The sequence below is a fragment of the Pleurodeles waltl genome, chromosome 6, assembly GCF_031143425.1.
Source record: "Pleurodeles waltl isolate 20211129_DDA chromosome 6, aPleWal1.hap1.20221129, whole genome shotgun sequence".
Classification (NCBI taxonomy): Eukaryota; Metazoa; Chordata; class Amphibia; order Caudata; family Salamandridae; genus Pleurodeles; species Pleurodeles waltl.
The window spans coordinates 1418242329-1418386507 of NC_090445.1; the positions used below are offsets into that span (position 1 = coordinate 1418242329).

General features: G+C 45.4%; 1 protein-coding gene across 1 annotated transcript; it reads right to left on the reverse strand.

Annotated features, from left to right (window-relative positions):
- Window positions 1-6502: 6502 nt before the first annotated feature.
- Window positions 6503-91637, reverse strand: C6H1orf50 (chromosome 6 C1orf50 homolog). The gene is made up of 5 exons (XM_069240771.1): window positions 91533-91637; window positions 42431-42546; window positions 30273-30359; window positions 28379-28510; window positions 6503-7144 (listed from the first exon to the last, which is right to left on the reverse strand). The coding sequence occupies exons 1-5, from the start codon at window positions 91564-91566 to the stop codon at window positions 6959-6961; spliced, it is 555 nt and encodes a 184-aa protein (XP_069096872.1). The 5' UTR covers window positions 91567-91637; the 3' UTR covers window positions 6503-6958.
- Window positions 91638-144179: the final 52542 nt, after the last annotated feature.

Here is a 144179-nt window from a genome sequence, read left to right on the forward strand (position 1 = left end):
TAATTCAGGCTCTGAATAACCATGTTTTCAAGGCTTTACGGAATGTCACTTCCTGTGCACATACCAGTATATTAAACGGCAGGTTGTTCCATAGTTTTGTTCCTTGAAAAGACAGGGTTCTTTCTCCCCATCTTGCCTTTCTAACTCTGGGAACCTTAGCCAAACTTGCTAAAGAGGATCTCAATCGTCTGCCTGGTATATAGAAGGTGGCAAGTGGTCTGCTCATCTCAGGACCGAGATTATGTAGGGCTCTGTACATATAGCAGAGGGTTTTAAATTGAATTCTCTTGGCAACAGGAAGCCAATGTAACAAGGATATTCCCTTACGAATAGACTGATATTTAGGTATATTCAGAAGTACTCGTTCTGCAGCATTTTGAACCCTCTGCAGTCTGTCTACCAAATATTGGGGTGATCCTACAAATAGGGCATTCACGTTATCCAGCCGGGTGCCTATCAGGGCCTGGATGACCAGTCTCTTAGCTGTGAAAGGCAAAATTGTTAATACCTTCCTGAGCATCCTCAAGAGTGCAAAGGAGGTTCCCGCTATTCTGTTAGCATGTTGGGACATTGTCCAAAGGGGGTCTAGCCAGACTCCTAGGCTTTTTATAAGGACCTTGGGCGGTGGAAGAGCCCCTAGCCCTTCTATTGTTGTGAACGCTGAGAGTGGATTCTTGGGATGTCCAAAGAACATCATCTCAGTTTTTCCATCGTTGAATTTTAGTTTACTGAGTGCCAACCAATCAGCCACTGCCCGTAAGCAGGGTCCAAGTACTGTCCCAAAATCCGATTGCTTATTGGATAAAGAGACGATAAGTTGTGTATCGTCTGTGTAGGAGATAAGTTGTAAACCAAATGATTGAACAATCTCAGCTAGTGGAAGCATGTAAATATTAAATAACAGTGGACTAAGAGAAGAACCCTGAGGAACTCCACAGCCACTTAGAATACGTTTTGAATAGCATGAGTTTTCCAATACCTGATAAGACTTTTTTTTAATAAACGAGTTAAGCCAATCAAGAGCGGTCCTGGTAATTCCCACCTCTTGTAGCCTCTCAATTAAAACCTCCAGGTCTACCGTGTCAAACGCAGCGCTGAGATCTAACAAAATAATTGCTGTTTCGGTTCCTCTATCAAGTTGCGTTTTTGCTTCTTCAGAAATAGCAATTAATGCAGTTTCTGTGCCACGTCTTGGCCTAAAGCCCATCTGTGTCGGATGGATAATCTTATTCTCCTCCAAGAAAAAAGAGAGTTGGCTCTGTACATGCCTTTCGGCTATTTTAGCTATAATAGGTAATAGAGAGATGGGGCGATAATTATTCATCATTTCTGGGTCCAAGTTAGGTTTTTTCAGGAGGGTCTTAACAATGGCCTGCTTCCAAAGATCTGGGACTGTACCTGACTGAAGTGGAAAATTAATGAGATCAGCAATCACCGGGCTTAATATTGATGATCTCAAAAGGAGGAACTGGGGCCTTGCTGGGTCCAATGGTGAGCCTGATTTGATGGAACCCATAGATTGAGTTACTGTCTGTATGTTGATCGGTGTAAAGTTTTCAAAGAATGCAATTTCCTTCACCTTATGTTCCCTATCCTTATAATCTCCTATATCAGTATTAGAAAAGGGTAAGTATATATCCTGTACTTTTTTATGAAAGAAAGTTGTGGTTCCTCGATATATCGTGGCACCTCAGGAGTCTTAATGAGATCGTTAAGGGATTTGAAAATTTCTTTTGGGGAGTTGGCCGCTGCTTCCATTTTTATTCGTAATATTTTATCTGTGCTTCCTTTATTTCATTGTGATAAGAACAAATCAGCGTCCTATATTCTACTTTGCTTATGCTGGGAGGCACTATCATTAGGACTGACCTGTTACTTCAACCCAAGGACTGTCTGGATAGTAGACTGTGAAGGCCACTCGAAAAGGAAACCTCTCCAAACCGGTTCTGAAGTTTGGGACCGTTGATCCACATCCCCTGTTTTGAAACTGTGTAGAAAAGTGGGACAAAAACCACCCCTCTTTGTTTCACTTCTATGTCAAGGAAGGAAGTGCTCCACAGAGTACTGTAAGGACTGCTATGTGCCCAGGACTAGAGGCTGCATAACAGTCAGTCTTCCAGAGGTGAGGGTGCATCACTTGAAGTCTGTGCTTTCTGCTGCAGGCGCAGGGGGGGCTGAGAAGAGTCTTTAAGGTATTAAATAAGGAGAGACTGTCAAGGAGAAGAAGCCCAACATTTCCATGGGGCTGTTGGACACCCAGAAGAAGTAGACTGCTGAGAGTGAGATAGGAGAGACCCAAACAGTGGATGGTACCCCTGGTCTGTCATACCTTGTCCTTGGTGAAAACCGATGTGATCATCTGTGCAGCCCATTCTGGGCAGTCATTTGACAATATCAGTCAGACAAGTGCTGCAAATGCTGTACAACAACATTGACCCAACTGGGGCTACAACTACCCAATTGGCTTTTTGCAAATGTCACATGACTATTACAGACTGAATGGGTGTGCAACCGCCTAATTGGTCAGGGCTACCACTGCTCTCCGATGACCTCGGCCCAACTAGGTCTACAACTACTCTGCTTTACCTGGAAATAGCTACAATTGCCAATGAGGCATCAGCCTGCTTGGGTCTGCACTGTGTGTGATATCACATCAATATGACATAGTCCCACAAAGAGTTGGCTCTACGTTCCACATACTTGAACCGCTGCACCACAAAAACTGGACCAGACGTCTGTTGATGGCCCACAAGTTTGTTCTCTTTCACCATGGCTCGCCCACTTGAAGAACTGCAAAGTGCTGGGTAAGCTCCACAGGGCACCATGATCTCCAGCATACCTATTAGACAATCGGAGGGGAACAAGCTTGAAAATAAAATTGAATGAGTGCACTTATGACCTGTGGGGGACATTAGACACGGCACCTGAGCTTTTGTCTTCACTACTGGTGGCAGCCATTACATGGTCTTCTGGGGTGGGTTTAGCACACAAGTGGGAGTCAGTGGATATGCCCCACAAAGGGAATGCTTCATAGTCTTCTACCTTAACTGAATTCTGTAGTATCTGGTACTAATGTGTTATGAAATGTACAGTTTTTTAAGATTAAGCAATGGGCTGGACATTGAAGTCGTTGTGTCTGTTTGTAGATTGCTGAGTTCTGAGCTTCTGCATTTCCACACTACCTCCCTGAGAACCCTTTGACTGATCACTGTCTTTGCACTGACAGTCAAATGCGGAAGGGATTGAGCCCAAACTGGGAAGCCTTAGTAGGATGCAACAAAGGGTACCCAGTGGAAAATGACCTCAGCCAGTGTTGTGGCCCAGTAGCCTGAGTCTACCCCGAGGCTCCCTGAATGGGGTCTGACAAGGGGCAAAAATGCACAACTGTCTGAGGCCATTTTTTCACTATAACTACATCACTTTGATCTCTTACAGCAACCAACAAAAACTTGACACCATGTATCTGTGTGAAATGCTATCAGCAGTTTGATCAAACGATCTGGAATTCAAAGCACATCCTGTTTACACCACATTAATGGACAGTAGACCTCATCACTGACTATAGAAAAACATGGCATGGACAATTTGACAATAATTTTGTGGACTACTTTTTGCCCCTTTTAATGAATCAGGAGTAATATGCTGCCTCTCTATGATGATGGTATAATACAATTAGTGACACACGATATTATAGAAGTAAAATGGACTACCAGATATTTACATCTCTTTTAAAAAGATTTTACATGGTCCTCGAGTAAAAAAAGAAAAAAAAAAAAGGTTTGAGCATTTAATGCAGTTTATTAGTTCTATCGGTGTAGGAGAAGTGAGTGAATGGACTAGTTGAATATGCATTTGGAGCCTACACTTTAGTATCTCATTCAGCCCAAATTGTCTCAGGAATTGTGACCTTTTGCCCAGAAAATTGAGAACCATTTTTGTTATGATTTTCCAATTTGTTTGAAAGCCTTGCTTTCGGGACGCTTTCACTAGAAAGTACCACAACCTATTTTCCTCTTCCTTTCTATGGTCCGTTCTGACCTTTTGCAAAGTCTTTTTGATTGATAAGATAACTTTTTTTCATTAGTCAGGGTTCTGAAGCATATATGTGTCTACCTGTTCAACTGTATGTCTAAACATTTTTTTTTTTATTTACGTATGTCCAAAAACCTTATAGGATAGATTTCTTTAACTATATTTCTGATATATTACAGTGGCCAGTTTTTGCATGAACAACTCAAACCATCTGAGGGGATGATGCTTTGGATTACTTACTATGTCTTCAGTTACAAGAGGTTATCAAAAGCATTAATAGATTTAGGGCATCAGGGCAGGCTTGTTTTCTTAATATCAATATGTGATAATCCTTAAGACTCCAATTTGGGGTGGTATCCTTACTAACTCTAAAATTTAGAATAACGACTGAAATAAAGAACCAAGAATCTGAAGAGTAGCTGTTCTAGAAGGTCTTAGATCATTAGAATGCTTACATGAAACTGATACTAACTCAGCACTTGCTCCACTTAATCCACTCTGGGACTAGTTTTTAATTGTGTTTACGATGTCTAAACCACTTGAAGGGTCTCCTGCTAGTTGTCAAATTTGGTGAAAGGCAGTAGGTAATAAAGAAATGTTGTACTTTTTCCAGTTCAATTGTTTAATCCTGGCCAACTGGATACATTCCTTGATAGCTTAATTGAACCCATCTTCCTGGTCATCTCAGGGAAATATACTGAGCAACTTTTGTGTTCTATGCCATTGTTCTTAAGAAAAATGTCCCCCTCCTTGGGGGCATAAGGGAATGCCATTAACAGTCAACATCACCTTTGGTAAACCTCTTCTAAACCTACCGTCAAGGAACTATATGACAGCAACCAAAGCTATATCCGCCAATACAGGATAAAATTGATCTCCCTAAAAAATCAATAGCAATTAATGAATAAGATATAAAACTCGCTGCTCTCAGTGGCCTCACAACATCAACTGCCAGCTCTTCCCAAGGACCACTGGGCAAATCCCTAGTAACATCATTGCGAACCTGTTCTTAGGTATATTGCCACTACTGAACACTAACTGTGATTCCTCACACATCTCTGCACTTCCAGATCTATACTTGGCCACCAGATTGTGTATGTTCCTTCATTTTTACAACACCCAAGGGTCCTTCATGAACCAGAACAAAGACTTGCCTCTAAGACCAACTGGTATAACCAGCTTTGTTTTCTCAAAATAAAAGACCATCACTGTCTAATGGTCTAGGCTAGGCTCACTCACCAATCTCTCCAGTTACTATCGCAGCCCAAAAGCCTCAACCCCCCCCCTCTACCCCACCCGCTCCAAAGGTAAGCTGAAGGAGATCCTCGGTTAGAGAGCGTAGTGATGAACCATTACGGCACCGCCTTCAGTGACAGGTACGAGACCTGTGCACTACAAAAACTCTGGAAGATTATGAAAATACAAAGAATGATACTTTCAGAAGACCTGATCATTTTTATCCGAGAAGCAGAAAAGGACACATTCAATCACTTTGGTATGGAAACTGAACAGCCACTGTTTGCAGCACAAGATAGGTGAAAGAAACAATATGAAAAAAACACCCTGATTTTACCTATATATCGCAGAGGAAGGAAATGGTGATTTCAAAATCTTAGTACACAGTTACCAATTCATTGTCTCTTTTCAATTATGCCGATATATCCAAATCGGTTGAATCCTGCACTCAAAAGACTGTTCTAGGGGAATTCGCTGAGGGAACATCACTTTGATCTTCCATCAGGGTGACATTCTAGCCGAATTCCCTGCTCACAGTATGCTTTTTTAATTCCCCTTCTCTTTGAAGAGACAAACCCATGGTGCTTCCTTTTTGTATTTATAGTAAGACTCCTTTAGTCCTTGGTGGTCAATTCCTCCCTTCGCCCTCCTGTGCATTGATTGAAAGAACATAGGGGCATATTTATACTCTGTTTGCGCCGGAATTGCATCGTTTTTTTTTACGCAATTCTGACGCAAAACTAACTCCATATTTATACTTTGGCGTTAGACGCGTCTAGCGCCAAAGTCCATGGAGTTTGCATAATTTTTTAGCGTGGACACCTACTTTGCGTTAATGATATGCAAGGTAGGCGTTCCCGTCTAAAAAATTGACTCCGAGGCATGTGCGCCGTATTTACACTCCCGGGCAAAAATCACGCCCAGGAGTGGGCGGGTCAAAAAAAATGACGTCCAGCCGCATGGCGCTTCAGAATGGCGTTAGATTTTTTGATGCACAACTGCGTTGGCGCAGTTGTGCGTCGAAAAGTATAAATATGGCCCATAGTTCCTTAAAAAGCACCACAGACATCTATGTTCCAACTCACCAAGATGTAATACGGCTCCCAGTCTCTCTTTACAGGGCACGTCCTACCTCAATGGCCTTCCATTTACTGCTCCAACCCCCCTAATCCTTATCTTCCCTTCTGTATGAGCGTTTATCATCACTCACATTTGAAAGTCACTCAAATGCAACTTTGCAATTTATATTATTTTAGTAAAAATACGTCCAAAATACAGTAAATACATTCCTGATTGGATCCAACAAACATATTCATATATGCTACAATGTTTCATTTTGACAGTACACCACCACCTCTGGTAACAAATATTGTATAGGTGCATGTGACAGAGGGCGATTCTGAGGTCAAATGTGACTTACAAATTACAAGATCACAGTGAACAAAGTTGTCCAATCAGACAATTGATGACTGTTGAAGAACGTTTAGTTACAAGTAGTTAAAAATGGACTCCAGCAAAATCTTTTATTACACTGCAGTTAGCTTCTTTATGTGCCCATATTAAACATATCAACTTATTTTCTTCATGATCTATACCAATTGGTTAAGTTGTAAAATGTCCGACTTTATGATAAATAACCTGTCACAACCGGAACGTGTAGCCGGATACCAAAGTTATGAAACCATAGGCTTCAATTGAGGATTCCTTTGAAATTTGGTTCTTCACACTGGGGCAGTGCGATCTGATGAGTCAATAATTTGTCAATGATGTTGATTTCTGCATCCCGTTTGTCAATGCTCTCAAAGGGCGTCCATGACATGTCATGCTGAAGCTTAAAGGCACCAAGAAACTCATGAGGGCAACTAGCTCCCCAGTCCTATGAAAAAATATATACAGGTTATTAGTGCTCACGCTTCACCTCTAATTTATTTGTATTATTATTGGTTTAAGGGCGACAGTACGAACAATTAGTTTCACAGTTGAATACACTATGTTTTATATTCCATTTCAATATATCGCTTACCTTTGTAACTCATATTCCGAGTTGGAAAACAGAAAGAAGGACAAAATAAACATAGCTGGTGTAGGAGGCTGGACTGGCTTGTAGTGAGTACCTAGGGGTACTTGCACCTTGCACCAGGCCCAGTTATCCCTTATTAGTGTATACGGTGTCTAGCAGCATAGGCTGATAGATAATGGTAGCTTAGCAGAGCAGCTTAGGCTGAACTAGGAGACGAGTGACGCTCCTACAGTACCACTTAGTGTCATATGCACAATATCATAAGAAAACACAATACACAGTTATACTAAAAATAAAGGTACTTTATTTTTATGGCAATATGCCAAAGTATCTCAGAGTGTACCCTCAGTATGAGGATAGCAAATATACACAAGATATATATACACAATACCAAAATATGCAGTAATAGTCTTAGAAAACAGTGCAAACAATGTATAGTTACAATAGGATGCAATGGAGACACATAGGGATAGGGGCAACACAAACCATATACTCCAAAAGTGGAATGCGAACCACGAATGGACCCCAAACCTATGTGACCTTGTAGAGGGTCGCTGGGACTATTAGAAAATAGTAAGGGTTAGAAAAATAGCCCACCCCAAGACCCTGAAAAGTGAGTGCAAAGTGCACTAAAGTTCCCTAAAGGACATAGAAGTCGTGATAGGGGAATTCTGCAGGAAAGACACAAACCAGCAATGCAACAACGATGGATTTCCAGTCGAGGGTACCTGTGGAACAAGGGGACCAAGTCCAAAAGTCACAAGCAAGTCGGAGATGGGCAGATGCCCAGGAAATGCCAGCTGCGGGTGCAAAGAAGCTGCTACTAGACTGTAGAAGCTTAGGTTTCTGCAGGAACGACAAGGGCTAGAGACTTCCCCTTTGGAGGACGGATCCCTCACGCCGTGGAGAGTCGTGCAGAAGTGTTTTCCCGCCGAAAGACCGCCAACAAGCCTTGCTAGCTGCAAATCGTGCAGTAAGGGTTTTTGGACGCTGCTGTGGCCCAGGAGGGACCAGGATGTCGCAAATTGCATCAGGAGACAGAGTCGAGCAAGACAAGGAGCCCTCTCAGCAGCAGGTAGCACCCGGAGAAGTGCCAGAAACAGGCACTACGAGGATGCGTGAAACGGTGCTCACCCGAAGTTGGAGGTCGTGCAATGCAGGTTAGAGTGCCGTGGACCCAGGCTGGACTGTGCACAAAGGATTTCCGCCGGAAGTGCACGGAGGCCGGAGTAGCTGCAAAAGTCGCGGTTCCCAGCAATGCAGTCTGGCGTGGGGAGGCAAGGACTTACCTCCACCAAACTTGGACTGAAGAGTCACTGGACTGTGGGAGTCACTTGGACAGAGTTGCTGGATTCAAGGGACCTCGCTCGTCGTGCTGAGAGGAGACCCAGGGGACCGGTGATGCAGTTCTTTGGTGCCTGCGGTAGCAGGGGGACGATTCCGTCGACCCACAGGAGATTTCTTCGGAGCTTCTAGTGCAGAGAGGAGGCAGACTACCCCCACAGCATGCATCACCAGGAAAACAGTCGAGAAGGCGGCAGGATCAGCGTTACAGAGTTGCAGTAGTCGTCTTTGCTACTATGTTGCAGTTTTGCAGGCTTCCAGCGCGGTCAGCAGTCGATTCCTTGGCAGAAGGTGAAGAGAGAGATGCAGAGGAACTCGGATGAGCTCTTGCATTCGTTATCTAAAGTTTCCCCAGAGACAGAGACCCTAAATAGCCAGAAAAGAGGGTTTGGCTACCTAGGAGAGAGGATAGGCTAGCAACACCTGAAGGAGCCTATCAGAAGGAGTCTCTGACGTCACCTGGTGGCACTGGCCACTCAGAGCAGTCCAGTGTGCCAGCAGCACCTCTGTTTCCAAGATGGTAGAGGTCTGGAGCACACTGGAGGAGCTCTGGGCACCTCCTACGGGAGGTACAGGTCAAGGGAGTGGTCACTCCCCTTTCCTTTGTCCAGTTTCGCGCCAGAGCAGGGCTAAGGTGTCCCTGAACCGGTGTAGACTGGCTTATGCAGAAATGGGCACCAAATGTGCCCATGAAAGCATTTCCAGAGGCTGGGGGAGGCTACTCCTCCCCTGCCTTCACACCATTTTCCAAAGGGAGAGGGTGTAACACTCTCTCAAAGGAAGTCCTTTGTTCTGCCATCCTGGGCCAGGCCTGGCTGGACCCCAGGAGGGCAGAAGCCTGTCTGAGGGGTTGGCAGCAGCAGCAGCCGCAGTGAAACCCCAGGAAAGGCAGTTTGGCAGTACCAGGGTCTGTGCTACAGACCACTGGGATCATGGGATTGTGCCAACTATGCCAGGATGGCATAGAGGGGGCAATTCCATGATCATAGACATGTTACATGGCCATATTCGGAGTTACCATTGTGAAGCTACATATAGGTAGTGACCTATATGTAGTGCACGCGTGTAATGGTGTCCCCGCACTCACAAAGTCCGGGGAATTGGCCCTGAACAATGTGGGGGCACCTTGGCTAGTGCCAGGGTGCCCTCACACTAAGTAACTTTGCACCTAACCTTTACCAGGTAAAGGTTAGACATATAGGTGACTTATAAGTTGCAGTGTAAAATGGCTGTGAAATAACGTGTGCGTTATTTCACTCAGGCTGCAGTGGCAGGCCTGTGTAAGAATTGTCAGAGCTCCCTATGGGTGGCAAAAGAAATGCTGCAGCCCATAGGGATCTCCTGGAACCCCAATACCCTGGTTACCTCAGTACCATATACTAGGGAATTATAAGGGTGTTCCAGTAAGCCATTGTAAATTTGTACAATTGGTCACTAGCCTGTTAGTGACAATTTGGAAAGAAATGAGAGAGCATAACCACTGAGGTTCTGATTAGCAGAGCCTCAGTGAGACAGTTAGTCACTACACAGGTAACACATTCAGGCACACTTATGAGCACTAGGGCCCTGGATGACAGGGTCCCAGTGACACATACAACTAAAACAACATATATACAGTGAAAAATGGGGGTAACATGCCAGGCAAGATGGTACTTTCCTACACAACGCCCCCCCAAACGAAGGACAATAAGACTAGCCATGACCTGATGAGTCTTCATTGTCTAAGTGGAAATATCTGGAGAGTCCATCTGCATTGGAGTGGCTACTCCCAGGTCTATATTCCACTGTATAGTCAATTCCCTGTAGGGATATGGACCACCTCAATAATTTAGGATTTTCACCTTTCATTTGTTTTAGCCAAAATAGAGGTCTGTGGTCTGTCTGAACAATGAAGTGAGTGCCAAACAGGTATGGCCTCAACTTCTTCAGAGCCCAGACCACAGCAAAGGCCTCCCTCTCAATGGCAGACCAACGCTTTTCTCTAGGGGTCAACCTCCTACTAATAAAAGCAACAGGTTGATCCTGGCCCTCAGAATTAAGTTGTGATAGGACTGCCCCTACTCCTAATTCAGATGCATCAGTTTGGACATAGAATTGTTTAGAGTAACAAGGGCTTTTCAGGACAGGTGCAGAGCACATGGCCTGCTTCAGCTCCTCAAAAGCTTTTTGACAGTTTGCTGTCCATAATACCTTTTTAGGCATTTTCTTGGATGTGAGGTCATTAAGAGGGGCTGCAATGGAGCCATAGTTCTTAATGAACCTCCTGTAATACCCAGTGAGGCCTAGGAAGGCTCTTACCTGAGTCTGAGTAGTAGGGGGAACCCAATCTATAATAGTTTGGATTTTCCCCTGAAGTGGTGCAATCTGTTCCCCACCAACAAGGTGTCCCAGATAAACCACCTTCCCTTGCCCTATCTGGCACTTTGAAGCCTTGATAGTGAGGCCTGCCTTTTGCAGGGCCTCTAAAACTTTCCATAGGTGGACCAGGTGATCATCCCAACTGGAGCTAAAGATATCTATATCGTCCAGATATGCTGCACTAAAAGCTTCCAGCCCTTGCAGGACTGTGTTCACCAACCTCTGAAAAGTGGCAGGTGCATTTTTCAATCCAAAAGGCATTACAGTGAACTGGTAATGTCCTCCAATGGTTGAAAATGCAGTTTTAGGTTTAGCATCTTCTGATAATTTGATCTGCCAATACCCTGCAGTCAAATCAAAAGTGCTTAGATACTTGGCAGATGCCAGTGTATCTATGAGCTCATCTGCCCTGGGTATAGGGTGAGCATCAGTTTTGGTTACCTGGTTGAGACCTCTGTAGTCTACACAAAACCGCATTTCCTTCTTTCCATCTTTGGAATGGGGTTTTGGTACAAGTACCACAGGAGAAGCCCATGGACTTTCAGAGTGCTCAACCACTCCCAGTTCTAGCATTTTCTGCACCTCTTGCTTTATGCAGTCCCTGACATGGTCAGGCTGCCTATAGATCTTACTTTTGACAGGTAAACTGTCTCCAGTATCTATAGTGTGCTCACACCAAGAAGTGGTACCTGGCACAGTAGAGAAGAGTTCAGAAAACTGACCCAGGAGATTTATGCAATGGTCTTTCTGCTCAGCAGTAAGAATCAGCCAAAACTACACCTTCCACAAGAGCATCTTGTTCTGTGGAAGAGAAGAGATCAGGTAGAGGATCACTGTCTTCTTCCTGTCCCTCATCAGTTGCCATGAGCAGGGTGAGATCAGCCCTGTCATAGTAGGGTTTCAGGCGGTTGACATGGAACACCCTAAGGGGACTCCTGGCAGTGCCTAAGTCAACTAAATAGGTGACTTCACCCTTTTTCTCAACAATTGTGTGGGGTCCACTCCATTTATCTTGGAGTGCTCTTGGGGCCACAGGCTCCAAGACCCACACTTTCTGCCCTGGTTTGTACTGAACCAAAACAGCCTTCTGGTCATGCCATTGCTTCTGGAGCTCTTGGCTGGCCTGAAGGTTTTTACTGGCCTTTTTCATATACTCAGCCATCCTTGATCTGAGGCCAAGCACATAATCCACAATATCTTGCTTTGGAGCTTTTAAAGGTTGTTCCCAACCCTCCTTGACAAGTGTTAGTGGACCCCTAACAGGGTGTCCAAAGAGGAGTTCAAAGGGGCTGAAGCCCACTCCTTTCTGGGGTAACTCCCTGTAGGCAAAAAGGAGGCATGGTAACAGGATATCCCATCTCCTGCAGAGTTTTTCAGGGAGACCCATAATCATGCCTTTGAGAGTTTTGTTAAATCTCTCCACCAGTCCATTTGTTTGTGGATGATAGGGTGTAGTGAACTTGTAAGTCACACCACACTCCTTCCACATGGCCTTTAAGTATGCAGACATGAAATTGCTTCCCCTGTCTGATACTACTTCCTTTGGGAAGCCCACCCTAGAAAATATTCCCAGGAGGGCATTTGCCACTGCAGGTGCTGTAGTGGTCCTTAAAGGAATTGCTTCAGGATATCTTGTGGCATGGTCCACTACCACCAAGATAAACCTATTGCCTGAAGCAGTAGGAGGGTCAAGGGGGCCAACTATGTCAACCCCTACCCTTTCAAAGGGAACCCCAACCACAGGCAGTGGGATAAGGGGTGCCTTTGGAGTGCCACCTGTCTTGCCACTGGCTTGACAGGTTTCACAGGACTTACAAAATTCCTTTGTGTCCTCAGACATCCTAGGCCAATGAAACAAGGGAACAAGTCTGTCCCAAGTTTTCATTTGTCCCAGATGTCCAGCTAGGGGAATGTCGTGGGCTAGAGTTAGGAGGAACTTTCTGTACTCCTGAGGAATCACTAACCTCCTGGCAGTTCCAGGTTTAGGATCCCTTGCTTCAGTGTACAAGAGGTTGTCCTCCCAGTAAACTCTGTGAGAGTCACTGACATCCCCATTAGCCTGTTTGACAGCTTGCTGTCTTAGACCCTCTAGTGTGGGACAGGTTTGCTGTGCCACACTCAGCTCCTCCCTGGCAGGCCCCTCTTCACCCAAAAGCTCAGCAGTGTCTGCTTCCAGCTCCTCTGGTGTAGGTTCTGCACAGGGTGGAAATTCTTCTTCCTCAGAAGTAGAATCCACTGTAGAGGGAGGGATAGTAGGAAGTGCTTTACTTCTACTAGCCCTAGCTTTAGGGAGCACTTGGTCCATTGTTCCAGGATCCAAGCTTCCCAGTCCTTTTTGCCCGAGCCCTGGTTAAAGCAAAAATATGCCCTGGGATGCCCAGCATTGCTGCATGGGCCTCCAACTCCACATCTGACCAAGCTGATGTCTCCAAATCATTTCCTAGTAGACAGTCTACAGGTAAATCTGTGGCTACCACAACTTTCTTTGGACCAGTAACCCCCCCCAGTTGAGATTTACAACAGCAATGGGGTGGCTAAGTGTGTTGTTGTGAGCATCGGTTACTTGGTACTGGTGACCAAGTAGGTGTTGTTCAGGGTGGACCAGTTTCTCTATGACCATAGTCACACTGGCTCCAGTGTCCCTGTAGGCCTGAACCTCAACACCATTTATTAGGGGTAGCTGCTTGTACTTATCCATATTAAGGGGACAAGCAACTAAGGTGGCTAAATCAATAGCCCCCTCAGAGACTAATATAGCCTCTGTGGTCTCCCTAACAAGACCAACCCCAACTAAGTTACCAATAGTGAGCCCAGCTACTCCCTTGGATTGGCTATTAGTAGGTTTGCTCCCACCACCACTGCTATTAGTAGGGACACTAGGTGTAGCAGTAGGGGTTGTAGTGGTAGGAGGCTTGGTGCTTTTCTTTGGACAACTGGGATCTGTTGTCCAATGGCCTTTTATTTTACATAAATAGCACCATGGTTTCTTTTCCTTGTTTTGATTAGAAGAGGATTTGGGCCCACCACCCCCACCAGAGTGTTTTTGTGGGCCTGATGAAGACTCATTTTTAGATTTGTCCCCACCCTTGTCAGAAGACTTACCATCCTTCTTCTTGTTGCCATCTTTGTCACCCCCTGTATGAACTTTTCTGTTCACCCTTGTTCTGACCCATTTGTCTGCCTTCTTTCCCAATTCTTGGGGAGAGGTCAGATCAGAGTCCACCAAGTACTGGTGCAACAAATCAGACACACAATTATTAAGAATATGCTCTCTCAGGATCAAGTTATACAGGCTGTCATAATCAGTAACTTTACTGCCATGTAACCACCCCTCCAAGGCCTTCACTGAATGGTCAATGAAATCAACCCAGTCTTGTGAAGACTCCTTTTTGGTCTCTCTGAACTTTATCCTGTATTGTTCAGTGGTTAAGCCATAACCATCCAGGAGTGCATTCTTAAGAACTTTGTAATCATTAGCTTCATTTTCTTTCACAGTAAGGAGCCTATCCCTACCTTTTCCACTAAATGATAGCCATAGGATAGCAGCACACTGCCTTTGAGGGATATCCTGTACAACACAGGCCCTCTCAAGTGCAGCAAACCACTTGTTAATGTCATCCCCCTCCTTATAAGGGGGAACTATCTTATGCAGATTCCTGGAATCATGCTCTTTTGCAGGATGACTATGGGGAATACTGCTGCTGCCACCATGGGTTTCTAAACCCAGTTTCTGTCTCTCCTTCTCTACTTCTAAAGTCTGTCTTTCCAAATCCAGCTGTTGCTTCTTGAGCTTCAGTCTGGTTTGTTCCACTCTCAATCTATTGAGCTCCCTTTCTAACAATCTGTCATCAGGGTGGGTGGGAGGGACATGTCTTGAAACAGAAGTATGATGAGAATGGACAGAAGGAGACCTGTCCCTTACAGAGAGCACCCTAACAGCTTGGCTGACAGTGTAATGTGAGAGCACACCATCTGTATGATGTGACTCCACCTCAGTACCAACTATGCTAGACTGTCTAGTAATGGGCAGGCTAGGAAGTTTCTTTCCTGAATCTTTTCCTGGGGGAGTCCCTGGATCAGATTGGGAACCATTAGCTACTTTTTCAACAGGTGGGGCACTTTTAGCCTTATCCTGTTCTCTAAGCATGTTAAGTAACAATTCCAAGGAAGGATTCTTCCCTACACTCAAACCTCTTTCTACACAGAGACTCCTTGCTCCTTTCCAGCTAAGGTGGTCATATGCAAGTTTGGACAGATCAACATTTTGGCCTGTGCCAGACATTTTTTAGAAAGAGTTAAAGTGATAGAAAAAGGATAAAAAGTTTGTCAGAGCTTTTTAGAAAGACAGAAAAAAAAACTTTTAGAACTTTTTAGAAAGTTTAGAAGTACTTTTCAGCACTTAGAAAAGAGTGAAAAGAGGAAATGCTAAACTTTTTGGTTATGTGTATATACACTGAACTTGTTTTGTATATTTTTCTCTTATGAAAAGTACAATAACAAGAGTGGTAAGTAGTCTCAAAGCACTTATCCCACCGCTGCACAACCAATGTAGGAGGCTGGACTGGCTTGTAATGAGTACCTAGGGGTACTTGCACCTTGCACCAGGCCCAGTTATCCCTTATTAGTGTATAGGGTGTCTAGCAGCATAGGCTGATAGATAATGGTAGCTTAGCAGAGCAGCTTAGGCTGAACTAGGAGACGAGTGAAGCTCCTACAGTACCACTTAGTGTCATATGCACAATATCATAAGAAAGCACAATACACAGTTATACTAAAAATAAAGGTACTTTATTTTTATGGCAATATGCCAAAGTATCTCAGAGTGTACCCTCAGTATGAGGATAGCAAAGATACACAAGATATATATACACAATACCAAAATATGCAGTAATAGTCTTAGAAAACAGTGCAAACAATGTATAGTTACAATAGGATGCAATGGAGACACATAGGGATAGGGGCAACACAAACCATATACTCCAAAAGTGGAATGCAAACCACGAATGGACCCCAAACCTATGTGACCTTGTAGAGGGTCGCTGGGACTATTAGAAAATAGTAAGGGTTAGAAAAATAGCCCACCCCAAGACCCTGAAAAGTGAGCAAAGTGCACTAAAGTTCCCCAAAGGACATAGAAGTCGTGATAGGGGAATTCTGCAGGAAAGACACAAACCAGCAATGCAACAACGATGGATTTCCAGTCGAGGGTACCTGTGGAACAAGGGGACCAAGTCCAAAAGTCACAAGCAAGTCGGAGATGGGCAGATGCCCAGGAAATGCCAGCTGCGGGTGCAAAGAAGCTGCTACTGGACTGTAGAAGCTTAGGTTTCTGCAGGAACGACAAGGGCGAGAGACTTCCCCTTTGGAGGACGGATCCCTCACGCCGTGGAGAGTCGTGCAGAAGTGTTTTCCCGCCGAAAGACCGCCAACAAGCCTTGCTAGCTGCAAATCGTGCGGTATGGGTTTTTGGACCCTGCTATGGCCAAGGAGGGACCAGGATGTCGCAAATTGCGTCAGGAGACAGAGGGGACGTCGAGCAAGACAAGGAGCCCTCTCAGCAGCAGGTAGCACCCGGAGAAGTGCCAGAAACAGGCACTACGAGGATGCGTGAAACGGTGCTCACCCGAAGTTGCACAAAGGAGTCCCACGTCGCCGGAGAACAACTTAGGAGGTCGTGCAATGCAGGTTAGAGTGCCGTGGACCCAGGCTGGACTGTGCACAAAGGATTTCCGCCGGAAGTGCACGGAGGCCGGAGTAGCTGCAAAAGTCGCGGTTCCCAGCAATGCAGTCTGGCGTGGGGAGGCAAGGACTTACCTCCACCAAACTTGGACTGAAGAGTCACTGGACTGTGGGAGTCACTTGGACAGAGTTGCTGGATTCAAGGGACCTCGATCGTCGTCCTGAGAGGAGACCCAGGGGACCGGTGATGCAGTTCTTTGGTGCCTGCGGTAGCAGGGGGACGATTCCGTCGACCCACGGGAGATTTCTTCGGAGCTTCTAGTGCAGAGAGGAGGCAGACTACCCCCACAGCATGCACCACCAGGAAAACAGTCGAGAAGGCGGCAGGATCAGCGTTAGAGTTGCAGTAGTCGTCTTTGCTACTATGTTGCAGTTTTGCAGGCTTCCAGCGCCGTCAGCAGTCGATTCCTTGGCAGAAGGTGAAGAGAGAGATGCAGAGGAACTCGGATGAGCTCTTGCATTCGTTATCTAAAGTTTCCCCAGAGACAGAGACCCTAAATAGCCAGAAAAGAGGGTTTGGCTACCTAGGAGAGAGGATAGGCTAGCAACACCTGAAGGAGCCTATCAGAAGGAGTCTCTGACGTCACCTGGTGGCACTGGCCACTCAGAGCAGTCCAGTGTGCCAGCAGCACCTCTGTTTCCAAGATGGTAGAGGTCTGGAGCACACTGGAGGAGCTCTGGGCACCTCCTAGGGGAGGTACAGGTCAGGGGAGTGGTCACTCCCCTTTCCTTTGTCCAGTTTCACGCCAGAGCAGGGCTAAGGGGTCCCTGAACCGGTGTAGACTGGCTTATGCAGAAATGGGCACCAGATGTGCCCATGAAAGCATTTCCAGAGGCTGGGGGAGGCTACTCCTCCCCTGCCTTCACACCATTTTCCAAAGGGAGAGGGTGTAACACCCTCTCTCAGAGGAAGTCCTTTGTTCTGCCATCCTGGGCCAGGCCTGGCTGGACCCCAGGAGGGCAGAAGCCTGTCTGAGGGGTTGGCAGCAGCAGCAGCCGCAGTGAAACCCCAGGAAAGGCAGTTTGGCAGTACCAGGGTCTGTGCTACAGACCATTGGGATCATGGGATTGTGCCAACTATGCCAGGATGGCATAGAGGGGGCAATTCCATGATCATAGACATGTTACATGGCCATATTCGGAGTTACCATTTTGAAGCTACATATAGGTAGTGACCTATATGTAGTGCACGCGTGTAATGGTGTCCCCGCACTCACAAAGTCCGGGGAATTGGCCCTGAACAATGTGGGGGCACCTTGGCTAGTGCCAGGGTGCCCTCACACTAAGTAACTTTGCACCTAACCTTTACCAGGTAAAGGTTAGACATATAGGTGACTTATAAGTTACTTAAGTGCAGTGTAAAATGGCTGTGAAATCACGTGTGCGTTATTTCACTCAGGCTGCAGTGGCAGGCCTGTGTAAGAATTGTCAGAGCTCCCTATGGGTGGCAAAAGAAATGCTGCAGCCCATAGGGATCTCCTGGAACCCCAATACCCTGGGTACCTCAGTACCATATACTAGGGAATTATACGGGTGTTCCAGTAAGCCAATGTAAATTGGTAAAATTGGTCACTAGCCTGTTAGTGACAATTTGGAAAGAAATGAGAGAGCATAACCACTGAGGTTCTGATTAGCAGAGCCTCAGTGAGACAGTTAGTCACTACACAGGTAACACATTCAGGCACACTTATGAGCACTGGGGCCCTGGATGACAGGGTCCCAGTGACACATACAACTAAACAACATATATACAGTGAAAAATGGGGGTAAAATGCCAGGCAAGATGGTACTTTCCTACAGCTGGAGTTTCCAGATTTCGGATGGAACATTATTAAAATCCGCTGGAAGAAAATCCAGTTTTACCGTACTAATTGATGTTCACAGATTTTTAATGCACTTTATTGCTATGGTTCCCTAACAGAAAAAGCACGTAAGAGCAGTCCAAGTATGTTATTGAAGACATGCAGTTGGAATAGAACCTGATAGTGTGATAGAAACTACTTTTCCACGCCCCAGAACAGATTTATGTCCATTTTTACATGCAGAAGGTTGCAACCAAATGAGAGGTTATAATGTGATCCCTCACACAGAGCCAAGGGAGAGGCAGCAAGTAATAATTAGGGTAACTTTTATGTTGCAGCTCGCTCTTTTTGCCTTCTCCTTTCCTGTGAATTTCTGTAGTGTGCGAAAGGCCGTCCTCAGTGCTTGTAGGCTTTCTGTGCTGCTCTCAAGAGGCCTGGCTGATCATGTGTCAATGTTGCATCAGACATACTGTTGCTTACCAAGGATAGACATGGGATTGGGGGCAGACAATTGCTCATCAATAGTTGGCTCTCTGGTCATTCTAATTTGTCTGCATATTATGTGCCTCTCATGGAGCACTGCTTCTTTACCATCTATTATGACTGTCTGGCATCTCTGCTTCTACTGCTTGCTTTTCTAGCACTACTTTTTCCTTTTTTGTTGAGCAGTCCATCCGAATTCATGTGTTTTTGAGATGTTACCGTCATGCGCTTCCTCCTCCCCTGACTCAGTGTTGCTCTCTGTCGCCTGTGTCCTTCTCCTTGTCCCCACCTCCTTGTTGCACTCACCTGTGTGCTTCTCCACATTGCTTCCTGTGTCCACTCTGCTGCATCCCCAACCCTCGACCTCGTCTCTCCCCACTGTTACATCCCCCCTCTGCCATGTGTGTTGCCTCTACCCCACCTTCCACCCTCCTGTGTATTGTTTCTATGTCCTGTGTTGCTTCTGCATCCCAAAGCCCTGATCTGAGGTTCCATCTTGCTTCTGCCCCCCACTGCTTCCACTACCCCACCCGCTTTTAAGAAAACACGATCGAACTTGGAATGGTAACTAAATAGAAAAAGAAAGCCAGCACAATTTGGTAGACACATGTGCCGACAAAATGATGCTGGTGGCTGCATCAAAGGCTTTTTTATTGTTTTTAAAACTTTACGTTACACAGCTTCGGGATGCTGTACAGCGTGGCTAAAAACCACTGGCAAAGCTAATAGGTCCCAAAGGCAAGTCGAATGGAGTACAGTGCTGTAGTGTAAAGTGGAATTCAGCAGAGTAGACTGTCAGGATGCAGTGCCACAGAGTCATGTAGTACAGTGGAATGGCACAGAATTGGGTAGAGTGGAGTACAGTGTCAGAGTAGAGTGACAGAGTGGAGTACTGGAGTGGTGCAGAGTGGAGTAGAAATGTGTGTGATAGAACCGAGTGGAGTTAAGTGGCATGGTGTGGTGTAGGAGTTGCATAGAAAGTTGAGTGGAGTGGAGTAGTAACAGAGCTGCACAAAATGGAGAGCATAGAGTAGAATGTCAGAGTGAAGTAGTGTTTAAAGGAGTAGAGAGTCATAGACTGGAGTGTTGTAGAGTGGCGTAGAGTGAATTGGCTTAAAGCAGAGTGGTGCAGTATAGACTGGCATGGAGTGCAGTGGCTTAGAGTGCACTGGTTTTTGAGTAAAGTGGTGTAGTGTGCAGTGGCATAGAGTGCAGTGGCATACAGTAAGTAGAGTGGAGCAGAGTGCTATGGCATAGAATGGAGTGGCGCAGGGTGGAGTAGAGTGGAATAGAGTGGCGTAGGGTAGATTGTTTCAGAGTAGAGTGAAGTTGTAAACGGGAAAATGGAGTGGTGCAGGATAGAGTGCAGTGGAATAGCAAACAGTCATGTAGAGTGCAGTGGTGTGGAGCACAGTGCTGCAGAGTAAATTACAGTGGCATTGCGTGTATATAGACTGTAGTGGCGTAGAGTGTTGCAGAATAGAGTGCTTAAGAGAGCAGTGGCACACAGTACAATGGAGCAGAGTAGAATGGAGTGGCATAGTGCAGTGACGCAGAGCGCAAAAGTTTAGAGTGGCATAGCATGCAGTTGCGTAGAGTGCAGTGGTGTTAAGTGTTGCAGAGTAGATTATGGTGACAGAGTGCAGTGGCGCAAATAACTGGCATGAAGGGCAGTGGCAGAGTGCACAGGTTTTGAGTAAAGTGCAGTAGAGTACACTGGATAGGGAGCAGCGGTTTAGAGTAGACTGGGAAAGAGTACAGTGTCGTAGAGTTGTGTAGAGTGGCGAAGCACAGAGTAAAGTGGCATAAAATCAGTGGTGTAGAGTAGATTGTTTCAGAGATGGCTGAAGTGGCCTAGAGTGAAGTGCTGCAGAGTAGAGGGGAGTGGCGTAGAGTAATGGCGTCAAGTGGAGAGGTGCAGAGTTGGGGGGAGTGGCCTAGATTGGTGTAGAGTGCAGAGGCAAAGAGTGCAGTGGTGTGTAGTAAATTAGAGTGTATTGGCTTAGAGTACAGTGGTGTAGAGTACAGAGGTGTAAAGTAGCAATGAGTGCAGTGCACAGAGTACAGTGTTGCACAGTAGGTTAGAGTGGCATAGAGGGCAGTAGCGTAGACTAGTGGTTTAGTAGCATAGCGTTCAGTGGAGCACAGCAGAACTGCGTAGAGTAGAGTGGTGCAGAGTTCAGTGGCAGAGAGTCCAGTGTGCAGAGTGGAGAGTTGTAGAGTGCAGTGGCAAAGAGAGCAGTGACATAGAATACAGTGTCAAGGAGAAAGAGGAGATGGTATTGTTGTGTCCTGTAAAAAAAAAAAAAAGTCAAACGGAAGCAGTAATTTGTTTTCAGTATACCCCTGATGCCAAATTAACCTTGTGCGACTGCATCTGTTGCACAAATAGAACGAGTGACATATACGTGTGTGTGCAAAAGTTAGGGAAGGGAGAAAGAGAAGTTTGCTACAGTATTATGAAATATTACTCATGAGGATTCGTTGTTGTTTTGAAAGAACCCACTGGCGTAGATTAGAAGTGGTAATGCAAGTAGGTCAAATCTATTTTACATAAAGGCAAAAGTTAAGGAGCCATCAGGCCTCCTTTTGTTCCAGTCTGATCCTGGCTGGGTGTGGTCTAGCGGCTCACGCTTAGATGCAAATGGAAGGGAGGGAAGAGAAAGGCACACAGCTTGTTATGACTTCACAGGTGCCGGAAAGATGCTTTTGACTTTGTTCAGTCCCTGTTTATAAGAGAAATGCATGCACTGTAAAAATGCTTGAAGTGTTGGTCTGTCCCAGTATCTGCACAAATAACAATATAAATACCTCTATTTTACTTCTTTTATAGTCTGATAATCCCAGTGTAGGGTGTCAGAGCGCTTTACCTAACCATACATATTACCTATCTGGCTAAATGAAAATCTGTCATCCGCGTGTTACATTATGTTCTATTTAAGGGTTATGTTATAGCCTCATAAAAGAAGTCAGGAGAGGCACGAGCAGGCTACGTGGGGAGATTAATCTGCATTCCTCTTTCCTATATACGCTCTCACTTTAAGTCAGGCGAAATCAAAGTAAACCCCAAGCTCCCTCAAAGACACAGCTTGACATCTGACCTCGGTCTTTGAATGCACAGCAAATGTGACAAAATAAGAACAACATTTAAAGGCCTGATTACAGAAAGCAAGTTTGTGGAAGAATACAGTAAACACGGTTCGTGAAATTCGTCAAATGGTGCAAATATGTTCGGCAAATTCTAATACACCTTTTCAACTTCCTGATACATCTAACTTTTCAACCCTTTCAGGCCCACCCTTATTTTAACACTATTGTTTCAAAAGTACTGAGCCAATTTAAACCACAACAAGCAAAGGTAATTCCTAGGGAGTTAAAATAGAAAACGCTGTTTTCTTGGTTCAACCGTTCCCTCCCACCAAGAAGGATGGCAAAAACTGGCCATGCCAACCTATTCCAAATTTTGTGAAGATTCATTGAAAAGTGCCGAAATTATGAGCAAAAAAGACTTTTCAACAATATATGTATCGTGGACCTCTGATCCCAAAAGGGATTAAAATACCTGTTTTTTTTACATAAATTTAGTCAATGAATTGCCCAAAGACAATAAAAAAAGTATGTAAACATTACTTGTCATTCAAAGTCAAACCTACCCATAAACCAACACTGGCTACTTCCAATACACACTAGTATTGAATGCAGCAATAGGAAAACAATATTTTTGACCAATATAATTTTGGACCTGTGTAAATAATATGTCTAAAACTAACAAACAAAATATTTACACCTATGTTTGATCTTGCAAAGGTCTATACAGACTGGCACAGAGGGAGAAATCATCTGTGATGGTCTCAAAAGATGCATTTTTCGTTGAAATTTCCATGAGGTATATCAATTGGATTTTGTTGAAAATTACATCCTCTGCTTGGTAAGCAAGATTGCAGGCTGTGACCAACCAGTACAGAAGCCACATTATAACCTATGGTTATTGCTAAAGTAAACTGTATACTATGGGCTCTGGGGACAGGAAATGGGGGAGGTAATGCCCTAAGACCACCTTGGCTGCCCATTTCATAGCCTGCTACTTAGTCCAGTAGGCTCTGGAGGTAATAGGTTTAAGAGCAGGGCATGTTCAAAGGCGATAACATATCACCAGAGACTGTTGAGCATGGCCAAAGATCACTGATGCATACACAGGAGGTGGCAGGGATGAGCCTCCCACCACGACCACACTGTTCAATGCCCTGCGTAAGACGGTGCCCACCAGGTCCTACAGGCAGAGGCACTAGGTGTAAGGGTGAACTTACTGCCAAAAGTGCTGGGCCGCGCCAACTGTTGTATTTAGTAGCCTCAGAGAATAGGGGTTATATGGACAGGCTGGAGGATATGGCCAAGATCAACCCCTGCTCAGAAAGGCAATGTGCCATATACAAAGAACTGACAGCCATGGACTTTGGTGGGTGTAGCAAGGTAGCCAGTGGAAAATCACAATGAGAGGCAGTGCATATAATCTGAGATGAGCAATTTATTAAATTCAAGAGACCTTAGCCAACTTGCTTCTCTCAGCCTCAGCCTCTAACTGTCCCCAAGTCCATGCCTAACCACCATGACATCAAACATTCCATTGCTCAGAAGCTGAGCTGGTTCATCTCTCCTTTACATTGCTATGCGTTACCAATTACCACACACAAACCCCCTTTCAATTGAACATTACTATTATACAATATAAAATTTCCCCCAAAAAAATAAAAACGTAAACATCTTTTCATACTCCAATCATAGTACTAAATAGTTGTTAGACGATTTTCTGCCAAACAGACTCATGCTACCCATGTTATCCTCCTATACATAGGGGGTCATTACGACTCCAGCAGCCGGCGTTAATGTGGCGGTAAGTACCGACAACAGGCTGGCAGTACTTACGGCCATATAACGACATTGGCAGATTGGCTGAAGCAAACCCGACAATGTACCACTCTGACTGCCATGGCGGTAACAGCCGCCAGGCTGGAGATATTTATCTTCAGCCCGGCGGCTGCCATTGTGCCGCCTGCAGGTTTATGATCCCGCCTACTGCCATGGTTTTTTGTGGCATTCTTAACACCACGAAAACCATGGCAGTTGGCCATATCAGTGACAGGGAATTCCTTCTCGGTCACGGATAGGGGTCTCTTCCCCCCCTTCCTCTCCGGTTACCCCCAAACCCCCCTAGTGCACCAGACCCCCCCACTCCTCCCCCTACATTCACCCCCCCTTCACACACACCCATTCCCACATGCTTACACGCATGCATACATCCATTCACACACACATCTGCACACACTTTCAAACATACACACATTCACATAACACAATATACACGCACTCACACCTCCATACATGCACATACGCATTCAACACGCAACATACACCCGCATCCACGCACACACCCACCTTCCCTGTCAGAAACCAGTGGCCGGTAGGCAGTTTTTACCGCCGATGTCAAAATGAGGGCCATAGTCTTTCAAGTATGTTGGAGGTGTGACTATTCTTTGTGATCTTCTATTACAACATCGCAGAGTAACAGTATCATTTTTTTGATCTCTTACTTCCTCATTTTGAGGATCATCAGTCACAGATACTTTAACTTTCCCTTTATATGGAAACACTCTGCTCAAGTTCCATATATGTGAATCCTCTGTTTTCACTGTTGGTAAATAATTTGATTACCTTCATAGGCTTACAAAGTATGATGCCTTTAGTTTTGTCACAGGATTTCCTGATCATTGCCCAATCACCAATTTCTACTCTTGTTACCTTGACCGACTTCCTCTTGTCAAAATTCTCTTTACGTAGTTAAATTTTTCTCTCTTCTCTCAATTCCCACTCATCATTCCTCACAAATTCCTTAGATCCTTCAAATAAATTGTTCACCCAACCTGAAACCACACGAGTATTTGACTTTCTATTATGAAACAATTCAAACTGAGTTCTCCCTGTGGTAGAGTGTAGTGAAAACCTATACATCTTTACCTTCTTTTCTATTTCTTCTTTCCAATTCAAACCATAGGTTTTAGCCATGTGTATGGCTTCTTTCAATACTCAGTTAAACGTTACACCATTTCATTACTCTTGGGATGATATAATGCAATTTTTTTAATGAAGTAGGCACAATCTCGTAGAAATCTCTCCATTTCTTGTGACACTAGCTGTACTCCATTATCAGTTAAAATGATCTGTGGTAAACCCTCTCTCCCAAACAACCATTTTAGAAATGTAATTCAATGTTTTGGTTCTATCCCTTTCGTGATATATATTTCAGGCCACTGAGAATACATGTCAATGACCACAATCACATAATGCTCTTGACCTTCCACATATATTGGATCTAATATATCTAAAGCAATTTCTTGCCATGGATACTTTGAACGCTCTCTAATGACCATGGGTTGTATTCTGGGTTTGATTGTTTTCTCACTGTAGGCACACTGTGAATATTCTCTTACAATCCTTTCAACTTGAATGTCCATTCCAGGCCACCAGTATGCCATTCTCAGGCTTCTTGACAAAAATAACATTGTTCTTTGGGAAGCCCCTTCTCCTTGTTGTAATATCGCCCTAAAAACTTTTAAACTTGCATCTGTCATGAGAATGATCTGTCTTTTGGATTAAAGCTTTTTAATTAGGGAGTATGACTTAATTTCTCTTTTACCTTTTGAAATTCATTCTCACAGTCTGCGCCCTAAGGAAACTCAACTCCCGTCTTGAGAAGACTTCTTATATTAGCACAACCTTCAGCAGAACCCTTGACAAATTTGCTTTAATATTCCATCATACCTAGAAACTTCATAAATTCCTCTTTGCTACACTGTGAGTTCACACTCTGTATTGAACTAACTCTTTTGGGGAAAAATCCCTTCTTCAGTAATAGTATGTTCTAGAAAATCAATTGCATTCCTACTGAATTTCCACTTATTCCATCTTAATTGTCAAATTGTGTTTCTCCAATCTTTCCAACACTTGTCTTACTCTCCAATTATGTTCTTCTTTATCTTTCCCAAAGACTAAAACATTGTCGCGTCTTGATACATTTTTACTCTATCCAGACCTTTCAAGACCCTTTCCAAGGCTCTCTGGAAAACAGAGACGTCACGCACTAGTCTAAACGGCAATCTAACAAATCTAAAGGTGCCGATTGGAGTAACAAACGCTGTTAGATCTCTCGATTCTTCACCAGCTCAATTTGATGGTACGCTGAAGGTAGGTCAATACCTGAAAAATACTTGGCTCCTTCAAGTAATAATAACATAATCGGTGATATTAGGGAGCGGGTACTTGTCAATCACTACATTTTTATTCAATTCCCTTAAATCTAAGCATAAACAAATGTTCTCATTGGCCTTCTTAGCAACTACTGTAGGTGCCAACCACTCAGTACCTTCAACCTCTTCAATAATTCTTTCTGCCTTGAGCCTTTCTAATTCCTGTTTGACCTCTTCTCTGATAGAAATTGAAATATTGCGAAGCTTGCCTACAACTGGTTTGGCCTGTGTTATTACCTAGATTTTGTGTAAAATAACCTTTTAAACATCCTAGCTTGAATTCGAAAACATTGCGAATTTTTTGCTGTATATCCGGTAGAAATTCATAGTCATCAGTCGCTACCTTTTGAACCAAAGAAGAGTCTTTCAATATAATGGAAAGTACTCTATTAGGATCTAGTATGATAGCCAAACTTTGTTGGTGGAACCAGCTCAATATACTGTCTCTTCTCTTAGATACATGCATTTTCACATTTATTTGCCTTTCACCATATTCCACCTTCCCTTCGAAGTACCCCCAAAAAAAAAAAAAAACGATAGATTTTCTCCCATAGGCATATGGTCTGATATCTGGATCATGTACTTCAACCAGTTCCTTTAATTTGCTATCACAATTTTTTTTTAAACTAGAGCAATTTTCACTTTAGACTCAAATACCATCCTAGAACTTGTTCCATTTACTCTTATCACATCAATAGGCAGTTTTTTTTTCAACTCTCCTACTTGAAGTACGATTGGTCCACATTCACAATCAGAATCGCTCTCTTTTGCACTGTTTTCATTGTTAATTTTCAATATATTTTTCTGGCATGTTCTTATTACAAACTATAGCAAAATGACTCCTCTTTCTGCAATAATTACATGTTGATTTACTAGCTGAGCAACCTCTATCATTTGCTAAAGGACCATTCCTCCCAACACCTGTTGCATTTAGTTTTGTTTTCACTTATCTTCTCAGTTTTTGTAGAAATATTCTTATTTACTTTCTTTTGAATTTTATTTACCATATTAACCTCTTCCCCATTTATTCTTTCTTTTTTTCTAGTCTCAACACATTTCAGTGAATGTTCTATGGTCTTTGCTACAACCAAAAACTCATTCATTGAGGGTTTATCCTTTTTAATTCCCTTATACTTTTTATGTTACATCCAAACATAAACTGAACCCGTATTCTCTCTTCTATTAGAGGCTGAATGTCATTAACTTATTTGACATAGAATCGCCCGCTTAACGCTGGCTCACCTTGCATGGGATGGAAACTTGTCAAGGTGCCTCTACAAATAAAGTCAGCTGTAAACTCTTGAGTGACAGTCTCCAGGGTAAAGAAGGTGTCCGTAAACGGAAACGTTCCTATTGTTGTTGAGGTCTCCTGAGTACACGATTTTCAATGTCTACCACATCCCACTCTTGCCACCAGTGTAGCAAGGAAGCGAGTGGAAAATCATGCCCAGAGGCAGCGGATATAAGATGAGATGAGCAGTTTATAACATTTAAGAGACCTCACCCATCAAGCTTCTTCTCTCACTCTCTCTTCTAACTGTCCCCAGGTCCCTGCCGAACTACTACGACATCAAGCATTCCATTGCTGAGAAGCTAAACTGGCTAATCTCTGCTTTACATAGTTATGCATTACCAATTACCACAGTGGGCTCTTGTGAGAGAGGGAAAGCCAAGTGAGGAGTGTGACAGCATGCCACAACTTGCACCCAGAAGCTGTTAGGGAACTCTTGAAGCCCCATCAGGTTAGCACTGGGGATAGGGGTGGAACCAAAATTAGCCATTTGCATAAGTGTATCATAGTAAAATCCCCCAAAATATCTAGGACTAAACAACAGTGGAAGGGGCATTATAGTACCAATACAAACAAAAAAAAACACTGATTTTCCCAGTTATGATGAGCCACACAAAAATAACTTGAGATCAGTAAACAAATCATGACCCAACAAGTCACATATGGCACCACAAATATAAATGTTTTGCAAAACAATGTGTACCCATGGCATATACCACATAGTGAGGCAAATAAAGCACCTGGCACTTAGTTATTTAAGCAAAAAACATACCTTAGGTGAAAGGATTGAAAAATATCTCTGTCCACTTTCTCTCTTGTACAAGTAATAGGTATTTCCTGGTTTCTTCACAACATTACAGGCGGCATGATGGAGATCAGCGTCTCTTTTTGCCTCCTCCAGGACCTTAGCGAGAATGGAAAAAGATAAATTTATAAAAAAATAAGTAAATATTATCGTAGAGCAACAGACTAGATCGTAACAATGCCCACTGTTCATCAATTCACTTTGTATGTTTGGAAATCCTTTTTGTATCAATACATATTTACATTCAGGAGATGATACATGTTATTTAACATAAACACAAATGGCACATGCACACCACAACAATAGAAGGTGAGGAGCCTAAACTTGAACATTACAAGGCCCTGCATTGTCCAAAAGCAAAACAGATAATTCCAAAGAGGGTTTAACTTGCAGAAGAAGCTGCTTTTCACGGACTGGTATCTTATGTAACCAGTACATTTTCTATTTATTTTTTATATTCATAGGCATATATAACCTGGTGTCCACACAAATCTACATTCCACACCTACATCCACCAGAAACCAATTTAACTGGCTGTGCAGTATTTGCACAAGAGTAGGAACAATTTTTATGGTTTACGGTATACAGTTTGTATTTTTCATACTATTATTAAGACTGTTGATCTCTCCTGTCCTTCATGTGGGAGCAATTACATGAAACAAAACCATGCATGATTGACAAGGCTGACTAGATGTCTGGATCTTGCAGATGTTTACCTTTTAAGAAATTGAGAGACCACAATCATTGGAACCTGAAAAAAAACTATTAAAAAATCTTAAAGCTTAAACTAGCTACTCGTTTGGACTTCTTTCAAACAAAGTATCATGATACATCCCAGTGCTTAATTAATGCATCCATTTTATGTCAATGTGACAAATTCATGAAATATGTAGAAACCCATATTTTTTTGCCTTGGGATTACACTTGAACATGTACCCCTCCAAATATCTTTATCAACAGAAAGGGAAGAAAATGGAAGAATGAATGTAAAATGGGCAATTTGATAAAAGGATATGGATTTATTGGCAATTAAAAGAAACAATTAGTAAACTCCAGCCTTTTTCTCATATGTCTCAGGAATCAATGTTTATTAATACTTGGGGGTGGGGGGTCATTACGAGTTCGACGGACAGTTCTTACCATCCGCCGAACTTCCGATGGGGAGGTTTCCGCCACACAGGCTACCACACAGCTGACCCCATTAGGAGTTTCCCGCTAGGTCAGCAGGCGGAAACCTGAGTTTCCACACGGTGGCCTAGCGGGAAACAGGCTACAGCATTGTCTCCAAGCCGGTAGCAATGCTGTTGCCAGCAGGGAGCACCAGCACCCTTGAAATGTTCACTGTCTGCAAGACAGACAGTGAACATTGTGATGGTGCTGGCCATGGGGGACCCTGCAATGCCCATGCCAAGTGCATGGGCAGTGCAGCTGCACCCATTCACTGCCAGCATTTTCATGGTGGTGGTACTGCCATGAAACCGCTGGCGGAGAAGAGTGTTGTAATCCCCAGGGCAGCGCTGCTTGCTGCACAGCTCTGGCGGAATAGGACTTCCACCACCTCCAGACCGCCGGGATCTCCGATCTTGGCAGAGCTGGCAGTTGCCTGGCAGCCAGACTGCCAGGGTTGTGATGTGGCATTCCAGCCTGGTCCGGCCGACATCTGCGAGTCTGGTGGTTTAGGGACCACCAGACTCGTAATGACCCCCTTGGTCTCAATTTTGAATCTTAAAACTTTAAGTATGTAGACACCTATGCTTACTGAGAGCTTAATCAAGTACAATGAAGCAAGATATCAAATCCATAGGGTTTTTTCAAATCAATGGCACAAAAAATAAATTGTTTCAGGAAAATAGTGTCTTACCTTCCGTGCCTGTTCTTGCAAGAAACGAATCTGCTCAGCAATAATAGTCAGCTTGTTACAAGCATTGGCCCTGATAAATTGATCCCCCTGGAAAAAAAGGCACATTTTCAATATCCACAATTTAGCAATTCTTGGATATTTTATTATAATATTGCATTTTTTACAATTGTTGTGACCTAAGCTTTTATTAGTAAGTTATATACTTAAAATAAATACATGTGGTTTCTGCGGAGTTGCCAACCAGTTCACACAGTCGTGTGTGAGAATGGTGCTGATGTTGATGGTGGTTCTTTGCCTTGCAGGAAAAACAGTTTTAACTATCTGCACTATCATCCTTCAAATATTGGGTCAAGTTTAAGAAGAAGGTACAAAGATGTGAACTTGGAAAGAAGAGGTTACACATTAAACCAGCATGTATAAATGCGAGTTTCAAGTTGATAAACTTTAAATGCTGCTCAATACATTGCAGATCTAACAGATTCTCCAGCCAGGACTCAGTGAACCACGTAAAGCCTCATCCCTCACCTCCCAATGGGAATCCTATGGCTTGAAGTTATAGTGCCCTGATTGGTTTTGAAGGTTTCTCGGATTGGTTCACTAGAAATCTATTCTCTTAGACTGCATGTTCTTAATTTGCTTAATTTCCTCTGATTGTTTCAGTACTACGATTTAATGAGTTGTGAGCATTAATCTCACTGTATTTCATAAGAGGCTCCAATTCATTTACAGTTTCGTTAAGTTTGAAAAACTCTGCATCCATTCTTAAGTCGATCTTAATCTTTTGTAGCACCTCCATCTCTGCCTAACTTAATGGTCAAGAACATCTAGGCAAATGGATCCAAGAGGTGTCAATGCTGCTAATTAAAACATTCTAACAGCTTCTTCTGTGTGCATTTCTTGAACCTAAAACATCCTACAGTGCTTGTACAGCAAAGTGCCTCTTACCAGTTCAACATATCTCTGCTAAAAAGACTGATTCTTCCGCTTTTTCATTCTAGGCTTCTTAATGCTCCTTGTACATACAATCAATCGGAAGACAAGTGTGTCCCGCTGAATCTTCTGGGGTGCACCATGAGGACATCTCTTCTAGTGACACTCTTTCACGTTGTCGGTGCTGGTTTTGCGTTGTCGCTGCCTTGCCTCACTAAACCGTTAGTTGTCATGTCTTATTCACGCCTGAGGCAAAGGGACTAGGTGCATTTCCTACTAGGACAGTTATCACATGCAGCTCACATTTATCAGGTGTCCGTTTCACCTTGGAGAATTGCACACAAGTTGGAGGTGGCAAAACAACACCCAGTTCTAGGGTGTGCACATTACTTGCAGTCCTTGTTAGGTCAAGCACGTAAATGCTTTGACCTGTTTTAAGTATTGTGGGCTTTAAACCATGTCCACCGCAAGCCCATCACTTTCACTCATTCATGGGCTTGCCTTTCAAAAATCCTTTGTTATCATTGGTGAATGCTTTACATTTGTCCCTCTTTAGGGAGGTTTTGCTACCGCCTTACAGACTGACCCCGTTACATGGATAATTTCACAGTTGCCGATATGTTTGACTGTGAGCGAACTTCTTTTTCCTTTTGTGTCTCTCCTTCACGCTCATGGCTGCCATGGCACTCTGAATCAGCTCGCTTATGTCAACTAATGTTTTACTTTTAATTTTCAATTTATGTGGCAATAATTACTCTTTGCCGGTGTGACTAATAGGAGCCAAAACAATGACTTAATGGAATTCTCATCACAACTTTCCTTTCTAACAGAGCCCTGCCTCTGGTCCTGCTAAGATGAAGGCGTATTAATCTACACACTACTTATTTGAGCAGGGGCCCAAGCCTTTCCTTGGTTGGGTAGCACCCACTGCCATTACTGGCACCGCTTACTTCCCTCACTGGCACCGCTTACTTCCCTCACTGGCACCAGCTCACTGCTGGCACAGGGTACTCACCAGGGCTTCCAGTACTGGGCTGATTGCTCATTTGTTACTACATTCAGCACCAGTAGTAGCAAACAAGTAGAGTGAGTGAGCCCAGCTGTCTCAAGGAAGGCAGGGGCCTGGTAAACCCGACAACATTTTTTTTTAAATGGGGTGATAAAGTGCATTTTTAAAGCACGTGTTTCACATACATTTGCTAAAAAGCAAGGTAGTTACACCACCTGGGTTTATCATAGGAAATAGTATATTTCTGTTGAGGGGCCTGCCATGTCAGCGCAGGCCATACCAGCAGCCTCAACAAATTGACCACAACTACGAGAAACCAATGAACAAAAAGTCTACTGTGCAGCTTATAATCATACAGTTATGCTGCAGTGCGTTGTTACGCAGGCTAAAATGTTGACAGACACATAACTCCAACATAGTCACTCGCTCTCCAGCTCCCATCCCAGCATTTCCCAATTGCACCATATCAGGTTTAAGGAGTTTATCCAGTATTTTTTCCTTTGCAGTCTGAAACTTGCAATCTCCATTCACAATTGTTTAATTTTTAAACATTACTACCAGTGCCAGAATGAAAAGTAAAAAGGAGTGCTTAAGGTACTTGAGCCTGACATGGACCAACTTCAGAGTTCTGGCGAACGTTTATCACCTATTCCTAATTATGAATATAAGGTAACTGCCTGTACTGTTCATCCAATTGTTACCTGGATCTCCTGCAGGTGGCCATCAGACAGAGATGGGCCTGGCCTATGCAAACAGTAGTGTGGTCTGCTGGCGCCTGCCGGTGGGTAAAGTTCTCGATAGCTTTGTCAATAATGTTTTGAATTATTTTTACTTTGCTTTTTGTTACACTTTAATGACTATGCAATGGGGGAAAAACATCGCTAAAACTATTCTGAATGGGCTACTGCTGGAAAATGGGTTATTGGTAAGGGCAGGTAAGTACCTACACTTAGCAATAGTAACCTACACTTAGCTTTTTTCAAAAAGTTCTCCAGACTTCTGGGTCTTCTCACAGATATTCTTTTAAGGCCCACAGCTCACCCCAAGGTTCCAGAAGCTCTGAGATGCTCCTTGAGGATGCGGACTACAATACCCAGAATGCACCTAGCGCAAACTCCAAATTGGTGACTGGATAGTGGTCAGCTGGTCAGTTTCTTCAGGAGTTGGTGCAGGGGACTCTGGTTAGCAATTTTTCACCTGTAGCAAACAGGGAGTCCCTCCTTGAACCAGTTAGAGCCAGGCAAAGTCCTTCTTGTGGTGAAGCCCAAGTGTGCAGCTGGTGCAGTCCTCCAGAGTGCAGTGTCCAGGTGCAGGTCAGGGGTTCAGTAGGGCAGTCCTTCTTCTCCTGTAGTTTTTCCTCGAGGGAACTGGTAGGGTTCTGAGGTGTGGGTGCAGCTCTGACATATTTATAGTTGCTCCTAGGTGAAAAACAGGGTGGTCCTGGTTCTCCAATCAGGTGCAGGTCCTTCCCCCTGTGATGACCACTTCGTGGGAAGTGTGACAAAAATCAATCCCAGGGAGCAACATTCCTCAAAAATCCATCATGGCTGAAAGTGATCTTTGGAGGTTACATCTGGCTGAGCCCACCCACTGGTGTGGCTAAAAATCTTAAACACACCCTTCTCCTGCCCTCTCCTAATCTCATCAAGAGGGAACCTAATTGACTGGGGTTGCAGGATGTGAGGGAGGTGCTGGGCTACTCCAAATGTCCTTCCCTGCCTTTGAAGACCAGTTTGGCAGCCCCCCCTTCCTGCTTCTCCATCTGCTGAAGGGAGTTCTCCTCCTGCATGCACATTACTTTGTGTTCAGCCCAGGCTACTTCATACCTCATCAAGGCATCCTGGCCAGGCTGCCAGAGGGTGGCCACTCAGAGCAGAGCACTACAGGGATGAAGTTGGGAACTTTTTATGTAGAGTTTAAAACTCTTTACCTGAACAAGTTATATTAAATCCCACAACTGTAAGTTGTGGGATTTATTATAACAATTAATTTGATACCAAACTTGAATTATCTTACACTTAAGGGGACTTTATACATTAAAATAGTCTCCCCATTCTAGCCTATGGAGGCCATTCACTACAATGAAGGAAAACAAATTTGGCTGTTTTACCTCACCAGGGCTTCTAAAACTATTTTTATAATGTCCCTGCTTATAGTTACATGGCACTCAGCCATAGGGGCAGATAGGGAACACCTTAGGGGTGACATATGTAACAATAAGGTAGTTTAAGACTTTGGAAGTACTTGTAATTGTAAAGTCGAATTTGCATAAAACTTTAGTTTAAAAGCAACCAGCAAGGCAGGCCTGCCTTTAGAATGACCCTAGGGGGGCACCTCAGCAGTGTACCTATGGGTGCACTACCTCTGCTGAGGTCCCTAAACCTACATGCCCTACCATATACTTGGGACTTATAGGTAGGTTAATTATAATTAGCCTAATTTGCATACTTATTATATACAGAGCACAGGCCCTGGGACTGGTTAGCGGTACCCAGGGCATCATCAGAGTCAGGAAAACACCAGCAAAAGGTGAAAAATGGGGGCAAAAAGTTAGGGGGCCTCTGCAATCAGCCCTGTTTACTCACAGCTACTCATGCCTGACAACCTAAGAGCTCCGTCTGAAGCCTGCAGGATCTGCCTACCCTGGGCTAATGTAGTGATGCATGTGACTAAGGGGGGCAATATTACCTTTATAGTGCAAGCTGCATGATTGGACATGGCTCCAAGACACTACAGCCCAGTCCAATACTGCTGCACCCATGAATAACTGCCAACATTTTGAGTTTGCCCACTTGTGTCATTTTTAAGATTTTGGTGTGTTTATATGTGGCATTTTTATTCCTTGTGTGTTTTCTGTATTATGCTGTAGCATTTCTATAACACTTACTACCTCCTATATGGGGCACTAAAGTGCTCACCCACAAGGATTGCAAGCTACACTGTGAAGATTGTGTTGTGTGACACTTTGACACATTATTCCAAGTACAACTAAGCAGTTATATCCATGTATTCAGAGAAATGTTAGCAATGCCCCCTCCCCCTTTTTGTGCAGTTTTTTTTAGTTGCAAAGGGTTTTGGCAAAAAAAGAAAGGACTTGACTATGATGCCAGTTGCACAATTCAGGGCCATTATCAGCTGTGTAACGGGTGTCCGCACTGAAGGATGAAATGCAGCTATTTTTCATATTAACTAGGTCTTGCAGTGGACCAGGGATTGATGGCAGTTGCATGGGGAGAAAATGTTGCTCTTGGTGGAACATCTTGCTCTATATACGTAACTGGAAACTTAAAGAGGAAATGCCTTGTACATCTGGCTCAGTCCTAGCTACTTCATCTACTTAAAAGCCATGCGGGCTGATTCACAAAGATTTTCTAATGATTTACTCTTGGAGAATTCCTAAATTCCCAGAGTAACCTCTGGGTTTCAGGAGTAAGCCAGCAGTAGTTCAAGAATAAGTCACACATGCTCACACAAAATATGTGGCAGCTGGACTTCTGCATTATTTACTAACTGTTCTCCTAGTGAAATGCAGAAGCAGCAGACCACAAGAACATTCTCAATTGTCAAGACACATTATTAATAGATAATTATGATGCTGCCTGAAAGAACCTCTCACTGCAGACAGTGGCTGACCCATCAATGAGACTCTTGCCTTCTTGGTGGATGACTTCTGAAAAACACCCTTACCTCTTGACATCAGATATGTCACTTTTACTGTGAGTGCCAATGTACACTGTACCTAACACTTTTCATGAAGCTGGTGCATTAAACATCTAGCCAATGCCACTGCAGAAGAAAACTACTACGGTGAAGTTACTAAAGGTGCAGCAGAAAATGTTCAAATTTGGATTCACGGGAAAGAGAAGCATATGGAATAATTTTCATTTATCATACTCTGTCTTTTCATATCAACCAACCATTTGATATCCAGCAGTAGATGAGAAGTGCACTCTGTAATATTAATATGGCACATCAAGAACATACAGTTATTTTTTAAATTGTTTGCCTTTTGCCGTGCTGCTCCAAAGGATGTAACCCTCAAATAATGCTACCCGACATGAAGTCTTGCTTAGTGTAGCATGACTGTCTGCCATGTGTTGCCACTGCTGCTGAAGCACACAGTGACAGGAGGCTGGTGAGGCGTGGGATAGAGGATTCAGATGGGGTCATTGTCTCATCACAGTGTTTTCTCCGACACCTGTCCCTCTGCACAAGAAAGGGCGTGGGTACGCCTACTGCCAGATGAGCAGTGGGCCCAGGCTAGCCTTGGCCTATACAAATACAGTGCACAAGGTCCAGTCTTAGTTAATAGCACTGGTGTTAACAATAGCCCCCCGCAGCCCCTGTGGTGTGGGGGCCCTGGCCTACAGACGCCCCCCTCAGCACAGTACAATGCACACATGCGGCGGGCCCCTGGCCTGAAATCTCCTGACTTGGTTAGGGGTGCCCCTTCCTATACTTTGCAGGGGGGCCTTCAGGCTTCGTTATGAGACTGCTTGTTAGGAGCGGCGCTGGACTTGTTTTGCATACCAATGGCTTATGTGCCTGGCTCAGGCTGACTGCTGGTGACACTTCCCACTCTTGAGAATCTCTCCTGGACTGGAGGTCCAATAGACAGGCATTGCGTCCCCTTGCATTAAGTATATTCTGTCCATCTGGTGACTGGTAATCCAATCTATGCGTTTGACAAGGCTTCAAGGGGCTAGAGCGGGCATGTAGGGTAGGCATTTGTTAATGTCTGTACTCTCAGTCCAGTGAGACTGATTACCTAGGGAGCATCGATTAAGGTGTGTTTGGCACAGAACAATATAACATGCATACATCAGACAAATAGGCGACACACGCCAAGTCCTGTGCGATTGACAGCACTAAACACACTGTTCGAAGAAGTACATAAATTGTGTATAAAGATGCAGTATAATCAGGAATGCTGTCCATAGGACAAACTTAAAGTGTTAGGTTCTAAGAAATATGTGCTGTTGGTGAGTACCAGGGGCCACCTACGTAAATTTAGCATAAAGAGTGGTCATGTTCCTAAGATGCCAGGTCACTTTTACCAAAAATAAAATATTTTACAGGGAGTGCTTCAGATCTGCAGAAAGGTACAGCATCTGCAAAAAGTGAGCCAGCTCATTTAAAAAATAACAGTCAATTTATTTTATGAAATAGGCTATTGGCAGCAAGCCATTAACTTTTCTGGATACATCATTTTAATGATACTTGTTTTTTCACAGAAAAATCCAGCAACAGTACGCAGGAAACTGATTTAACAATGAACAGAAAGGTATGACTGTTCTTTTTAAAGTGAAAACAGCAAAAACATGCAGGTTTACCAGGTAAGAGGAAAGGGAAGCAAGGAGATCCGAAGAGAGGTTAGAAGGCCAAAAGACCAAGTTTGCATCAAATACTTTGGAAGATGAAGGCATAAGAGTATATTCTTTCTTCCGAAAGTTATTTTAGTTCTTAAGCAGTGCATTTCGGAAACAAACAATACGCCAAACAAGCTGCTGAATTGCAAACAGGGGCAAGTGAATGCTCCGAAAAAGAATTCATTTCAGATTGGCATTTTTCTTATCCTTTTCATATTCGACTGGCAAACAATGTTGAAAAGGGAAAAGTGCACACCCATGGTAAAAGGCCAGAATTTGGAATGAGACACGACGAGGCAGCTAGTCTGTTTTGGAGATCTAGGTTTTAGTCCAAACTGTGCCACTAAATCAAAAAAGAAATGATACCTTTAACGGTAAATAATGAAAAACACAATCCTACTGAGTGCGGTATACAACTATCCCAACCACGTGTACCAATCTCGGTCACATTCTTTTCCCCTAATCAGGTCTCAAGTGGATCCATGGCACCATGCTGTTACATATACTGCCTCATGTCTGAAGATGCTTAATGGCAGGTTCCTGGAGGGAGCAGTCAGCCATGAGACTTTCATTAGGGGTTCACTTAGACATCCATTTAAACAGGCAATTAGTGGGAATAAAGAAACATTCGACGTGCTGGCCTGTGCATGGACTAATCACCTGCCAAATCGGTCAGTTACAGCTGTGCAAGCTACTGATATATTACAAGGCAAGGCTCACACAACTATCAAAGAAAATCCCTAGAGCATAATGTATCCCGATTACCAGAGACATTGAGATTCGCAACTGGAAGGGAGCGGTTCAAATACTGAAAGGACAGATCCACTTTGAAAGGAATCATGATCAGGTGACCCTGAACAATTATGAAAAATGGAAGAAGTGGTCAAAGCCACTGATGTGAAGAGACGTGTTAGAATAGGAAACATTTGCAATCCATGATTTCGATAAAGAATAGAGACTTCGGTATAGACTGAGAAGGGCTCTCAGGACTGTCCATGATGAGATGAAGGAGGAAGACTTGGACCATTATAAGCTTTTGTGAAAATAATTAAAACGCCTGATCAAATGAATTAGAACATTGTTAGTGAAGGAGACCCAGAGGCCAGAGGCAGATGACCGGGGTCATACAAAAGAAGGACTTCCAATAGGTTCTGGAAAAAAAGGTGGATGGTGATTTAGTAATCCTGTCAGGTAAAAGGTGCACCCGATAACAATTTTTTTACGTGAAATGCATTAGGGTCAAATGTATGCCCTCCCAATCATGCAGTACAGCATAATGGTACCTCACAACTTGAGGATGGGGAGCAGCTTCCTATAAATGCTAGCATGATTGAGTAAGTTAGATGAGAGAGCCACTCGCTGGGTGGAGTCTCAAATATGACATACAAAACTCTGAAACTATAAATTATCTGCTCTGGACATGCACAGTACATCAGAATCCGCAATGCTGAGTACACCTTCTCAGAGGCCACTATCACAGTCTCTGACCCTTTCCTTCACACATTCCTGGTTCTTACTGGCACTCCTCTAAAACTGTAGCATTTAGATGTGCCTGTCCTTGCACATCATGAACTGCGGTGGGAGCAGTATATATATATATATATATATATATATATATATATATATATATATATATATACACACACACACACACATATATATATATATCCATCTGTTCTTCAGACTGCAAAGTGTTGGAGGTCACTGCAATTCACAAGAGCTATCTGACTTGACAAAGTGCATGTCATACCTCTTGCCTTATTCAAATACTCATGGCTCCTTTGACAAACTGTCAATGACTTTGGGCAGTTTAAAGGGAACAGCAGCAGGGAAAGAACAAGTAAGAACCTGCTTTACCAGTTAACTCTACGTAACTGAATCTATTATTTTCTTGCTGAGTCGGTGCAATGTGGTTTTGTTGTGGATCACTGCTCTAGGTTGCTAAAAGTGCACTTGACTCAGTGTTGCGACATCCATGCTGACTATGGTTGGATCGGACACTTCCTACAGGAGAATGTTAACTGCAAAGGAGGTAACTGATTTTCGATGCAAATTGTACTAAGGGCAGTTATTTCGTATCATGTCAATGATCTAACGAAGGACATACATAAATAGTTAATAGAAAGCATTAGGCTGGTAGCGTACAGTGGTTTAAAATGTACTCACATTATCAGTACTGCTAACTCATCATTCCAGACAGGCATCAGTCCGATCCTCCTACTCCTAAGGAAACCTTGCTTACTTCATAAATTGCTATCATATTGCTAGTCTCCACTTCCTGGACAAGATGCTTGAAAGAGTAGTTGTAATCGATTGCACAATCAAATATGGTAGATTACCACAAACTACTGCAATCTCATCAATCTGGAATACCGTTCCCTTGAAGAACTGAATCATCAACAATTCAGTTTGCCACTAGCTTCAAATATAATACAGATACTGGACCCGGGTTTCCTCGATCTGTGAAGTGGATTTGATATGACAACCCATCACATCCTCTGCGCCATTTTGTTCTCCTGCATTGGCATCTTCTAAGCTGTCCTGGATTGGTTTACCTCATTCCTCTCTGGCAGACCCTGCTTTGTACAAATGGGATTTCACAATGTCAGTGCCCCACCCAGTGACCTTCTTAGTCCTCCATGTGTATTTTTTTAATTTAACCACAGGCAGACCTGCCAAGCCCTTGTATGAAATGTAAATATAGACCAGTTTACAAAGTAAAGAAAGGTAATAAAAATGAACCAATCTGCAATGGTCAAAAGGACTTCTCTAATTTGTTTCTAACGTTTTGAGAATGATTTGCTACGCAGAAGAGATGAAAGATGGGAGGAAGCAGCATTTATACAAATCAGCCATACATAAGAGTTGGCATGGCTTCAGTGACGCATATCAAAGGTCCGGTTTGGATGCACTGGAACCTATGGCTACATTTGGGAGTTATACTCGCTATAAAGGAAGAACAAATTATCACTAAATGTATTTAGTTAATTTCTCTGTTTGTTATGCACGGATGGGTGGTATATGACGTTATCTCAAAATTTGAAAGCAACTGGGGAACATGTGAGAAGGCAAGAATGAGAAAGTGGCAAAGGGTTAGTTATTGGACAGCAATCTGGTAGCTCAGCAAAACAAAGTACATGAACAATCACAGAATAACTGAAACCCACATCATTTTCTATACATTGTTTTACATTTTGATATTTAACAGGTGTAAATAATGGTTAGGGAGGTGGTACCTAGAGTATTAAAGGCGTGAGAACTTACAGAGACTATCAAATCAAGTATGTGTCAATTCTTCAGGAAAAACCCAAGAACCTTGAGCAGAAATGTGTCATGATCCTGTGTTGCCTAATAGACAAATGTCCAACAAGGGCGGAAGTGCGGCTTGGTAGCAGGATTATGCTGGCTGAGTGCTAAAAATATGAAAGGATATGGTTCCTTGGTTTGGATAAGGAAGGCTTTTGGTCTCGGACCATTTATGAGGTTTCCCCTTTCTTTGCTCAGCATTAATATTGAAGGGGCTCCTTCCAGATACATGCAATTTGGGTAACTAGTTGAGCACATGATAATCACCGAACGTGCTAACTAGTCACATTTCCTCCCACTCCTGGGTGAGAAAACCATGTTGGCAAAAACCCTTGGGGCATAATTAGCAAAAGAGTTGGACTTACCATTCAGGTAACACTAAATTAAGAATGAAGACCTTAAACTCAGGGTTAGATCCTTTCAATGTTCCACCCCGACTGTAGCTGCAGTAGGCACTGTGTGTGTGGTTACTGAGGAGCACTGCTTCACAAGTACACTGGAAGTGGAGTGGAGTGCAATTCCACTCACCAAATGCACTCTATGCTACGCCCAAATTAGAATGTTCCCTAAATGTGCACTGTAACTCGTCTTAAAGGAACACTCCTGGTAATGCCTGCTGCCTTGCAACAAGGTGGTTCCTTGTCCAGGGAAATCTTAAGGACTTTGGGGCCAAACATATTTTTGGGGGCCCTGTTCGAAAATGCTATGATCCAATTCGAGCTCTTTCATGCCTTCTTTCGCCAGCACTGAGTTGACAGGCACAACCGTCCAAATTCGAAATGTGTTTACATCGAATATTCAGGGATAGTGACGTGTTTTTAATACTGGAACACAGCAGCAGCTCACTAATGTTACTGCAAATGATCTCTGTGACACCCTTCCATTTCTCATATGCGAGGTCCTCTTTTGATCTAAAAAAAAACTTTTTTTTATGGAAACACAATATTTCTCACAAAAATGTCTGTACAGACTCTCACACATCACCCACACTGAACATACATTAAAGGAAATCAGTATTTAAAACAATCCGTTTAAGAATTATTCAAGGTCATCAAGGTAAGCCTCTCTGCAGAACACAGATGGCGGTATCTGGGGGGGCCCCCTGATAGGCTGGGGCCCTGGGCTAGAGCCACTTTGCACATGCCTTTAAACATCTCTGTCCTCGTCCACTTATCTATATGTTACTCAGAAATCATGCAGAACCCAATCATGATGGTCAATGTTTCCTGCAATACATCTTACACAGTATTAAATACGTGTGGACTTTCAATGGTACAATTATTCTTTTTGATAATTTTGGGCAAATGATTTTCCAATTTCTCCTCATGAGATTTATGCAACATCTAGTATGGGAAAACCTTCATGTTGCTGAGAACAGTTACGCATAATTTAACAGGGAATATATTTTATAATCGTTATTACTGAGGAAAAAGTCCATGATCTGGAATATAAAACGAAAAAGGTCAGTTAAAAATATAGGTTAACCAGATCACCAGGGTACTCAGTGTATGAAGTAAGGGCATGTAACAATTCAAACGTCTCACCTTTTGCACCTGTTGAGCTAGGGCCACAAGATCGGAGGGATCGCCGATCCGATTTGTTTGGTAGGAGCTAACTAAGTTGAGTCCACCTGGGTCAGAGCGGCTTTCCACAAGGGCAACTAGAAACAGGATACATTTTGAAAACATGAGTGACTTCAAAATTCTCAGGCATGTAAAGGACAAATAAAAAGATACGTCCTAGCTTACAATTTCACATAATATAGTGGAAGAGCTGTAACACACAGGCTCTTTCCAGCAGGGGAGAAATCCCTTCACTGTAGCAGCCCCTATGTTTCTCAACCCATCAGCTCTAACACGGCCTCCTTCTAGTCTTTTCTTCGCATTGCCACACTGTTAGGTCTAAGGAGGATGAAAAAAAAAAACACCCCATGCTAAGTTACGTAGGGGACTTCACAGACAACAACGTGGTAAATGGAGGTTGAATGCATCAATTTCAGGTTTATTTGCTTTGTCGTCAGGTTTAAAAATCATAAATGGAGACCAAATTAGGAAACAGGCGGAGAAGCTAAACCGGATCAAACAAAATAATTTAAAGCGTAACTAAAATCCAACATATGTATACAAATATTGATTGCATAATTTAAATAGACACAACTCAAAAATATATTATAAAAATAGTAAGTAATTAATTTCACACTGATCTGTAATGTGTTCATTATTTTCTTTCAAGCATATGGTGATTGCCTTGACGAAGGGAGACCGACAGGACCACCCCGAAGAAACACTCACACAGAGCCAACACGACATCGAAAAATAAAGACCTGAACAGTTAACTATCAGAACAGGCCACAAAACTCCAGATGCGGCCTTTAAAAGCAGAAGCAATACGCTTGTGAGGAATTGACCAGATCCATGTGGGGCCTTTCAGGAACTTGACAAAATATTTCAATCGAGTCCTGCAACAATGCAGAATTTATGACTCCTTTAAAACTAAGAAACCACCACTGACCTTTGGAAATGAGCAAAATTCGTCCAAATAATGTTTTCAGACTGGACATTACACTGTATGTTGCCTCTAGAACTGGAGGTAATATGGTAGAGGCTGCTTCCAAATAACGGCACAATACACTAGTGGTGGCTTCCAGAACTGGTAAAAATGCAGACGCAAAGGCTAATTTTTGCTTCTGCCAATTAGACTATGCAATACCCTCAAACCTGCATTATTGTTAGGACTCCCGGATCACTTTGCAACTGCCTGTGTCCCGTCTGTCCTGTTCTTCCTTCTCCTTGTCCAGTACCTGGCCTGAGACATGTCTTGGGGCACTGAAATCTGGGGAGCCCGACCAAGTTATTACTGAAAGTCTGGAAACCTGGCCTAAGCATTTTTGATGATTTGAACCACTATACGATACACAAACAATACAGAAACAGGCAGTCATCAAACAAATACAAAATGATGAAATAATGTATTTAGTTCACAATCAAATATAATAAAAATCAAATGGTAATCTTTATAGGAGGGTTAGTGCGTATCTAAACTCAATTGAGGCCACCAATCATCCATACTCTATTCTGTATGATGCACTTACACTGCTCTCACAAATCAATCTGAGGATACAAACTTAATTTTTAGCATCCAATTTCACATTTCGTCACATTTCCAGAACATTTTAAACTTTGAAAATGTACAGTTTGTTTATCTATATACACTTTATTAAAATCAGTTAATATTTAATTTTCTAAGTAAATGTGAACCCCTAGAGTAGGCTTCGTGGACTCCAAGGGTCTCCGGACCACAGGTTGGGAATCACTGCCTTGGGTTGTTATTCCAGTAGTCATCTGGCTCACCTGCTTTCTGCTTCTTGTCATGCCCATAATCGCAGCACACAATTCCTGGCTATTCATGATAACTTTGGCCAGGCAGGCAGAGTTTTGGGAAAGGCAGAGATCTCTCATTAAATCATATGCAGAAGATACCACCTTCTAAAATTAGACACTTTTTTCCCCCCAAAAGATTTTTATAATGGCACACCGAGTTTATAATCCCTAAGGTGCTACATTTAGCATAGCAGTTTTACTACACCATACCTTTCTGTCATATAGGAGGGGCTAGAGGTGAATAAAGAATGACCTTCTAAAGCGCAAGGTGCTGCAATGTTTCTAGCTCCTATTTGCCAGTGGGGTCATCACTCTATGTTCTTCTTTCTGTCCCCTTTTACAAGTCGTCTCTGTGCTGCACCTCCTATCATATATACAATATTCTCAGTGTAATGTTCTTACACAATCTGTGCCTTTCTTATCTCTGACCCTTTGATAATTCTGCCACGATGATCTAGTTCAGGCGCTTGAGGAGTTTTTTTATGTCACTTGTGTTGATCCTGAACTATCCTGGATGCACCATTTCCGAAGACACTAATTCATTTAGGATTTTGGTCACCACAAATCAGTAGTGTGGCTTCTGGTAGGGATTATGCTTACTTTGGTGACGCTAGCCTCCATACACCTCTCACAATAAACCAGGCTCTAGGGTATGAGTATTCTCAGAGATGTGAAACAGGCACATATCTGTGGCTACTCACAACACTACAGGGTTAAAACAATGAAAGAAGAGTACTTATCAAAAGACAAGTAACATATAAGGTGGTCCCCATAAGGTGAAACATTCCTCGAGAGGTTCTCTTCAAAACTGCACATACCTTTTCAGTAGTGTATTCAAAATTTGACAGCATGCTTCAGATGAGGCCTGCACAACGGAACAATACTCCAACTGAGGATTCTTTATTTGGATGCAATTCAGTAGAGACGGCCCCAAAAGAAAACAGTACACCAGAGGCAGCCCTTCTACTGATCACAATAAGCCAGAGGTGGCACCCAGAACTGCACAATATCACATAAATGTGGCCTACAGCAGTTTTTCCCAACCATTTGACTTCTAGGGACCCCCACTTAATCATTACTGGAACCTGGAGACCCCCACTAAATCATTACTGGAATCTGTGGACCCACACGAGTCCTGAGGTTGGGATCCACTGGCCTACAGAACTGAAAACTAAATCCCAATGTGGCATCTATAAATCAAAACAATGACCAGAGTAAACAGAGTACTAAAGTTTTCTTGAACTACACATTTAACTTCTTGCAACCACTAGTCACCAGCCTACACTCCATATAAGCCCCATTACCAGACTCAGATGAACACAGTATTCAGCACCCATTACTGAATAGTACTCCAAAGTTAGCCTTGAGAAATGAAGACAAAGCACTAGAAGTGACATAGAGAAAAGCGCACCACACCCCACATGTGTCATGTACCTTTCTTGAGACCACCTGTCTGAGGGAAATATGTGCAGCTAATGCCATGCTGTATCTGTTCTGTATGCGAGGGAGGCTTTAAGGGCTGCCGTCTATGTACTCTATGTGTCTGTAAAGTTTAGTAGAAATTTGAAATCATCCAAAACTATTGGCTTTGTCAACTCTGGTTTTGATTTCCTCCAGTCCAAGGACTGGCTGCCAATTGTGACAGTGGGCCTTCCCACCCAGAATGCCCAGTAGCCATAGGCTACTGCCCTCTGACACCTGTAACGCCCCTAAGTCTAGTATTTGGGGTCTCCCTTGAAACTTACTCACCAGATTCCTGGCGACCCTCAGAAGAAAGAAGAAGGACTGCTAATCCCACCCCAGCAGTGAAGACTCTAGACGACAGCTGACTTGGCCCCAGCCCTAGCTGCCTGTCTGCAGCTTCAAATACTCCTGGTTCCAAGAAGAGGAAGCATCCTGCAGGACCAGCGACCTCTACAAACGCACAGAGGGCTGCCTGCCCAGCAGAGGACCAAGAACACCCAAGGACTGCGGCCCTGTCCAGAAGAAATCACCATAACAACTACAGAACTGCCCAGGATCCGCAAGCCCTGCCCAGTCTGCACCTGCCACCCACGGCCCAACTCCAGGTGGCCCACCGGTCCAGAGAAGATCCCTAGGTGATTCTGACCTTGAGTCCACCTTGGATTGACACCTCTTGGCCAACACAACAACGTCTGCAGCCTCAATCCGGAGGACCCCCCTGACCGCGACCGGATCCGACGAAGACACCCGATGAGACGCCTGCACCTGCAGCCCCCTGGCCTTGGGAAATTCGACCAACGGTCCAGCAATGTCAAGCAGGCACCTCTCCTTTGGTTTCTAAGGATGGACCACCCTGACACAGCCTGCAGCATCTTTTTAGACATGCGGGGTCCCCAATTCAAAAGCATTGGGGGCCTAGCTCTGTGTTTGCACGCTGCACCCTGTCCAGCCGAGGGTGCGTGTTTGGTATGTTCCTGTGACCCCGATGGTGCCGACCTAAACCCCCTAGGCCTGTGGCTGGGAACTGAAGGTACTTACCTGCAATCTGGTTTCTACCAAGCACCCCCTGTCCTCATAAGATTCCATTACAAACCTGATGCCAGCTTTGACTTCTGCATCCAGCCAGCCCCATAGCTGCTGGTGGTGCACTTTTGGGGTCAGCCTAAACTTTGACCTGTGGATATGCTAAATACGAAGACTAGAATCGTAAGTTGTCTACTTACCTGTTTTATGTGCTAACACTTTTCCCCCCTAGGACTCTATGGATTCCTATGTAAACTGCAGAGTCAACTTTTGAAATAGAAAATTGCTACTTACTTGTAAACTACTTTGTTTACAAAATCCAAACAGAGTACATTTGATACATATACTTGATACCTATTGACAACTACTTATCTGCAATAAAGTTCTTCTGGTTCTAGTACTAAAGTAACAAGATATATTTTTGGTATATAAAAAACATTGGCCTGGAGTAAGTCATTGAGTGTGTGCCTCATTTCTTGACTATGTGTACAACAAATGCTTTGCACTACCCTCTGATAAGCCTAACTGCTCGACCATACTACCACAAAAGATAGCATTAGTATTATCCACTATTAAGCCTCTGGGGAACCCCTGAACTCTGTGCACATTATACCTAATTTTGGTATAGTTATACAGAGCCAGCTTCTTACAATATGGAGAACCAGTGAGTGACCAGCTCTGCTTTTTTAGTTTGAAGGCATTCTCCTACGTGGGTGATGCTCAGCTACAACTGAAGCAGGATTAATTGGTGTCCAGTTTCATCAGACCTCTGGAAGAGTGCTCCACTGCTAATTCAGAGATTGGTGCCCATCAATTTCTTAAAGATGAATAGGGAGAAATGTTGATCATTGAGGATGAAAATACCCATAAGGCAAATGGGACCGACTCAGCCCGGGCTGTTGGTCATAGCTAGTTGTCTAAATTAGGCCTAAATGCAAAACTTGATCAGCTTAGGCAACTTGAGGAACTGAAATGGTGTTGATAGATTCTCCACAAATGTTCTTGAGGAAGCACTAGAAATAAAGCATTGTGTTCCAATCAGCATTAAAGACTTTACAAAACACTATCAAGGAGACACTGGCTGACCTTGCAAGTGATGACATCATAATCACTGGACCAGCTGAATAAAAGCTTTGTGGAAGAGGCCTCAGGAAAGAGACCTGACAATGTACCTAGGGAAGTATGAATTCTTGAAGCCTGCCTGGCTTTCATAAGATCCAGGTTCAGAATGTGGGGAGTACCAGCTGTGTCAAAGAATGTAAAAAGGTAGAGGGTTTAAAGTCAACAGCGCAACTCAGAACATGTCAAAAGTATCACGATTTGTTAACGTACAGTCAAAGGATAATTCCAAGATTTATAACCCTCAACAAATCCCTCTAACATTATGAAGTCTTGGAGTAGGACTGGACTGATCAGTAGCAAGAGGTTTCAAAACACCAAGGAAGCTCTAATCACTGATGCCCCCTATAAAGCATGAGGCTATCAAGACGGGCACCTAATGGAGCAAAAAAAACTCTACCCACAATCAAAAACAGTGGCAGGGGGCTAGCACTCGTTATCAAACACAGCTTACCAACGTCCAATACTGAAGAATATTCAGTCTTAAAATGAATAACCTCTTGATCGCTGTTGGTGCGGAAATATGCTTGGTTTTTATGTCATGAGGTGTACCAACATCTAGGAACAGGAGCAGTGTATTCCCTATATGTACTTTAGTGCCCCCCACGACTGAACAATCTCTTTAATTACAACCACTCATAAATTGGTACTGAAACATTCTCCTAAAAATGACAAAGATTCTTGTTTCAATGCTTTATATAAGAATTAAGTGGCAAAATACATAAAAGTGCAATGAGCACATTAACAGCCAAGCATGTATATATATCAAGAACTTAGTACGGTTCAAAATGAAATCCAACATAGATCCGCCTTAAAAGATAGGGGGAAAAAAGTGTCTCTTTTGCTAGCGAAAATAACTCTTATATAGGACTTCAGACAATAAGGCCAGACATTCAATGCAAGTACAGGATTCACAGAGTTTGGACCGATAGGAAACATCTAGTAAAAACAAGTACAGGATTCACAGAGTTTGGACCGATAGGAAACATCTAGTAAAAACATTTCACTGTAGAACACATTCGAAGATGTTCTCACCAAATGAATACATTTGACTTTGTACACTGATTAATTGTTTCTGAGCACACTTTCTGCTGACTCAAGTAAGACTATGTGAGTTTCATTCAGAACCACCTTCAACAACAGTAATCACATGACATACCGTGACCTTGAAACAAGGCTAATGTTAACACAAGCTCAAGTTGCACTGCTCTTTTATTAACAGAGAAGTTGGCTCTCACACCCCTGTTCATCAACCTTCAGCTTTCACTGATGCTCTTCTGGACTTAACAAAAGATTACTATCCAGCACCAACATTTCTGCATATTAAGAAAGCTCAACATGTGGTTTGACAAACCAGCACTACATCACTCATAAAACACCCTCATTAACATTGGACCACTGGACTACCATCAACAAGTCTTGAGCAAACACATTCTAAGGAACACACTCTCAATGCTATTCTGAAGCCACAAGGACTAATCTCAGTTACTGGAAAAAACTAAAAACATGGAGCAATCATATGCTTAACCACTTTAAGCTGAACGTATGGTTGACACAAATTTAACCAACAGGTAATAATACTCTATGTATTTATACTATGCCGTGGAAGAATACTGACTTAAACACCTTGCAAGAAACCCTTACTGATCTTAATCAATGACACAAGCAATGTGAATAACGATGTTCCACCTATGGTTGATAGATGTCAAAACAAAGCATCATCACAGGTAAACTAGAAGGTTCAATTCTGTCCAAAAGCCTCAATGATAACACTCATCTCCAAGCAAAGTACAAAATATGTTGAATATATATTAAGCTAAAATATTCCACTATTCTCATCAGAATTCAGAAGCTACCTGTCATAGTAAAGTGCGCTTTATAATAACCTCTACAGTCCATAACTCTGCAGAAATATCAACGGGCTTAAAGCACACCCAGGCTGCAATTTGAAAGCATACCACTTCATCAAAGAAGGTGATGACCTTGAAAAACACCTTAACCTAAAAGCCAGTAGTAAAATTGCTCTGCTATTAATCTCTCAAAAACATGGTTCCTCCAAAGTACAGTTTATAATATTCTTCTTCAACATGCTAGCATTAGACAAACCAGTAATTTCAGCAAAGCTACCTCCCCTGACCACTGCCTTTTGTAAACATAATCAAGCATTTTAATAGATTCATTTTAATGATTTTACGAAGCAATAAAAAGGTACAATTAAAAAGTGAGGAGTAGGGGCAGGCCTGGTCGGCGACCAACATTGCCACTCGGCACTGAAGCGCCAGAGAGCACTGCCACAAATCCTGGAAACTGCTGAATTAAATATCTGCTCTGATGGCTTGGACACACCCAGCGTGACTACTCACCTTCCTGGGGTCGAATGGGGCCCATTGCCCTGGTGCCCATGCCCGGAGCTTCATGCGGCAAGGAGCCAGCGCGCTGAGGCCTGACGCGGCCCCGGAGACCCCACTGCGACCAGCAGTGCGGCCTGGGGTCCTCAGGGTGTCGCAAAAGTGCCTGACTGGCCCTCCCAGGCCCCAGCTGGGCCCGTCGGCCTACCGTTAGTGTCAATCCTGACAGCGGGCAGGGGAAGTGCCCGGGCCGCCTGGTGGTGTGTGCCCCAGGAGGACTGGAGAGCAGCAGGCTTCCCTCCTCCACCTACAGCGTTAGAGCCCTATCCGTCCAGGCACTACAGTGCCACAAGCCTGCACGTCTCTTTATAGTGGTGTGTGGCAGGTGGCGCCAGAGGCCGGGCTGCCCTGAACTGCAGAAGCTGAGTCAGAGCTAGGGTATCCTGGGCCGGGCCCCTGGGCCCACATTTGGCACTCTCTGGACTCCGGGCCTTGTGGCGGGCTTGGAGATATTGGACCCTGGCGGTGGCCCACATCGCCACCTTACAGAGCCTCGGTTGCTTCATATGGTGGGGAGGAGGTGAGTCCTGCATGCCCTACAGGTGCTCCCACCCCTAGATAAATCCCACATACAGCTGATCATGAGAGGCTTACTCAGGTGGCATGGGTTGTGACTACACCTCAGGAAAGGCCTAAATACAGACGCGTGCTCACCCCCAGACAACATTGACTTTTGGAGCCTCGGTGTTGCAGGCATACTTGGCCAGTTCCTGTGCTGCATATCTGGGCAAAGTCCCTGATCAGCTATACTACCTCTGGCAATTGCCCTAGGCTCCCTGGTTGCACTACTCCATTGCTGGATGACAGGATGGGCCACGGGGACCCGTGACAACGCCAGCTGGTGTTTAATACCAGCAAGGCCCTAGGCACTCCACTATGGATCAGCACGCCTCTGGTGATCCTGCGACTAGCACTGTGATAAATCCCCCATAGGATGGTACAGCAGCGATAATGGCCGAGCTCCGTGCTGGATTCCAGTCTACAGACTTTCGCTTCGATTCCCTCACAGCACAGCTGGATCAGATGACTGAGCACACGGACCATGTTGAAGCAGATATGCTAATTAAAAAACATTATTAATGATCTACATGTTTTTCCTAATGAGAAATTGCTTAGAGAAATTATAGAAAAATAATTTGCACGTTTGAAAATGTGCCCTCAGGGTATGATCACCATGTGTACTAAAATGACTGAAATTTTATGAAATAATGAAAATATATGAGAAAAATTGTAATAATATGTCATAATAATGAGGTGTATAACCTATGTTTTGTATTAATTTGTAGTATTAAGTTAGCTGGACTAAGGGCCCAGTTTCCCTGGGCCTCGCATACTCGAGAAACTGAAATATCGAATGCTTTGCAGAGGACTCGAAGTCGCAATAGCCTTGACCCGCTCGAAGTTCAAGTTACTTAGCTAATAATTTGCTGCAATGTACAGGTAGACAGGCAATGAAGAAGACAATTTGATACAATTATGTATAGAGCAGGCTAAATGTACTTTCCCAGGACTTGAACAATAGAAGCACTGACTGAAGAAGAATATCCAACAATTTCGATACCTGATGAGCCGGATGATGAGGGCATCGCATGATGAACCAATCCGTATCTTGTGAACGAATAAATATGAAAATTAGTAGATTTGGTAAACAAAAACTATAGCTTAAAGTTATATCTGCTGAATGACTGACAAATTAGCAATTAGGGGGATGGACTGGGAGACCCTAATAAAAAGTAATGACAAGGGGCAAGAAATCAGAGTTGCAGGAAAAGGGTTGATGGCGTCAGGAGACGCTGTCCGAGGTGCCGATATTGGGCTCATGGTCTGTAAGCCTGATCCGTAGCTGACTAATAGATGACCTGAAGATGAAGACTGACTTGTTGCTGATCCATCCTGGATAGGTAGCTATGAAAATGTGACTATATGGTGCCTTTTCTTCTAGGCACCAACTGCGCTGTTTTTAGAGATTCTCACTTAGGTAGATTTTTCCCAAACTGATGTTTTCTCTAAATTGTTTTCGCATGAAGCCCATCATGGTTATCTTGCTTAGGTAGGCTGTTAAGGGTGACGCTGACAGTGACAATGACTGACAAACTTAATTGCTGAATTTCACTATTAACGCTGGTATTCTTAGTTTATGGAATTGCTTTGTTGCATATGTTCCTTCAAGAGATGATGTCTTCTATTAATTAATTCATAAATTGATTGGTTTTAATAAAGACTGAACCAACGGATGATTTAGAATTGTATTCAATAGGGAAATAAAATTGTTTAATTAATTCCAGAGTTGTGGTTATTCATGAGTAGATTGTTTTAAACTGTTTTTCATAGAATCTTTCTTGGTTAATAATTCAGTAGTCGCTGCATGACTAGGATACTCCATGCAATTCAAAAGGTTCATCGACCTATACGCGTCCCCTTGTAAGTTTACTTACTAAGGACCAGGCATGCTAGCAACCATCAGGCCGTTAGAATGGATGGGTTTGAAAGACGCATATGTGAGATTGAGGATGGATGTGTTGGCACTCAAAAATGTGCGGATCAGTTGGAAAATCTGTTACAAACTGTTGCATTCAAGAAGGCGCGCTCACACTGTAATAATATTCGCATCACAGGAGTGGCGGAGTCTACCAACACTGGGGGCGCATAGACAGCTTTGTTGAGAAGCTAATGGATCAGCTCTTTGGCAGGAATGCTTTTACAAGCACTTTTGTTGAGGATGGGGCGTACAGATCGCTGGGGTTGCGCCCAGTTCCCAGGTTCCCTCTGCACCCTATTATTGCTCGCTTTTTGAGTTTCTGAGATCAAGACACTGCACTGTGCTTGGCTAGTGAAAAGGATCCACTAAAATATCAAGACATGGCCATTTCTCTTTACCCTGACTTCACCCAGCTGGTGCAGGAGGCACGGCGCAAATATGCAGAAAAGGTCACTGCTCCAAAAGGGTAATATTAAGTATGCAATGTTGTATCTTGCACGCTTGCGCACACAACTGGACAGTAAGCACTACACCTTTTCCACCCCCGCTGAGGCCGCATTCTTTTGCAAACAGTGTTGCAGTGCCCTCGCAGCGTGGGGGGCTCGGGCTAGTCATCCCTGCTGGTGTCCCCGATACAGCACAAACCCTGAGGGAGTGCCTCCGATCCGGATATGGAAGAGCTAACAGCATACAGCATATCCGACAAGGCCCTAGCTTACGTACTGTATGTGACGGCACAATACCTGCTTCATTTCATACTACTTCAGGCACTGGCATTCTCCCTTTTTGAGAGCATTGCCCTACCCCAATGGTGTATGCCAGAACATTTCAATGTTTATGGGTTGTACTGTGTGTTGGGATTCACCGGGGGATTCTACCCATTGGTGGGGGGGAAAGGAGTTGGGTTCAGTTTCATTGCGCGTTTAATACCGCAGAGCCTGATACCTTTTCTGAATTCTTGATTTACTGGCACTGTTACCCGCTGATCGGTTCATATACCCATGCTTTGATACATCCTTAAATGCTACGGCTGTGCGCATAACTAAGATAGCGTGTATGACCTGGAACATTAGGGGCCTGAACAATCTGAAGAAAGGTAAAAAGGTTTTATCTTACCTTAACAGACATGAGATAAAAGTGGCATTGCTTCAAGACACTCATCTGCCACCTCAGACCGAACACTCCTATGCTTCACAGTGGGGCACTAACCGATATTTAGCATGTTACAGTTCTTATTCGCGCGGAGTTTGCATATTAATTCATAAGAGTGTCCACTTTGTGTGCGATGCTGTGGTTCAGGACCCAGATGGGCAGTACTTGCTGCTTTGCGGGGTGTTGGCAGAGAACACTGTGCTGCTAGCTAATGTCTATGCTCCAAATGTTGACTCTCCTGACTTTTTTGCTAATCTCTGTACCCAAATTAATTCCTTGGCTACTAAGCAGATCCTGATCAGTAGCAACTTCAATGTAACTCAAAACCCACTATTGGACTCAACAGGACGCTCGGGAGTCACCAAACCTCATGCCTTACACATTTTACAGACCAATTAGACACGTTTCATCTTTCAGATGCTTGGCGCACCCAGCACTCTAACACACCAGGCTTCAATTTTTATTCTGTGCTGCACGGCACATGGACATGTATCGATCACTGTTACTTTCGCCGTTTGGTCCTGTTATGGCTTGCGGACATTTCCCATTTCCCTCGAACATTATCTGACCATGCCCATGTGGTTGCCCATTTGCAGATACCCTGTGCCACCACCATGGTTAGAACATGGCAGCTACCCTTAAACGCACTGCATGACAAAGTATTTCAGTCCAAGATACACACAGCCATTACTGAATATTTTGCCTTGAATATTGGCTCACTCCAACATTATTCCACACTTTGGGAAGGCATACATTAGGGGTGTTAGTACAGCGAAGCACTCTGGTGTCCTTTGCGCTATTAAGGGAGACCTGGCCAGAGTGGAGATGCAGCTGTTCGACAATGACAGCCAGCTAAATACGCTGACTTTGCGCATTTGGTCTGGAATTGTACCCCGATTCGCGCTTATTGGGATTCCATTTACAATATTTTCGCACAGATGATAGGACATCCACTCTCTCCGACGCCGCTACTGGCACTGCTGGGATACGTAAAACCACTGCCTAAACACATTTGGCAGTTTGATGCCCTGGCCTTACTTCTTGCAAAGCACCGGGTGGCACTTTATTGTGGAAGTGGTACTCTCCCTACTGTATCAGCCTGGCTCTGCGATATGTCCAGTGAAATCTTTGCAACGCTGCAGCCACTCTCCTCAAGACCCAAAGATATATGGCAGCCACTTAAAAACTATCTCTTGACGGTGCCACCACTCACGCAGACTCCCCCATGTACACCCGGCCCACAAAATCACCAGGTAGCACTTGATGACCGACTCCCTGTACCCTTCCTCTACTTCTCATGTTCTGCTTGCTGGCACTGCTTTAAATCATGATCCCATTTGGAACCTTCCTCTCTGCATGTATGCTATTACCCCTTCTACTGTGTTGCAACAGCTGGGACATCACGTTTAATGTCATTAATGTTTGAATCAATGCCATTTATTATTGCTAGTATAAATTGATTTACAGCCTCTGTTTACTTTGATAAATTTCACCGTATTTGTTGGGATAAAAGCTCAAAAATAAAAGTTAAAAAAAATAAATGAGGAGTCACTTACTGGCACAATAATTATGTCTACAACCAATCGGGAACCTACAAAGAATACCTGTATTAGGAGTACCAGTGTGTAAATGAAAACCATGCAAGTCATGTACAACATAAAAAGAGAATCTACATTAGAGACTTCTAGTAGAATAGTTCCATCAGGGAGTCCATATCTTGACATTTTCTGATGCATTCCTTGAACTTTATAAGCGTATTCCTCCATTGTGGTGCAGAAGTCCATGCCTTTGTTCCACTCCTCCCTCCGGTGTGTTGTGGGGGAGGGCTTGGGGGTGGGAGGGGGGGTAGCGTGAGGGAGTTAGTGGACCAATGACATGCCAAGTAAGTCAATTTTAGCAATCAGGAGGCCAATGGCAGTAAAAATGCTGGCGTACCGAGGACCACCCAAACGGTCCATATTTTGCAAAATTATAACCCTGAAATATTAGTGACCTCCCCACTACCACGCCCAATACATCACATACCCTGCAACAGTAGTCCTCAACTAGAGGGCATTGCCATATCATAAGAAAGTATGTGCTGAGAGGGGAACCACACCTTTGGAAATTAAGGGGATTTCGCTTTTCCAATTTTCCATAGGCACAAAGTATGATACTGATACCTGTGTAAGTATTTAAGCTGGGTAAGGCGTAGGTGGGCTGAGAGGGCTAACACATGCAGTGCCATCTTCACCACGATCCAATCACCCTTGTCCAGCTCACCAATGTCAACTTCCCACATATCTCTCAGTTTCAAATTGGGGTTGGGGGAGTTAACCAGAGAGCGATATAGCTATGAGATACATTTCACCCTTCAGGTTTCAGTTGTTAATTTGGCCTCTAGGGGAGTAAATTGTGGGAGTTCCGTCAATGTATTCCTGTAGCTCTAAAATACATGTCTCAAATGGAGGCATCTGATTTGTGTTTTGTGGATCTGGAAGTCCACTACAAGGTCCTGGAAGGACCACATGCCGTCAGGTTGCCACGTCACCCAGTGATAAGATTACTATCATGTTGCATTACCAGAACCCCGTCAACTAGGCACTCTGCCAAAGTGGCTTCCATATGCCAATGAATATGTTTGAGTGTCTTTCCAGCACTGCAGTGGGATTCTGGTTGCTGCCAGAGGCGCTCTGGGGATTGCCTTGTCATACAATTATGTGTAATAAGTCAAATTTGTCTAGGAGATCTAACTCTAGCCTGTTCAGGGGTCTTCTATTTCCTTGAATAATCTGTGATTGATAGGGACCAGCTATGAGGCCCAGCAGTAGAGCCGAACATCCATCACCCCCAGCCCTCAAAATAAGGGGCTTGTCTGCTTTTCGTGAAGGAAACTCGCACAACTGCACCCCCCCCCCTGTCCCTCCCATTCCCACCCCAAAGGAAGTATTAATTTGAGATTGTAGATCCATGAAATAGATTGCTGGGAGCTGGAATGGGTAATTTTGTACAGTATAAAGAAAGCCCAGCAATGAGATCATTTTAAATAACACTCCGACCAAGGACTGTCAGAGGAAGAGGGGCCCAAGAGGTCAGCTTCTTCTTCAATTTGTCTAGGAGAGGAACGATTTTTAATTCCCAACTTTGTTGTCTGTTTGCTATAATTCCCATACTCAAGTATTTGAAGTGACTGCCCATGAGCCGATGAGGTGTGAACGTCGGTAGTGAGATGCGGCTCTCACCAATAAATGGATTTCCCACCAATTTACTTGAAGGCAGAGGCCTCATTATATATTCATAGGAAATCTGTGAGATGGGGAATAGAGATTTCAGGTCTTTGAACATATAGCAGTATGTCGCTAGCATATTGAGAGATTCTGTCCTCACCCCCATTTGCCCACTGGACTTCTTCCACCTGAGCATTTATAGGTATCCATGCCACTAAGGGATCAAGCACAAACAACAGAGGGGAGATACTCTGGATGACATTGACACAGTTCCATTCACACAAACCTGTGTCCATGGCTCTGTACTAAGAACCTCAATACACCTGCAGAAGCACCGCCTGATGTTCGTTTTCTCTAGCACCTGATGTAGGAACAGGCACTGAACAAAGACAAATGCCTTCTGACTATCCAGCATTAATAGTGCACTATGTATTGGGATCTCATGCCACCACGCGAAAACTGAATGGAGATGTATTAAGCAGTGTCGTGTTGCAGCCAGAGATTTACACATTCTGGTCAAGGTGAACCAAGGAGCACACTACCCAAATTAGGCAAATCGTGGGTACTTTAGCTAGTATTTTGGATTTAATATTAATGAGTGATATAGGGTGTTAGGAAGACTAGCCATGTGTGGGTCTATTAGGTTTAAGAATAATCGCAGTAGTAGCTCCTCGCAGATCACATGGTAGTGAACCAGTTGTAAAGACTTCCTTGAACAACTGTGAAGGTGAGGAGTCAACAAGGAAGATAACTGTAAAGAAATGGCTCCCTGTTGCAGTTACCCCCCACTTTTTGCCTGATAATGATGCTGACTTGACTGAGAAGTGTGCTGGGACCCTGCTAACCAGGCCCCAGCACCAGTGTTCTTTCACCTAAAATGTACCATTGTCTCCACAATTGGCACAACCCTGGCACCCAGGTAAGTCCCTTGTAACTGGTACCCCTGGTACCAAGGGCCCTGATGCCAGGGAAGGTCTCTAAGGGCTGCATCATGTCTTATGCCACCCTAGGGACCCCTCACTCAGCACAGACACACTGCTTGCCAGCTTGTGTGTGCTGGTGGGGAGAAAATGACTAAGTCGACATGGCATTCCCCTCAGGGTGCCATGCCAACCTCACACTGCCTGTGGCATAGGTAAGTCACCCCTCTATTAGGCCTTACAGCCCTAAGGCAGCGTGCACTATACCACAGGTGAGGGCATATGTGCATGAGCACTATGCCCCTACAGTGTCTAAGCAAAACCTTAGACATTGTAAGTGCAGGGTAGCCATAAGAATATATGGTCTGGGAGTCTGTCAAAAACGAACTCCACAGCTCCATAATGGCTACACTGAATACTGGGAAGTTTAGTATCAAACTTCTCAGAATAATAAACCCACACTGATGCCAGTGTTGGATTTATAAAAAAATGCACACAGAGGGCATCTTAGAGATACCCCCTGTATTTTACCCAATTGTTCAGTGCAGGACTGACTGGTCTCTGCCAGCCTGCTACTGAGAGACGAGTTTCTGACCCCATGCGGTGAGAGCCTTTGTGCTCTCTGAGGACAGAAACAAAGCCTGCTCTGGGTGGAGGTGCTTCACACCTCCCCCCTGCAGGAACTGTAACACCTAGCAGTGAGCTTCAAAGGCTCAAGCTTCGTGTTACAATGCCCCAGGGCACTCCAGCTAGTGGAGATGCCCGCCTCCTGGACCCAGCCCCCACTTTTGGCGGCAAGTCCAGGAAAGATAATGAGAAAAACAAGGAGGAGTCACTGGCCAGTCAGGACAGCCCCTAAGGTGTCCTGAGCTGAGGTGACTCTGACTTTTAGAAATCCTCCATCTTGTAGAAGGAGGATTCCCCCAATAGGGATAGGATTGTGACCCCCTCCCCTTGGGAGGAGGCACAAAGAGGGTGTACCCACCCTCAGGGCTAGTAGCCATTGGCTACTAAACCCCCAGACCTAAACACGCCCTTAAATTTAGTATTTAAGGGCTCCCCTGAACCTAAGAATTTAGATTCCTGCAACTTACCGAAGAAGAAGACTGCTGAGCTGAAAACCCCTGCAGAAGAAGAAAGAAGTCACCAACTGCTTTGGCCCCAGTCCTACCGGCCTGTCTCCTGCCTTCTAAAGAACCCTGCTCCAGCGACGCTTTCTCCAGGACCAGCGACCTCTGAATCCTCAGAGGACTGCCCTGCTTCCAAGAGACCAAGAAACTCCCGAGGACAGCGGCACTGCTCCAAAAGAACTGCAACTTTGTTTCAAGGAGCAGATTTAAAGACCCCTGCAACTCCCCGCAAGAAGCGTGAGACTTGCAACACTGCACCCGGCGACCCCGACTCGACTGGTGGAGAACCAACACCTCAGGGAGGACCCACCGGCGACTCCGAGACCGTGAGTAACCAAAGTTGTCCCCCCTGAGCCCCCACAGCGACGCCTGCAGAGGGAATCCCGAGGCTCCCCCTGACCGCGACTGCCTGAACTCCATTTCCCGACGGCTGGAAAAGACCCTGCACCCGCAGCCCCCAGCACCTAAAGGAACGGAACTCCTGTGCAGGAGTGACCCCCAGGAGGCCCTCTCCCTTGTCCAGGTGGTGGCTACCCCGAGGAGCCCCCCCCTTGCCTGCCTGCAATGCTGAAGAGATCCCTTGATCTCTCATTGAAAACCATTGTAAACCTGACGCGTGTTTGCACACTGCACCCGGCCGCCCCCGCGCTGCTGAGGGTGTACTTTTTGTGCTGACTTGTGTCCCCCCCGGTGCCCTACAAAACCCCCCTGGTCTGCCCTCCGAAGACGCGGGTACTTACCTGCTGGCAGACCGGAACCGGGGCACCCCCTTCTCTCCATTGAAGCCTATGTGTTGTGGGCACCACTTTTGAACTCTGCACCTGACTGGCCCTGAGCTGCTGGTGTGGTAACTTTGGGGTTGCTCTGAACCCCCAACGGTGGGCTACCTTGGACCAAAAACTGAAACCTGTAAGTGACTTACTTACCTGTGAAACCTAACAATACTTTACCTCCCCCAGGAACTGTGAAAATTGCACTGTGTCCACTTTTAAACAGCTTATTGTGTTTTATGTAAAAAGTATACATGCTAATGTAATGATTCAAAGTTCCTAAAGTACTTACCTGCAATACCTTTCAAATGAGATATTACATGTAGAATTTGAACCTGTGGTTCTTAAAATAAACTAAGAAAATATATTTTCTATAACAAAACCTATTGGCTGGATTTGTCTCTGAGTGTGTGTTCCTCATTTATTGCCTGTGTGTATGTACAACAAATGCTTAACACTACTCCTTGGATAAGCCTACTGCTCGATCACACTACCACAAAATAGAGCATTAGTATTATCTCTTTTTGCCACTATCTTACCTCTAAGGGGAACCCTTGGACTCTGTGCATACTATTCCTTACTTTGAAATAGTGCATACAGAGCCAACACCTACAATAACTTTTTGAAAAACGCCATGGGTCTTCTTTTTGGGGGCAGAGGGGTCATTTCCAAGGGCATTGCCGTTATTGTGGTCGTTATTTCCTCCACTGTGATAAGAGAATCAAGCATGGAGCTAACAGCGGGGGACAGCCTGGGCACATCTAGGTCGTGGACAATTGTAAGAGCATTGTCCACAGCAGATATTGTCTACAGGAATATAGTGACTTGTAGTAACAGGCAAACACCTTTGCAATGCCCATCGATGTACGAATCCTTCTGCCATCCTCTGCTCAGCGTAAACAGAGGAGATAATTCTATTTATTTATTCCTTTTTGGCAAGCCAGGAAAAAAAGCTTGTCTCTTTATTGCCCATCTCATAGACTCTGCCATAGGGAGCGACCCATCCTGTGTGGGCGGAGCTCAGCATTTTTTGTTTCCATGTAGCCCTAGCAAGGTAAAGTGCTCAGGCTGTGGATGTGCCATGGCAGATGGGCTACAGTTTCTCAAGGGCCACAAAGTGGTCCTCCAGGTCCAGTATCTCCCAAAGTCTATCCTGTGATTTGCCCATGGTGTATGGCATTGCTACTCCCCTCATGACCATTTTGAATGCCTCCCAGAGTGTAATTGGGGAGGATACTGAGTTGGCATTGAGGACAAAGTACCTGGCAATATTAGTGTGCGGGAGATCCACTAGGTTATTGTCTTGCAACCACAAGGTGTTAAATCTCCAAGTCACACGGTGCTCTCCTCAGGTAATTCTTAAGCTCAACTCAATAGGGGAATGGTCAGAGAGTCTATGCAGCAGAATGTGGATGTATCTCACTACACATCGAGACAATAAGATAACTTATTTTAAAAGACGAGCCGAGGCCAGGAGAGTAGTAAGTGTCTTGTGTATCAAATGTGTACTGTCTGCACCATGGGTCAACTAGACCAAGAGTGTTAACCCACCGGGAGAACCGTGTATACCTAGTTGAAGACGCAGTCATGGTGGGGGTCGCTTTATGGATGAAGCACGTTGTTAAAAGTCCCCCGTCACGATGGTGGTGCCAGGAAGTGAGCCCATTAGTGTTTGGGTCAGGGTGGAGAGGGTTGACTCTTGTAAAGTTGAGAAGGAGTGGGTAGATTCTAACTACTATTAGGGGTTGACAATCCATCAAGCTTTAATGGCTACATACCAGCCCAGGTTGTCTGTGCGTACTGAGCTCATCATTAAGGGAACAACTTCCTAAGGAGAACTGCTACTCCCCTGGAGTCCTGGGTGAAGCAATAGTGGTAAACTAAGTCATATCAGTAACAGCCTAGAAAGCTGCATTGTGTGCCTAAAAGGTTTGTCTCTTGAGAAAAAGGATACCTGGGGCATGTTGCCTGATATATAGCATGACTGTCCCCGTTTTATCTTGTCACTCATATCATTCACAATCCATGACATCACTCTGCATATTTTAAAAATTGGCCACCAGCATCCCTAGAGGATGCAGCACAGTAGAGGGTGTAGATGTGTTGGTGACTCATGCAAAAATGACAACACCCCACTGCACCTAGCCAACACAACACCCCCACTGCTCATTTCCACTCCAGAAATATCGATCTACCTTAAAAGAAAGAAACATTATAATCAGTTAAAGCAACTCACATATGAATTAACAAGAAAGAGAACTGTAAAGGAATCAAATAAGGGGGAAAAGGTGAAGGGGGGGACGCTGCAGATACAAACTAAGATGCAAGTGCTCAAGTCTGCCACAGACCTCCAAAAAAACAATATGTTCACAACAGCAGTCTGTCCTACCTGCAAGGATAATGGATATTAAAGCATTTAAGAAACTCTGCTGCCATTACAACCAAAGCAATCATCAATTTGTCTTTATCCAATAAAGAATTGCCGAGTGATCTAAAACATCCAACAAATTACAGACCAATATCTAACGGTACATTTTTAGATAAGCTCATCCAAAATGCATCATTCTTCCTGCTCCCTGGAATCACTAAACAACACAAACTTCTAACTGCGAGACACAACAGTACTCGGACCATGAAGGGAAACTGAATCGGAATTAATCTCCATATGCAATGAACTTAAGTGGTATGTAGATAGGAATGGAGTCACATCGCTTCTTCTTCTGGACCTATAATCAACTTTTGACCATCAACTTTTGACCATCAACTGCTAAAGGAACTGTCACCACCTTCATAAGATACATCCATACCGACAGAGAGCAAATGGTCACATTTCCAATGTTATGCTTTGTTCCTCAAGAATCATCCATCCCAACTCTCTTCTTTAATGTATATTTGTCATAATTTCCAGACCTTGTCATCTCCTTTGCCATCATGTGCTTCAATTCTGTTGATACTCAGATAATCTTAAAACTAATGGCCTGATTCATTACTGGTGGACAAGCTCCTCTGTCACAACGGTGATGGATATAAGGTCCACCAAAATCTAAATCTCATAGGATATAATGGGATTTAGATTTCAGCAGATGGGATCTCAGTCATCGCTGTGACGGAGTAACTGTTCCTCCAATATCTAAATCAGACCCTAATTCAACTAAATAGAAAAATGCCCTTGGCGGGGCCTGGCAAGTCCCAACCGATCCTGCAAGTGATTCTGTGGTGCTCAGGGGATTTGGAACCCCCCCCGCTGGCACAGGTCAGTACATTGGGGGTAGCGGCTCCTCCAGTTGCATTTCTCACCCCCCACCCTTGGATTCTGCACTCGTGGTGGGCCCCTACTGGGCCACGAGGATCGCGGCTGGATGGGGCGCGGGAAGGCCTACACTGCACCCCACCCTTGGTGGACTTTTTGCCCCATTCCTGGGAACGACAGCTGTTCCGCGGGCCCCCCCTCCCCTCCGGATGTTGATAAGGGGGCCTACATTAGTACCTGTCCTTTTGGGCAGACACTGTTTTTCCACCTCTCGCGGGCGGTGGCCTTCCATGCGCGGGCCTCCAGCGGAGCCGGGGAGGATCCTGCAGCTCAGGGCCCTGATCCTGCTGGCGCTCGGATCAGCGCTGGATGGGCACAGTTTGGAGGCGCTGAGGGGGTGCTTGCCTGGCAGTTTTGGAGCGTGGCCTGGGTGCTCTCCGGTGGATTGAACTGTGGCCCTGGTGAGGAGGGCTGGGATGCCCTGCTGGTGAGCTGCCTGGAAGGGTACCTTTTCGGCCCGGTCTGTGGAACCCTTTAGAATGTGGGGTGACCGCCCTGCTGTGAGGGGCCTCTGCTGGGCCCTCTGAGCCTCTGGACCTGGGACGCCCTGTGTGCTGTGGCTATATAGTTATTCTCTCTGGGCCTTTGGGGACCCGATGCCTGTGCTGCCCTGTTTGGGAGTGTGGCCCTGGACTGTATGCTATTGCCATCCTCGAAATAAGGTACTGTGGAGCTGCATTTACTGTTGTTAACTGCTCAGTGAGATGGGGAGGCAGCAGCAGTCCACTACCTTGCAAGGGAATACTATGGAGCAATATACTACGCCTGCCCAGGTTTCGCAGCGACAGAATCGTATGGGGGCCCTGAGGGGGTTTGGGAAATGCCCGCCCCAGCAAAAGAGCCTTCTCGCGCTGAGCTACTGGCTGCAATACAGGGCTCCCGTGTGCTACTCGAGGGGAAGATCGAGGCTGTGGAGGTGAACCTTCTTCGGACGAACCTTCGTAAGGTTTCTGATAAGGTCAAGGTGGCGTAGGGGTCTATTATGGACTCACTGGCGGAGGTAACCACTCTACGTAAGCAGATGCACAGGTCACTTCCGCTAGGCTGGAGGACTCGGGCAGATCCCGTAGGAGCAACGTGCGCTTCCTGGGGTTTCCGGAGCGGGCAGAGGGTTCCTCGGGGGAGGGCTTTGTGGAACGATTGATCACGGATGTGCTGAAGCCTGAGGGTCTGTCTAGGATTTTTGTGGTGGAACAAGCGCACAGTGCTTTGGTCGCCCCTCCTAGGCCTGGGGCCGCTCCGTGGGCCATCATTGCGCGACTCTTGAATTATGAAGATAGGGAGAGTATCCTGCGGGCTGCCCGAGAGACTGACAGGGCTGTCTTCGAAAATAGCAAGATCTCTATCTATCCGGATTACACAAACAAAGTCCAGACCTCTAGGAAAGGATTTCTGGAGGTGAAGGCTAAACTATGTGCCATGAATATCAGATATATGTTGCTATACCCGGCGTGGCTAAAGGTGCTTTCTGGGGGCAAGTCGCACTTCTTTGAACATTCCGCGGAGGTCTGGAGATGGTTGGATATATGGGACAAGGCAGGCACGGGGCGCTCTGAGAGCCCGTTTAGGGGGCTGCTCGTGCTTCTGGTGTGGATGATATGGACTGGAGGAAGCGTGGGTAGATTCAAACTCAGATCTCTGCTCAGGGAGTTGCCAGTTCCGATGGCAGAGTTGAAATTCAGCAGGACGGTACCAAGGCTGTTGTGGTTCCTGAGATAACTGATTAGAGTACTGAGCCATCGGACGCACGAATGGAATCGGTTTCTGTTGATACTTCTTACTGTTTGCTCCTTGTTAGTGTTGTCTAAATGGGAGTCCTGGGTGGTTTGGGCTTGTGTCTGAGGGGCGCGCTCTGGGCAGTCTGGGGTCTTGGGCACTGTGAGGTGCATGGATATCATGGGGCATTGCATGGAGCTGATTAATAAGATGAGGAGGGGGGGGGGGAAACGTTCTTTTCCTTGCCTATAACTGATAAGATTCCTGGGCACATTGACTTCTGTTAACGGATGGGGGTGTTCACTTCCACTGTTGTGGTAGCGAGTGGGTTGTTGGAGATTAGGCTGTTGTCTTGACAGCATACATAAAACATGGATCTACAGTATTTTTTGAGGTTGCTGTTTTACTGTTTATCCGGGGTGGGTTCTGGGGGTTTGTACATTTTTGCATGTGGTTGTGGGTTGTATCAGCAGTGCGTAGATGAGAGTAGGACATGGTGTGTGGACTTACACTGCTTTCTCTACTCTGGAGGGAGGAGAAGTATAAGGGATGGGTTTTTGCACTGTTTACATGGGGAGGCAGCTTAACACACTGACATGGAATGTCAGGGGGTTGAAAACATATACTATGCGTTACAGGGTGCATTCTTTTCAAAGGCGGCATAAGATTCATGTAGCCTGTCTCAAGGAGACGCATTTGATGGAGGAGGAGTTTCAGAAATTGGCTAAGAAGTGGCAGGGGCAGGTGTTCTCCCCCTGTCCTACTCTTCCTATGCCAGGGGTGTGATGGTCTAGATTGCGCTGGTTGTCTCATTTATGCATACCTACAGTGAAGCGGATGTAGATGGGAGATATATACTTGTGCAGGGCACGCTGGACGGGTTGCCTCTTACTGTTCTCAATACCTATGCGCCCAATGTGGATGACCGAGCGTTCTTTGATAATATTCCTGAGGTCCTGGGGGAGGGTTTTGGAGACCCCCTAATTTGGGCAGGAGATTCTAATTGTATTTTGGATGGTGAAAGGGATCGCTATCCTTCTAAATTGGGTACCAAGCCTTTGATGGTGACGTCTCTCACAGAGATCATGCACAATTTGGGGCTCTAGGTTGGATGGAGGGAACAACATCCGGCAAGCAGGGAGTACACTTGTCACTCTAAGACGCATAATACATATAGTCGTCTGGACCATTTCCTTTTGGGTGGTTTCACTCGTTCACAGGTGGGGGACGTCAGCCATCTAGGGAGGTTTTTATCTGATCATGCACCAGTGTTGTTGCAAGTGCAGTGGGGATCTGATACGGAGGTGAGATGCAGTTGGCGCATGCCTACGAATTTTCTGACGGATGCTTGCTGTCGTGTGAAAATATCTGGGGGCCCTGAAGATTATATGGATCACAATTGGGGGGGGTTACAGACTCCCGGGGAGTGGAATGAGAGGCCCTGAAGGCTGTGTTGAGAGGGTTCTTTATAGGCACGGTCTGTGGTGTGTGCAAGCAGATGGAGCAGGAGCTTTCCAGTTCTGAGAAGGAGCTGGAGGAAATGCAACATCATGTAGAATTAACTGGGGAAATAGACCCAGAGCAGCTCAGATTGTATAAGAAGGTTAGTAGCTGCTGGGAGACATTAGATAAGGTCACTCTCAGATCATATAGACAGCGCCTTCATAGGGAGGGTGAAAAGTCTGGTAAATTACTAGCGTGGATCCTTAAGCGGGAGGTTGACTCTCCTCCCATTTTGTGCATCGGGGATGCTGATGGTGTGCAAGTCACTAATCGGAGGGACATCTTCTGAGTTTTGGTGGCACACTTGTGGAGCGTGTCCTGCGCTGGCGTACTAGTATCGGTTTCTGCGCCGGATGTGTTTGCCGCAGCTAGAATCAGAACATATGGAGAGTCTAGATGCCGAGATAACCGTGGAGGAAGTGACGGTGGCTGTGGAGGTGCTCTCGAAGGCTAAATCTCCGGGTGGGGATGGATTCCAAATTGAGCTGTACCAAACGTTTTCCTCTCAGCTGAGAGAGAAGTTGTTGGAGGTGTTTGAGGAGGCTCGGTGCAGGGTATTCTCCCAGAAACCATGCGTCAGGTCATCATCTGTCTAATGCTTAAGCCTGGCGGGGACCCTTGTGACCCTTCTTCTTATCGCCCCCTTACCACGCTGAATAGCGATATAAAGATTCTATGTAAAATACTGGCTACCCGGCTACTTGGAGTGATTCAGGGATTGGTGTACGAAGATCAATGTGGTTTCATACCTGGACGTAGCACAGCTTATAATTTAGATCGTTTAACACATGTCCTGCATGAAACTATGGGTGTTGGGGAAGACTTATTGCTGGTGTCGTTGGATCTAGAGAAGGCGTTTGACATGGTTGAGTGGGCTATTTACTGGCAGTGCTGCAAGGAATGGGATTTGGCCCTCATTTCTGCTCTTGGGTTCGTTTGCTGTATACTGCACCTACTGCATATGTCTGGGTGGGCGGGGAGCTCTCTGACTCCTGGATAATCGGGAAGGGTACCAGGCAGTGCTTCCCTTTCTCCCCGCTTCTTTTTGCTTTGGCGTCGGAACCACTGACGGTTTGGCTTCGTAGGGAACTGGCGCCTTGGGGCGTGCGGGTGGGACGGGTCACTCACATAGTCTCTCTGTATGCTGATGATGCGTTGTTATATCTACGGGAGCCGGGAGTTTCGGTGCATGTGTTGTTGCGGTTACTGGAAGAATTCGGGGTTATGTCTGGGCTTTGGGTGAACATGAGGAAGTCGCTTCTGTTTCCCTTGGGGTCCTTAAGTGGTGCTCTGTTGGAGGATTTGCCGGGGGTGGGGCTCAGGTGGGAGATCGAAAGTTTTAGATACCTGGGCATTTGGGTCACTCATACGGTGGAGGTGCATTTGAAGCACAATGTTGAGCGGGTTGTGACCGGGCTGGAGCGTTCTGTCTCGTTTTGGAATAGGCTGCCTCTTTCGGTTATGGGGAAGGCAGCGGTGGCCAAGATGATGTTTTTGTCGCAGTGCCTCTATCTTGTGCAGAACTCTTTATTTCCGTTAGCGGCTCCACTATTCAAACGGCTGGATAGCTTGTTGATATCACTGGTCTGGGACGGGCGTTGTAGTAAAGTGGCTTTGTCCAGAATGTAGAGGGAGGTGGTGGACGGAGGGTTGGCTATTCCGAATATCAGGCATTATTATTATGCAGCACACCTGCAACATGCTGCAAAGTGAATGTCGCCGGCTGATAACTGAGAGAAGCGACTTTTTTGGGTATAATGGAAGGAGAGGAATTGGTGCATACCTTGATGACAGGAGGTCGTGCGGAGGCTGCTGTCCCTTACCTGGTTAAAACCACTGTATGCATCTGAGAACAGGCGGTCAAGAAAGTGATTTGCTCTGCTCCATTTGACCGGGAGTTGAAGGTATGGGAATTAGCCCCTTTTAGGAATATGGATACTGTAATGTCAATGGATGCTTGGAGAGTGGGAGGTTGCTTATTAGCGGGTGATTTATATCCCAATGGGGAGTTCATATCCTTTCAGGAGGCACGAGATACGTTTGGACTGAGCCCTGGGCAGTTTCTGCAGAACGCTAAGATGGAGAGGATGGCTCGAGAGATTTGGTCTGGATTTCCGATGGTTCCTCCTGCATCACAGGTGTTGAATGGATTGATAAACTGGGGGGAGGAATCTCACTTGATTACCTGGTTTTATAAAGCGCTCCGGGGGGGGGGGAGGAGAGGGGAATTGGCCAGGTTTGGAGTGTGTGGCGTACAGGTCATGGCATCGAGAACTGGAGGACTCTTTGGAGGATGCGGAATGGGATATGGCTCTATCGTTGGTGCGCACGGTCTGCTGTAATAACAGATTTAAGCTCTTAAATTTTAACTTTGTTCACTGTGTGTATCTCATGCCTGCCCGTCTTAATAAGATAGATCACACAAAGGTGGTTGGGTGTCCTAGATGTGGGGAGATAGGTGTGACCTTTTTCCACATGGCTTGGTCCTGTAGGGAGGTGCAACACTTCTGGCAAGAGGTGGTCCAGATAACAGATAGGGTCACGGGATTGGGGCTCGAGGCGACACCACTGACCTGTCTTTTAGGTGTGATGTGTAGATCAAAAGGCAAGCGTATCCCACATAGGCACAGCTTGCATTGGTATTGGCTAGACGTAGAGGGGATACAGGCTGGATGAGTGTTCGGTGTCCTACTATTCCTTTCTGGACCCGAGATGTACTGGAGTGGGAAGCTGCTGAAGAGCAGAATATGAGAATGACACGTAGGAAAGAGGGTGCCCTAAGAGATATAATGGCTTGGGGGACATTACTGGAACACTTCTTGGGATCGGGTGAGTCCAGTTCTGATCGCAGCACTGAATATGAGGGCTAATGCTGGGGTTGTTGTGTGGTTCGGAAGATGTGACAACCAACTGTGGTATAATTATGTTGTTGTGCCTATGGTATTATGAGGAATTGGTTACTCAGCGAATTTTCAGCAAGGAAGGTTGGGGATGTCCAATGTTGTACTACTTGGCATTGCTCAGTTTGTTGCATATTTCATGTCTGTTCTTTGACACTCGGGTGGTGTACATACTATGATGTCTCGCACTGATATGCACTGCACTGTTTTTTTTCTTCATCTGTTGTTCTTTCGAACAAAATTTAATAAAATAGAGTTTAAAAAAAAAAATAGAAAAGCCCTTTTTATATGAAATCTTTCTTTAAGTCTGCCATTAACCCTAATCCTCAATTCTGATACTTTGCTAATATGCTCCCATATGAATCTGGCTTGAATCCCAACCGCCCCCGAAGATATCAGCCATGAGGACCCAATCCACCCATTGAAATGCCTTCCATTCCCTGAAAAAAACTCACTTGATCCAGATGTATTAGGTCAGGTAGTAAATTAGCCAGTCTCATAACTAACATTTTACAAAACAGCTTTCTATCTCGAACAAGGAGAGATATAGATCATATGACTGTCAGATTGCGAGATGCTGACAGCTATGTAGGCCTTGTTCATCATTAGAGGATGGACACCCAGGACAGTATCTCTTTTTTTTATGTTTGTGAGCGCTTCCCACAAAAAGAGGTCAGAATGTCATGTAAAAATCAGAACTTGTCAGGGACCAACACCTTTGAGGGTTCAAGTCCCTGTACCACCTTCAACAATTTGCCTTTGGGTGTAGATGCTGCCAATGCAATGCTGTATAGGCTGAAATCTTTGGTAAGGATGTACCTGCTATGGACTACTCTTAAACAGATGCCTCCATGCTCCCATAAGTGTATTTTTGTGAAACACTGATGGAAGCAAAGCAGATGGTGTTCCTCCCCCGTTGCTCATCCAGATGCACTGCAGATCTATACGATAAAGCTGTGGGCCTTATTTTACTCTACGTTTAGCAGTCAACATTTGGCTACCTTTACAGGGAGTGCAGAATTATTAGGCAAGTTGTATTTTTGAGGATTAATTTTATTATTGAACAACAACCATGTTCTCAATGAACCCAAAAAACTAATTAATATCAAAGCTGAATATTTTTGGAAGTAGTTTTCAGTTTGTTTTTAGTTTTAGCTATGTTAGGGGGATATCTGTGTGTGCAGGTGACTATTACTGTGCATAATTATTAGGCAACTTAACAAAAAAAAATATATACCCATTTCAATTATTTATTATTACCAGTGAAACCAATATAACATCTCAACATTCACAAATATACATTTCTGACATTCAAAAACAAAACAAAAACAAATCAGTGACCAATATAGCCACCTTTCTTTGCAAGGACACTCAAAAGCCTGCCATCCATGGATTCTGTCAGTGTTTTGATCTGTTCACCATCAACATTGCGTGCAGCAGCAACCACAGCCTCCCAGACACTGTTCAGAGAGGTGTACTGTTTTCCCTCCTTGTAAATCTCACATTTGATGATGGACCACAGGTTCTCAATGGGGTTCAGATCAGGTGAACAAGGAGGCCATGTCATTAGATTTCCTTCTTTTATACCCTTTCTTGCCAGCCACGATGTGGAGTACTTGGACGCGTGTGATGGAGCATTGTCCTGCATGAAAATCATGTTTTTCTTGAAGGATGCAGACTTCTTCCTGTACCACTGCTTGAAGAAGGTGTCTTCCAGGAACTGGCAGTAGGACTGGGAGTTGAGCTTGACTCCATCCTCAACCCGAAAAGGCCCCACAAGCTCATCTTTGATGATACCAGCCCAAACCAGTACTCCACCTCCACCTTGCTGGCGTCTGAGTCGGACTGGAGCTCTCTGCCCTTTACCAATCCAGCCACGGGCCCATCCATCTGGCCCATCAAGACTCACTCTCATTTCATTAGTCCATAAAACCTTAGAAAAATCAGTCTTGAGATATTTCTTGGCCCAGTCTTGACGTTTCAGCTTGTGTGTCTTGTTCAGTGGTGGTCGTCTTTCAGCCTTTCTTACATTGGCCATGTCTCTGAGTATTGCACACCTTGTGCTTTTGGGCACTCCAGTGATGTTGCAGCTCTGAAATATGGCCAAACTGGTGGCAAGTGGCATCGTGGCAGCTGCACGCTAGACTTTTCTCAGTTCATGGGCAGTTATTTTGCGCCTTGGTTTTTCCACACGCTTCTTGCGACCCTGTTGACTATTTTGAATGAAACGCTTGATTGTTCGATGATCACGCTTCAGAAGCTTTGCAATTTTAAGAGTGCTGCATCCCTCTGCAAGATATCTCACTATTTTTGACTTTTCTGAGCCTGTCAAGTCCTTCTTTTGACCCATTTTGCCAAAGGAAAGGAAGTTGCCTAATAATTATGCACACCTGATATAGGGTGTTGATGTCATTAGACCACACCCCTTCTCATTACAGAGATGCACATCACCTAATATGCTTAATTGGTAGTAGGCTTTCGAGCCTATACAGCTTGGAGTAAGACAACATGCATAAAGAGGATGATGTGGTCAAAATACTCATTTGCCTAATAATTCTGCACTCCCTGTATATCCCTCATTATAATACCATGCATTCAGGCATGTTAACAAATAAAACTTGTACAGTACTAGGGTTCAGAGCTGATCACTCAAAGCCAAAACCTTACGCTTGCTGGACCCACTCAGATCATGTTGCCTTATGTGAATATGTCTCTGTCTGTATTAACTACCTTGAAATATTAGGAGTAATCTTGCTTAATCCTTTTAGCCTGGTCAATCAGTTGCCAGGAAATCCTCCTCCGAGGAGTCTACCTCCTGGCCCAGGAACCTATTACATAGTACTCGCCACACTTCCCCATCTACTAGTAATTTATTATTTGAGTGGGTGACACTCATCTGCGTTCCCTTTCCTGCCACCCATTCAGAGGCATCTTGAACCCTGCATTCCTCTGTGGGGTACGGAGTCCCATCATTATGATGGCCACTCAGCTCCTTGCCAGTACCAGGGCAACTTGTAGAAACCGGTATGCTAATTTATGTTTCTTGGGGCAAACAAGATTGCCTAGCAGGTGTGGGTGGGCAAGTAAGTGTAGTGGTCTGACTCAACCTAATTAATATCTGCCCTGAAAACTCACTCACTTGTGGACAGGCCCATGACATCTGCATAAAGTCTGCCTCCCCAACCCTGCAACGAGGACATGTGGGAGAGTGCTGTGGATTAGTTCTGTGCAAACCCATAAGTGTCCTGAATGCACAATTTGGCAAATTAAAATTAATTAGCTTGACCGGGCATTGTCAGACAGAGACCTCACCAGCTCGCAGATCTTAGCCCAGACCACATCGGAGAACTTCGACATCCACTTCCCAGATGTTTCTCACCCTTAGCAGTCCAATATTTGTTTCTGTCTGTAGCACCATACATATCAGTGAGATAAGATGACGTCCAGTCCCCAGTGTCAGCAGTGCCCCTAACGTAACGGTCACCGGTGGTGCTACTGGAAATGATGCCTATACAGTTCTTTCTACATCTGTTATGCCCCGTGGTGTAAAAACTGTCCCAGACCAAGCCGAAAATAAGTCCTCGCGACCTCATAGTATACAAAGGTGTCATTAGGATACCAGTCGCTCGCCAACTTGCAGCCTCCCTCATGCCAACTTGATACATGGGATCAGATTAATATTCCTTTATTTCTATCTTTAGGACAGTCCATAAGATCAGGTTCCCTAAATTAACCCCTACCCCCTTTGAAGCTCATTACTCTGGACCATGATAACTTGGAGTTGCTGGTAGGCCTTCTCAATTTATCCTTACAAAAAGGCGTAATTCCCGTCCTTGCAAACATGCTATGGTGCTGCCTCTGTAGAAAAAGTTGAGTCTGGATCCACTGAGGTGGTTGAATTGCCTCATCATAGACCAAGTACAGCACAACAGCAGCAAAACAAGCTCCCTTTTGACATAGAAGCCATCCACAAATCAAACTTTTCTTTGCTGTTGAGCAGAGTCAGCAGCTGTGGTTCAATCTTCTGCTTCTCACAGAACACAGGTACAGCAAATGTAAGAGTGGTACATATGTTACAAACAAATCTTTGGAGCATGTGCCTAATCCACCGAGATTAGTGTATAGGTGGATGAGTGAGTGACGGTGGATGAGTGAGTGACGATGGGAGTGCTGCCATTTCTCCTTCGTACGTGACATTCTAAGTCAGTAGCTCGGGCTTTCATTGTGATTTCGTGAGTGAAGTTTCTGTCCTATTGCACACAGCATCCGGTTGTAACAGCTGTAACTGCTATTGTCATATTATGCAGTTTTGCTGCTATCACTTCCTATAGATCCTTCTGCTGCCATTCACATGTACAGTTACCAATGAATCTTAAATTTCACAAGCTGGGGACCCTGCTATGCCTTACCAAGCACATCCCTAATTGTAGTGTGAAAGGGGCAGGAGGGAGAGGATGTTCCCCAGTACCAGTATTTAAGGCAAAAAAACGCTCAGAAGTTCTGCTTTTCCGCCCTACATTTCCACTTATTTTTCTCGTATTTTCCCGTTTTTTAACCCCATTCACTGCCAGGCCTATTCCCCCTCAGGTGCCAGGCCTTTTTTTTTTACTATTTGGGACAGGGCGCGCTTAGGCCCTCATAACCTTTTGTCCACATAAGCTACCCACGCCAAAGTTGCCCAACATCCATGGGATTCTAGAGGTACCCAGAATTTGTGGGTTCCCCTGAAGGAGACCAAGAAATTAGCCAAAATACAGTAAACATTTCGGAGACCAAGAAATTGGCCAAAATACAGTAAAAAGTTAGTTTACAAAAAAAAAATGAAAAAAAGGGCTGCAGAAGAAGGCTTGTGTTTTTTTCCCTAAAATTGGCAACAAAAAAAGGGTTTGCAGTGCTAAAACCACCAGCTTCCAGGAACAGGCAGACTTCAATCAGAAAACCCAATTTTTCAACACAATTTTGGTATTTTACTGGGACATTCCCCATTTGTATGCTTTTTTGTGCTTTCAGTCTCCTTCCAGTCAGTGACAGAAATGGGTGGGAAACCAAGGCTGGATCCCAGAAACCTAATTATTTCTGAAAAGTAGACAAAATTCTGAATTCAGCAATGGGTAATTTGTGTAGATCCTACAAGGGTTTCCTACAGAAAATAACAACTGAAATAAAAAAATATTGAAATTGAGGTGAAATACACAGCCATTTTTCTGTACGTTTTACTCTAACTTTTTCCTGCAATGTCAGATTTTTGACAGCAATATACCGTTACGTCTCTCTGGACTCTTCTGGTTGTGGGTATATATAGGGCTTGTAGGTTAATCAAGAACCCTAGGTACCTAGAGCAAATAAATGAGCTGCACCTTGCACTTTCTATACCGGGTATACAGCAATACATTTGCTGAAATATAAAGAGTCAAAAATAGGTATCAAGAAAACCTTTGTATTTCCGAAATGGGCACAAGATAAGGTGCTGAAGAGCAGTGGTTATTTGCACATCTCTGAATTCTGGGGTGCCCATACTAGCATGTGAATTACAGGGCATTTCTCAAATAGACATCTTTTTTACACACTGTCTTATATTTGGAAGGAAAAAATTTAGAGAAAGACAAGGGGCAATAACACTTGTTTTGCTATTCTATGTTCCCCCAAGTCTCCCGATAAAAATGGTACCTCACTTGTGTGGGTAGGCACATCACATTTTCGCAAAGAAAACTGAGGTGTTTTTTGCAAAGTGTCTACCTGTGGATTTTGGCCTCTAGCTCAGCCGGCACCTAGGGAACCCTACCAAACCTGTGCATTTTTTAAAACTAGATACCTAGGGGAATCCAAGACGGGGTGGCTTGTGGGGCTCTCACCAGGTTCTGTTACCCAGAATCCTTTGCAAACCTCAAAATGTGGCTAAAAAACACTTTTTCCTCACATTTCGGTGACAGAAAGTTCTGGAATCTGAGGGGAGCCACAAATTTCCTTCCACCCAGTGTTCCCCCAAGTCTCCCGATAAAAATGGTACCTCACTTGTGTGGGTAGGCCTTCTGCTTGCAACAGGAAATGCACCAAAACTCTATCTGGACACATCAACATTATCAAATAGAAAACTACCTGTTTCTGCGGGGGGCACCTGCGTTTTTGGTCCTGGGCTCAGCAGCCATCTAGGGAAACCTACCAAACCCAGACATTTCTAAAAACTAGACCCCTGAGGGATTCAAGGGGGGTGTGACTTGCGTGGATCCCCCAATGTTTTCCTACCCAGAATCCTCAGCAAACCTCAAATTTAGCTAAAAAAAAAAAAAAAAAACATTTTTCCCACATTTCTGTGTGGGATCACTGCACCGGGACAAATTTCCTACCACCCAACGTTCCCCTTAGTCTCCCGGTAAAAATTATACCTCACTTGTGGAGGTGGCCTAGTGTTTGTGACACGGAAGAGCCAAAAACACGTCTAAATTGAGGGGGAACCAAAGTGGGTCCAAAAGGGCAGTTTGAAACCAAAACATTTTTAGGTTGACAAGTGAAGCAGAAATTTTATCGGTATAGATGAGACAATGCTGGGTGGTAGGAATTTTGTGGATTCCTGCAGATTCTGGAAGGTTCCATCACAAAAATGTGGGAAAAATGTGTGCTTTCCAGCAAAGTTGCATGTTTGCAGGGCATTGTGGGTAAGGAAATGGTGCAGGGTGCATGTGAAGCACACCACCCTGCAATCAACCAGATGTTTAGTTTTCAGATGGGTCTAGGTCTTGTGAATTTTTCTACATGGCAGCGTCCCAAAGTAAAAAAAAGTGCAGCCCTCACCGCTCCAGGTTGGGCGATTTTGAGAGTTACCAAGCTCTTATGGCCCAAATGTAAAACAAAAACCCCCCCCAAAAAAATGTCCTCTTGCTTGCCATGGGATAAGATGTTTTAGTGTGCAGGGGAGAGCTGAATGACTGTTAGCCCCTTCAGTTCGGGTGAGGGCATAACCAGGCCCATACTGGTTGGTAGTCACCACCCCACTATTTTTTTATTTCATAGCATCTAGTAGACTGTCTGCCCCCCCCGGGTGTGGATCGGGGTAATTGCCCCATATGGCCACTGGTGGGCAGAACAACTTTGGCCCCATTTATTTGGGGTGGGGGTATGGCCATAACCCCACCCTCTTATTTTGAAGAAAAAAAAATCTTCCCCGGTCTCTGGTGAGCTTTCTGCCCCCCTTGTGGGCAGATGGGCCTTCCAAAAATAGGCCAATCTGCCCCAACGGGGCAGATATGGCCAACAGTAATGTGTCCCTATGGGGAGCAACCCTTGCCCAAGGGGCTGCCCCCCCCAAACAAAACACACACACACCAATCCCTGGTGTATAGTCGTTTCTGCCCCCAAAGGGGGCAGATTGGCCTAACAAAAATAGGCCAATCTGCCCCCAAGGGGGGCAGAAATGGCATAAATACAATTTGCCCCCCAGGGGAGCGACCCTTGCCTAAGGGGTCGCTCCCCATACATAAAAACATAAAGTAAATAAAAATATATATATATATCCCTGGTGCCTAGAGGTTTCGCCCCCCCCTGGAAGGGGGGGAGCAGAAATGGCCTAAAAATAATATGGCCCCCTAGGGAGCGACCCTTGCCCAAGGGGCCGCTCCCTTTATTAGAAAACACAAAAAAAAAATCCCTGGTTTCTAGAGATTGGCCTAATTATATTAGGCCGATCTGCCCCCGGGAGGGCAGAAATGGCCTAAACGCAATTTGGCCCCCCAGGGAGCGACCCTTGCCTAAGGGCTCGCTCCCTGCACATAAAAGAAGAAAAAAAAAAAATACCCTGTTGTCTAGTGGGCATTTCTGCCCCCCCTGGAGGCAGATCGGCCTAATTATATTGGGCCGATCTGCCCCGGGGGGGGGGGCAGAAAGGACCTAAAAATAATATGGCCCCCTAGGGAGTGACCCTTGCCAAAGGGGCGCTCCCTTTATTAGAAGAAAAAAAAAATCCCTGGTGTCTAGTGGGCATTTCTGCCCCGGGGGGGGCAGAAAGGGCCTAAAAATTATATGGCCCCCTAGGGAGCGACCCTTGCCCAAGGGGCCGCTCCCTTTATTAGAAAACACAACAACAAAAAATCTAGTGCCCATTTCTGCTGCAGAAATGCTCAGAATGACATCGAAAGAAAGGAAAAGCCTTTCCTTTCTTCCGATGTCCCTCCCACCCCCATCCCCATCCTCCCGAGTGGAAGAGAAATGCTGAGCATTTCTCTACCGCATCGCGCTGGAAGCATGCTTCCAGCACGACGGGAGGCGACCTCTGATGCCGTCAGCACGCAATCACGTGCTGCCGTCATCAGACGTCACTGGGTGGGGTGTGGGGGTGTCGGATGTGAAAGATGAAGCGATTCCCCTTTCATCCCTGACGGGGGTGTGTGGGTGGGGGGCCCACAGGGGGAGCGCTAGCGCTTCCCCCGGGGGCCCGGTGCAGGACGAGGTGGTCTCGTCCCAGGCACACAGGAACCGTGTGCTGGGACGAGACCACCTCGTCCAAAGCACCGTAGGGGTTAAGGCTCACCCAACGGTGCACATGTGCTGATGCTGCGAGGGGTATTGTATACAGTAAAGGACTCAGAGCCCACCCACTACATACCAGTAGCTGGCTTATCAGTCTTATCCAGCTGCCTCCTAATTTTCCACCCTATGTCTCAGGGCACTTCCTTTTATTTCTCCAGAGCATGGACCAAATACCAATGGATTTCATTTCAATTGACCCCAATCCACTCCAATCTACCCCACTTCACCCCAATCTACCAACCTTCACTCCACCCCAACCCACCCTTCTCAACTACAAACTACCACAATCTCCCCATTCTAATCAAACAGGATTTGTAAAGCGTGGCTTGTCACCCACAAAGGTATCCAGGTGCTAAGTGTAGCTGCTTAAATCAGTTGAACAGCTAGGTCTTGAGTCCTTTTCTGAATTCCACAAGGGAGGAGAAGGTCTGAAGGTGAAAGGGGAGGTGGTTCTAGGATTTCGCTGCGAGGTACGAGAAGGAGCATCCTCCACAGTTGCTCATTCAGATGCGGGGATTTGTGCAAGGGAGAGGGAGGTGGAGTACAAATGTCTGGAGGGGTTGGTGGAAATTCAGGCGGTAGTTGATGTATGCTGGTCCTTGATTGAGAAGAGCTTTGTGGGTGTGGGTCAGCATTTTCAATCGGTCCCCACGCCAATCTACCCAAATCCAAAGTGCCTCACTCTTTTACTCCACTCCACTGCACTCCAATCTACACCACCCCACCCTGTCAACCCCACTCCACTCTACCCCAATGTAATTCAATCCACTTAAACCCAATCTGCCCCACTCCAATATTCCCCAGACTACCCCCCCACAATCCATTCTACCCCCAATCTACTCCATTCTACACAAATCTACGCAAATCTAACCCACTATAGGCCTATCTACCCCAGTCTAACCCACTGCACGCAAATCCAATCCCATCAACCCCATGCTACTCCAATCTATCCCATCTACTGCACTCCAATCAAACACACTACACCCCATTCTACCCCTGTACAACAATCTACCTGTAAAGAAATGGCTCCCTGTTGCAGTTACCCCCCACTTTTTGCCTGATACTGATGCTGACTTGACTGAGAAGTGTGCTGGGACCCTGCTAACCAGGCCCCAGCACCAGTGTTCCTTCACCTAAAATGTACCATTGTATCCACAATTGGCACACCCTGGCATCCAGATAAGTCCCTTGTAACTGGTACTTCTAGTACCAAGGGCCCTGATGCCAAGGAAGGTCTCTAAGGGCTGCAGCATGTCTTATGCCACCCTGGAGACCTCTCACTCAGCACAGACACCCTGCTTGCCGGCTTGTGTGTGCTAGTGAGGACAAAACGAGTAAGTCGACATGGCACTCCCCTCAGGGTGCCATGCCAGCCTCTCACTGCCTATGCAGTATAGGTAAGACACCCCTCTAGCAGGCCTTACAGCCCTAAGGCAGGGTGCACTATACCATAGGTGAGGGTACCAGTGCATGAGCATGGTACCCCTACAGTGTCTAAACAAAACCTTAGACATTGTAAGTGCAGGGTAGCCATAAGAGTATATGGTCTGGGAGTTTGTCAAACACGAACTCCACAGCACCATAATGGCTACACTGAAAACTGGGAAGTTTGGTATCAAACTTCTCAGCACAATAAATGCACACTGATGCCAGTGTACATTTTATTGTAAAATACACCACAGAGGGCACCTTAGAGGTGCCCCCTGAAACTTAACCGACTATCTGTGTAGGCTGACTAGTTTTAGCAGCCTGCCACAAACCGAGACATGTTGCTGGCCCCATGGGGAGAGTGCCTTTGTCACTCTGAGGCCAGTAACAAAGCCTGCACTGGGTGGAGATGCTAACACCTCCCCCAGGCAGGAATTGTCACACCTGGCGGTGAGCCTCAAAGGCTCACCTCCTTTGTGCCAACCCAGCAGGACACTCCAGCTAGTGGAGTTGCCCGCCCCCTCCGGCCAGGCCCCACTTTTGGCGGCAAGGCCGGAGAAAATAATGAGAAAAACAAGGAGGAGTCACTGGCCAGTCAGGACAGCCCCTAAGGTGTCCTGAGCTGAAGTGACTCTAACTTTTAGAAATCCTCCATCTTGCAGATGGAGGATTCCCCCAATAGGGTTAGGATTGTGACCCCCTCCCCTTGGGAGGAGGCACAAAGAGGGTGTACCCACCCTCAGGGCTAGTAGCCATTGGCTACTAACCCCCCAGACCTAAACACGCCCTTAAATTTAATATTTAAGGGCTACCCTGAACCCTAGAAAACTAGATTCCTGCAACTACAAGAAGAAGGACTGCCTAGCTGAAAACCCCTGCAGAGGAAGACCAGAAGACGACAACTGCCTTGGCTCCAGAAACTCACCGGCCTGTCTCCTGCCTTCCAAAGATCCTGCTCCAGCGACGCCTTCCAAAGGGACCAGCGACCTCGACATCCTCTGAGGACTGCCCCTGCTTCGAAAAGACAAGAAACTCCCGAGGACAGCGGACCTGCTCCAAGAAAAGCTGCAACTTTGTTTCCAGCAGCTTTAAAGAACCCTGCAAGCTCCCCGCAAGAAGCGTGAGACTTGCAACACTGCACCCGGCGACCCCGACTCGGCTGGTGGCGATCCAACACCTCAGGAGGGACCCCAGGACTACTCTGATACTGTGAGTACCAAAACCTGTCCCCCCTGAGCCCCCACAGCGCCGCCTGCAGAGGGAATCCCGAGGCTTCCCCTGACCGCGACTCTTTGAATCCTAAGTCCCGACACCTGGGAGAGACCCTGCACCCGCAGCCCCCAGGACCTGAAGGACCGGTCTTTCACTGGAGGAGTGACCCCCAGGAGTCCCTCTCCCTTGACCAAGTGGAGGTTTCCCCGAGGAACCCCCCCCTTGCCTGCCTGCAGCGCTGAAGAGATCCCTAGATCTCCCATTGACTTCCATTACAAACCCGACGCTTGTTTCTACACTGCACCCGGCCGCCCCCGCGCTGCTGAGGGTGAAATTTCTGTGTGGGCTTGTGTCCCCCCCGGTGCCCTACAAAACCCCCCTGGTCTGCCCTCCGAAGACGCGGGTACTTACCTGCAAGCAGACCGGAACCGGGGCACCCCCTTCTCTCCATTCTAGCCTATGTGTTTTGGGCACCACTTTGAACTCTGCACCTGACCGGCCCTGAGCTGCTGGTGTGGTGACTTTGGGGTTGCTCTGAACCCCCAACGGTGGGCTACCTTGGACCAAGAACTGAACCCTGTAAGTGTCCTACTTACCTGGCAAAACTAACAAAAACTTACCTCCCCTAGGAACTGTGAAAATTGCACTAAGTGTCCACTTTTAAAACAGCTATTTGTGAATAACTTGAAAAGTATACATGCAATTTTGATGATTTGAAGTTCCTAAAGTACTTACCTGCAATACCTTTCGAATGAAATATTACATGTAGAATTTGAACCTGTGGTTCTTAAAATAAACTAAGAAAAGATATTTTTCTATATAAAAACCTATTGGCTGGATTTGTCTCTGAGTGTGTGTACCTCATTTATTGTCTATGTGTATGTACAACAAATGCTTAACACTACTCCTTGGATAAGCCTACTGCTCGACCACACTACCACAAAATAGAGCATTAGTATTATCTCTTTTTGCCACTATCTTACCTCTAAGGGGAACCCTTGGACTCTGTGCATACTATTCCTTACTTTGAAATAGCACATACAGAGCCAACTTCCTACATTGGTGGATCAGCGGTGGGGTACAAGACTTTGCATTTGCTGGACTACTCAGCCAATACCTGATCACACGACAAATTCCAAAATTGTCATTAGAAATTCATTTTTGCAATTTGAAATTTTTCTAAATTCTTAAAAGTCCTGCTAGGGCCTTGTGTGTTAAGTCCCTGTTTAGCATTTTCTTTTAGAGTTTAAAAGTTTGTTAAAAGTTTGAAATTAGATTCTAGAAACAGTGTTAGATTCTTTAAAAAGTCTTCCAACTTTTAGCAAAATAATGTCTGATACAGAGATGAATGTGGTGGAACTCGACACCACACCTTACCTCCATCTTAAGATGAGGGAGCTAAGGTCTCTCTGTAATATCAAAAAAATAACCATTGGCTCCAGACCTACCAAAATTCAGCTCCAGGAGCTGTTGGCAGAGTTTGAAAAAGCCAACCCCTCTGATGATGACATCACAGAGGAAGAAATTAGTGACTTGGAGGCCAATGTCCCTCCTCCAGTCCTAAATAGGGAGAACAGGACCCCTCAAGTCCTGTCTCCAACTGTGTTAGTCAGAAATGGTGAGTCCCTCACAGGAGGGTCCCACATTTCTGAAATCACTGAGGATGCTCTCAGTGAAGATGACCCCCTGTTAGCCAGGGTGGTCAAAAGATTGGCTTTGGAAAAGCAGCTCCTAGCCATAGAAAGGGAAAGAAAAGAGATGGGCCTAGGTCCCATCGATGGTGGCAGCAACTTAAATAGGGTCAGAGATTCTCCTGACATCCTAAAAATCCCCAAAGGGATTGTAACAAAATATGAAGATGGTGATGACATCACCAAATGGTTCACAGCTTTTGAGAGGGCTTGCGTAACCAGAAAAGTAAACAGATCTCACTGGGGTGCTCTCCTTTGGGAAATGTTCACTGGAAAGTGTAGGGATAGACTCCTCACACTCTCTGGAAAAGATGCAGAATCTCATGACCTCATGAAGGGTACCCTGATTGAGGGCTTTGGATTCTCCACTGAGGAGTATAGAATTAGATTCAGGGGGGCTCAAAAATCCTCGAGCCAGACCTGGGTTGACTTTGTAGACTACTCAGTAAAAACACTAGATGGTTGGTTAACTGGAAATGAAGTGTGTGACTATGTTGGACTTTATAATTTGTTTATGAAAGAACACATTTTAAGTAACTGCTTCAATGAAAAGTTGCATCAGTATCTGGTAGACCTAGGTCCCATTTCTCCCCAAGAATTGGGAAAGAAGGCAGACCACTGGGTCAAGACTAGGGTAACCAAAACTTCCACTGGGGGTGACCAAAAGAAAGGGGTTACAAAAACTCCCCAGGAGAAAGTGGGTGACACTAGAAACAAAGAAAAAGAGTCCTCTGTAGGCCCCCAAAAACCAGAACAGGTGGGTGGGCCCCAAGACACAACCCAAAACAAAGGTGGGTACCAGGGTAAGAACTGGGATGCCACTAAGGCATGGTGCCACAACTGTAAACAGTCTGGGCACCACACCAAGGACACTTCTTGTCCCAAAAACAAACCCCAGAACAAAATTCCAGGGGTAACCAGTGTAGCCATGGGAGATGACTCCTCAGATGAGGAGGTCTTCCTAGCCTTCAACTGGAAACAGGGCCCAACAGGTGAGTTGGAGATTCCAGAGGGAAGTAGACACTTCCACCACCTACTGGTGAATGGAATCCCAACCACTGCCCTGAGAGACACTTGTGCCAGTCACACTATTGTGCATGACAGGCTGGTGCTCTCAAACCAGTACATCCCAGGTGAGACTGCCAGGGTAAGAGTTAGCCTAGACAGGGTCACTAAGAGGCCTGTGGCTTTAGTGCCCATAGAAGTGGGTGGCACTCTTAGCTGGAGAAGGGTAGTAGTCAGTACAGACCTCCCCCTTGATTGTCTCCTTGGAAATGACTACCCAGAGGTTAGTCAGAGCCCAAGAGAGGAACTGGTCCAGTGCCAGTCCTCTCCCAAGGATTCTGGAAGTCCTGCCTCTGCAGTAAATGCAAGCAGGCCCCAGAAGAAGAAGAAAAGAAAACAGAGTAGGAAGGGTGGACAACCTTTAGCCAAGGTTACAGCAAGCCAAGGAGATTCTGCTCCAGTAGGGGAGAACTCCAAAAATGGCCCTGATAAAGTCCAACCTGACCCACAAGAAGTCCTGGCTAGACAGGCAACTGTTAAACCTGAGTGGGTGGCTCCTCAGCTAACAGAAGAAAGAGTGGAAGAAGGGTGTTTACTACAAGATGTGGTAACCCCCCACTCTAATACAGCAGACAGGCAACCTGAACCCAAAGAGGCCTGTAACTTAGCCCCTTCCCTTTTAGGTGAAGAGCTAAAGGTGTGGTTCTGGGCACTGACAGCTGTCAGTGGCCTCTGCTGGGTGTTAGCCTTTATGGCTGCACTATCCTTAGCATGGTGGTCTGACCCCATGCCAAATAGCAAGTTAGGCCCCCTGACCCTATTGGTCATGGTGGGGTTACTCCAGCTCTGGGTAACCTCTCTGGGTAAGCTAGGGGTAACCCTGGCCAAGATAAGGTCAGCAGAGGTGGATACCTCTAAGACCAAAATAGAAAGAATGGGTGGAGACATTGAAGAGGCAGACAAGAGGCAATTCAGACTAGGTCCTATCACTGTGGAAGTAGGTCAGTTCCCCAAAGGGAATGACCTGAACAGAAGGATGTAAGGCAGAGTAGGCCCTGCAACTAACCAGCCTATTTCTCCTACTCTTCCTCGCCTGACAGACTAGGAAGACTCTCCCAGCTTGGGCTGAGTCTCCTGGCCTGTGGGCTGGGGGGGGCTTGTGTAAAGAAATGGCTCCCTGTTGCAGTTACCCCCCACTTTTTGCCTGATACTGATGCTGACTTGACTGAGAAGTGTGCTGGGACCCTGCTAACCAGGCCCCAGCACCAGTGTTCCTTCACCTAAAATGTACCATTGTATCCACAATTGGCACACCCTGGCATCCAGATAAGTCCCTTGTAACTGGTACTTCTAGTACCAAGGGCCCTGATGCCAAGGAAGGTCTCTAAGGGCTGCAGCATGTCTTATGCCACCCTGGAGACCTCTCACTCAGCACAGACACCCTGCTTGCCAGCTTGTGTGTGCTAGTGAGGACAAAACGAGTAAGTCGACATGGCACTCCCCTCAGGGTGCCATGCCAGCCTCTCACTGCCTATGCAGTATAGGTAAGACACCCCTCTAGCAGGCCTTACAGCCCTAAGGCAGGGTGCACTATACCATAGGTGAGGGTACCAGTGCATGAGCATGGTACCCCTACAGTGTCTAAACAAAACCTTAGACATTGTAAGTGCAGGGTAGCCATAAGAGTATATGGTCTGGGAGTTTGTCAAACACGAACTCCACAGCACCATAATGGCTACACTGAAAACTGGGAAGTTTGGTATCAAACTTCTCAGCACAATAAATGCACACTGATGCCAGTGTACATTTTATTGTAAAATACACCACAGAGGGCACCTTAGAGGTGCCCCCTGAAACTTAACCGACTATCTGTGTAGGCTGACTAGTTTTAGCAGCCTGCCACAAACCGAGACATGTTGCTGGCCCCATGGGGAGAGTGCCTTTGTCACTCTGAGGCCAGTAACAAAGCCTGCACTGGGTGGAGATGCTAACACCTCCCCCAGGCAGGAATTGTCACACCTGGCGGTGAGCCTCAAAGGCTCACCTCCTTTGTGCCAACCCAGCAGGACACTCCAGCTAGTGGAGTTGCCCGCCCCCTCCGGCCAGGCCCCACTTTTGGCGGCAAGGCCGGAGAAAATAATGAGAAAAACAAGGAGGAGTCACTGGCCAGTCAGGACAGCCCCTAAGGTGTCCTGAGCTGAAGTGACTCTAACTTTTAGAAATCCTCCATCTTGCAGATGGAGGATTCCCCCAATAGGGTTAGGATTGTGACCCCCTCCCCTTGGGAGGAGGCACAAAGAGGGTGTACCCACCCTCAGGGCTAGTAGCCATTGGCTACTAACCCCCCAGACCTAAACACGCCCTTAAATTTAGTATTTAAGGGCTACCCTGAACCCTAGAAAACTAGATTCCTGCAACTACAAGAAGAAGGACTGCCTAGCTGAAAACCCCTGCAGAGGAAGACCAGAAGACGACAACTGCCTTGGCTCCAGAAACTCACCGGCCTGTCTCCTGCCTTCCAAAGATCCTGCTCCAGCGACGCCTTCCAAAGGGACCAGCGACCTCGACATCCTCTGAGGACTGCCCCTGCTTCGAAAAGACAAGAAACTCCCGAGGACAGCGGACCTGCTCCAAGAAAAGCTGCAACTTTGTTTCCAGCAGCTTTAAAGAACCCTGCAAGCTCCCCGCAAGAAGCGTGAGACTTGCAACACTGCACCCGGCGACCCCGACTCGGCTGGTGGCGATCCAACACCTCAGGAGGGACCCCAGGACTACTCTGATACTGTGAGTACCAAAACCTGTCCCCCCTGAGCCCCCACAGCGCCGCCTGCAGAGGGAATCCCGAGGCTTCCCCTGACCGCGACTCTTTGAATCCTAAGTCCCAACACCTGGGAGAGACCCTGCACCCGCAGCCCCCAGGACCTGAAGGACCGGACTTTCACTGGAGGAGTGACCCCCAGGAGTCCCTCTCCCTTGACCAAGTGGAGGTTTCCCCGAGGAACCCCCCCCTTGCCTGCCTGCAGCGCTGAAGAGATCCCTAGATCTCCCATTGACTTCCATTACAAACCCGACGCTTGTCTCTACACTGCACCCGGCCGCCCCCGCGCTGCTGAGGGTGAAATTTCTGTGTGGGCTTGTGTCCCCCCCGGTGCCCTACAAAACCCCCCTGGTCTGCCCTCCGAAGACGCGGGTACTTACCTGCAAGCAGACCGGAACCGGGGCACCCCCTTCTCTCCATTCTAGCCTATGTGTTTTGGGCACCACTTTGAACTCTGCACCTGACCGGCCCTGAGCTGCTGGTGTGGTGACTTTGGGGTTGCTCTGAACCCCCAACGGTGGGCTACCTTGGACCAAGAACTGAACCCTGTAAGTGTCCTACTTACCTGGCAAAACTAACAAAAACTTACCTCCCCTAGGAACTGTGAAAATTGCACTAAGTGTCCACTTTTAAAACAGCTATTTGTCAATAACTTGAAAAGTATACATGCAATTTTGATGATTTGAAGTTCCTAAAGTACTTACCTGCAATACCTTTCGAATGAAATATTACATGTAGAATTTGAACCTGTGGTTCTTAAAATAAACTAAGAAAATATATTTTTCTATATAAAAACCTATTGGCTGGATTTGTCTCTGAGTGTGTGTACCTCATTTATTGTCTATGTGTATGTACAACAAATGCTTAACACTACTCCTTGGATAAGCCTACTGCTCGACCACACTACCACAAAATAGAGCATTAGTATTATCTCTTTTTGCCACTATCTTACCTCTAAGGGGAACCCTTGGACTCTGTGCATGCTATTCCTTACTTTGAAATAGCACATACAGAGCCAACTTCCTACACTACCCCATCCCCCTTTACTGTACTCTAACCCACTCTATCCCAATCTACCCCAACTGTGCCCTAATCTTCCCCACCTCACTCAACCCCAATTGACCACGCTCCAATCTACCCCACTCAAATCTACTTCAATCTACCCCACTCTAATCTATCCCACTCCACCCCAATCTACGCCACACCAATCTATCCCAATCTACTCCACTCTACGCAAATCTAACCCACTATACGCCTACCCCAGTCTAACCCACAGCACGAAAGTCCAGTCCCATCAACCCCATGCCACTCCAATCTACACCATCTACTGCACTCCAATCAAACCCACTACAACCCAATTGACCCCTGTACACATCCCACTTCACTGTACTCTACCCCACTCAATCCCAATCCACCCCAACCCCCCTAATATTCCCCCATCACTCAACCCCAATCGACCACGCTCCAATCCACCCCATTTCAATCCAATCTACCTTAATCTACCCCACTCCAATCAATCCTACTCCACAAAACTAGACTCTACCCCAATCTACTCCACTCTATCTCAAACTAACCAATAATATCCACCCCAATGTCCCCCACTCCAACTTACCCCACGCTAACCCAATCTGCTTCACTCCACTCTACTCTACCCAGGTCTATGCCAGGCCACTCTACCCCATTCCAATCTACTCCACTCAAATCTACTCCATCCCCACCTACTCGACTCCAATCTACCCCACTCCACCCACTTCAAACTGCCCCATTCTATCCCACTCCACTTTACTCCAATCTATTCCATTTCACTCAACTCCACGCCTACTCCAATCGGCCCCACTCCATCTCAATCTACCCTACTCTACCCCAATTCATGCCAATCTAACCCACTACAAGTCAACCTACCCCAATCTAACCCAATGCTCTACAGTCCAGTCCCATCAACCCCATGAAACTCCAATCTACCCCAAACTAATGCATTCCAGTCTAACCCACTCCACCCAAGTCTATCTCCACCACTCTGATCTGTGCTACTCCATTTAACTGTACTACACCCGCTCTATCCCAATCTACACCACAGTACTCTTTTATATCTTTAGCTTTTATTTATGACTTTTCTCAAGTTCTTCTCATTTTTTTGTTCACTTTCATTTGTATTTTCATCTATTTCTGTTACCCTTGCCTCCTCCTCACTCTTCATTCACCCACGCCTCTGTCTTGTCCTTTTCTCTCACAACCTATATTTCTCACGTTTCCCACTTCCTCACCCCTCTATCTCTTTCTTACATCCTCTTTCTTTCTGCCTTCTTCTGCAACCTACCTCTCCACCATGAGGTCTAGAGGAAAGGTCTTTGCCAGCTTAGGCTAAAAATTATTTATTTGCCACTCTCTGGAGCAATGGTGTCACATTTGCTGTTTATACTAACAATATGACAGGTTAGGCATCTATCTAGTACTCTCTTCTAAAAAGAAAAAAACGATCTACCCTCCATTATGTCTCATACTATTCTCTCTTTCTCAACCTCCTCTCTTTTGGATTCTTTTTTTGATATTCTTTCTTAAATGTGTGTTCCTACACATTCCCTACCTCATCTCATTTTCTTTAGCTCACATACCTATCTCTTACCCTCAGACTTTTATTTGCACTCCCCATTTCTCTCTATCTTCTGACACCATGCTCCTTCTTCCTGTTTTCACTTTCTTCTAGCTCGACACACACACAGCTCTTGTGTCACCTCACCATTCTCTCATACCTTCCTTTCACATCTCGAGGTCGAGCCATCTTCTCAAATCCTGGTCTACAAGATCCTCCTCCATGTCCCCCACACACCCCTTACGATTCCATTCTCAAACAATCACACCCTCTTTTCTCATTAAAAGGCTTCCCACACAGACACACATAGCCTTAACCCTCAACTCCTCCTTTGCCAAGAATAACCCTCTTTTTTGCCATTCTCAAACATGTTAACCTCCCCTACACATCTCCTCTTCCTCACGGCTTTCACATCCTTTTCCTCAAACACACTTTCACTTTAGCCACACCTTATAACTCACCTATCTTTGCCGGTTGACACCCACCTCAGGCGTCTTGTCCCTGTTCACCAGTCAATCTCCACTTCTTCTCCCACTTTGCTGCCGGGCGCAACTGGATCCCATAACTTGTTTTATGCAACAGCCCACACACTGTAATTATTTTGTTATTATTTCCTAATTTATGGTGGTTACTTTATGGCCTTCTTCTGGGGAAAAAGTAATTGCCCAATGCCAGTATTCAAACTTCTGACCTGCTGATTCACTGTTTCTTCAAGGAAGTAACATTCAAGTCGTTGAGATATTTCTGCAGCATACTGCACCTAGTTCCACAGCAGGAAAAAGGAAAGTATAGCAGCGACCATGATAAAATCAACACTATTGTGTGTCCCACATTTAATCAATGTTTAGCCAATGCATTGTAAACATACAGCTAAAAATTGAGGATTGAGAAGTAAAATAATACCATAATTTGTTCTTTTACAAAAAAAACCTATTACGAAAGTATATGGTAGTCGGCATTTTCAAATTTAAGCTGAATCCACAAATTGATAACATCAACTAAGACATAGACGTTCTCCCGACAGTGTCTGAACAGAAAAACCTATGAAGGACTGTAGACTTGCATTAATGATTTCAAGATGAAACATGAGTATTTCGTTGTGAAAACATGAAGAAATATGTGTGATCTCTTACAAGCTGCTAGACTTTCTACACATGGAGGAGGAGCACAATAACCAGGAAGCCAAAGAAATCATTCAATTTTGTGGTTGTGGCATCTTATGCATAATCATGGTTTTCTGCATCTGCCACATTATGCAGCAAATGACGCATTATCTGCAGGTTTAATTGACAAAAAACGATTTTGTTTCTAGTTCAAATAGATCAAAAGTTTCTAAATATGTAACAACTTATACCCTTGGAAGGGTTGAATTGTCTTCTTTCCCTTTGTTCTTACTTTATTTGTGTGTTGAATCAATACTAATAAAGTAGAACCACTGCAGGCAGTGTTAACGTGCAAAAAATGATAAAATAGTGAAGTAAAACTATCACAAAATGTGAAGCATTAGGCACATCATTTTTCTTTGTCACGTAATTTAGTGAAATGTGCACCATACATTTGCTTCCCCCGTTCGCTCAATTCCATTGACTCTGACTGCACTATTATGTAAATGTTTTATTTGCAGCAACTCACACACCTCTGACATAACTAAACCCAAACTAGGTACACAACAGCCAAAATAATTAGAAAGGTTCTGAATGTATGAGGAAAAGTCTTTACAATTAAATGCACAATAGCATTACCACAATAGGATTACCATGTAGTTGAAATAAAGACATTACGCTGAGGAAGCTTCATTTGTTCCAACATTTTCACGTATTCTAACATTGGCCAATGCAGGCCTCGATTTCAAAATGGCTGGTGCTGCCTGCAGCCATCTTTTCAGTAAGCTACCTCTAATTCTGTTAACACCTCACACCAAAAAGTAACCTACTGTACGAAGAATAAGGCTTTACCTTAACAAGTCAACATCATTCCTTTTATGTTTGTTAGACCCTCACGCACCCTTTAGGTGTCATGCTTCATTAGCTGGTCCCTACAAACCAGAATGGGCTTGATCATATTCCACAGAGAACATCTCATGCTGGGGTCTTAGAAGAATAATACCTCAGAACACCTAGGTATCTAATCTTTTTTGTGGTGTTCCTTGTATGATTAAAAACCAATAAAAGGGGCGGCCTAGGGAGATAATGGTCCTACGCCCTATAAAGAAGTCAACATGTTTCAGCTATAAAGTACAATGGCCATAAGGTCCCGGGCTCTCATCAGGACTGGATAAACTATACGCCCCGGAAAAGTGTCATTTGGAAATATCAGCCACCTGTTGCACTTATGTATGCCCGTAAACACAGGTGGAACCTTTGACATGACATCCTTGAAAATTGTGTGACTACAGGCGCGTGTACTCCACTCCACAACGTAGCATATTATTCCAACAATTCAGGGTCCATGGGCGACACCTTTGTGGGGGAAAGAGAGATTATGTCCTTTGCATACATGTTAAAACGATATGTTGCGTATTTGTCCTGAAATAATTTTGTTAGGTTTCCTTACATTTCCAAAATTACATTTTGCCGCGTGTCTGTGGGAAAGAAACGTGTGGTCTCTTTTCTTTCCAACTGTTAAGATACCGATTTGGTAAGAGAGTAAATGAAATCCACTGCACCTCGTGAACCTAAAGTTAAACGGTCTAGTGCTGCAAAAGCGACAAGGGACTGCACTTCCTTTTCACACGCTGGACAGTCTTTAAAAAATCGCTACACCCAACATGGCCGATGTGCTCTAGAATTTAAATAGACTTGGACATTGAATTATATTGCTCGATGGAGAACTGTCCCGCTATTTGATAGCAGAGAGTCAACGCCCAGCTTCTCTCGTTGTACGGATACGGTTATGGCCTTACCTGTTGTTATTGGAGACCCCTCTGCATCGCTCATTTTCGCTGCCGAACGTTTCTCGCTACAATATTGTTTTGTGCCGACAGCTGAGCTGCCTGTAAAAAGAGAAAACAGACACGTGTTATGCAATGTGGTGACGTCATTGATAATGTTGAAAACAGACTAGAAGCTACAAGTGATGGGTTACGCCACCCGCAAAAGTATGCAACAACTCCAGAATCCAAAACATTGCTTTATTTTTTTTCCCTTTTTTTATGTAATACCCCACATCACTACATGGTATTTTTTTAAACTGATAATTTCTAAATCAAATTAGGAATATTATTTTGACAATATTAGCCATCAGTAAACTAAGATAAGTTTATATATTTAGTGGGCACTAAGTATATATATGCGGCAAGTTTAGAAACAACTAAACAGTGATGTATTTTTTTCCACAAATAACAAACTTTCATATCCACGGCTCAAATTAACTCATAATAATACTAAAACTGTACTCATATTTCCTGATACTAATCCATCACTAATTCTTGTTGGGTTCCGAAGTAGCGTGCTACTCGCTGAAAAGCGATTCAACGCCTCGTTAGGGGTAGTAAGCACTATATAAATAGTATTACAATTCAATACAATACAATTCACGCCATGTTTTAAGCTCGGGACTTAACGCACAAGAATGGAAGGCTGTGTCAGCTCCAAAAACCTTTTGAAATCGTAAAGTGACGATCACTGCGTTTTATCACAATGCTTTAACTCACTGAGCCAGTTTACGAACTCTAAACCAACCCACTTAAACTCGTTGAAGCTTATATGAATAAAAAAAATGAGGCACAATGAGGTAAGTGGTTTATCCAGAAGCTATTTGGCCTACCACGGAACCTGGGATTTAGTTAGTCCACAATAGTCTCATTGTTTAACATTTCTATATCTGGATAGGAGGATCTGATTATGCTTTACCTTACTTTACTGATGTCACAGTAGCTGAATTAAAAAAAGAACTATAAAACAGGTACACCAATATGAGCAGTGCTTAAAATGGGCTGGTACTGTCCAGTACGGATAGATTTACCAACATCGGTATTTTGATGTTACGGCTGGTACAAAAATAAGCAAAATCACCTAAAGCTGGTATATTTACCCCTTGTCTGTACTTACTTCAAACAGCGACTATAACTAGAAAGCAATTTTAAAGGTGTTCTGGTGGTGCATTAACAATCACTGACATAATTAAAGTAAATAAAAGGCATAATAATAAATGAATACATGCAATTTTGTATAAAGCCCTATTTACTATCACACCCAGACCCATGCAGACCCCTTAAACAACAAAAAATGGCTGGTATTTTTCTCTGGCAAAATTGGCTACCCTAGGAATAGAGTATCATCCTGCAACAGAAGGAAGGCAGATGAACAGCAGCTGGACATGGAGAGTATAGTGCATGCATGTAACGGATAGCACACAGCAGAAGCCTGGTGACTGCTCCAGATCCCTGTAACAACTGCCAAGATCTGGAACACACACCAAAGAACACTAGCGTGAGCATTCTTCAAAAGGAATAAACATAACATATCTTTCCTCTTATATATCACATGACCAAAAACATCCCACACAAATGCATGTTTCCCCAAACAAGACATGTCCAAGAAACATCAGCAAGATCTCCTCCTCCCCATCTCGGTAGCGCAGGGTCAAAACTTGATAAGAACCCGGGTTGTCCACTTCAGTTCATTCTCTAACCACCAATACTCAGAATCCAACGGTTCACTTGTCATACCATTGCCAAGCTCCTGCGACCCATCCGTCCTTCTGACAATTGCAGCACCCTTTTTGCTCCACCATTTTTCATTTTCCACCAAAATTGCATGCTTAGACAATTTCACCACTCACGTGGAAGGGAAAAACTTTTTTCCTTTGGCTTGGAGGCCTCAATGTTCACCACATCCTCTATCTGAAATTGCATGTCCCTCACCCTTTTTAAGGTATGAAATCTATTTTTGCCGTTTACCTGACATCTTTCACTTTGTGACTTACATCACTCAAATGAGGCAATCTCCTAGCAGTAGCTGTTTTATCCAATACCCAGTTGGGCAGCAGTTTACACAAGTAATGCCTACCCCTTAGTAGTGCAAGGAGGACACATCAGTTGATGAATGTGGTGTGTTGCGATAACTCCACACCCTGACTTGGACTGAATCCATAACATCCATCCCAGAAAACACAGCAACCTGTATACTTTTCCTCAACATTCTGTTCACCCTTTCAACCATTCCATTACCTTGGTGGTTTTATAATGCTACCGACAAATGCTTAATGCTGAATGAAATTAAGAACACTTGCATAAAATGGGACTTGAACTGTACCCCATTGTCAGTAACTAAATCCTGGGGAACCCCTTCCCTTCTGAGGAAACTGAATAAAAATTCAATGACAGAGTGTGTGTTGGCTTCCTCAGATTTATGCACTCCATCCACCTCGAAAAATAATCCATCACCACGAAAGCATACCTCATACTAGCTAGCAAATCACACATTGGCCCTCTAATGTCCATACCTAACTTTTCCTTAGGTCCCTTGGGAAGTGCGACAGGACACGATGTGGTCTTGAATACACATTGCCTTGTTGCAATCAGTGCAATTGCCCAGTATCACCTCAACCTTATTGTCCATGCCAGACCACCAATAATACATCTGCACCCTGTTTCTGGTGCCTGTAATTCCAACATGGCCTTGCTGGGCCATTTTCACCAATCTCACCCTCAACTCTGCTGGGGGAATCAACAAATTTCCATGCAAAACTAAATTCCCTTCCACAGACAACTCATCCGTGAAGTAGGGTTTAAAAACACCATGCGCATTCCTCCCTTGTGGCTTATCATTGACAATCTACTTTCTAAGCTCTATCTTGCAAGCATCCTGCATGGAATGAGAATTCCACTCCTACAGAGCTATCAAATCCTTGGCAACCATTACACCACCAGTCCTTCCAACAACACATTCAAGTTCTTCTTCTTTATGATCTTTATTCTCAACGTCTACTTGACACATAGGAAGGAAATCAGCTCTGGAATTCCTTGCCTCAGGAAATATGTTTTACCTCAAAATTGAATTCATACATTCTCACCAATAGCCTGACCAGACTAGGACTGGTCCCATTTAAGTTATTTTCAGACAATAAACACATCAGAATCATACGGATGGCTAGCAGTGAAAACGTACTTCTTGACAAGTAGGTAGATAAATGCTTGGTCACACAAACATAGGCCAAAGCTTCCTTCTCTGTAGTACTGTAGTTAAGTTCTGCTGACAACAGACATCTAGATGCAAATGCTATTGTATTTTCTTTGCCATCCACCAACTTGGTGAGAACTGCTTCCAGTCCCACATTACTAACATCAACAGTTACACCAATAGTACATTGTCTCTGAAAAACACTAGGAGCATGGGCTTCCACAATCAACTTCAACAAATGTTCAAACACCTCACATTCACCAGCACCCCACTTATACTTCATCACCTTTGCATAACAACTTTCTGTGGAGATCAGTTTGAAGGGTAAAGTTGTCTATAAACGAAGAATAGTACTCAGACATCCCGAAAAAGGACCTTAGCTTCTCATTGTCCATTGGTTTGTGGGCTTTCTTTAATACCATTCACCAAATTAGGTTTGATGGCCACCCCATATAGTACATGCCCCAAATATTCCACTTCAGGTACCATAAATCGGCGTTCCTCCCTCTTTACAGTGAACCCGTCATCTTGCAGCATACTCAACACTTCACTCAGCACTTTCAAATGACTCTCCTCATCATCAGTGAACACCAGGATGTGATCACCTACTTACTCTGCTGGAAGAGTTTGAATATTAACTTTTGAAAAACTGATGCAACCGATGCCAGGACAGACAGCACTGACAAGAATTTAAACACACCAAAAGGAGTACTGAATGGAGTGAAAGACCTGGACTCCTCACATAATTCCACCTGGTGGTACACCACCTTGAGATCTAATCTGGAAAACCCCCTGGCACATCCCAGCTGAGCCAACATTTCATGAAGGTTTGGAAGGGGAAAACAGTTCCTGAAAAATATCTATTTAACGAGCTGTGATCAACACACAGTCTCATTTTCCCATTCTTATGCTTTGCTCCAACCATGGGCGTTTCCTCTGAGAAGAATTAACTGACTGACATTTTCTGCACATAGATTATCAATATGCTCTTTCAGTTGATTTCTAACACTCAATGGAACATTTTTGAGTTTGTGGGCTGCTGGAACGGCACCATCCTTCAGCATTATTGTATTTGAACCCCTTGACCGGCCCTAGCTGATCTGCAAACAAGCGTGCAGACCCAACAGATCAACCAATGACCGGGGTATACAGGAAAAGGACAGAATTGCAATTATTAAGTGTGGGCATTCAGTACCCAGTCCCAAAATCATTCTGAATGCTCCCTTGCCCTTCAAACAAATAATGTAGTACTCTTTTGCTGACCATATAAACCTTGGTGAAAATTGAGCTATCCTTAAATGTGACTATTTCAGGAAAATAGCCCAGCATGTCAATGGGATCACAACTTCTAGGTTCATTTTGATGGGCTTCAAGCATTTTGATAGACAAGACCACTTCACTATCAAACTGTTTTATCTCCTCATTATGTCCTTTCGGAGATCTTTCCTCATTGGTGAACACTAACTTCTGAGAATTTTTAACGCTGTCTGGCAAAGTGCCCAACTTTTCTGCACTTTAAACAAGTTATTCCTAATGGCTAGGTTCCCCTTGGCATTTGTCAAATGTGTGCTAGATCCACATCTCAAACAGCAGGAACTGGAGTTCAAAGACACTTCCCCCAGTTTCTTGTTGTCCTTTTTAAAACCAGAGTTGAGACTTGATCTAGAAAATATGGCCCTATCCTATTCTAATTACATAAGGTTTCTGCATTTGTTCAATTCCTTTGAGGCCACCACAAATCTTTCAGTCCCCCAAGCAATTTCCAAAGCTTCTTGTAGATTGGGATTGTGGCAACATAACAATTTTTCTTGGATCCTTTATCATCACAATTAACCATTATCTGGTCCCTAAAGTAATTGTCAAGATTGCCATTGAATTCGCAGGTGGATGCTAAAACATGTTATTCATCTAGAAAGTTGTCAATTGATTCATATTAGAACTGCTGACGTGAAGATCTATGGCATCCCAAAATAATGCTTGTACATCTTTAAAGTGGTTGTGAAGTCTATTAATGGCTTCTAAATAAAATTCCACTCAACTTCAGGTGGTTGAGTAGCGGGCGGCAAGTGGTCAAAAATCCTCTGGCCTTCGGCTCTTAGGGGGTCATTCTGACCCCGGCGGTCCAGGGTTGGCGGGAGCACCGCCAACAGGCTGGCGGTGCCCCGCAGGGCATTCTGACCGTGGCGCTTTGGCCGCGGTCAGAAGAGGAAAACCAGCGGTCTCCCGCCGGTTTTCCGCTGCCCATAAGAATCCTCCATGGCGGCGCAGCTCGCTGCACCGCCATGGGGATTCTGACACCCCATACCGCCATCCAGTTCCTGGCGGCTCTGCCGCCAGGAACAGGATGGCGGTATGGGGTGTAGTGGGGCCCTTGGGGGCCCCTGCAGTGCCCATGCCAATGGCATGGGCACTGCAGGGGCCCCCGTAAGAGGGCCCCACTTTGTATTTCAGTGTCTGCTTTGCAGACACTGAAATACGCGACGGGTGCAACAGCACCCGTCGCACCTTCCCACTCCGCCGGCTCCATTCAGAGCCGGCGTCCTCGTGGGAAGGTTGATTTCCACTGGGCTGGCGGGCGGCCTTTTGGCAGTCGCCCGCCAGCCCAGTGGAAATCCCAGAATCACCGCAGCGGTCTGACGACCGGGGTGCAGTGTTCTGGCGGGGGTACTTTGGCGGGCGGCCTCCGCCGCCCGCCAAGGTAAGAATCAGGGCCTTAAACAGATATAAAGTAAAGCCAGTTTCCTTGTCGGATCAAATTTTGATCCACCAATAGCCATAAAATAACTATTAAAGTGTTTAAACCATTGTTTCCATTTGATTTTGTGAACCCCTGGTTCTGCAAAAAAAAGCTGTGTGAATGTTCACAATTGCAGTTTGTTTTATATCTGTACTCTTCCTGTTTAGTAAGGAATAAAAAGTTAATAAAAAAGTTTGTACACAACAACTTGTAGCAGGAATATGTGAATAACAAGAGTTAAACTGTGCAAGAAGTAGACCAATCCCAGGCTCTCAAAGACTGGCCAGTCAGGAACATGTGAATCAATCAGAAGAGAGCTAACATTTTTGGAATGCAAGAGTAGTGGTCTCAATGTAGTAGTGAGGAGGCTGAACGAAGACCAAAACCTGTGGAAGAGACCAGGCTTTAAGTCAATAATTTTGCTCTTGCATCTTTGAGTGAGTTTACAGCATGGCCAGAAAATTATCCTGCATGTTTATGCGCTGAATATGAAGAAAAAAGTTCCTGAATGCCAGATTTGAAGTGATGCATGGCATAGCCTATGGGATATGGAAGGCACACAGCGGTTAGCAGAATGTATCAGGTTCATGGTATTATATAAAGTGCTTGAGCATGAAGCAGCTTGTAGAATGTATGAGGCTTATGGTATTGTCTAAAGCGCTTGAGGCGTGAGTGAGCAGCAGCAGTTATGGAACAGAAAGCACGCAAGGTGAGAGCTGCGTGTAGAAACAACACCGTGGGCTGAGTTCAAATTTGGCAACTGACTAGCCTAGTGGTCTATACGGGCAAATGAAGGAAGTAAAAATCTCACCAAACGGAAGTCGTCTTTAACCCATCTACTAGCGCCTGATTAAGCACTGCTTTGACTCATGCTGTTCCTGCCTGGAAACTCCAGGAAAGGAGCTGTCAGTGACGCAACCTTGGGTCTGCTCACCAGGTTCTCCGCCAAATCGTGTTGCAATGTAAGGAAGGCAGGCGAATGGCAAAGATGAATATGGAGAGTTAATTCCATGCATGTAAGTAGCCAGCACCAGGCATGGCCCGTCCTTTAGGGCGGAGGGGCCACGCCCCGCCCCGCCCACCTTTTGCCCCCTCATGAAGAGTGTCTGTCAGGCTGAACAAAGGTCAGCCTGACAGACACTCTTCATGTTCAGGTCAGGCAGCCAGTAGCAGACATGCGTGATTTGCGCAGACTCCTGGCTGCCTGAGCGCAACTTTTCTGGGCTGAGGAGGTCACAGCTCCTAGGGGCGTAGCCTTATCGGCTCAGCACAGGAGCCTCGAGGCCCTCCCCTGGGTGACGAGGAAAGCGTTACCCATTGACTTTGACCTGAGTGTCAATCAGTGACACTTTGTCACAGAGTGGGGTGGGATGAGCAGTCTCACTGACCCCATCCCACTCTGTGACGAGGCTGTAGACTGCTGCCTTCCCTCAATGGCTGACCTAAGGTCAGCCATTGAGGGAAGGCAGCAGTCCCAACCGTCCTGGGACCTCCAAGGCTGAAGGTAAGTGTGTGTGTTCTTTTAAAATGAATGTTTGGTGCATGCGTATGTGTTTGAATGTTATGAGTGTTGTTAATGGATGTGCGTGCTTGCGTGCGTGGGTGTGAAAGAATGAGTGTGTGTGATCTTTTAAAATGAATGTTTGGTGCGTGTGTGCATGTTTGAATGAATGTTATGAGTGTTGTTAATGGATGTGCGTGCGTGTGTGTGTGTGAAAGAATGAGTGTGTGTGTGATCTTTTAAAATGAATGTTTGGTGTGTGCGTGCATGTTTGAATGTTATGAGTGTTGTTCATGGATGTGCATGCGTGTGTGTGAAAGAATGAGTGTGTGTGTGTGCCTCCCGCCTGCCCCCTCCCTCCTAAAGCTGCCGACCGCCACTGGGCAGCACATGGGAAAGCCTGGTCATTGCTCCAGATTGCCGGAACACTCACCAAGGAACGCACACATGAGCATTCTACAAACGTAATAAACAGAACTTGTCTGCACTTTTTTCTTTTGAAAGGGAGAGTACATGCACTTCTCGGTACTGCACAAATTCATCTAATGAGAGGGTATTGGCACTTCACAGGAGCAAACAGGTACCCTAGATATTGAGTACCAGCACTTCTATCTTTCCATTTAAAACACTGAATACGAGTGTTAATGCGTCCCTTTATGACCAATTTATTGACTTTGGGACTCGTTTTAGGCCAATGAATCTTTTGACCCTGATTGAAGACACCTTAGGACGAGATAACTAATCAGCATGTCAATCAATAGATCAATAAAGTCATCAATATTCACCAGAATAAAACAACTCAAATTAGTTAGAGACATTAACCCCTTCGCTGCCAGGCCTTTTCCCCCTCCTGTGCCGAGCCTTTTTTGGCTATTTGGGGCAGTTCGCGCTTAGGCCCTCATAACGTTTTGTTCACATAAGCTACCCACGCCAAATTTCGTTCTTTTTTTCCAACATCCTACGGATTCTAGAGGTACCCAGGCTTTGTGGGTTCCCCTGAAGGAGACCAAGAAATTAGCCAAAATGCATTGAAAAGTTTGTGTTTTTCAACAAAATTTGAAATTAGGGCTGCAGAAGGCAGCTCGTGGTTTTTTCCCTGAAAATGGCACCACCAAAGGGTTTGCGGTGGCAAGATCACCATCTTCCCAGCTTTCAGGAACAGGCAGACTTGAATTGGAAAACCCAATTTTTCAATACAATTTTGATATTTTACTAGGACATACCCAATTTTTACTATTTTTTGTGCTTTCAGCCTCCTTCCAGTTAGTGACCAAAATGGGTGAGAAACCGATGCTGGATCCCAGAACGCTAAACATTTATGAAAAGTAGACAAAATTCTGAATTCAGCAAGGGGTCATTTGTGCAGATCCTACAAGTGTTTCCTACAGAAAATAACAGCTGAAATAAAAAAAATATTGAAATTGAGGTGAACAAAACAGCCATTTTTCTCCATGTTTTACTCTGTAACTTTTTCCTGCGATCCCAGATTTTTGAAAGCAATATACCGTTATGTCAGCTGGACTATTTTGGTTGCGGGGATATATAGGTTCATATAGAACCTTGTAGGCTCATCAAGAACTCTAGGTACCCAGAGCCAATAAATGAGCTGCACCTTGCAATGGGTTTTTATTCTATACTGGGTATACAGCAAATCATGTGCTGAAATATAAAAAGTGAAAAATAGGTATCAAGAAAACCTTTGTATTTCCAAAATGGCCACAAGATAAGGTGTTGAGAAGCAGTGGTTATTTGCACATCTCTGAATTCCTGGGTGCCCATACTAGCATGTGAATTACAGGGCATTTCTCAAATAGACGTCTTTTTTACACACGGCCTTACATTTGGAAGGATAAAATGTAGAGAAAGACGAGGGGCAATAACATTTGTTTTGCTATTCTGTATTCCCCCAAGTCTCCCGATAATAATGGTACCTCACTTGTGTGAGTAGGCCTAGCGCCCACGAAAGGAAATGGCTCAAAACACAATGTGGACACATCACATTTTTTCACAGAAAACAGAGGTGTTTTTTGCAAAGTGCCTACCTGTGGATTTTGGCCTCTAGCTCAGTAGGCACCTGGGGAAACCTAGCAAACCAGCACATTTTTGAAAACTAGACACCTAGGGGAATCCAAGATGGGCTGACTTGTTGGGCTCTGACCAGGTTCTGTTACCCAGAATCCTTTGCAAACCTCAAAATTTGACCCAAAAAACACTTTTCCCTCTCATTTCGGTGACAGAAACTTCTGGAATCTGAGAGGAGCCACAAATTTCCTTCCACCTAGCGTTTCCCCAAGTCTCCCGATAAAAATGGTACCTCACTTGTGTGGGTAGGCCTAGCGCCCACAAAAGGAAATGGCCCAAAACACAACGTGGACACATCACATTTTTTCACAGAAAACAGTGCCTACCTGTGGATTTTGGCCTCTAGCTCAGCCGGCACCTGGGGAAACCTAGCAAACCTGCGCATTTTTTAAAACTAGAAACCTAGGAGAATCCATGAAGGGGTGACTTGTGGTGCTCTGACCAGGTTCGGTTACCCAGAATCCTTTGAAAACCTCAAAATGTGGCCAAAAAAACACTTTTTCCTCTCATTTCGGTGACAGAAAGTTCTGGAATCTGAGAGGAGCCACAAATTTCCTTCCACCCAGCGTCCCCCAAAGTCTCCCGATAAAAATGGTACCTCACTTATGTGGGTGGGCCTAGCTCCCACGAAAGGAAATGGCCCAAAACACAACGTGGACACATCACATTTTTTCACAGAAAACAGAGATGTTTTTTGCAGAGAGCCTACCTGTGGATTTTGGCCTCTAGCTCAGCCGGCCCCGGGGGTGGCAGAAACGGGCAAAAATAAATTTGCCCCCCCAACCCCCCCGGGGAGCGACCCTTGCCTACGGGGTCGCTCCCCCTGAGTGACATTGGCGAAAAAAAAAGATCCCCGGTGCCTAGTGGTTTCTGCCCCCCTTGGGGAGAAAAAATCGTCCGATCTGCCCCAAGGGGGGCAGAAATGGTCTAAATACAATTTGCCACCCAGGGGAACGACCCTTGCCTAATGGGTCGCTCACCATCTCTAAAAAAACAAACAAACAAAAAAAAAACAATTTTTTATTAGCCCTGGCGCCTAGAGGTTTCTGCCCCCCCTAGGTGCAGATCGGCCTAATAACAATAGGCCGATCTGCCCCCCAGGGGGAGCAGAAAAGGCCTAAAATAAATTTGCCCCCCATGGGAGTGACCCTTGCCTAAGGGGTCGCTCCCCACCTCTAAAATAAAAAACAAAACAAAAACAAAAATTATCTCTGGTGCCTAGAGGTTTCTAATAATAGGCCGATCTGCCCCCGGGGGGGGGGAGAAAAGGCCTTCAAAACAAATGCCCCCCCTGGGAGCGACTCTGGCCCAAGGGGTCGCTCCCTCATGCCAATTTCATTTGAAAAATAAATCCCTGGTGTCTAGTGGGCGTTTCAAAAGCCGGATTGCTTTACAATCCGGCTTTTGAAACGCAAAGAGAGACTTCAAAGGGAAGGAAATTCCTTTCCTTCCCTTTGAAGCCTCTCTCAACCTACCCCACGTGATCCGAAGAGAAATGCTTTGCATTTCTCTTCCGATTGCGCTGGATGCTGAGCGTCCAGCGCGATGGGAGGAGGCCTCTGTAACAATCAGCGCGCAATCACGCATTGATGTCACAGGGGGGTGGGGGGGTCGGGGGTGGAAGGGGAAGGTCTTCCCCTTCCATCCCTGCCTTGGGAGGGGGGTGGGGAGAACCCCTCAAAAGGAGCGCTAGCGCTCCCTCTGGGCTCTGTGCACAGGACGTAATGGTTACGTCCTGGGCACACGAGCACTGTGCCTCAGGACGTAACCATTACGTCCTGGGCACAGCAGGGGTTAATAAAACTCAGAAACCACCATGACCTTGCGATCATGAATAATCACACCAGTTTAGTATGATTTTAGTGACATTTATTCCCTATTGATTACAATTCTATTAGCAAGTTTATTAATCTCAAAACCAAGAAACACATTAGCATAGTCACAATATGGCAACTCTGATAAGATTTCATCAAAGCAAGAATCACGAATATTAGAACATGACACGGCGTCAACATAGGTTATCCTTAGCAGAGTAACATTAGCGCATTATTCAACAAAGCATAGATTCAGTCATTTGTCTATTTGCGTCTGATTAGTGAACCCTCTTAACTAACCTCGAATTAGCATTGGCATGTTGGGCTTCATGCAAAACAAATTTAGCAACACCAATTTGGAAAACATCTATCTATGGTCCCTGTCAAAAGAGAAGCAGTTGGTACCTAGAAAGGAAAAGCAAACAGACAATCACAATTTCATTGTCATATAGTTACCCTCTGTATTAGGTCAGCACTCAGGTTCAGTCTTTGTCCTCAGGACATCAGTTGATTCGCCATCAGTCAGGAACTCAGCAAGTCGGGCAAAGGGGCACTTCCCTAATAAGGAGGTAAAGTGTAAACGGGCAATATAAGGCAAGAATGGTTTTAAGAACCAAACAGCAAAGTCTCTATTCAGAGTGACAAAGTGTCTGGATCATAGCAAATCGACTCAGCATCTCCCCCTCTCCTAGTCTCCCATTCTGTAGTCTAATTTACTTCCTGGTGTCAAGGGTTTTTATCCCATTTTCGTTGTACATTCCCCTAAAATTTGGTTGGACAAGGGTTGCACCCCACTATCCCTATCCAATTAACTTCAAATTAGCTCATCAAATTTGTCACCCCTTAACAGTTCTCACGTAGTTTAATGGTCCTTATGATTGACGTCTTCAGTGGGTGGAATGTCCGGTATGACTTCATCCTCTCGTGGTCTTTTGCACATCTTCAGTCAGTGGCTCCATTGTCTGTACTGGTTCAGGCAACCTTGTACCTACGAGTGATCTACAGTGTTGCATTCAGCTAAAATATTTATACAAGAAAGTTGAATTTCATGAGAACGGATCTACTACAGTTACATTCAGCTTCTAGCTTTTGGAAAAAAACAAGAGTTCATGTCCTTCAGCAAGTCAGCACACTGCATGTTAGAAAAACACATTTAATATGAGAGTCCGGTAGCTAGGCCTCGACTCATGCTAACTAAGACCTACTGATATAGTAGCAAAAGTCTAGTATATACCCTTTCAATATTAGTGTAAAATCATATTTTAATAAAACATTTCATAATTGTTACTCAGTTTCATTAGTCCCCGTATATATTGACGGACACTCCCCGTGGGCACATTTTCGAGCACACGTTTAGCAAAATATATTAATACATTTTCTATGCAGCATTATCATACATTAGTTCATAATAATTTCATGTTATATTGATTATATAAGCTACGCTCTCTCAGTCCCTCCTCTGATGACACTTGTCATCACACAAACCTTTCCCTATTCAACCTTTCACTTTTCTCACTATTCCAATTTCGACATCTTGCCCTTTGTGTGAGCTTTCCCAAATTTCATTGAACATTTTCTCCCTTTCATTTTCTTCATTTCTTTGACTTCATTTTGTCAGATTTCTTTTAATTCTTTCATTAATTTTGCATGATAACCATAATCCCAATAAACAAATCAGGACAATTAATAGACCCCCTAATATTTTTGCAACAACCCAGTTCCAAATATTACTAAACCAATTCCCTACTCTGGTAATTCCCCTCCCAACTTTCTCCCAAACTCCAGGTTCCTTCAGCTCCTTCAAATCTGCACTATCTCTTGTTAGGGTAGTAAGCATACCTCTAATGTTTTTGCTGTTATCTGGTATGAACGCACTACAATGGCGCTCATTAAGCATCTTGCAGACTCCGCCACACTTTGTTCAAAGAATGTCTAAAGCAAGCCGGTTTTGAAGAGTCATAGCTCTTTCCGCAGCAAGTTCAGTATCCATCAGGAGTATAGCCCTTTGAAGTTTATCAGCATGTTATCCACAATAGTAGACAACTTTCGAATCTTTATGGAGTTTATGATAACTCCTACTGAAGGAATTATGGCTCCAAATATGTCACCAACGACAGCAGCCGCTATCTCTCTCTTTTGTCTAGTATGTTGTAATTCATACATTTTAGGAATTTGCTTTAAGTCATCAATCTGGTAAATCTTTGGGAAAACTATTCCCAAATAACATGTCCCATACAATACCCTTTGGAAGTAATAAGCATTAAGTCCACGTATATAATAGAGCCCAGGGATCGCTGGATCCTGTCCATTTAACATGAATGTCCACTTACTCTGAAACAAAAACACATGCCTGCATTCACTCCTACCCACAAATAAAGTGTCATGCCCCTATTTCGGCCTATATATACAAAGCCTATCTACATGTAATGCATCTATAGCTAATTTGCCCTGTGTCTTTATTGCGGTGTAAGCATAATCATTTGCAAGTGTGCTTTTTTCTAATCCCTTTTCTAGCCTTTCTTTTAATGCCTTTCGTCTATCATCAGTGTGATCTAAGAAGCTCTTCTCTACAGGTGTTAGTAAGCAGGTTAGATTATTGCGGTGCGCATAAGCTGTCTCAAATGTCAGTGTCGGCTCAAAGAAACCCTTAACTAATTTTATGCTGTGTTCTTTAGCTAATTTGTTTAGAAACTCAATCACAGGCACAAAGGAAAACACTACATCCAAGTTAGAGTAGAAATATTGCACATGTTCTTGATCATAGAATCTTGTTAACAGTAAACTACAGCTAACTCCATAAGTTAATGGCAGACTATGATAAGTAACCCCTTCTTGTACTGATGAAGGGATCTTTGTGCACAAATAACAATTCTTCGCATCCATTGTGTCAACATACTCATTCAGCAAGTGATAGAAGACATTAGTAGAGAGTTCCCCTTTTGGATTAGTTCCCTCATGCAAGTATTTTGCATCCTGCTCAAACTTCTCCCATGGTGTTAGTGTAGCAATCTCAGAATGTAGTCACTTTCTTATCCACCAATGGCATTCCCACAATCACACCTATAATTATTATTGCACATACAATACCTAATATAGCACTCAACCAACCACACATTCTACTCTTTTTACTATTACCTCTAGTGTAACTCATGATCTGTAGAGAATCAAATAGCAGAATAATACAAAGCAAACAATCAACTTGAGGATGATATAAAAGGTCTTTTTTTTTTCTCTCTTCAATGCAAAGTCTCTTTTTCTCTCTGTGAGTATTTACAGCGTTTCACTCACCCCAGGACCTCTTTTGTCAAATCAGGTTTAGCAGCTTGTCATAATCGGTTTTTCAGAGTCAATTCAGGTTATCAGTGTCACATCCGGTAATTTTTCAGTCTCTTTTCTCAGCTTTTCAGCTCTTAATTTTCAATTTCAATTTAACACAGTCTCTTTCTAGAGTTGAATTCAGGTGCCTTAGTATTGACCTGGTACCTCTCGATCAAAGCAGAAAGCCAAGAATTCTTGTTGCCATTCAGCTGATGTTGCATACGCCCATTCAGGACCTGCGTACCTTCTGTTTGCAACTCTCTTTCTTTTCAGTTTGCGTTCATCCTGCAACTCTCCTTCACTGAGATCCTCTTTTCTATTTGTGTCAACTTCTTCCTCTATTGTATCACAAAGGACCATCTTCTCTCCTGCAGCTTGTGGCTTCGGCCAGTTATCCCCTTTATGTGTTTTCTTTCTGCTTGGTCTTTCAGGACGTTGAACAGCGCCCTCCTCTTGTGCTATGGTGTTTTCTCTTGATGGACCTGCAAGCGGCTCAGGAGGAGTCGGTGCACTTTGACCTCCTTCTGCCTCTTCGCCTTTGCCTTCAGGGTCTGATACAGGCTCAACTTCAAACCTGTATCCGTCTGCTTCTGGGAGAACCTCTCTTTGTGTCGGTTCCCCTGTTACCTCGGAATTCTGCACGAACTGTACACCTTATCCAGGAATTTGAAACTGAAGAGAAATTGACTGTCCTCGTGGAGAGGCACTGAAAAGAATGCTTGAGACAGGTCCACAACTGTGAACCACTCTGCATCACATGGAACCTGAAACATAATCACTGCTGGATTTGGCACTATGGGGCAGCATTTTACCACAATCTTGTTTATTTTTCTCAAATCCTGCACAATTCGGACCTTCCCACAAGGCTTTTTCAGACCCATTATTGGTGAATTACACGGGCTGCTCAGCACTTCTTTCAGAACCCCTTGTTTCACAAAGTCCGCGATTATCTGTGCTATCTGAATAAGGACATCTTGTGCCATGTGGTACTGCTGTACCTGAGGAAACACTGCATTCGGCTTTACCTGTACTTTGACCGGTTCTACTACTTTTATCAAGCCCACTTCTTTTCCCGTCAGGTCCCACACTTTTTCTGTCACTGTTCCCTGCAGCTCAGGTGGTAAGTCAGTTACTGTAAGCATTGGGAATAAGGTTATCAGAGGGTATTCTTCATTTGCGGTCTCCGTCTCTAGCTCTATAAACGGACCCTCGTCCCCTTCATCATCACTGTTTGTCTGCACCTCGATCCCTTCATCGGAACAGGTGATCGAACATCTCGTTTTGCACAGTAAGGGCCAGATGTAGCAAAAATAAAAATTGCGACTCGCATTTTGCGAGTTGATGCGACTCGCAAAATGCGAGTCGCAATTTGGAATGCCAGAAAAAAAACCGATCCGATTTTGCGACTCGCAGCCGGACTCGCAACGCTGTGTGCGAGTCCGCAGAATGCGAGGTCGCTGTTTGCGAGTGTGCAAAAAACGAACTCGCAATTAGCGAGTAGGTGTCGCAAATTGCGACTACCTTCAAAATTGCTTACAGGTGCAGCAGAACACTCCAGAAAGCACACCAGAACACTCTGTAAACACTTCCTAGCACATGATGATGACATCACAGACAGGAAGTTAACAAATACACCTGGGAGGAGGCTGGACCACACCCTTTTATAACTGCCAGACTTCACACTGAACAAGCAGCAGCAGCCATGGAGGGAACCCCACGAAGAAGAAAACTCAAATTTTCTGAGAGGGAGCTGGAGGTGCTGACAGAGGAATGCTGTCAGCACCATGATGAGCTTTTTGGGAGAGCAGCCCTCACTGTTCCTGAGGCCACCAAAAAGAAACTCTGGCAGGACATTCAAGAAAAAATTAATTCCCTGGGTGTGAGCCACAGGACAATTGAGGACATAAAGAAGAGGTGGTATGACCTCCGCTCCCGGACCAAGGAGAGGGTGGCAGAAAGGCTCCGGGAGATGAGAGGCACTGGAGGGGGACCGTCATCTGTGCCACCACCCACACCCCTGGAAGAAAGGGTGGAGGAAACATTGGAGCAGGAGGCAGTGTGTGGATTTGGGGACCTGGACACCTCAGAGCCCAGTACATCAACCGGTGAGTACCATGTGATAAGCCTGTACCCCTATCAATGTCATACCCCACCCACCATGTACACAGGTGCATGCACAACCAAGATAGCTCCAATACAGGGTAGAAAAAGCCTGAATGATGCATTATGGGAAATGTACTCAAATAGGCAGTTCATAGGCAAATGTTTATTAGGAATTGTGCAATAGATACTAGACACTGACAGTGTGTTCCCCATGTCCCACAGGTCTCCAGCAAGACACCCCCAACACCCCAACCACCCAGGCCCAGGAGGACACCCCAGGACCCGCCAGCACCCCCACCTGCACAGTCAGCAGCATTCCTGCATTAGTAACGCCTGCTGCAACAATCACGCCAGAAGCTGCCCCAGCAACAGGCAGGGAGGATACAGGTGGGAGCACAGGGCAGCCACCGCTGCGCAGGCGTCGCAGGGCAAGACCATCTGGATCCGGGATACTTCCTCCAACCAGCAGTGAGGCACATCTGCTGGGGGGTCAGCGGCTGCAGAACAGAATATTGGGCAGGATTAGTGGTGTGCTGCACCGCTTTGTTAGACACAACCATGCAAGCATGCAGCACCTCAACAGACGCATGGACATGATGTGCCAGAACACTGGGGACATTGCCCTTGCCATTAGGGAACTGGCGGGCGGACTGCTGGGCCAGGCAGAGGCTGGGCGGCGCAGAGATCGCCAGACAATGCAACGACTGGACAGGATGGCCACATCGATCGGCAGGCTAGCCATTAATACAACAGGCCTGTCGAGGAGGACAGTTGGCCTGCAAATAGAGATGGGCCATTTTGCTGGGGATGTTGCCAGGGGCCTGGGACGTCTCACCCACATAATTGAACTTATGGAGACACGGGAAATGTCAAGGGCCACCGGGGAAACACCCCAAGACAGTGAGGAGGGCTCAACAGTGAGCAGTGTATCTGCCACTGACAGCAGGGTGCTGAGGAGTGGTAGGCACAGCACCACGGACGCAGCAGGGACCAGCCAGGCTGGCAGGAGGGGCAGGAGAACATAGATGACACCCAGGACAAATAAATGTGGCACATGGTGTTAATGTGCCACATGACTGGTTGGCATTTCCCTGCCCATGGACAATTTCAACTTGTATATAGTTTCTCAATTACAGTAATAAAACAGTTATTTTTGTTCCATTTAACAAATGGAGTTTTTGGTTAATAGGTGAGTATGGTGGGAGTTGACACGTACCGTCCAAAATATTGTGTTGCAATGTGTTCCCGTCTCAGTCTGCCTTGATTAGCTAGACTCCTATCCCCATGATGGCGATGTGGTTGTTCTTGCTCTTCATCATCAGGATCTGGGTCTGCAGGGGTGAGAGGTAGCCCATGTCGGGTGGCTATGTTGTGGAGGATGGCGCATGCGACCACAATTTTGAATGCGGTAATGGGGGTGTATTGGAGTGCACCTCCACTGCGGTGGAGGCATCTGAATCTTGCCTTCAGGAGTCCGAAGGTGCGTTCTATCAGGTTCCTGGTCCTCTTATGCGCACTGTTGTATTGCCTCTCAGATTCAGTTCTGGGTGTCAAAAACGGAGTCATGATCCAAGGCCTAAGAGCATATGCACTGTCACCTGTTGGGCACAAAAAGTACACTGTTAGGAAGTCCAGATTGTCGTGCACAGTGACCTGTGTGTATGTCTGCAAGTGTCTGTGGCTCTACCTAGGAGGTAACCGTCTCCGAATTCCCCACGTTCCAGGCGTTGATGTATCCCACTATGCCTAAAAATGTATGAGTCATGGGTACTGCCTGGAAACTTAGCTACGATGTCCGTGATGACATAATGGGCATCACAAACGACCTGTATGTTGAGTGAGTGGGTACACTTTCTGTTGCGGAAAATGTGTTCTAGATTAGCAGGGGGGCATATTTGAATGTGTGTCCCATCTACACACCCTATGACATGGGGAAAGTGGGCAATGCGGTAAAAGTCCAGCTTGGTGCTGTTGATTTCTGCCTCATTCCTTGGTAAGTATATGAAGTGAGACATGTGCGTGACTAAGGCATCTAGGAAGGCCCTGAGGAACCTTGACACTGCACTTTGGGATACCCCACCTGCCACAGCAATGACCCCCTGATAGCTCCCTGAGGCCAAGAGGTGCAGTGAGCATAGTACTTGCACATGCGTAGGAATGGCGCAGCCACGCAGAGTCTGGTGTTCTAGCTGTGGTTTCAGTAAATCAATTAATTCTAGGATGGCTGCGCTGCTAAGGCGGTATTTGTCATAGATCTCCTCTTCAGTTTGCTGAAAAAGAGTCTGCCTGGTTCTATATATCTTCTCCTGTCTGAGGCCCCTCCTCCTCCTCTGCTGGGCTGTGTAGACTCTCCTCCTCACTGCTATCAGGTATATCTCCGCCATCTTGAGTAACCCAGATGGCTTCTGGGTCCCCTTTTATACTTTGGTAATGGTTACCACCTGCTCTGAGTTAGTGGTAAATGGGACATGCAAACTGGGCTTTTTGCGACTAGTCGCAATTTGCGAGTTGCAATTGCATAAGGTTTGCGACTCGCAAATTGCGACTTGCTATTTGCGGGTCGCAAAATGGGGTCGCACCGGATGCGACTCGCAAACGGGTCCCATCGCTTTTTGCGAGCCGGAAATGGGCTTTTTGCATCCCATTTCCGATTTTGCACTGTCGCAAATTGCGATTCTGCCCGTTTGCGAGTCGCAAACGTTTGCTACATCTGGCCCTAAGTCTCTTCCCAGTAGGGATACGGGACTAGAATCACAGACTACAAACTTGTGTAATCCCTGGAAGTTGCCAATCTCAACTTGGAGCAGATCTGTAATCAGATTTGTCAGGAACTGATTTGCTACTCCTACCACCCTTATGGTACACCCGAGAGTGGTAATTTTGGAACCTCTGCACTTCTAACTGTAGAGCATGTAGCTCCTGTATCAACTGGGAATGAAACCTTGTGACCCATCACCTTTCCCTCTACATAGGGACCCCTTTGATCTACCTCTGGGGACGCTGCAAGCCTGCACTCCTCACTGTCTAAACAATCATCCGACCATTCATTGTTTATTCCATCCTCACCACGCAATGGGAACTGTTGTACTGTGTTATTTTGACTCATCGTTTGGCCTGTGACTTGTTGAGGAAGCATCACCTGTTGCTGTCCCATTGGAACTAATGGTAATTGTATTTGCCGTCTAGGTACCATGGGAATCCTCTGTTGTACCTGCTGCATTTGTGCTGGTTGAACACGCAGCATTTGCATTTGTTGCATGGGCTGTAATCCCTGCGTCTGAACCATGTTATTCTGGAAGTTCTGATTTTGGCCCCTCATCTTTGGACCCCTCACATTTTGGAATGTACCGATATCATTGCTTTGTTGAACAACACCATCATGTACCACCATTGGGCATTCCCGATTCCAATGCCCCACGCCCCAGCACGCATGACATGGTGACACCTTTTTCATCCCCTGCACATCATTTTGAACTACAACAGTATTCAAGTCTGGACCGCGGTTCACAAAACCTCCTCTTCCCCGACCTCTGGGTTACGCCTGAAACATGCCATTCCCCTGTGGTTGCTGCTGTATCACCTGCTGTACTCCATTTCCCTGCATCCCTGCTTGTGTTGCCTTAATCTGCATCACCATCACCATTACCTTTTCCTTCAACTTTCTCTGCTTCAACTCAATCTTGTCACTACAGTATTTCGCATACTGCAACACATACCTCATCAATCGGCTTTGCTTGCCAACAGATTTAATGGTTCTTAATCATCTGGCTAATCTCTGGCCTCAACACTTCAACAAACCTGAACACAAGAAGATTCATGTCTTTCGGCTCAATGACCTCAGTGCCACTGTAATGTTTGAACGCTTTCAACAGTCTATCATAATAGGCATGAATCGACTCTTTAGCTTCCTAAGAAGTTCTATCGATTTTCTGACAATCAGTCACTTTCGGCGACACTTTCTGCTTCAAAAACTCAATCACTTTATGATAATACTTCATCAACTCCTCAGATGGTGCTCCAGTCACCTTATCCCTTGCCGGCTCCTGTGTCGGCCAGTCCACATCTCTCTTGCTCCCAAGCCATAAGTCGGATGGAACTATAATTTCAAACAGGGTATTCAAGACCTCCCAGAGACATTTCGCAAGCTTCACAAACCTATCTGTTTGCTGGTACCATTCTATCGGCTGCTCCCTCAACCTGGGATAATCATTTGTGAATGACAGGATGTCTCCCCTAGACCACGGCACATGGACTAGAACCCCTCCGGCTGTTTCTCTCATTGGTAAAAAATGTATTGTCCCCGTGTCCGGTGCAGCTTTAGCCTGCTTTGGTTCCGGACCATCGTCTTTCTCCTTATCTCTTTTCTTTACCCATCTGCCTTCCCATTTTTCTAAGGCTCCCCAAATTTGCGCACTTTGCAGTATCTCTTTAAGATGCGCTTTCATTCCGGTAGATCTCATGTCATCAAAATCTTTAGAGTCGAAGTCTAATCTGTAGCTTCTTTTCAAATGTTTGGTATTCTCAATATCTATGCCATATTTGTCTGCCAGGTTTCCCAACCTCTGATGCACCTTGCCCACTTCTTTAGTTATTTTGGGGCACAGATACCTCAATTCTGCTTCTGTGTATGACTCCAATCTGTTCACTCCCATTGTCCCTTCCACCAGCTCCATCTACACCCAGTCTCACAAAATTTAAGTATTCGTCTCTCTCTGACCTCTCCGCGGTCGCCGCAGTAGTCTGCGAAGCGTTGAGCTTTCCTAACCACTCATTCAACTGTTGCGCGGAAAAACCTTGTAACAAAATGTTTCCTGACTGCATCAATGGTGTCTGTGTCGTATTTGTACTCATATCTGTGGGGATAGCACACCTAACCCTGCTTGATTCATTGTCTCCAAAGGAGCCCCAATCGGACTAAGGTCTAACAAACACCTGAGTCCTTCTGCTGCCTGTTCTCTTGGTGTCATTACTTGGGGAGTTCCTGTGAACCCTCCTCTTATTGCCTCTTTGGTCATTACTCCCTGATCACACATGCCAGGCTTACTTTGCGCATACAGCGGTACAGGTGAACTGACAGTAATTGGCAATGATATGGCAGCTGGTGACTGTCCAACTCCCAAACCCTGTGGAGCATCAACTCCCATAGCTTGATTCATCATAGGTGCTGTAGCTACTGACTGCGACCCTGCGCCTGCATTGTAACTCGGAAACATCTGTTGCTGCGGCTGGGGCAGCAATTTCGGAGTTGGCTCAATCTGCACTAGCTTTGATCACGTGTATATCGGATCAGGTGGCACCATCAGACTCGTATTTGTTTCTAATACTGGGACGTCTGGATTAATCCTTTGAATCTGTGGTGGCTGCAACTGTATCTGTGTGTCTGGCGCAGTGGGTACACTGACACCATTCTGTATCACAACTGTATCACTTGTCTGCATTGTACTTGAGACGCCCTTACTCTGTGCCTGGTTTTCTGAATTCATACTAGTGCCCCGTGCGTTATCATTTATGGTATATGGTGGCGGGCGATCATGTAACAACTCTTCATCGTCTGAGTCATCTTCATCTACCCAAGACCTCTGAGTCTCTTTTGACTTACTAGAGCTCTTGTCTGTCTTACACGTGGCTTTCTTCCCCTGTGTCTCATCTTCTTGAGTTATTGCCGGAAACAATTTAAGGCCGTCAACTATTCCCCTTCTCCACATCCTGCTCTCATTGTCCCATTTAGCCTCGGCTAAAGTCTTTTCTGCTCTTATCAGTCTCCTTTCGAATTTCTGCTGTCTTTGTCGTATGGCCATTAAATCCCAGACTGCTAATGCCTCATACTGAGCTGGTCTCAGAGGCGGTTTTTGCACACTTAACATCCACTTCAAGTTCTCTAAAATTCTTGTATTAAACGTTCCGTGCTCCCGAAAAGCTAAACATCCCTCCTTCTCTTTTAATTTGCGCCACTGCTTCATCCAAAGACATGGCGCGGCTCCCTTTTCCTTCATTACGATATAAGCTGGAGTACCCTCAGGCAGTGTAGGCTCCCCTTCACTCACCATAATATATGCATCTCCTTTTAAAGCACTCTTTAGAGCCTTGAAAAACTTCATTTTTGCGTCTTTTATTTTGTTTAGAATCTAATCAGGAAGTGACTTTAATTCCCAGAACACTCTTCACCCACATTTCTCAACCTATTGCCTCTCACGGACGGCTGCCAATCCGTGCGCGACCACTCTCAGCAACTGACCTATCCCAGCACGGCACCACTGACGTCACACTCACACACACTGCAGCTGACAAAGTCTTGCGGCTTGTCCTCCTTACACTGAACTCACACCAAACTAATGCAAACTTATTGCGAGCACCTTTAACCACAAAAACACAAATTTGCCGGTTTTACTACAGGAAGGGTAACACAATCGCTTCAGCACTTTACAGAGATTTCACTTGAAGCCTCGGCCGCTACTCTCTCCTTCTCAGCTCCCGCACTCGCAAGCAGAATTCGACCCGCAAATCCTACTCTCGACTTATCAATGGTTTGTTCTAGTGCACCTTAGAACTTGCCAAATGTCCATCGAAGGTCTCACTCATACACTTTGACTCAAACTCGACTTGTCAACCACGCCCGATTGACCTATTAAACTGCACAAATTACAACATAAACCCAAGTGTCTCCTACACTTATCAATATACTCCGGAGTCTTAGACCATGACGGGTCCGTCCTTCACCAACAACCACGTTGATAATTTTTTTGAGCACAAAGCGTCACACTCATATGAAGTTCGCCGACTTGCCTACTCTCATACTGCGGAGTACGCCCACTCCTACTAAAACAACGTTACCTGGCCTTAACACACAAACTTCACAAATCACCTGAAAAATGCATAAGCTGAGCAAGCGCAAATTCTACACCACACATGCTAAAACGCCAAGAACATACCCAATTCACTTAGTCAGGCTCCGAGATTCCAGTAAAGTCATGGGGAATTTAGAAACACATCATACCTCCAATTTGCATTATGTCGAAAAACTATTCAAAACAATAATCCTCCGTCCTAGGGCCCCAAAGGGCCTAAACCGTCGTTCTGCTACCAGAACTGTTAACGCATCCCTTTATGACCAATTTATTCACTTTGGGACTCGTTTTAGGCCAATTAATCTTTTGACCCTGATTGAACACACCTTAGGACGAGATAACTAATCTGCATGTCAATCAATAGATCAATAACGTCATCAATATTCACCAGAATAAAACAATTCAAATTAGTTAGAGACATTAATAAAACTCAGAAACCACCATGACCTTGCGATCGTGAATAACCACACCAGTTTAGTATGATTTTAGTGACATTTATTCCCTTTCGATTACAATTCTACTAGCAAGTTTATTAATTTCAAAACCAAGAAACACATTAGCATAGTCACAATATGGCAACTCTGATAAGATTTCATCAAAGCAAGAATCACGAATATTAGAACATGACACGGCATCAACATAGGTTATCCTTAGCAGAGTAACATTAGCGCATTATTCAACAAAGCATAGATTCAGTCATTTGTCTATTTGCGTCTGATTAATGAACCCTCTTAACTAACCTCGAATTAGCATTGGCATGTTGGGCTTCATGCAAAACAAATTTAGCAACACCAATTTGGAAAACATCTATCTATGGTCCCTATCAAAAGAGAAGCAGTTGGTACCTAGAAAGGAAAAGCAAACAGATAATCACAATTTCATTGTCATATAGTTACCCTCCGTATTAGGTCAGCACTCAGGTTCAGTCTTCGTCCTCAGGACATCAGTTGATTCACCATCAGTCAGGAACTCAGCAAGTCGGGCAAAGGGGCACTTCCCTCGTAAGTAGGTAAAGTGTAAACGGGCAATATAAGGCAAGAATGGTTTTAAGAACCAATCAGCAAAGTCTCTATTCAGAGTGACAAAGTGTCTGGATCATAGCAAATCACATCAGCATCTCCCCTTCTCCTAGTCTCCTATTCTCTAGTCTAATTTACTTCCTGGTGTCAAAGGTTTTTATCCCATTTTCGTTGTACATTCCCCTAAAATTTGGTTGGACAAGGGTTGTACCCCACTATCTCTATCCAATTAACTTCAAATTAGCTCATCAAATTTGTCACCCCATAACAGTTCTCACGTAATGTATTTGTCCTTATGATTGACGTCTTCAGTGGGTGGAATGTCCGGTATGATTTCATCCTCTTGTGGTCTTTTGCACATCTTCAGTCAGTGGCTCCATTGTCTGTACCGGTTTAGGCGACCTTGTACCTACGAGTGATCTGCAGTGTTGCATTCGGCTAAAATGTTTCTACAAGCAAGTCGAATTTCATGAGAACGGATCTACTACAGTTACATTCAGCTTCTAGCTTTTGGAAAAAAACAAGAGTTCATGTCCTTCAGCAAGTCAGCACACTGCACGTTAGAAAAACACATTTAATATGAGAGTCCGGCAGCTAGTCCTTGACTCATGATAAGGTCTAATGATTTATTAGCAAAAGTCTAGTATATACCCTTTCAATATTAGTGTAAAATCACATTTTAATAAAACATTTCATAATTATTACTCAGTTTCATTAGTCCCCGTATATATTGGTGGCAACTCCCCGTGGGCACATTTTCGAGCACACATTTAGCAAAATATATTAATACATTTTCTATGCAGCATTATTATACATTAGTTCATAATCATTTCATGTTAATATTGATTATATAAGCTACGCTCTCTCACGAGCTACAAAAGAAGACATGACTATAACGACCAATCAATGTCCATATCCCTGCATTTAAAAGCACTCCTTTATAGACATATTTCTTTGCAGCCGAAATAAATGACTTTCACTTCATTATTCAGCTTATGATTCTATTGTGGGCTTGGGCATTTCACCCTACTTGTTAACACGTTTTATTCCTTCCATATGCCATTTTGAAGCTGACCGCACCTTGGCATGTGAAAGTCCATCACCCCGCAATCTTTGGCCTCTCCGACACCATGTCCCTTGGTTGTGAAGAGAAGCCGGTTGGCCTCGAGGGAGCCGTGCAAGGGACTTTGGTTCTGGCAGACAACTTTGAACTGTTTTCACCATTGAGAGTGCAGCCCCTGGGACCTTTCTCATTTCCCTGGCAATGAAGATTGCAGTGGCTATTTTGTGCGTACTTTGAATTTTGAGAGCCTTTCTGCAGAGTTCATCAGAGCAGCCACAAGTGCTTTACCTCAGAATCTCTCTACCACATTTATTACCCCAGAGGAGGCAATTTGTATCACCTGAAATGACGTGGAGGGTAGTCATCTAAGGCCTAGACAGTTGTATTTATTTTATTCACATAGTAACATCTGATGTACACTAACAAGTCTGACGATCATGGACATGTGAGACAGGACTACATCTGGGGATTCTTCCTATAGACCCTAACCTGGCTTGAATGATAGATTCTGGTATTTCTAAATCTATGTCCAAGGTCTTACAAAATTTGTAGGACACTCATCATAATCTCACAGGATTCACAGGGTGTTCATGTGCAGACGCACCATATGGATACAGGTGGACCTCAGTGGGGAGCTGGGTTCCGAAGAAACCTAAAAACAGGCGGAATCCTTTGAAAAATTGCTTAAGCTTCTAAACTCAAATTACACAAATCACAGATGAGGTGGCAGGGTCCAATGGCCTGTGTTCTCAGAAGAGAGACACCTCCTTTAACTTTACATATGACCAGGACATGAGAAATACGAATCCCTCTACATCTGATGACTAGGCTGGGGAATATAAATATGAAACATTGAGGGACTGTAATCTCTGGAGTGGGAGGGCTTAGAAAAATCTCAGGGGAAAGCCTCCAAAACCGGGATCAACATTGAGACTTATTTGATCTTGAATACATTAGACTCCTTTGCTCTTCTCAGTGGAAGCGAATTGCCAGGACTTACCAGGACAATCTACTGGATTTTGCAGGGCCTCCCCCAAAATCCTAAAGATATCCCATAGATAGCAAACAGCAGACTAGTCATCCGGCTCCACTTTCAAGAAGTTTTATTTGAAACAGGTATCAGGGACAGCTACATTGTTGAGTGAGTTTGAATAATTATAAAATGAGCCTCTGGTCCTGACACAGAACGAGGAATTTCCTAGCAATCATGAAAAAACTCTATTAAGGACTCAGAGGCGAATATTACCCCACCCGGGACTTGGACATATCTATCCCTCCCTGCTTTTTTATATTGTTTGGATTAAAATGTTGTATTTCATGCTTCTGCTCAAAAGCATCCATTTCAAGTAAAAAGATCTCCATGTACTTATTATTCCTGAGTTATTGCTAATAATGGAGTTTCTTTAAATAATTTGCATTTTTTTATAAGAATATTGAAAATAGAATTGAGATGATTCATGTCACATCATCCGCAAGGAAGGAACCTAATTTATGATAATCTTGCTGTTTCAGAATCAAACCAGTAACTTTGAGAGTAGTATCAGGATGGATTCATAGCTTTCCTCCACACAAAGAAAGATGACTAAGCGCCAGAGAAGTGCCTTTATAAACTAGGATATAGACTTTCATTCTTTGTTATAGTCACATGTTTTGTATGTCATTCATTTTGGAATGCTGGGTTTTGTATTTTTTTAATACAGCTGCTATGAGATCAGTAAACAAAGGTAAAACATAATCCTCACCTTTGTGTCCTTAATAGAACTGTTCATGATAACTAGGAACTTTTTTTCACCCGCAGGAGTTAACACCCCTAGCATTTAGTTCACAGGAAAGGAAATTGTTTTCTTATAGACGTCTTTCAAGAGCTAAATTTGCACAACCAACCCAACCATAGGACTGAAACTAGATCTGCCTTGTTCTCAATAGTACAAGCTTTTTTTTAAATAAAAAAAACATTTCTATTGCTGTTAATAACAGGTCATATACAGGTTTACCCCAGAAAAGGCTATTGTTCTTCAGATAACAGCACAGCAGCACAGCAACCCCAATCGCCACATCATGATGGTAAAGGTACATGTTTCACACATACCTCATTTTACCAAGTATACCCACCCACCCTAGTCTGTCCATTAAGTACAGGTCCTGTACGCTAACTTGTACAATGTTAATGTAAGTAAACTGAAGGACAGTATTTGTATGTTATTATTATCACACTTCTACCTAGAGCAATGTGAAGAATGGTCGGCTGCCACCAATAAAGACAAGAGTACCCAGTGGGCCAAAGAGATGCTGTCAGCTGACTCCTGGAAAAAAACTCTTCTTTGTGGCAACAGCCACTGCATCAAGATAATGACCTTCACTGTAACAACATTTACCAAAGTATCTTTGGAGCTATCCTGCTGAAAAGAAAATCCTCCTCCAGACGGGAAACCACGTAGTAGTACGTCTTTCTTTCGAGGTATTGCAGAGTTAGCTCACAACCGCCATCAAGGAATCAGAAAAATTGAAAACTATAATGTTTGATTCCCAATGATAGGCTAGCTGGTGGTTTCTATGAGACCCTGTTGCATTCTCTGTAAGGGCACAGGTGTGATAGAATTACCCACCTCCAAACAAAGTTACAATTTTGGACAAGATAACAGGAAATTATCAAAATAGACACCAGTGGATATTACATACGGTTATTGGCAGACTATTTCTCTTCTCAAAGTATCCACAGATTACCCAATTAACTATACATCAACAACAAACTTCAGTTCCAAAGCAGGGATTTTAAAGACTGCCTACAACAACTAGGGTCCTAAGGATAAGGCACAAAAACGATGGGAAAGTTAATTGATGATGATCCTGAACAAGGTTCTTGGACTACATCAGGTAGACGAGACAGAGGATTCTGCATGTATTCCTGCAAATCTCTTGAGCTATCCCCCACACTGTGCTCAAATGTGCGATGGCTCAAGGTTCCTTGGAAGAATCCCACAACATTCACACTTTTCTGTTCATACATTTTCTGTTCTTACACCCTGGTTCCCAGACAATGAGTACATGACTACAGTACCTCAAGAAAGGAAGAAGAGTAATGTGGGCCACACTCTTAAAATAGACTTTGGGACACCATCCAGGTATGCAGGTGTTTCCGTCATGGAAAATACAGTCTAAATGAAGAGACAACCATCCTTGAAGTAAATTCACTAAAACAATACTCTCAAGGCCACTGAAGTGATCAAACTGTCACACAAAATTCATTATTCGTAAAAAAAAAAAAACACAATCAACCTGATAAACTGATATGCAGTCAACTTCCATGGACACATCCATGATAATAATCTAAAATCACTCTTGCTGTACTCAATTAATTGTAGTCTTTCAGGATTTCACCCAGTAACCTGAACTGTTGGCTGGTTTTACTACTCAGGATCTAGCAGACTATAGCCAGGTTATTGTGTCCTTTTCAAACTCGCCCATCAAGTCAAGATTTGCCCTACTCAGAGCAGAAGGGACTTATCCGTAGAGCAAATTTTTAAGAATTATCTTCCACAATGAAATATCCTGGGGCGTGGCCTGACAAGATGACCGCGAGGACATGATCCTTGAACGCTCTCCCCATACGACAGAGGAATCCTCCACTAATCTGGCTTAATCCTGGCATCTTGCTACACATTCTGAGGACGGTTGGAGTGGGGGTCCTGGGGGACCATCAATCCGTGTGACGGCTCTTCACGGCCCCAAGCGGAGGCGGGGGCCTCCTCGAGCCGCAACCCTAACATACTGCATGCCGTGGCCGAGGGCAGAGGGAGGAGGCTGCGGCACGCCTGCTTCCCGAGGCATCGTTGGTCCTGCTGGTCGGGTAGAGGGGGGATGACTGTGGTGGTCGCCTGGGGTGCCGCCGCCCCTTCAGGCACATCTAGGAGTGGAGGGGAGATCGGCCAGTCGGTGGGCCGTCTCGAGGGCCCACCGAAGTGGAGGAAGGAGAAGTCTGATTCGGGGCGCGGTGAGCCACTGGAGGGGCACTGTGAGGCTGGCGGGCCGGTGACAGCCGTCTCGGCCTGCGGGCAGCAGAGATTCGGGGGACTTTCCTGCGGGAGTGGCGTAGGGGCCGGCAGGCCTGTTTCGCCTGTCGCGGCCCATGCAGCCTGCAGGAGTGCAGTGCCTTGTCCCCCCCAGGTGGTGAAAGGATCCTGTGGGGAGCTGCGCGGAGGCCCATGCTGCCTGGGCGCGCTCCCCCTCCTTCAGCGGACAGAGCACTGGCCTGAAGTGGAGTCCTGATCCAGAGGTGAGAGCTGGGGGCAGGGGGCTGGGAAGGAGGAATGTGGAGGACCTCAGTGAAAGGAAGCTGGGTGGAGACTGTTGCACTTGCCCCATACCTGCGCGAGAGACATCAAAGGGCCCTCTTAGGACATACTATCGGAGGGGGTGCGGGCCCACGCAGTGCTGAGTGTGCTGGGATCGGCGGTGGACCAAGGCCTGGCCGAGACTCGAGGCCAGGACCTGGGGCGGCGAAGCGCCCCCTCTAGGCAGTGATCTGCTGAAGCCTGCGGTGTTCCGGGTGGAGGCCTCGCGCGGCGATGAATGGGGGCCATGCGAAGCAGCATCCCGAGTAGGAAAAGGTGCACTTGCGGAGAGATGGGAATGTTTGCCCATCGGGGGACCCACCCAGAGACTGCTGGGGTGCATAAGCAGTGCGGGGATGGGGAATGACAAAGCCACCAAGGCGGTTGGAATACGCGCCATTACACAATATACTACCCCAAGACAATCCACGCAGCGGCTTGCCCTGCGTGCAGGCGAAAATTATGGCGATCCTCCGGGGGGAGACACAGTGGAGCCCACAAGGGTGGACTTGACTTGATGCACGGCATTCAAGGTCTCCGCTCGGTGCTGGAACAACATATAGAGACTGTATCCATGGATCTTAACTTACTAAGAATAGACCTCTGAAAGTCTCAGAGAAAGTCAACACAGCGGAAACTAACATAGTGTCCCTCCAGGGGGAAATGGCCTCACTGAAAAAACAGATGACCACCGTACACGCAGAGGTGGCCGAGCTTGGCAGGCGGGTGGAGAATGCGGAGGGACGTTCCAGCTGCAGCAACATTTGGGTGCTGGGGTCCCAGAGAAATCGGAGGGGACGGCGGCGCAGCGTTTTCTGGAAGATTGGAACAGATCATCACTGAGGCTTGTCGGACTTTTTTGTCATTGAGAGGGTGCACAGGGCCATCACTGCACTTAACTACAGGATAGAGACTGCATCCTAAGAGCGGCCCAAACAGAAAGTCCCGCCATATGGAAATTGTACTATTGCCATATTCCCTGACTATACCAAACAGGTGCAGGAACAACGCAAATCCTTCTCGGCAATGAAACAGGAACTAAAGGCTATGGGGCTCACATATATGCTCTTATATCCTGCCAAATTGAAAGTCATCCACAATGGCAGGGCACACTTCTCTGAGACGCCACAAGAGGTATGGGACTGGTTGGAAATTGGGGTGCCGGAGACTGCGGGCCGAGGCTGAGAAGTCAGGAAAGGGAAAAGGACACGAAACGAGCGAACGGCTGGAGCTCCTATCGATCCTGGTGGGGGGCCCCGCTTGTGAGAAACGTCAGCCGCACACAAGATCCAAACAGAGGAAGATGACACTATGTACATGTCACAGTCGAGCTTGGAGAGGGAAGACGGGCCGGTCGTTTGAGCGGGAGCCCTCCGGAGAGCCTGCCCCGTGCAGCTGGGGCTCTGACCCGGAGATGATGTCAGATGGGGCCACCCGAGTGACTGTCCTACTGGAGAGCTGAGAGCTGCGGTGCTGGAGGAGTGGACTTGCCGGTTTGGAGCACTGCAGAGTCAGCAATGCAGTGAAGAACATGAGCGTGCTGGCTTTCAGTTATGACCAAGGGGCTACAGCAAGCAGACAGCAGGATGTCTTGATGGAGTAAGAAACTGGTTTGGTGGAGTAGACTTTTTAGTGGAAAGGTCACGGTTGGACCGGTAATGGGTGCGTCAACATCCAGACACAATAGTGGTTGGGTTCCGATAGACGCACGTTCATGATACGGTTCTCCATGGTAGGAGGGAGGTTATTGTGGCAGTTTTGGTTCCGGTTATTGATGTTATACAGGTTGCTGTTTGTCACACACTATGGCTGGGAGGGTATGAAGGCACCCACACTTGTCGCGCCGCGCGGTGCGGCGCGAGCCGAGAGCTCGACTCAAGCCGGGCGTTCGGCTCGGGCCGCGCACCGCGTTGCTAGGACGCGGCGCGCCCCCAGCCTCTCCTGCGCATTTCGAGGCCCCAGACTTGCATGGGGCCTCGTTCTACCTTCTGCTTTCCACTATACTAGGGGTCTATGACCCTTCTTACCTGTTTTTTCGTTTCTTTCCCTTTTTTCTTCTTTTCTTCTTTTCTGCAGTCTTTTGTTGTGCCTTTCTTTATGTCTTTTCCCCCTTCCCAGATTCCTGTTCTTTCCCAGCATTCCTTGTGTCCTATTCTCTATGGTTCCTGTTCTATTCTGTTCTATGTGTTGTTTCCCTGGCTAAGATGGTGTCCTTTTACTTCCTGTGGGTCACTTCCTGTTTTTTAGTATATAAGGGCTGTGTTTTCTTCTTTCTTTGCGCTGCAACACTTTCTGCTCAGTTAGTGTCTTCGCTCCTGATTTCCTCACCTTTTGGCTCTGGATTTCAGCATTCTGTGTTTCCTGACTTTTGCTCCTTTTGGATTCCTGTTTGTTTGTTCTTGTTTTTTCCAGGAATCTTCCTGTTTGGAGGTTTTTCCCCTTTTTCTAAGGGTTTTTTTCCCTCTGGCGCTATTTTCTGAAGGGCACGGTCTGTTCTTGGCGTCTCCATTGCCTACAGCACCGTGGCTACCAGAAAGAGTCGCCCCTTTTTGGGCCAAAGTCGAACATTGAAGATCCACGCCACCAGATCTGCAAATTCCAGGCGCCAGCAGCACGTGAGTCGTGACAGATTGCAGCGCCAAACCATTCCGACGTCCTCAAACACCATGGATGACACAGTTGCGGCTGCTGCAGATCCGGAACAATCTTTTTTGACCACGATTCAGCAACAAGCTCAGGAATTGCAACAACTACGCAATGAAAATGTTGCGTTACGACAGGCTTTGGCTCTCCGCACCAGTGATGTTCCAACTATCTCCGCTTCTACCCCTTGTTTCTCTGGTGAACCAACCAGGCTTCGCGAGTTCCTGGATGCATTAACAGTGTACTTCGCCTTCCGACCTACCCAATTCTCCCACGACAGGACCAAGGTGGGTTATCTTATCAGTGCCTTAACCGGTCCAGCCTTGGCCTGGGCAACCCCGATGGTGTCCTCCAACGACCCTGTATTGTCGGACTATTCCACCTTTGTGAGTCGCTTCAAACAGATGTTTAGCCGTCCTGGATTGGAAGCCTCTGCTGAAGAAGCCCTATGTGACATCCAACAAGGCTCTCAAGACGTCCTGCAATATATAACCCGTTTTCGTCAGCTGGCGGCAGAGACCACTTGGGTGGAACGTACTCTGGTAACTTTATTTCGTAGAGGACTCAAAGAAGAAATAAAGGATGAACTAGTACATTCTACCAGAGCGGAAGATCTTCGTGGCCTGATGGATCAAGCACTGTCCATCGAATATCGTCTTCAGGAACGGAGATCGGAAAAGAAAAGGAGTAGAGGGTTTTCCCAGCCAAGTAGCTCACGAGCTTGCCTGCAGGGTTCCGAGGAACCTCGCACTCCTGCTAGAGACATCGAAGGGGAACCCATGCAGGTGGATGCTACCCGAGGTCCACTCTCTGCTAGTGAACGAGAAGACAGACGCAAGAGAGGGTTGTGCCTGTACTGTGGTTCTGCTGGTCACGTGCTTCGTACCTGTCCTGTACGTCCGCCCAGGCCTTCGGGAAACGCCACTTCCCGTCCTCTGTAAGAAGGGAGGGGACGGGATCTACAGCTATACCTTCCATCAGCTCCTTTAATGACAATACAACCGCCTTGTTCATTTTTCCTGTCCTGTTACAACTTCCTGACGGTCGTCAAGAAAAGACTATGGCATTACTAGACTGTGGTGCTAGTGGTATATACATGGACAAGACATGGGCTGCTGCTCACCAAGTTCCTACACAAGCAAAAGAAGTACCCGAACAGGTACACACCATGGATGGATCCTTGATATCTTCGGGTCCTGTAGACACTACTACCCTGATGTTAAGTCTACAGGTGGGAAACCATCAAGAACACATTTCCTTCGATCTTATCACGTCCCCCAACCATACCATCATTCTTGGAATTCCGTGGTTCATCAGACATAACCCGTATATAAATTGGGTAACCCGGACAGTTTCTTTGTCTTCGCAATTTTGTCATGAGAACTGTTTTACTTCCGACAAGTATTGGTCTCCGAAAAGATCCTTAGATACTGAAGGTGCCACTGGTATGTCCATTAATACGGTCCAAGGGGTCCCAGACCACTATTTGGAGTTTCAGGATGTTTTCCAAAAACCGTCGAAACCTGTGCTACCTCCACATCGAGAATATGATTGTGCTATTCCATTGGAACCCGGCACAATTGTTCCTTTTGGGAGGATGTACTCTCTCACGGAACCCGAAAGGGAAGTTCTAAAAGAGTATCTGGACGAAAATATACAGAGTGGTCTTATTGTTCCATCGTCGTCTCCGGCTGGGGCTCCTCTCTTTTTTGTGCCCAAGAAGACAAAGGATCTTCGTCCTTGCCTGGATTTTCGAGGTCTGAATAAAATAACAATTAAAGATCGTTATCCTTTGCCTCTCATCAGGGACATACTAGAAGCTATCAGAGGGGCTCAACGTTTTACTAAATTAGATTTACGAGGAGCTTACCACCTTTTACGCATAAAAGAAGGCGACGAATGGAAGACAGCTTTCAGGACTCCATTTGGCCATTTTGAATATAGGGTTATGCCGTTTGGTCTCACTAACGCCCCCGCAATCTTCCAGAGATTTATGGACTCAGTGTTTTCAGACCTTCTGAATCAGACAGTCGTGATCTACCTAGATGATATTCTTATTTATTCTAGAAATCCTGAACTCCATTCTTCCCATGTGAAACAAGTTCTTCAAAGACTTCGTGCTCATCAACTATTTTGCAAACCAGAAAAATGTGAGTTCGACATGACGGAAGTCAAATATCTGGACTATCATTTAAGTCCCACCGGCATAACTATGGATCAAGAAAAGGTACAAGCTATCCTAGAGTGGCCTTCTCCTTCTTCCATAAAAGAAACACAATGTTTCCTAGGGTTAGCAAACTTCTATCGACAATTCATTCTAGACTTTGCCAGACTGACTAGCCACATAACTCACACCTTAAAAAAGGAAAATTTAAAGAAAGGGTTTGTCTGGACTGAAGCGGCTGAAGCAGCCTTTCAAGAATTAAAGAGAGCCTTCACCCAAGCCCCCATCTTGAGACATCCAGATACCACCAAACAATTTATAGTCGTAACTGATGCTTCTGAGAGAGCCATCGGAGCTGTCTTACTCCAACGACAAGAGGATGATGGTCTTGAACATCCTGTTTTCTACTTGTCTCATATCCTTTCCGCAGCTGAACAACACTATTCTGTACTGGAAAGGGAATTATTGGCTCTGAAAACAGCCTGCCTTGAGTGGAGACAGTTTCTGATGGGTTCCAAGGAACCATTTGAGGTGAGGACAGACCACCGTAACCTACAATGTTTACGAAATTTTGTATGCCAGAATAGTCGTCAGGCCCGCTGGGCCTTTTTCTTCAGTCAGTACGATTTTTTCATCACATATATTCCTGGATCTCAAAACATTCTGGCTGATGCTCTGTCTCGCCGATATCCAGAGTGTACTCCTTCCTCATCTCAGTATCTTCTGGAACCCAGTAAGATCGTTGGAGTGGCTCAGTCTTTCCTGGAAGAAGTACAACTGGAATACGCCAACCTATCGGACCACGACATAGAAGAACTAAGACCATTATTACATAAGAAACAAGGATATTTTTATTATCAAAACCTGATATTCCTCCCTACTAACAAGGTGCAAGAAAAGGCATTACAAATGTGCCATGATTCACCTGTAGCTGGTCATAGAGGCATCAAGGCCACACAAGAACTTCTTTCACGATTTTTCTGGTGGCCTACCTGGAAGCTGGATGTGGAAAGATACGTTCAAGCCTGTCCCATATGTGCCCAAATCAAGATACCCCATACCAGACTGGCAGGATTACTACAGCCTTTGCCTGTTCCACCGGCCCCATGGCATACCATCTCTACGGATTTTATGTGTTCACTCCCACCATCAGCAGGAAACCGGGTCATCATGGTCACTGTGGATTCTTTCACGAAGATGGCTCATTTCACTGCCCTGAAAAGGCTACCTACTTCTCAAGAACTAAGTCAAATATTCATTGATCATATCTTCCGTCTCCATGGACTTCCACATACCATAATATCTGATAGAGGACCTCAGTACATTTCCCGATTTTGGAGGCATTTTTGTAAAACACTAAATATTAATAGAGCCCTGTCTTCAGGGTTCCATCCTCAGACCAACGGCCAGACCGAGCGTCTGAACCAAGGACTAGAGCAATATCTTCGATGCTTTTGCAATTCTACCCAAAATAACTGGAACACTTACCTCTCTATAGCTGAATTTTCCTACAATAACTCAGTCCATAGTGCCTCCAAGGTCACTCCCTTTTTCTGTTCTTATGGTTTTCATCCTACCTCTTTTCCTACTTCTCCACAATCCAACTCTCCTTTACCCGCTATTACCTATTTCTCCAAACGCCTTCTCCAAATCCATAGACTAATTCGATCTAATTTGTTACATACCAAGAGATATATGAAGAAGGCTGCAGACAAGAGACGTGCAACCAATCCAGACTATCATCCGCAAGATAAAGTCTGGCTCTCCTCCAAATTCTTACCCTCACGTCTTTCTCAAAATAAATTCACACCTCGTTACTATGGGCCTTTCCGTATTCTTCAGTTGGTCAATCCTGTCACTGTCCGTCTTCACTTACCTCATACATGGAAGATTCATCCGGTCTTTCATGTTTCTCAGCTTAAACCTTATGTGCCTGACCCTTACTCACGTCAGTTTCCTTGTCCACCTCCTGTACTCGTGGATGATGTTCCTGAATATGAAGTACAGGAAATTTGTGACTCTCGTCTTTTTCACAAACGCCTTCAGTATCTGATTCATTGGAAGGGTTATCCTCTCAGTGAATGCTCTTGGGAAGATGCATCTTCCGTTCACGCACCTCTCCTGATTCAACACTTTCACTGTTTATTTCCTCTCAAACCTGGACCTTCGGGAGGGGGACCTACTGTCGCGCCGCGCGGTGCGGCGCGAGCCGAGAGCTCGACTCAAGCCGGGCGTTCGGCTCGGGCCGCGCACCGCGTTGCTAGGACGCGGCGCGCCCCCAGCCTCTCCTGCGCATTTCGAGGCCCCAGACTTGCATGGGGCCTCGTTCTACCTTCTGCTTTCCACTATACTAGGGGTCTATGACCCCTCTTACCTGCTTTTTCGTTTCTTTCCCTTTTTTCTTCTTTTCTTCTTTTCTGCAGTCTTTTGTTGTGCCTTTCTTTATGTCTTTTCCCCCTTCCCAGATTCCTGTTCTTTCCCAGCATTCCTTGTGTCCTATTCTCTATGGTTCCTGTTCTATTCTGTTCTATGTGTTGTTTCCCTGTCTAAGATGGTGTCCTTTTACTTCCTGTGGGTCACTTCCTGTTTTTTAGTATATAAGGGCTGTGTTTTCTTCTTTCTTTGCGCTGCAACACTTTCTGCTCAGTTAGTGTCTTCGCTCCTGATTTCCTCACCTTTTGGCTCTGGATTTCAGCATTCTGTGTTTCCTGACTTTTGCTCCTTTTGGATTCCTGTTTGTTTGTTCTTGTTTTTTCCAGGAATCTTCCTGTTTGGAGGTTTTTCCCCTTTTTCTAAGGGTTTTTTTCCCTCTGGCGCTATTTTCTGAAGGGCACGGTCTGTTCTTGGCGTCTCTATTGCCTACAGCACCGTGGCTACCAGAAAGAGTCGCCCCTTTTTGGGCCAAAGTCGAACATTGAAGATCCACGCCACCAGATCTGCAAATTCCAGGCGCCAGCAGCACATGAGTCGTGACAACACTAGGGAGACATGTACTGTAGAACATCACACACAATGGTAGTCCGGACAGTTATACACTCCTCACCTGGAATGTGAGGAGACTTGGCACAGCCACCAAACGATACAGGGTGAAGCGCCAGGGAGTCAGTATAGTCTGCCTTCAAGAAACTCATGTGACAGACGCCGGAACGCAGAAACTGGCTAAAAAATGGAGGGAGCAGAACTATTATGCTACTTTCTCATCTTTCCCTAGGGGAGTACACATCTGGGTGACCCCGGGGGTCTCTTTTGCACTGCGCTCGATGGAGGCAGATATAGAAGGCAGATACATCCTGCTTAGAGAGACCTTGGATGGTCACCAATTGGAAATATTCAACTCTTATGCCCCGAATACAGACGACCCCACATTCTACCCCACCCTAGCTGGTGAACTGTCGAGACACATGGGGTCTGATGTGTTTTGGGTGGAGGACTTCAGTTGTATTATAGCCAGAAACTTGGACAGATCCCCTCTCCCCCAGATAGGGGACCAAGCCAAGAATGACAAGAGATTTGAAGGCCACAATGTCACACCTTGGGCTCACAGACATTTGGAGGGACACCCACCCAGACTGTAGGGAATACACGTGTTACTCGAATACTCATGGTACTTTCAGTCGTCTCGCTTGCATTTTGCTCAGTCAACATACCACTCCTAGAGTGCAGCAAGTATCTCACCTTACACAATATTTGTCAGAATACGCTCCTGTGGTATCTGTCTTTCAATGGGGCTGTCCCTCTCGCACTCCCTAAAGCTGGAGATTCCCTTCCGAGATACTTCAGGATCCGGTGGCTAGAGACATACTGACACAATTACTAACAGAATACTTGGAACATATTTGGAATTCCACGCACAGCCGGGCAACAGAATGGGAAGCATGTAAGACAGTGCTTTGGGGAGTATGTATGGGGTTTACATGTGGAGTGCGGAAGACCCTCCAAGAAGAACTGACTGATAGAGAAGATGTCCTGGCAGCATGCCAGCAGGGTGCAGCGCAGGGACACAGTGCTCAAGGGGAGGTAGTTAACCTGCTACGTCAGGTGATTGAAACCAGAGACAGGCTGGAGCATTACACTTTAAAATCATTTTAACAACTCCTGCACCGTGAGGGTGATAGCTCCGGCAAACTCCTTGCATGGATCATTCGACGGGAACAGCCGCGCTCCTTAGTACTCCATCTCAGGAGTCCCCGGTGCGGGGAAGCGAACACACAACATGATATAGGCGGTCATTCTGACCTTGGTGGACGGCGGAGGCCGTCCGCCAAGGTACCGCCGTCAGAACACCGCACCGCGGTCGAAAGACCGCGGCGGTGATTCTGACATTTGCCCTGGGCTGGCGGGCGGCCGCCAAAAGGCCGCCCGCCAGCCCAGGGCAAATCAACCTTCCCACTAGGATGCCGGCTCAGAATTGAGCCGGCGGAGTGGGAAGGTGCGACGGGTGCAGTTGCACCCGTCGCGTATTTCAGTGTCTGCAAAGCAGACACTGAAATACTTTGCGGGGCCCTCTTACGGGGGCCCCTGCAGTGCCCATGCCATTGGCATGGGCACTGCAGGGGCCCTCAGGGGCCCCGCGGCACCCCCTACCGCCATCCTGTTCATGGCGGGAGAGCCGCCATGAACAGGATGGCGGTAGGGGGTGTCTGAATCCCCATGGCGGCGGAGCGCGCTCCGCCGCCATGGAGGATTCAGACGGGCAGCGGAAAGTCGGCGGTACCCCGCCGGCTTTCCGCTTCTGGCCGCGGCTGTACCGCCGCGTACAGAATGCCCGGCGGAGCACCGCCAGCCTGTTGGCGGTGCTACTGCCGACCTCCGCCCTGGCGGTAATTACCGCCAGGGTGAGAATCAGGGCCATAGTCACAGTATTTAGGGATCACCTGGATGGAGTATACGAAAACCCCGGTGACCCAGACAGATTAGAGGAATACCTAACAGAGGTGCGTCTCCCCAGTTGAGTGTAACGGGAATGAGGCGCCGGAGGCGGACCTCACTCTTGAGGAAGTGATGGTGGCCATTAAATCTCTCCCATTGGGGAGGAACCCGGGAAGCGATGGATTCACAGGTAAATTCTATGAGACGTTTGCGACTGTACTCGGGCCGCAGCTCTTGGCCGTATACATAGAGGTGTTTAATGCCAAGATGTTGCCAGAATCAACGCTGGAAGGCCTCATAGCAATGATCCCCAAAATGGGGATGGCGGCCTCCGATCCGGCGGCATAAAACCCGATCACCATGATTAACCTCAACGTAAAGGTCCTGTCTAAAATCATGGCAGTGCGACTCGCTGCTGAGGTGACTCATTTGGTCCATTCGGACCAGTGAGGGTTCATACCAGGGCGAAATACCGCTATGAATGCGCATAGGCTTATGCATGACCTTCATGGGGTCGAGGACAGTGATGAGTACTTAGCACTGGTATCGGTAGATATAGCCAAAGCGTTTGACACAGTTAACTGGGCGTACCTCTTCCGGGTCCTGGACGCCTTTGGGGTGGGACCTCAATTTTAACAGTGGTTTGAAATCCTATATACCAAACCCATCTGCGAGATTCAGAATGGGGGGACAGTGCTCAGACAGTCTCAGGATACGGAGTGAGACCAGGCAAGGGTGTTATTTGTTGCCACTGCTCTTTGCAATGGCCCTGGAACCCTTAGCATGCAAGCTTAGGCGCGACATGGAGAGGTGGGGTATTTGGCTCAGTGGGACATGCCACCTGCTATCATTCTATGCTGATGATAGGCTTTTTTATCTGAGGGACCCCGGTGTCTTGCTGCCTGTCTTGATGCAGGAGCTGGCGACCTTTGGGCATTTGTCTGGGCTACGAATCAATGAAAACAAGTCTCTGATATTCCCTCTAGGAAATTTAAAGCAGATCCCACCTGGTGCGCTGCCGATCATGCCCCTGCGATGGGAGACTGACCATTTCCGATATCTTGGGATAATGTTGGCCCACACGCCTCAGCGCCGTAATCAACTCAACATTAAGAGGGTGCTCTCAGGCCTGGAGAGCTTGGTGTGCTTTTGGAACTCCCTCCCATTATCAATAATGGGACGAATCACGGTCGCAAAGATGGTATTTTTGCCTCAATGCTTGTACACCTTGCAAAAGTCACTTGATACCCTCTCTCGCTTGGTCTTCAAGCTTCTCCGCTCATTGCTGGTGTCCCTGGTATGGGTAGGGGGTCGCTGCAGGTTAAAACGGGAGACTCTTCAGCTCCCCCTCAAGGAAGGGAGGCTGACATTACCTAATTTGGAGTACTATTATTTACTATACGCAGCAATTTGGTTAACGGAGGGTGATACCTGGGAATAAACCCTACTCAGGGATGATACCCAGTGCAAAACCCTGACAGCTGCTGCATGTGGGGGTAGAGGGGAACAATCACTTCCATACCTAATACAACACACGGAAAGAGCAGTGGGGGCAATGAGAGTTGAACAAACTCCTGTGCAGTGCCTTCTAGGGGACGTTAAGAGAAAAAAAGGCAAAAAAATGGAATGGAAATTTGTGCAGTTGGCGCTGGTGTTGGCCAGGCGGAGGGTGGCGATTACTTGGATGAGTGCGCAGGGGCCAAGCATACAAAGGTGGCGTACAGACGTCAAGGAATGGCCATTGGCAGAAGAAATACGCTTAATGCGTGTTAAGAGAGATGAACACCTTAAGGGGGATATACTGACATGGCAGGAGATGCTTACAAGTATTGCTGAGCTTACACAGGGCAGGATGTCTCTTTGAGTACTCAGAAATAGCGCTGGGACAGGCAAGGCTACGAGAAACAGTATTTGCGCAGTTACTGGGAACATGATGAATATCTATGTGGCACACCTATTCTACCTTTGAACGTTTGGAAACGGACTAACTCAGAAATGGCATATCATGAAGTACTGTGGGGGGACCAGCCGATGTGTGCAAATGTGGTTATGGTGCAATGTTTAGAATGTGCCGAAAGTTAATAAATTGAAAAATAAAGTTAAAAATAAAAACAATGAAAGATCCTCGGCCCACAAATAAATTCATAGACCAAAACTTTTGATTTCCAACTATCTACGATCAGGAAAATTCCATTTCTCCTTCTCTGAGATTTAGTTGGAATTATAAGAGCATATTCTTTCCCAAGGCTGAGTTACTGTAACAATATATGTGTATGCCTGCAAAATTTTTACATCAGAAAACTGTAGGGGATGTAGAATCAAACAGGAAGAACTTGTCTTTGCCTCAGGAAATGTGAATCAATCTCGCCTGCCTTGAAGAACCATCACTGACTCAAACTGAGTTATTATACATTATGTATTATACTTAGGATACCACACAAAAAAGACATAGGGGGTGATTCTGATTCTGGCGGGCGGCGGAGGCCGCCCGCCAGAATTCCGCCCCCATTATACCGCTCCGCGGTCAGAAGACCGCGGAGGGTATTATGAGTTTTTCCCTGGGCTGGCGGGCGGTCTCCAAAAGACCGCCCGCCAGCCCAGGGAAAAACTCCCTTCCCACGAGGATGCCGGCTCGTAATCGAGCCGGCGGAGTGGGAAGGTGCGACGGGTGCAGTGGCACCCGTCGCGTATTTCAGTGTCTGCAAGGCAGACACTGAAATACTTTGCGGGGCCCTCTTACGGGGGCCCCTGCCGTGCCCATGCCATTGGCATGGGCACGGCAGGGGCCCCCTGGGGCCCCGCGACCCCCCCCTACCGCCATCCTGTTCATGGCGGCTTTCCCGCCATGAACAGGATGGCGGTAGGGGGGGTCAGAATCCTCCATGAAGGATTCCCCCGAGCAGCGGTAAGTCGGCGGGAGCCCGCCGACTTGCCGCTTCTGACCGCGGCTGAACCGCCGCGGTCAGAATGCTCGTGGGAGCACCGCCAGCCTGTTGGCGGTGCTCCCGTGGTCGGTGGCCCTGGCGGCCACCGGCCGCCAGGGTCAGAATGACCCCCATAGTACCTTCAAAATCTGCCCTCCTTCTGAAAACTATTGAGAGCTTTAAGATCAGCCAATGCACCAGAGTTCATAAATCATATACTCAAAAAACTGAAATATCGAGGAAGATCTTCGATGTTGTCGAGTACATGGCACCTGGCAAAACCTCAACCCTGTTTTAAGTACCAAGTAAACTAACTGAAACTCGAAAGTACCACCAAACCTTTCTTTTGTGGGACACATTCTATATTCCTCTTTCTTAGAAGTATTCAAGACAAAGACTGAACAATTGGTTCCTTTACATTTGTATCTTAACCTGCGTCCTTAATGTTCACTCTATCCTGCACTGGTCCTATTTCCTTTCATCTTCCTCTATGCCTATTTCTGTTTTCCTGGTTTCCTTCCACAGTGCTCAGAAGGGATCTTCATGAGGCATATACATGCTTTACAAACCTCCTTATATATATAATAAATCATGATACAATCTACAACCCATCACCATGAAATTAACCAGACTACATGACGTCTCCTAGAGCTAAGTGTCTTTCTGCCCTCTTTTTAGATTTTGTGTTTGAAACACATATTTTATTAATTTCTTAACGGAAAAGAAAAAAGAATTAACAGTAACACCACTTCATCATTGTGTCTGTGTCCATACTACAGCCATCAGCAAAATACATGCAGAAAAAGCCTGACACTGCACTGCACTGAGCACAACCAATCCCCAACCCACAACCTGGGATTGGACATGTCTGTGGCACGCTGTTCAGCCAGTGCCAAAGTGCTATGCAAGCTCTAAGTGTCTTAGCTGGGTAGTGTTGTCCCTGCATTTTCTGAAATTTTTTGGACAGCCTCTGTCAGTGTACAGCACCATTTCTGCAGCTGCACATCTGTCTGCGTTCTGATACTGTATTACAGAGATTGTGCTACATCCATTCCTCCACAGTGCACAAACTAATACTAGATCTTTGGATTTGGATCAGATACATGGCTTAGTCCCAATCCTGCCACATAAATCAAATTGCCAGTGTCCATTCATCCACCTCAAAACACCTAACACATTTAATCCTGCAATTTTGGTTTTGTAATCCTGTCAACATAAATTAATGATTTGTGTCACCAGTCTGGTTCTGGATGACAGATTACCACGTCAATACTCATGGGGCTCACAGAGGCTTGAGTTTTAGAGTGTGGAACCCATAATTGATGAACCCCTTAGGCTGCTTCTATGAGGTACTGCAGTCTTGCTTGCCGTCCTTCCAATCTTTCAACAAACACAGACAAGCTTAAAAACAAGGGAGTAGAATACGTCCCAAGGTGATTGTCAGTGGCTGAGATTAATTTGAACATTGCATCTATCACTTATTGTGCTGTCATTCTCCTTAAGTAGGAGGAGTGTGCCCAGGTGTTTGACGTGATCTTACTCTGCCATATATCTCAGGCTGCACTGCAGTGATGAGACCCAACAAGGCGAAAGGTGGTCCGGAGTTGCATGTGTTTTCATTCACAGGGTACCTGGCCTAGCAGTTTGGTCTGGACTATTGGTTTGGAGTGAATGGTGCCAAAGCTGATTTCACATAGTTGATCCCTGCTTGCAATGCTGAGCTAAAATGGTGGGCTGGAATGCAGCCCAGAGTGATCCTCAGTCGTTGAGACTAATTCAAGCATTTCATTCATCACTTGTTGTGCTGTTTTTGATCATATATCAGATTTACAAATTATGGTGTTGGACAACCTCCACGCACATTGTGGTGGAGGACACCATATTGCAACTGGTTTGGAAAAGGCACTGATGCATGTCATGGTACTGAGCAATGCAGTACTAAGACTATCTTAGGTTGTGAAACTTTGTTATACTTCACATCCATGGAGCACACAACAAAGCTGTCATTGGTGACAAAATTCAATCTCTAAAAAAAGTAGCTTTTTTCATCCTTGGTTTTATTAACTATGTCCTTGCTCCATTGCAAATTCATGTGTGCTGACCTGGCAATGCACCTCCAATCTGCCTTGAGGATAATCCTTTATTGAACATCTGCTGACTTCTTGTTCCAGCCTAGAAAAAGAAACACTGGCCTTCTTGGAACTTTTGATAAGATCTGCTCTTCTTTTCCTGAATCGTTTATTTGCTTCACTTCTTACTTGTTTTTTGTTGTGAGCTTTAGGACCTCCTTTCCTGTCTCTGTGCAAGTCCTAGTCCTGCCCTGCTTGGAATTCTATCCTGTTCTGTCCCTGCTTAAGACTCCCTTGTGGTGTATTTCTGGTCAGTACACTGTCTTGCCTCTGTACCAGTAAGCCCCTCTGTCCTACTCTGACCCATTCCTGTGTTACCAAGGATTCTTCTATTACATTGTGAGAGTGCATTGCTGTTGCTTTTGGTAGGGAACGTTTTTGGAAGGAGGATGGCCTAGGATAATTATTTACCACGTCATATTGATCGTTGCCTGCTTTCGTTTCAGGCACAACAAGCAGCGAGTATTTCTACCTACAACCTTTGGTCACACATTAACTTTCCTGTAGATGTACTCATCGATGTGTTGTTTCAGCTTTTGTTGTTTCTGGCAAGGCAAACACCTGTAACCCAGATTCCCTACGCAACCATACTACAGGCTGAAACCATGTACACACCAACATTTAAAGCCACCTATCGGGAAATGAGGAGAAATAAAATACAGGGAGTTTCATTTAGCCATTCATTTGCATTGGAGTGGAGGACATATTAGGCAGGAGAAACCAAACATGACAACAGCATTCTTTGCTTAGAAAATCAACAGTCTCACACCTAAGTGTTGATTACGGGCATATATGGGGGAGCAGCCCCTGACCTCCTTGGTCTTGTTCACTGCTCCCACCCACTGCTGCCGTTCGCCAACCTTTGGTTCCACTGGTCGGGTGACCGCGCTGCAGTTCCAGAAATCCCCATGTTCAGCCCTGCAGTGGGCACCTTGCTGGGAACCGCATTTATCTTTTTCACTTATCACTGTATTCAATTCACAGGTTTTTTCATATAGACCTTAGTTGTTTTATTTGTTATTAACTTGGTCTTTACTTTTTTCACAGTTTTTATTGCATATTGATAGTCTGCCTTTGTCTTGTTTGCCGCCGTTGAGCTGCCGATTTTCCTGCCAGTTTTCCCCCGCTTCCCTCCCCCCCTCCATGACAGCCTCTCCCACCTTGCAGGTCTGCTTATCGAGGCCACTCTGCGGCTGCGCCAAAGGCAAGCCCATCTGCTCCTGGACCGTGCCCAGCGTCAGTAACCCTGGTTCTCTCTCCATCCACTGCTACTCCAGAGCCAAACACACTGCCCTGGTCTCTAGGCTCCATAGCAAGAACAGCTGCTACACCTCTCCTCGCTCCACAACAGGTCCTTTTGCTTGCCACCACGGCTGATTCTCCTGCTTTGCCAAAACAGCAGCGTGCCCTACTGCGGCCACCCCTCCAGCTTTGACCTCTCCCTGCCAACTCCAAGGCCTCGTGCTCAACGTCCGATTCTTCTGCAAGAATGCAGCTGAGATATGGGAGACCACACTCACTCCTGACATTGTCTTACACACAGAAAGCTGGCTCAATACTGGCTCTGCATCTGACATCGCCACAGCCATGCCCGCCGACTACAAGAATGCTCACCGCAACAGCATTAACATACGTGGAGGGGGAATTGCCATCATCCGCAAAGAATTCACCCACTGCTCTACCACTTTGGACAACCACACTACCATCATGGCACACCTCCATTTTTAGCTCAGATTAGACGTCAAAAACACCGTCAACAACACCCTCGCTTACAGACCCCCTGGATTCCGCCCCAGTTTCTCTGACTCCATCCATGACTTAATCGCCTCCCAAGCCATCAACACTAAACAATACATCTTCCTCGGAGATATAAATTTCCACCTTGACGACCCCAACAATGCCAACTCCCCCACCCTGACAGAAAGCATGAACAACATCGGCCTAGCTCAGATATTCACTGAACCTACGCACATCGCAGGACGCACCCTAGACCCCATCTTCACAGCCAGAGAAAGAATCAAATACAGCCCCACCACTGAGCTCACCTGGTCAGACCAGACCATTGCCCACTTCACCTACATGCCAGCCCCATGCCAAGCTGTCACGTATGCTCTCATTATTCTAATGAGACTACTGGATTTTGAGCAGCAAGATCATCCATGGTGTGGGAGACTGAATCTGACCCATTGTGGGCAACACCTGTCGCTCTAAATCTCTACCAGGGGATAGGGATGATTGGGCAGCCGAGCGCATGACATATTAGGCTTCTCAGGGAAGTGGTGGTCACTCAGGTCGCATCTCTTATTCACAATTCAGTCTCATATATAAATGACAAACAGAAGCAGTATATGTTTCAATGATTGGTTTAATAAAATGAATGCATCTTAGATAGCAAAGAGTGAGCTGCAATAACAAGGATGGCACAACATGACAGTATTAAAACGGTGATGAGGAGAGTGAAGCATAAGAATAACGCTATCATATTGTCACTATGATTGATGGACTATTTCCTATCTAAGTCATAATCTGAGCACAGCATGTTAAGCTCTAATTCTGCCTTTCAGGTTCCCCCGGGAAGACATCAACACTCATACCTGAGCAAAAGCCTGTGGTCTGTGTTAGCATCTGTAGCGAAGCATTCAGCAATGAGCATACAGTCGTGGTTCCCTGGCTGGAATCTCCCTCTTAACGTGTAATGGGACTAGGAAGTGTTTTTATAATAACACAGCTGATGTTCTGAGAAAATGTCCCTACGTAAGGATGTGTATATTCTACGAATGTTGGAGACTAAACTACCACGTTCACCGGCAATGTACCAAACTGTAGCTTTTCATGAAGCACAGAGTGGTCAAGAATGTCTTGTTTGAGAACACAGTGCTGGGCTAAGCAAAAACAGTTAGATAGATTAAAAATAAAACAAGACCGTAAAAATGGTTATTGTAAAAATAACAATGCAAAGCCGAATAAAATATATCTAGGTTAAAGTGCACAGCGGCCTAGTATGTTAAAATAACGTGCATGGAGCCATAACTAAAATGGCTACACAACAAACCCACCACACCAGCCAGCACCACTCACTGCAACTGGTACCAAAAATCTGAAAGTCAATGGACCGACACCCTCAACTAACCCCCAATACCTCCCCGGACATCCAAAAAGTCATCAAAAACTTCACATTCTGGATCTCTAACAGTGCAAACAGAGTCGCCCCCAGTGAAACTCACAAATCTAACAGACACACAAAACTAGATAGATGGTACACCCCGGAATTAAGATACTCAAAACGCAACTGCAAACTACTGGAAAGGAGAGGGCACTCAAACAAGGATCCCACAGATCGAACCATGTCCAGAACTCTCTCAGCCTGTACCACAGGCTCCTGAAAGAAAACCAAAAGCAACACCTTAGCCAGCCGCAACCAAGTCAGCTCCAACCACAGCAAATAAATATTCAGCATTGTCAAGGAATTCGCCAACTCCTTAGCTTTGGAGAACAGCGTTACCCCCTCCCAAGACCTCTGCGACTCCCACGTTGACTACTTCCACAAGAAGATATCCACTATCTACAGAAACTTCACGCCCCAACCTACTACCGCCGACGCCCTAAGCCTCCTAGACCATACAGGCACCCCAGAAAGCCACAAGATCACCAGATGGAACCTATTCACCACCCAAAACACCGCCAACATCATGTCCTCCATCCACTCAGGATCTCCCCTGGAACCCTCCCAACACTACATGTTCAAGCTTGGAATCAACACCATCTGCAGCAAACTCACTGTCAGGAACTGTTGGGGTGCTGGCTAGGACTGATGGCAGGAAAGACAAATAGGCAGAATGCTGGGTACAGAGCTGCCCAAGATCACACAGAGAGTCACAGGAGAGAGGGATCCACTGGGAAGCTCTGTTTAAGGGAACACAAGTGATATGTCTTAGAAAGAACAGGCATTCAAGAGGCAATGCAGCAACCAGACTAACTGATACCCCAGGACGATCACGCAAGCCATATATATCTATAACAACATTAACAATAAAGGGAATGTGGGGTAAAGCACTCTGGAGCTTCACAATGTAAGACTGAAGGTCAGTAGGTTTCTCGCCCACAATTGCTGTTACAGATTCTGACTGCTAATACCCATATAATGGATATACATGCAAAGCCAGGGTCTGTGGAGCTGACCCCTATGGTGATGTTATAAAAGAAACTGAAAGACAATACTCACAGTGGCAAGAAACACCACTTAGGTTGTCAGATGAGCCCATGGATCCTGGCAATCCAACAGGAACACGCAAGGCGGTAACAGCAAGGGTGTAGAACTAAACACAACCATGATAGAGAAGGCGCTAGCAAGGAGGAGTGCTTCACAGGAAATAAGGGAAAACAAAGGGCACACTTGACAGAAAGCAATTAATAAACGTACAAGGAAACTAGAAGCAAGACAGCAGGAAAACAGCAAACTAGGAACAGGAACAAATAAATGGAAAGAAAGTTAAGAACTTGGAAAAGACAGCAGGAGAGGATTCAAGGGAGCACAAGAAGTGCTTGTGCAGGAATCAAGGAAACACTACAGACAGGAAGAGTACAAGGAACAAGGAATAGCTGAGGCTCAGAAGTAAAGTAGTGCAGCAGGGAGTTCTAGTCCACGAACAAGGATTTGCTAAGGCTCAGAAGTCCAGGCAGCACTGCAGGGAGTGCTAGTTCAGGAATAAGGATTTGCTACAGCTCAGAAAGAGGAAAAATTATAGCTACACCTCAGGAACAGGAACAAGGAATAACAATGGCTCAGGAACTGGAACAAGGAATAACTATGGCTCACGAACTCTGGAAAAAATAATAATAAAAGCTCAGGAAACAAGGGAGGAATAACTAAGGCTATGGAACAAGAACAAGTAAGAAACTATGACTCAAAACGTCAGGAAACAAGGGTCAGTCTCACTGCAAAACAACTACAATGACCAACACTGGCTTGAAGGAAGCTTAGGTTTCAAAGGACTCACAGTAATCACATGCATCAGGTGTTAGCAGGCCAGCTGCAGCCAGCCACAGGTGTGCTGAATTCCTCCATCCATCCTTGGCCTGCAAGGATGGAGACAAAGCAGTGATCAGGGGATTATAGGTATTGGAGTTCCAAGCATGAGCAGTCGGGCTTCCACAAAACTTGGCATGGATTAGGAATAGATGGTAATTTCCAAAGAGGGTCCATATGGCTGGAAGTCAGAATTTGCATGTAGGGAAAGGTCTGGAACCTTATTAAAGCATTGGAAAGTCCCAAAATGTGGCCTGCTGGTAGTGTATTTAAAAGCACAGGGAGCGAATCATGACACTCACCAACATCTTCAACACATCCATCACCTCAGCCACCTTCTAAGACGACTGGAAACACGGAGGAATAAAGCCCCTCTTCATAAAGACTTCTGCTGATCCCAATGAACTAAAAAATGACTGACTGAACTCCCTACTCACCTTTCTATCAAATCCTTGAGAAAGCGATCAACCAACAACTCACAGAAAACCCAGAGAACAACAATCTTCTGGACATTACTCAAACAAGCTTCCGTTCCACAGCATTGAAACCACACTCATCACTGAAACCGACAACATAAGAACCATCCTGGACCAGGGAGAATCGTCTGCCCTCATCCTCCTCGACCTCTCTGCAGCTTCCAACACCATCTCCCACCATACCCTAATCAAACGCTTCCACCAGATCGGCATCCAAGACAACGCCCTCACATGGATCACATCATTCCTATCCAACAGAACCCAATGAGTCCTCCTTCCTAACTTCTTATCAAAACCCAAAAACTTAATCTGCGGCATCCTCTAAGGCTCTTCACTAAGCGCCATCCACTTTAACGACTACATGATCCCCTTGGCAAACATCATTAGGAACAACTGACTCAACATTGCCTCATATGCTGATGACACACAGCTCATCCTATCACTTTCCAAAGACACCTCCACCGCGAAGATACATTTCCACCTCTGAAAAACCAGCATCACCAACTGGATGAAGACAACTGTCACGGATTCAATGCAGACACAACCGGTCATGATCTTCAGAAGCACCAACTCACCATGACAGGGCTCCTGGTAGCCTGTCCCCCTGTCATCCCCCTCACCAACAATGACCAAGCCCGAAACCTGAGCATCATGCTGGACAACAAACTCATGATGACGAGCCAGATCAAAGTAGTCTCCTCTGTCTGCTTCCTCACCCTCCACAGGCTACGCAAACCTTTCAAGTGACTTCCAGTCTCCACCAGATGCATGATCCCACAGCCCTTGTTACCAGTCATCTGGACTGTGGCAACACTTTATACACCAGAATCACATCAAAACTCATGAAGAGAGCTACAACTCATATAGAATGCAGCAGTCACACTCATCCTGAACCTCCCCAGAATGACCAACATCACCCCACACCTGAGGAAACTCCACCGGCTCCCTGTACATAAATGATGCAAATTCAAGATGCTGACCCACGCCTACAAAGCCCTCAGCAAACAAAGACCAGCACACCTCAACTGCTGCCTCAGATTCCACTTCCCCTCCAGGCCCCTGTGCTCCGCCTCCCTTTCCCTCAACCACACCCCCTGCATCCACCACTGCAATAGAGGAGGCCACTCATTCTGCCTTACTGCAAAATCCTAAAACAGCCTCCCCATCCACCTCAGAACAGCACCCTCACTCCAGGAATTCCAAAGGGGGCTCAAGACCTGGCTCTTTGATTCAACCTCCGAGCAGCAAGACCCAGCACCTGGATATCCTCATGGGTGATTATCGCGCTATACAAATTCTTTTTGATTGATTGATTTGTGGCCTGAGCAGTTCTGGGAAGAGGAGGAAGGTTGCCAACCACATCCATGCACATCCAAGCACATTACTCACTCAAGCTCTTCTACAAAGATGAAGGGCACATCCAAGGCACTGATCAGCAGTGACTCCGAGGAGAAGGCTAGTAGTGAAAGCTGGAATACCAAACGCTTCTAGCTGTCTCTCTCAGGAAACCAACTGCAGGCACCCTTTGACATTTTTAAGTGTGGGGGGGAAGTCTATAACTGGCTGAGATGCAGAGCAAGTATGGAACACCTTAAGAACTTTTATTTTTCTTCTTGTAGGTTGGCATGAAGAGAGACGTCTTCCCCTCAGAGGCCATGTCCTCTGCACCTTTACATCAGAATTATTCCAGTAAAACACTATTCCTTCTCAGGAGGCATTGCAAGATCTTGAACACAGTCTTCCACATTGACCTTTAGGATTAGGGGGACCTAAAATGCAGACAATACCACATGGTGGATCCAGGTGTGCAGCAGAGCAGCAAGAGGTGTTTTATCTTCAAAGCTCTCATGCATAAAACAGCACCTGCTGCTCTGCCCTGCCTGTACACTTGTGTTGTTTGTAAATATTCACAAGTGCTAAGCCATCAGCTATACATATACTGAAACAATGTTTGCAGATGCAAATATCTAATATATGTCAATAAACAACACATTTGCAAAGCTCAAAACTATTCGGAAATGGTCCTTAGGTGTCATTACATGTAAAGTTTGATTATTCACTAGAGTTGATGCATTAATCGCCTCTGTCAACTTAAAAAATATACTGGATTTATGTCCCTTGTATGTACTGAAAAATAAAGTATTTAGGTAAAATAATCCTTGGGAACCTTTAATTGTTACTCTCAGCCTGACAGGGCCCTTTGTGCCAAAGAGGTGCCAGTCACGCACAGTGAGTTTTTATTGACTGTCACAAGTCACTGGTGATAGGAGCCAAAAAACATGTCTGATGAGCAGATGCTTCTCTTGAACAGACTGGACAGATTGACAGTATCAGACATCATGCCCAAATTAGACAATAATGTGAAATCCTGAGTCAACATAAT

What these genes read in the sequence shown, in the direction of transcription:
- C6H1orf50 (XM_069240771.1), bottom strand. Translation starts at nt 91,566, where the DNA reads ATGAGCGATGCAGAGGGGTCTCCAATAACAACAG. An exon ending in GGGGTCTCCAATAACAACAG is followed by an intron (nt 42,547 to 91,532) that starts GTAAGGCCATAA and finishes TCCTGTTTCTAG; the next exon opens with TTGCCCTTGTGGAAAGCCGC. An exon ending in TGCAAGAACAGGCACGGAAG is followed by an intron (nt 28,511 to 30,272) that starts GTAAGACACTAT and finishes ATTCTCGCTAAG; the next exon opens with GTCCTGGAGGAGGCAAAAAG.